Genomic DNA, 144,179 nt, shown 5'->3' on the forward strand with positions numbered 1-144,179 from the left:
CTGGGTACCCCTCGGCCCTGCGACAGTGGGGGTGCTCCACACCACTTCTGCATTTATCACCCACTCCTGGTTTTGGCTTACAAATACGGATGTAAAATACTGACCAAATACTGCTAGTGTGACGGCAGCCGAAGGTGGAGGAAACCTTGATAGAAGTAAGGCCAGCAATCCTCGGCGTCGGTAGCGTACGTGCCGTGCCAGGGTGGGACTCAGCCCCGGCCTCCACAATTTTTACCCAGTGTGCCTTCAGGGAAATGTAGCGTTCCTGGACACAAATGCGACGCCCACCAGGCCTGTGGGGTACTTGGAACCAAGTCGGACAGTTCTTTGGGGAAGTCGCTGGGCCGTGACCCGACTCCATGGCCCTGGGCATGCAATAAAAATGCAAGGGGAAAAGTTATATGGGATTACAGTTACAGATGACAGCAGGAGTCCGGCTAGCCTGGAAGCATTCAGGGGGTCCACCTTGCCAGGTGGGGTTGGAAGCCTTCCTGCTGCGCTCTATTTTCGGGTCCCTGCTGCCTGTAGCTAGCTGAGGCCCTCTCTTGCGTGTTCGCTTCGACCTGTATGGCAGACAGCGCAAGCCTATCATGGGCACTGCCTGTTCTCTAGCAGCCCCAGGCTCTTGGTCTGCTGCGGTGCCTCTGGTTGTTCGGTGTGGCAAGGGAACTTGCAGTCCCCTGCCCTCCAGATTTGGCTGTTTGGGCACACAACACTCACACAGCCAAGGACTCTGGCATCCTTCTTGTCAGTGCTCTGCTCCAGGGTCAGCTCTGATGCAGCTGCAATTCCCCAGAGCCCTTGTCCCTACTACTCGCTCTCTCCTTAGACTAACACTTTAACAGACTAAACTTATTCCTCTTCCCGACCAGAGAGAGCAGCTCCCCTGAAGTTTGGTCTAGAGCTCCCCCTTCTGGCCTGGAGCAGGAATTGTGATGCATGCTGTGTATTACCTGGCATGGGGACTACTTCCTGCTTCCAGGCAGAACACTTCCCTTCAAAGAGAGGCAATGTCACTGGAGCGCCCCCACGCAAGGGCAATGGGGTACTCGGCACCGGGTCCTTCGGTTCGGGGGGATATCACGGTGGCCCGACCCAGTCCATGGCCCTTTGAGGGACGTCCAATAAAGAAAGTAGTTTTTATGGTTTTGGGAAAGGTCTTTAAGGGGAAGTGTTCGTGATGCCACCTGTGGTATTCGGTCAGGGTGACCGACGCTGCTTAGGGGTCCGCTGGGGTGATGTTATGGCAGCTTGATGGTATAACTTCCCACAGGTGAAGTGTATCCCCAGGGCTTCCCAGAGTGTAGATGGTGGATGGTGTGAGGCGCAGTGAATAACGAGGACACAAGGTTGCAGTCTCTTTACCTTTACTGAGGGCTTCAGTGTCCGCAGTCCAGGGCATCGGATCACAGGATAGGCAGAGTCCGGCCGGTCTGAAGGTAAATCCAGAGTCTCCTTATCCAGGTGGAATTCAATAGCCTTCCTATGCACACAGTAAAACAGTAGGTTCCCACTTGCATAAGTTCTAATGAGGTCCTCACTGTTATTACTCCTCTCCCTGTTCCCCGTGGTCGGATAGAACAAAACACGTATGACTGGTGGCCTGAGGCTTTTTATAGGGACCCTAGAGACGCCCCGGCTCCCACCAGTTGCCACCGTATTTCCTGTGTATAAAGGTCTGGCAGCCAACTTAGAATTAACTGTCCTGCCAGTCTCTGAAGTAAAGCATTGAGATCCTTACTCCCTCGGTATTCTGGCCACCGGTATTCCTGCGCTTCAGAAGGAGGCAGCCTCTCACAGGACAGAACTCCTTCTGGTTTTCCTCTCCTTTTGCTATGACTTCGTTGCTCACTCACTGCAATACACTTCCTTTCAATGTCTCTTTCTTTGGATGCTGCCGCACGTGGGGCAGGCGCAGCTCCGTGGACCCTCGTCCTCCTCAGACCGCAGTCTGGATCTGGCTGGAACCCACTCCAGCCAGCTTCTGCCAAACTCTGTCGGGTTCTGACTAACTGGGTTCCGCCAGTCCAGTTAAAAATTTTAACCCACAGAGCATGGGGCTGGGTACCCCCACAGAAGCAGCTTACAAAATTTCACCACATAGCATGTGGCACAGCACCTGGAGCACCTGCCCGGGCCTAGGGGCTACTCGGTACCGGGTCCGGTGATCATTAAAGGGGTGGTTACGTGGCAGCGACCCGATCTGTGGCCCTGGATGTCCAAATTAATGGGAAGGTCTTTAAAGGGGTTATTAGAATGAAGAATGTTCATGATGCCACCTTTGGTATTCGGTCAGGGGTGACCGACGATGCTTAAAGGGGTCCTCTGCAGAGTGATGGCACTGTAGCAAAGATGGTATGGCTTCCCACAGGTGAAGCTGGGTCCCCAGAGCTCCCGGTGTATTTGACAGGGATAGTGTGGTGCCAGAAACAACCATAGGACACAAAGTTGCAGTCTCTTTACCTGTTTACTGGTGATTCATGGCCACAGTCCAAGGTACCGGTAACAGGTGTTGGTGAGGTCCGGTTGGCCTGAAAGCGATTATGGATCCCCCTTTCAGGTGAGGTTGTAAGCCTTCCTTCTTGCACTGTAAGGCGAGTCCCTTTGCTGCCTATGGCTCCACACAAGGTCCTCTCTTTCCCTGTCCTAAGACAGTACCTGCATGGTAAGCACCACGAGCCTTTTTACAGGTGTCTCTAAGATGACTCCGGGCTCTGTACGTTGCTGTACCTTCGGGTGTGGGTACGGACAGATGACCTTAAGTCTTCTGCCCTCCAGTTCTGCTATGCAACATACAGTTCCACACAGCCTCAAGCTCCTGGTGCCTGGTTCCTGCGCTTCAGCATGGAAGGAGCTCAGTCACAGCTCCCTTCCAGCACCTTAATTCTCCTGTGCTTCTTCCCTCTGGCACGTTCTACAGATACAACGCTGTCCACTTCTCCACTCCGGCCTGTTGCTGCAGCACCATGTGGCTGCATGGCCCGAGCTCTCCTGCTCCTCTCCTCCAACTGACTCCTTCACTGTCTGCTACAGACTGCCTAACTACTCCTCCAAGGCAGAATATATATCTAGGGAAGCTCCCCTGAAACTGGGTTCAGAGCTCCCCCTTCTGGCCTGGAATCAGAACATGTTGAATATATGTGCCACCTGTTAAAGGGATCCTCCTGTCTTCCAAGGCATAGCATCACCTTCCCCGAAAGGAAGGCAACACCACTGTAACAACCAGATTCCTGGGGTGTTACATACCCCTACATTAGCAACTTACAAATTTCACCCACAGGCCATGGGGCACAGCACCCCTACATTAGCAGCTTACAAATTTCACCCACACAGCATGTTTTCAAATTTCCTTCAGAAAGCTGATTAAAAATTTCACACCCACACAATGGGGAAGCGTATCCCTACAGCTACAAAATGTCTGCTCCAGTAACGTAAAGTGCTGCTGAATATGTTGGTGCTATAGAAATAAAATTATTGTTATTATTATTATTATTATTATGATGATTATTAGCGTATGTTACAAATGCCTCCAATGAAAAGCTGGCAGTATGATCATGAATCGAGCTGGCGGTCTACAGCGAGGCTTACTACTGGCAGTTTAGTTAAAAATTTCACCCACAGAGCATGTTGTTAAGCAAAAAGTCCAAAATAAGTCAGCTCACCCATTGCAGAATCCAAAGCCAGGGAAACCAGCAGTGCAGCAGGAATAGGAATCCAGTGCAGAAAATCCAGCTTCAGGGATCATCTATTAACATGGCCAAAAAGAGTCAGACTGCCCATCACTATATTAAGTTTCCTGGTAAGGTCACATGATGTGTCAGATCCAATCCTGGTGAATTGGATATAAGGTTAAAAAAAAAGGCAACAAATTGCTAAAAACTCAGTAAATGCAATAGAGAGGAACAGATATAAGGTAAATTGGAATTAAAGAAAAAAGGGTTGCAGAGCACACATTTCAGCTTAAAAGCACATTACTCCCAGATACACCTTCATGACCGCGTATGCCGAGTAGGGTCTTTTCCTACGTATGTAACCTAACCACCAGAAACTGCCCACCGACCCAACCCCTTTCCTTAAATAAAAACATAACCAATTATTAATTTGGATATTTTGGCCACAGCGGCCAACCTTTATTAACAAAATTAACATAAACATAAATACAACAGTATAAATTCGAGGGGAGGGTTCTTGGAGCTAAAAAGATCTGGCAAAACCCCACAAAAGAAGATCGACCACCATATTACCCTCAGCCGTGAAAACCAGCTCGAGGGCACCGTACATCCCGTTCCGGGAAGAGAAAAAACCACCAACAGCTCCCAGGGTAAAAACCCCGTCCAGAGCCCATACCAAAAATGCCAGATCCAACCCCACCACATTTTAAATTGCCAGCAATTATGCTCCAATTCCTTCCCCCAACCAATCAGCGTCAACTCCAAGAACCCCCACCCCCCCACCACACACGAACAGCCCTGACCACCTCAGGCTCGTGAGTGCCCCAACGCCACCAACGCCCGTTCAACTCCTTCTTGCAATGCCAAAGTCCACAAATCAATCCCAATCGCGTTTAAATGAATTCCGTCCTCTAACCAGTAGTTACCAAGCCCCGACTCCAATTCAAAATGTCTAACGCTAATCCCCCCGTTTCTGGAAACAAAACCTGCTATTGCCCTATTCAACTTGACCCTAGCCCTATTAATACCCTACAAAGATCTAGCCCCCCTCCACCGTTTCCTAGGCACAATGTCTGACCACACAATCAACACCCCAGGAAATGATACCTGCAACCTCAACAAATCAAACCGTATGTCCCTAATCAACTCCCTGACAGGCCGCGCGCCCAAGTCGTTCCCCCCCAAATGCACAATTAAAATGTCAGGTTGTCTGTCTAAACGAACCGCCTTGGAAAATTCAGGAAGGGCCCTGCTCCACACCATCCCCCTATACCCCAACCACCGAATGACAACCTGACGCCTACTAAACCCCAGTTGCCTACCGTCCGGCCTGACCTCGGCCCGCAGCGCCCCCCAATGAACGAACAAATGTCCGAAGATCCAGGCTAAGTAAGGGGACACACCTGCAACAAGATGCATGAAGAAAAAACACTGAGGTCAAATACAAAATCATAACCACACCACTAAATTAATGACGGACGTAACTTAAGTAACGATTGGAAGTCCACCTGCCAATCCTACAAATGTCCTCCGCGCCCAAACCCAAACTATCAGCTTCTGATGCCGCCCCGATACGAAAAGAATGCGACCCAAACAAATCTGGAGAAAGGCCCAACTCCCGCAAGCCCCTTCTTAACACTGCAATGAACTGAAAGCGTGACAAAAAGGACCCCTCTGCGTGACACAACAAAGGGCCGGATCTGCCAGACCATAACTGCCAGTACGCTTCCAGACAACCTCGAGGGCACATCATAGACCCGTTAACCCTCCCCAGCACAACACGTTTTCCTCTCCCAATTTGGTCAGTCTTCGAACGCCGAATCCAAAAAACGATACCCCCCGTCCATACTTCCACGTCCTCCGCCAACAAACCCCCTGCTCTAACTTTGGACGTTGACACCAGCTCCCCAACGCGCATAGCCCCAAAAAATGCTAATGAAAAAGCAAGACGAAACAACGCCAACTCAAAACTCGAACCACAAATAATCTCCAAGACTCCACCCAACCGTTCTAAAAGGCTAAACGAAATGGGGCGGCGACGGTCAATCGTCTGATTACCTCTCCTAAAACCCCTAAGTGCCTGCCTGACCAAAAAATGTTTCGTCGCGTCCACCAACCCCTGCAACTTAAAAGCAAAAGCCAATCCAGCAACAAATTTATTTACCTTCGAAATCGACCAACCTTCTTCGGCCGCCTTCCCGATCAAAAATAACACTGCCAACATCCTATCTTCGTCAGACACCAACTGGCCCCACACCGACACCCAACTTTGCCATACTCGCCAAGATGCTTCGTATGATGCCCATGTTTGTCTCGTAACAGACTCCTGAATCAACCGGCCCGCTCGTCCATAATCACGCTCCAAAGATGCAAAGGGCATTCCTCTCCCGAGATCTCCGCGTCCGGCGCCAATTCCCGAAAACGGTCCCACTGGAAACGAGACAATGCATCTGCTATTGAGTTCTGCACACCCGGCACATGCACCGCCGAAATACAAGCATTCAGCTCCAAGCACCGAAAAACCAACTCCCTCACCAACTTAATCACCGGGGGAGATGAGGCCGACAAACTGTTCATCACTGACACGACGCTCATGTTGTCGCAATGAAAACGAATCCTCCTGTTAGCAAACATTTCCCCCCAAATGGAAACCGCAACCACGATAGGGAACAATTCCAACAAGACCAGGTTTTTTGTAAGGCCCAACTCCCTCCATTGGCCCGGCCACCGTCCGGCACACCAACGACCACCGCAATAGGCCCCGTAACCAGCCGAACCAGCTGCATCCGTATATATCTCGCAATCAAAGTTTGTTAAGACCTCCTGCTGAATCAACGACCGCCCGTTGTAGTTGCACAGGAAACGTTGCCACACTAGCAAGTCGTCTTTGTGTTCCTTGCTCAGGCGAATAAAATGGTGCGGCTCTTTCACACCTGCCGTCGCGACCGACAACCTGCGACAAAATATCCTGCCCATGGGTATGATCCGACATGCAAAATTCAATCTACCCAAAAGAGACTGCAACTCTTTCAAAGTCAGCTTCCTCCTCTTTCTAGCTCTATCAACCTCCTGCTGCAGCAGGGCCAGCTTATCCTCCGGCAACCGACACTCCATTCTCTCGGAGTCAATTAAAATTCCCAAAAAACTCAACACCGTAGCAGGACCTTCCGTCTTATCCGTCGCTAATGGAACTCCAAAAAGCTCTGCAACCCAAAACATAGCCGTTAACGTATTACGGCATACCGCGGAATCAGGCGGCCCGATAAACAAAAAATCATCCAAATAATGGATAACCGACTGAACTCCCGCCACGTCCCTAACCACCCACTCCAGAAAAGTACTAAACGTCTCAAACAAGGAACAAGAAATGGCGCAGCCCATTGGCAAACATCTGTCCAAATAGTAACCACCATTCCAAAAACAACCTAACAACGGAACGCTGTCCGGGTGCACCGGAAGCAAACGGAAGGCCGATTCAATATCCGTCTTTGCCAACAGCGCCCCAGGGCCATGCCTTCTCACCCACTGCACCGCCGCATCGAATGATGTATACTCAACCGAGCACAGCTCTTGGGCGATGCCATCATTTACCGACCGACCCTTTGGATACGACAAATGTTGAATCAACCGAAATTTATTCGGCTCTTTCTTAGGCACCACCCCCAATGGGGAAACCACCATACCCTCAATCGGCGGGTTTAAAAACGGCCCCGACATCCTTCCCAACTCCACTTCTTTCTTCAGTTTAACATCAACAACCTCGGCATGCAACATTGCCGACCGCAAATTCTTAATCGAAAAAGGAACCTCGTGACTCGGGGGAGGAATCCTAAAACCATCCGCAAAACCATTAAAAATAATACCCGCCTTCAACTGATCAGGGTACCTATTTAGAAAGGGGGCCATCTCGTGAAGCCTCACCGGGCTCTCCCCCTTGACCGGCACCCAAAGCTGGCTTTCCTTTTCCCTTCCTGAAACACTTGGAAGCCCCGTGTGAACTTCCATTACAGTGGGAACACACATGCTTAAATTTACAGGTGTTACCGTATTTACACTGCCCGTCGTTAAACTGCCAGCAGGTTCCAGACTTCTCCTTTGCTCCCTGCGCACCCTGACTACTGCTTCCGTGTCCCGACTGCTGGCTGCCACCACCCCCGGACCCATGAAAGGACTGCCCATGTCTGGCTGGGGCCATAACCTTCAGCCAAAGGCCTATATCCTTCTGGTCCCACCTAATTTCCGGCCTTACCGCCTTACGCTGCCTGAACTGCTCATCATACCGCAGCCACGTCTGACCGCCATATGTACGATGAGCCTCCCCAATCGAGTCTAAATAGCAAAACAAACCCGAGCAATTCTCAGGCGCCTTCTCCCCCACTACGCTCGCCAATATTGCAAATGCCTCCAACCAGTTCAAAAACGTCTGCGGAATTAGCCGCCACCTCCGCTTTTCTTCCTCCTCCTTTTTGCTATCGTCTTTTTTTCCTTTATCCAAGTTAAACTTTTCCAACGGAAGCAGGGAAAAAATTTCCACATACTCGTCTCTCCAAATCTTCTCCTTCACCTCCTTTTTTAAATGCGCTCCCAACGGCCCTTCAAAACACACATAAACTTCCCCTTTTGCTCTGTCATCTAATTTGACCGTATCGCCTTTATCCTTCTCCGTCTGAACCGAAACTGATACACCTGACGATGCAACCTCCACTACCTGACCAGGGGTTAACAAACCACAACCCGCCTGGGGTTCCACCCCTCGACCAGACAACCACGCCTCAACCGGCGATGCGGCAACCCCAGCTGCCGACCCTCCCTCTAATCTTCGCAAAATTTGCGACATACCCTGCAATAAGTCCTGCATACCTGGCACCTCCGCCACAATCGGCCCACTCCTCTGCCGTTCCTCACACACCGCCACCCGACCCCTCCTAATTTCCTGCAACCCGGCCCCTGCGGGCGACAAACCAGACATAGAGGCATACTCACAAGGCTGCACGGGTGCTGTGTCCCCGCCAGCCGGACCTCCGGATCCCTGGCGCTCCGACCTCACGCGACGATCACCGCTGGACTCCAACCTCTCGTCGCCGCGTTGATGCCCCAGGCCCGCGCCCCTGGCCTCCTCGTCACCAGGGGGGACCCGAGCGTGCTGGAACTGCTGCGTCGCTAGCCCTCTCTGCCCCAGGCCCGCGCCCCTGGCCTCCTCGTCACCAGGGGGGACCCGAGCGTGCTGGAACTCCTGCGTCGCTAGCCCTCTCTGCCCCAGGCCCGCGCCCCTGGCCTCCTCGTCACCAGGGGGGACCCGAGCGTGCTGTAGCTGCTGCACCGACCCGCTCCTCCGTCCGTGGTCAGTGTACCCCGCCACCCCACCGTCTGATGGGTAACGGGTAAACGCTGCTCTGCGTTCTGGAGACCTCCTGGGCGACCTTGACCGATCCCCGTGTGCTGACCCAGGCGAGCCCGCCCGGTCGTGTAGCATTCTTCGCTCCTGATCAGGCAGCTCGACACTGCTGCCTGCGTCTCTCCCTCTGCTGCGCTGTTCCGTACAAGCGGGACGTAGCATATCTCCCGACCGCTGACCGTCCGCCGCCTGTGCACTCCTTGTGGTCATCCTAGCAGGCACCCTGGGAGGTAATGGGCTGTGGGTGCTTGCCCCAGGTAACGGGTCCGGATTCCTGGCTGCTGCTGCCGCTGCTCCTCCGGGACGTGCTGCTCCTCCTGGCCGTGCTGCTCCTCCTGGCCGTGCTGCTCCTCCTGGCCGTGCTGCTCCTCCTGGCAGTGCTGCTCCTCCTGGCAATGCTGCTCCTCCTGGCAGTGCTGCTCCTCCTGGCTGTGCAGCTCTTCCTGCTTGTGCTGCTCTTCCTGCTTGTGCTGCTCTTCCTGGCAGCGCTGCTCTGCCTCTTCTTGCCGCTGAGCGCCGCCTGAGCGCTGTGGGTCTGCTGGGAGCAGGGGGAGCGGCGGCCGCTCTCCCTCTGGACACCGGTGTAACAGGAGAGGCTGGAAGAGCGGCGGCCCCGCGCCCCCTGAGTGCGGGGGACCCGACAGGAGCGGAGGAAGCTGCGGCTGCGCTCTGCTTGGATCGCGCAGGCCGCACTTCCGGTCCAGCGCTCCCAGCAGCAGCGGCGGTGTCCTGGGCCCGACGCCCGGCGCCTGGAGGCCGGGTGCTTGGATTCCTGCCGGAGCGGGAGCGGCCGGAGGGGGAAGCGCCGCCGGACTCACCGCCCGCAGGGTCCCTGGAGGGGCTCCGGAGCCTGCGCCTGCCACGCGCCGGGACATCAGGGGACAGTCTCTCTGGGGGCCTGGTCCTCCTGCCCCGTGAGCTCTGCCCGGATCCTCCTGCAGCGCCGATGATGGATGCCAGCTGGGCCTCAAGCCAGCCCCCTCTCCTGGACCTGGCCATCTCTCGCAGCTGCGACATCATTGATTCCGCCGACGCCATACTGCACGTCCTCTGCTTCCTGAATTAAGGTAGGGAATGGCAGTTTTCCCGCACTTTCCCTACTACCTCCCCCCTTCCTAACTCCTCCCCCCCTTGCCATCCTCCTATCCCCAGCCGCAGCATTATTCAAAAAGACCGCCCGGCTCAAAGCAGTCATGGGGGGCCTCCACCCAGCTGTGCTTTGTTCCAGCCCCCATCTAGAATGCACAGTTTGCAAGAAATGAAACATCTTTTAATGAAAAGATTGTTCTAAAAGCAAACTTGTTGTAAACAAAACAAACCTTGATTTTAATCATCAATTTTTGAAGAACCAAATTTATACACCTCTAACAGCCCAGTATTTTTTTTCAAACCAACTAAATTTCACACGAACCACATTTTAGAGTATATGTGACAATAGTAAATTTTTGAACAACCAAATTTCTACACGTATACCAGGTAAATTTTATTTTTTATTTCAAACAAAAGAAAATTCACACAAACCAAGTTATAGAGTATACGTGTCAATTTTGGGAAAAAAAATATTTTAACTGTACCAGGACAAGCGGTTTGTAAATATTTTAACCCACTGTAATTGTACACAAAGCACACAGTACTGCATGGATGACTAATTGAATAAGGAAAAATTTTGAACTTTTTTCAGAGTGTTATATACCACCGAATTGTACCCAAAAACACGTAAAACTCTATGGATGAGCAATATAATAACAATAAATTTTGGATCAAAATTCTTAAGGGTTATATACCACCAAAATGTACCCAAGAACACAGAATAGTTTATGGGTGAGAAATGTAACGCTTTTTGGGAGTGTTATATTCCACATAAATATACCACAAAGCACGTAATTCTGTAAGGGTGAAAAATGTAACCCAGCAAAACCCAGAACATGGAATTGTGTTAAGAAATGTAAACAAACAAGCAAAAATTTTAAACACTTTTTGTAGTGTTATATAGCAACAAAATGTGACAGAAAGCACATAATACCGTATGGATGAGTAATTTAATCCAGAAATATTTTTCAATGCTTTTTGTTTTAAGTTTTACTTAACACCGTAATGCAACAATAACCATGTTAAACTGTATGGATTCATTCATGGAGTCATTGAATCCTTAAAAAAAATTTGAATGTAAATATTTTCTAAGTGTACTTTATGTACTTAAACACTCAGAACGGATTTGCAAAAAGTGCAAAGCCAGTAAAAAAATTATAAGGGCGGTCATCCATTGACCACTAGAAGACAACAACTTGCAGGACTCATTGAAATATTGTTAAAGTGTCATTGCTGTACTCCTAGACTCATGAAGGCTTTGCCCAAAGTACAAAGCCAGTAAAAAAATATAAGCAGGTTAATACAATAATCAACTGCATGTGTCTGCTTCTTCTTCTCCTTCCTCTGGAGGCTGGGGGACAGCCTCCACCTGCTTCCTGGAGCCTGATTCCCAAATGCCTGGGCTGTAAGTGACCCAGCTTCAGATAGTTCCAGAGCCCCCGACATATAGAAATGGGCAATAGCCCCCTGTGTCACCTGCACCATTGGCTGCTCAGGCATAGGAGGTGAGGAACCCCAAGGACAGTATGATCTCTTGGGGTGGTAATAGCCCTGTCTCGAGCAGCTTCAAGGAGACTTTCCCAGGCCCATTCATTCTTCAAGAAGGGTTCATCATGTTCCCTTCCATCTGGGATCACATCCACTGCATACCAGCGATGTTGATGCTTCATTTTCAGGAGTGTGACCCTAGTTCCAGCAATCAGCTCTTGCAGCCTTCGAGGCAAGTGTTCCATTTCTACTGCCCTATGGTTGAACGAGATTTGATGATGGGTCACAAACTCTGCAATGGACCCCATCTCCGCTGATGGTGGCAAGTAACTACTACCCTCCAAAATGCCAGCTCTCAGTACCTTAAGACTAGCGGGCCTTAATAGCATTTGTCCAGACCTGGTCCTGGCTCACCTCCTTGTCTCTTCCAACCAGCTCAGGCCACGCAGTTCGCTCACCAGTTCCTGAATTCTGGCTCTCCCATCTGCAGTTCCCAAGAACCACAGCGGTAAAGAATGAGGACTGGTTTTGGGCCTTGGTGGGTCTGAGATATCGGCCATATCAGGATGACCACAGGCTCCTTTCTTCTCTATTGTTGTGCCAGCTTCCTCTGGCTCTGATATTCCTCTGGTCACTCCTTTGGGAGTCTGTCATTTTTGAGGACCACTAAGCACGTTGCATTGTATGGATGACTAATTGAATACAGTAAAACATTTTAACACTGTTTAGGAATGTTATAAATGACAGAACTGTACTCCAAATCACATAATGTGGTATGGCTGAAAAATGTAACCCTACAAAATGTTTAAATATTTTTTCTCAGTTTGAGAGATGACCAAAATGTACCCAGACCACGTAATACTGTATGGGTGAGAAAAGGAACCCTACAAAATTTTTAAACACTTTTACTCAGTTTTAGACATCATAGAAATGTACCCAGACCACATAATACTGTATGGCTGAGAAATGTAACCTATGTAATAGTGTATGAGTGAGAAATTTAACCCAGGAAAATGTTTCAACGATTTTTGGAAGTGTTATATTGTTATGACCCCAATGGCGAGGGTCTCAGAGGTACGTGGAAGTCTGCAGAATACAAAAATCCAGCTCATAGGGCAGTGGTAACTGGGTTGACCATATATCTACTCCTAACGCCAACACTAGAAGTAGCCGGGGATCATTCCTACGTTGATTCTAGATGACACGCTCCAGCCGGAGAATCTAGCTACCCCTAGTAGAGGAAAACAAAAGACCTTTCTTGCCTCCAGAGAAGGGGACCCCAAAGCTGGATAGAAGCCCCCCACAAATAATAACGGTGAGGTAAGAGGAAATGACAAACACAGAAATGAACCAGGTTTAGCACAGAGAGGCCCGCTTACTGATAGCAGAATAAAGAAAGGTAACTTATATGGTCAACAAAAACCCTATCAAAATCCACACTGGAAATTCAAGAACCCCCGAACCGTCTAACGGTCCGGGGGGAGAACACCAGCCCCCTAGAGCTTCCAGCAAAGGTCAGGATATAGATTTGGAACAAGCTGGACAAAAATACAAAACCAAAACAAATAGCAAAAAGCAAAAGGCAGACTTAGCTGATATAACTGGAACCAGGATCAGTAGACAAGAGCACAGCAGACTAGCTCTGATAACTACGATGCCAGGCATTGAACTGAAGGTCTAGGGAGCTTATATAGCAACACCCCTAACTAACGACCCAGGTGCGGATAAAAGGAATGACAGAAAAACCAGAGTCAAAAAACTAGTAACCACTAGAGGGAGCAAAAAGCAAATTCACAACAGTACCCCCCCCTTAGTGAGGGGTCACCGAACCCTCACCACGACCACCAGGGCGATCAGGATGAGCGGCATGAAAGGCACGAACTAAATCGGCCGCATGAACATCAGAGGCGACCACCCAGGAATTATCCTCCTGACCATAGCCCTTCCACTTGACCAGGTACTGAAGCCTCCGCCTGGAGAGGCGAGAATCCAAGATCTTCTCCACCACGTACTCCAACTCGCCTTCAACCAACACCGGAGCAGGAGGCTCAGCAGAAGGAACTACAGGCACAATGTACCGCCGCAACAAGGACCTATGAAATACATTGTGAATAGCAAACGACACAGGAAGATCCAGACGAAAAGATACAGGATTAAGGATTTCCAATATCTTGTAAGGCCCAATAAAACGAGGTTTAAATTTGGGAGAGGAGACCTTCATAGGAACAAAGCGGGAAGAAAGCCATACCAAATCCCCAACGCGTAGTCGGGGACCCACACTGAGCCCTCTCCTGTGACAACTTCAAGTTGTCCACCACATGATTCCAGATCCGCTGCAACCTATCTACCACAGAATCCACCCCAGGACAGTCAGAAGACTCCACATGACCCGAAGAAAAGCGAGGATGGAAACCAGAGTTGCAGAAAAAAGGCGAAACCAAGGTGGCGGAACTAGCCCGATTATTAAGGGCAAACTCAGCCAACGGCAAGAATGTCACCCAATCGTCCTGATCAGCAGAGACAAAACACCTCAAATAAGCCTCCAAAGTCTGATTGGTTCGCTCCGTCTGTCCATTAGTCTGAGGATGGAAAGCAGACGAAAACGACAAATCAATGCCCATCCTACTACAAAAGGATCGCCAGAACCTAGAAACGAACTGGGATCCTCTGTCTGACACAATATTCTCAGGGATGCCGTGCAAACGAACCACGTTCTGGAAAAACACAGGAACCAGATCGGAAGAGGAAGGCAGCTTAGGCAAAGGAACCAAATGGACCATCTTGGAGAAGCGATCACATATCACCCAGATAACGGACATGCCCTGAGATAGCGGAAGATCAGAAATGAAATCCATGGAGATATGTGTCCAAGGTCTCTTCGGGACAGGCAAGGGCAAGAGCAAACCGCTGGCACGAGAACAGCAAGGCTTAGCTCGAGCACAAGTCCCACAGGACTGCACAAATGACCGCACATCCCTTGACAAGGAAGGCCACCAAAAGGACCTGGCCACCAGATCTCTGGTGCCAAAAATTCCCGGGTGACCTGCCAACACCGAGGAATGAACCTCGGAAATGACTCTGCTGGTCCATTTATCCGGGACAAACAGTCTGTCAGGTGGACAAGACTCAGGCCTATCAGCCTGAAATCTCTGCAACACACGTCGCAGATCCGGAGAAATAGCTGACAAGATAACTCCATCTTTAAGAATACCAACAGGATCAGCGACTCCAGGAGCATCAGGCACAAAGCTCCTAGAAAGAGCATCGGCCTTCACATTCTTTGAACCTGGTAAATACGAGACAACAAAATCAAAGCGGGAGAAAAACAATGACCAGCGGGCCTGTCTCGGATTAAGGCGTTTAGCAGACTCGAGATACATCAGATTTTTGTGATCAGTCAAGACCACCACACGATGCTTAGCACCCTCGAGCCAATGACGCCACTCCTCAAATGCCCATTTCATGGCCAACAACTCCCGATTGCCCACATCATAATTTCGCTCGGCAGGCGAAAACTTCCTGGAGAAAAAGGCACAAGGTTTCATAACAGAGCAACCAGGGCCTCTCTGCGACAAAACGGCCCCTGCTCCAATCTCTGAAGCATCCACCTCAACCTGAAAGGGAAGTGAGACATCGGGCTGGCACAAAACAGGCGCCGAAGTAAACCGGCGCTTCAACTCCTGGAAAGCCTCCACGGCAGCAGGAGCCCAGTTAGCTACATCGGAGCCCTTCTTGGTCATATCCGTCAACGGTTTCACAATGCTAGAAAAATTAGCGATAAAACGACGGTAGAAGTTAGCGAAACCCAAGAACTTCTGAAGACTCTTAACCGACGAGGGCTGAGTCCAATCAAGAATAGCTCGGACCTTGACTGGGTCCATCTCCACAGCAGAAGGGGAAAAAATGAACCCCAAAAAGGGAACCTTCTGTACACCAAAGAGACACTTTGAGCCCTTGACAAACAAAGAATTTTCACGCAAAATTTTAAAGACCAACCTGACCTGCTCCACATGCGAATCCCAATCATCAGAAAAAACCAAAATATCATCCAGATAAACAATCAAAAATTTATCCATATACTTCCGGGAAATGTCATGCATAAAGGACTGAAAAACTGAAGGCGCATTGGAGAGCCCAAAAGGCATCACCAAGTACTCAAAATGACCTTCGGGCGTATTGAATGCGGTTTTCCATTCATCACCTTGCTTAATGCGCACAAGGTTGTACGCACCACGAAGGTCTATCTTGGTGAACCACTTGGCACCTTTAATCCGGGCAAACAAGTCAGACAACAGCGGTAAAGGATACTGAAATTTGACAGTGATCTTATTTAAAAGCCGATAATCAATACAAGGTCTCAAAGATCCGTCCTTTTTTGCCACAAAAAAGAATCCCGCACCAAGGGGGGAAGAAGACGGACGAATATGTCCTTTCTCCAGAGACTCCTTGATATATGAACGCATAGCGGTATGTTCAGGTACCGACAGATTAAACAGTCTTCCCTTAGAAAACTTACTGCCTGGGATCAAATCTATAGCACAGTCCCTATGAGGAGGCAGTGCACTGGACTCAGACTCACTGAAGACATCCTGATAATCAGACAAATACTCCGGAACTTCCGAAGGCGTAGAAGAAGCAATAGACACAGGCAGGGAATCCCCATGAATACCACGACAGCCCCAACTTGAGACTGACATAGCCTTCCAGTCCAGGACTGGATTATGGGTCTGTAACCATGGCAGCCCTAAAACAACCAAATCATGCATTTTATGTAAAACCAGGAAACGTATCACCTCGCGGTGTTCAGGAGTCATGCACATGATAACCTGTGTCCAATACTGCGGTTTATTTGCTGCCAATGGCGTAGCATCAATACCCCTAAGAGGAATAGGATTTTCTAATGGTTCAAGAGTAAAACCACAGTGCTTAGCAAATGACAGATCCATAAGACTCAGGGCAGCACCTGAATCTACAAACGCCATGACAGGATAAGACGACAGTGAGCAAATCAAAGTTACAGACAGAATAAATTTAGGTTGCAAATTACCAACGGTGACAGGACTAACAACCTTAGCTATACGTTTAGAGCATGCTGAGATAACATGTGTAGAATCACCACAGTAGTAGCACAAGCCATTCCGGCGTCTATGAATTTTCCGCTCATTTCTAGTCAGGATTCTATCACATTGCATTAAATCAGGTGTCTGTTCAGACAACACCATGAGGGAATTTGCGGTTTTTCTATCACATTGCACCGAATTAGGTGTCTGTTCAGACAACACCATGAGGGAATTTGCGGTTTTGCGCTCCCGCAACCGCCGGTCAATTTGAATAGCCAGTGCCATAGTATCATTGAGACCTGTGGGAATGGGAAAACCCACCATAACATTCTTAATGGCTTCAGATAGGCCATTTCTAAAATTAGCGGCCAGTGCACACTCGTTCCAATGTGTCAGCACGGACCATTTCCGAAATTTTTGGCAATAGACTTCAGCCTCGTCCTGCCCCTGAGACATAGCCAGCAAGGCCTTTTCTGCCTGAATCTCAAGATTGGGTTCCTCATAAAGTAAACCGAGCGCCAGAAAAAACGCATCAATATCAGCCAATGCCGGATCTCCTGGCGCCAGCGAAAAAGCCCAATCCTGAGGGTCGCCCCGTAAGAACGAAATAACAATTTTCACTTGCTGAGCAGAGTCTCCAGATGAACAGGGTCTCAGGGACAAAAACAATTTACAATTATTCACAAAATTCCTAAACTTAAACCTGTCTCCGGAAAACAGTTCAGGAATCGGTATTTTAGGTTCTGACCTAGGATTTCTGATAACATAGTCTTGTATGCCCTGCACACGAGTAGCCAGCTGGTCCACACTTGTAATCAAGGTCTGGACATTCATGTCTGCAGCAAGCATAGCCACTCTGAGGTAAAGGGGAAGAAGAAAGAAAAAAAAAAAAAAAACTCAGAATCTTCTTTCTTATAATCCCTCTTCTGCAACGCATTAAACATTTAATACTGGCCTGGCAAACTGTTATGACCCCAATGGCGAGGGTCTCAGAGGTACGTGGAAGTCTGCAGAATACAAAAATCCAGCTCATAGGGCAGTGGTAACTGGGTTGACCATATATCTACTCCTAACGCCAACACTAGAAGTAGCCGGGGATCATTCCTACGTTGATTCTAGATGACACGCTCCAGCCGGAGAATCTAGCTACCCCTAGTAGAGGAAAACAAAAGACCTTTCTTGCCTCCAGAGAAGGGGACCCCAAAGCTGGATAGAAGCCCCCCACAAATAATAACGGTGAGGTAAGAGGAAATGACAAACACAGAAATGAACCAGGTTTAGCACAGAGAGGCCCGCTTACTGATAGCAGAATAAAGAAAGGTAACTTATATGGTCAACAAAAACCCTATCAAAATCCACACTGGAAATTCAAGAACCCCCGAACCGTCTAACGGTCCGGGGGGAGAACACCAGCCCCCTAGAGCTTCCAGCAAAGGTCAGGATATAGATTTGGAACAAGCTGGACAAAAATACAAAACCAAAACAAATAGCAAAAAGCAAAAGGCAGACTTAGCTGATATAACTGGAACCAGGATCAGTAGACAAGAGCACAGCAGACTAGCTCTGATAACTACGTTGCCAGGCATTGAACTGAAGGTCCAGGGAGCTTATATAGCAACACCCCTAACTAACGACCCAGGTGCGGATAAAAGGAATGACAGAAAAACCAGAGTCAAAAAACTAGTAACCACTAGAGGGAGCAAAAAGCAAATTCACAACATATATAACCCAAAAAAAGACCTCAAAGCACTTAACACTTAATGGATCAAAATATATTAAATTTTTTCAGCCCACTCAAATAAAGCTGCAGCTATATACTGTATTTGCCAACAGACTACACAGCTCTAATCCCTGTCTACAGATTGTATTGTATTCCTTGGACATTATACCAGGAAGCGGCCCATCATACCAGGAAGGGGCCCAGGATGGGAGTCATAATACAAGGAAAGGGTCAAGGATGGGGGTCATTATACCAGAATGGGGTCCACGATAGTGTTCATTATACCAGGAAGGAGCCCAGGATGGGAGTCATAATACAAGGAAAGGGTCAAGTATGGGTGTCATTATACCAGGAAGGGGCCCGGGATGGGGGTCATAATGCCATAATGGGATCTAGGATGGGGTTCACTATACTAGGAAGGGGCACAGGATGGCGATAATAATATAAGGAAGGGGTCCAGGATAGGGGTCATCATACCAGAAAGGGGTCCAGGATGAGAGTCATTATACAAGGAAGGAGCCAAAGATGGAAGTCATTATACCAAAATGGGGGTCAATATACCAGGAAGGGGCCCAGGATGGGGGTCATAATACAAGGAAGGTGTCAAGGATAGGGGTCATTATACCAGAATGGGGTCCACGATAGAGTTCATTCATACCAGGAAGGGGCCCAGGATGGGAGTCATAATACAAGGAAAGGGTCAAGTATGTGGGTCATTATAACAGGAAGGGTCCCGAGATGGGGGTAATAATGCCATAATGGGATCTAGGATGGGGTTCATTATACTAGGAAGGGGTACAGGATCGGGGTAATAATACAAGGAAGGGGTCCAGGATGGGGGTCATTACACCAGAATAGGATCCAGGATCGGGGTCATTATATCAGGAAAGGGCCCAGGATGGGGGTCATAATACAAGGAAGGAGTCAAGTACAGGGGTCATTATACCATAATGGGGTCTAGGATGGGATTCATTATACCAGGAAGAGGCCCAGGATGGGTGTCATAACACCAGGAAGGTGTTCAAAATGGGGTTCATTATGCCAGAATGGGGGTGATTATACAAGGAAATTACCCAGGATGGTGGTCATTACACCAGAATGGGGTCCAGGATCGGGGTCATTATACCAGGATGGAGCCTATGGTAGGGGTCATCATAGCAGGATAGGGTACACTGTTGAAGGAACGGGCCAGGATGGGATACATTATTACAGTAAGGGGCCCAGGACAGGAGACATTATACCAGGAAGGGGTCCACGTAATAGGATATTATTCCAGGAAGGTAGCATTACACCAGGAAGGATTCCATGACATAGAATATTATGCCAGGAAGGGGCCTAGGATGGGAGACACTATAGCAGGTAGAGGCCCGGGACAGTAGATATTATGCCTGGAAGGGGCCTTGGATGAGAGACAATATTATTGGAAGGGGACCAGACAAGGAACATTAATATAGAAAGTGTCCAGGACAGAGGGACATTATTTCAGGAAGGTGCCATGAATACACGTATGTCTTTGTAGGATCTAGAACTTTACAAAGGCCCTTACACGGAGGTGAGGGTCTAGGTCCAAATTTTCCAACGGAGCCCATGGGACTCTAGTAATGCCACTGCCACTACACAATGTATGGCGTTGTCCAACTTCTGGTAGGTCAGAGCACCTTCAATCGATTGATCAGTGGTGATGCCGAGAGTCAACCACTATCAATGTGATATTAATGTTCTCTCCTGAGGGTAAGGAATGGAAAATGAAAACTCCTTTACTAGAATTATTTATGTGCCCCTAGCAAAAATTCACTACACTCCAAGGCGTTCTGTGTCGTAGTTTCTCCATCTTTGCAGTTACATAACTCGGAATTGTAAAGAAGGATAATGCTGCGTAATGTGAAACCGGCCATTACTACATGAAACGCGTTAACACGGCAGCAGTATTGGGGTTAAGGACTCGGTGATATTCCCTGCAGTACGCATGAGTGCGCCTCTTCACCTTGGCTCACACCCACTTAGCTTGCCGTGTCTGTTTTCCACTGGAGCGCCCCTGCAATATTGAAATATGAGGCTCTTTAAGACTTGAGTGATTTAAAAGCTCTGCAGATGTGACACTTACGCATTAGGTGCGCTTGAACGCCCTGAACCCGCAGCATGAGGAAATTTAAATCAGAAATGTGTGGAGCGACTAGATTCTTTTATTTCTTAGTTCATTTTAAATAGTCTAACACCAGGGTGCTCGCCAGATGCTCTCACATGAGAAAACCCAGCGCAGAACTGAGTTAACCTCCTCCGTGCTGAGGTTGTACTGTGAGGTTGCAATACCAGCCACTGCTAATGGAAAGGAGTGGCGCTGTTCTGAAAAAAAAAGAAAACCAGACGCTAATCTCAAATATCACCTTAATTTGTGAAAGGAGGCATCTTATCATAGAACTATGCTTCTTCCTCCGCTTAAGAGCCACTTCTCTTCTAATCCTCACCATTATCCTCTATGAAAATCAGCTAAAAAGAATTGGGAGGAGCAGAGCGGGAGAGAGAGGCAAAGAGACACACAAAGATGGTACTGCTTTCTATCTACTGGCAGGATTTGCTTCCACTCTCCACTATTCAGGTGAGACTTTGTGTCCTTAGGCCTGAAAGGCCAGCTGAGTATTCAGGTAGTTGGCATTCACGCCCCTACCACAGACACCTTATCTCAGTTCTGCTACAAATATGCCTACTAATATATCATGATCTGCTATATCGCATGGCTCTGCTATCTTACCACAAAGGTGCCTCCGGTCATAGCCAGCTCTACTGCATCACTGGGTACTACTAACTATATGAACTACACTATTGCCAGACATGAAATACAGTTATTACTGCTAAGTTACTGCACTCTGCTACATTTTCTCAAGACACAGCTAGCTCTGCTGTACAGCTGAGCTCTGCTGCATCACTGCAAATAAGTCTTCTGAACACCTGATCCTGCAATCCTGCTGGGCTCTGCTACAACTATTATCATGGATCTCCTGACCTACTCAGCACTGCTACATCAACAAGACTACTATACTGCGCCAATATTCCGACTATGCTTCACTGCCTCTAAAGCCTTCATTTCTCCACCTGCAATTCAGTCAGTCTCTACCGCCTCCATTTCTCCAATCGGTTCACTTGATTTGTCCATACTACTGTTCATCCAGACTAAGGTCATTGAGTTATGTAAGATCTTATAAAGGCGCTGACCTTCTTCGGTGCTGAATTCACAGCTACACCGCTCAGTGCTGCTGTATAATGTCCTCCATGCTGCTGCTTTTGTCTGAGTGCTACATAGACACAGGAGATGAACTTAATCCTATATAGGGCTAACATCAACAGTACATAATAAATATAAGAGTAAATCTATGTGGGGCTAGTAGCAGTATGTACTGTATATATAAGAAGATCTCTACAGATATAAAATAAATGTACTAATAACCATAATAAGGATAGATGAGTTCAGCGCAAACAACTTGACAAGTATGTAGAAAAATTGCACCAAAGAACCAAGAAGTAGCAAAGTAATAAACACAAACTTTATTAAATAATTTGAAGAAATGTACAAAGTATCAAAGACTAGGGTGATGACATATGAATGACCAATAGGTGGCACCGCAAAGAGCAAGGTGTCCGTTATTTACATGCAGCGCCCCAGAGTCCTGGTCGTTGCAGTACTGACGCTCCGCCACTAAAAGGAGTGATGGTACGTCTGATGGCACTAAAGGAGTTCACCTGACCAGGTATCACAGTCACACATTACACTTCACACTCTGGCCACCAGGGGGAGCAAAGGGCGCTATGTATTAGGCCACTCCTCACAATCTGGTAAAACTGGGGGCTGGCTAGGAAGTTAGCCAGAAGCTGACTGGGTTGGATCCAGGAAACATCCTGTGGCAGAGGGTGTTGCAGGGGAAGATTCAGGGGGGTCCCTGTCAGGGGTGGGATCCTGACAGAGGCCTAGCGAAAAGGACAGAACATTACGGAACCGCGCCTGCACCTGATTGCGGCGGTATCTTAAGGAAGGATAAGAAGCGAGGTTTATTGTGGAGAAGTGAGAAACGAGATCGCAGCACAAAGGAGATAAAGCCAGTAGGAGTCGTGCCTTAAGATCGAGGCAACATCCTACTGAGGCGCGTAGCCGGTGGCCGGAACGCCAAGGAAGTATTGGGCTCCAAGCATTACTTCAAACAGCGGCAGGGCAATTGACTTTAGGTTGGCTGTCTCACCTAAATCACCTAAGCAGACATGGGGGGCAACTGTGGGAGAGGGGCGTCACTAGGGTCCCGGAAGAACTCCAGGCCTACCCGTCATACGGGTGCGTCCTAGCCATATCATCTGGGGGACGGAGAAGAACATCAGAACAGATACAAGTTGTGAGAAAGAACATCAGAAACAGACACAACAGTTGTGAGGACTATCCCGTGGTGCTCAGCAGGGAGGTACTACAACACACAGGCGCTAGAAGGTAGGCACTGATTTCCACCTGCAAAGGGAACTCTGGATGTGCCTTCGGACCGGCCGGTCTCAGCCAGCCCTGTTAGCAGTACTCTGGATTGCGGATCCCGAAGCCTTCGGTAAAGAGGTAAAGAGACTGCAACCCTGTGTCCTCGTTATTCAATGTGACCTGCACCACGCACCCTCAATACACCTTTCATTTGACGCCCCTTAGCAGGGTCACGGACCGGGTCTAGCCACCGTGACAACCCCAGGACCGAGACTGAGAGGCCCGGTACTGATTCTGGGGGCGCTCCATACATACAGTGTAATATGCAGGATATGCCTCCTTATAGATGTTAACATATTGGTCCTGAATTTGGACCTTCATCAGAACCTTGCAAATTACATAAGCGGCAATAATAAGTGATAAGTGATTACAATATGTACATATTTACATATGCAAAAAACATGTCTTTCACCTTGTACTTTACAAAATGCAGGATACAACAATAATACATTCATTGTTAGATGCTGTTTTTTTCTTAATGAACAGTAATTTCCATAAACTGATACACATCAAAAGCAAATATTTTTGATTACATTGTTAAATGATATCATAAAAAGGATATGATAGTGATCTAGCTGTGATCTAGAATGAGGTTCCAGAACCTGTCACAAGAAAGTAGCCCGTCCAAGGAGAAGAAAGAGACAGGGAAATCCTATGTAACAGTGGTGGCGTCAATAGTAAAGATACATGGTTTTGTTATACAGAGGGTGAAATTAACTATATATCAATAAGGCCATGAGATGGTTCGGTAATTGAGGAGGGTATGGTAGAGAAAATGGCAGTCCATAAATGAGTAAATAGTATAGCAGTGTGGTGGCCTAAAGATAGAACACCTGAAGTGGAGAAATGCGTTGTGAGGAATACAATGTGAAAAGATGCATGTTATGGAATGCAATACTGACGTAAAGCAAGGGTTAACTGATTGCCTTAAACTATGCGTTTGTAAACCGCGATGTGCAGTACTATAGGAATTGTGACATGTCACCATGGAATGGCAATGTTAAATGTGCAGATGTGTCCGTCATTTGTGAAAAAAGGCACCAGGGAGTGGAGGCTCACTGTGATGACACAGCTTTTTATCTTAAGTAACCAGACGTCTATTTTCAGTAAGCCAGGAGGAAGAGACTATTATCAATATGTTGACTTTTGAATTTATGTGTTTCTTTCTTGTTGGTCAAGAGTCTGAAATGTTGACTCTTCTCGTAGGTTAAATTGATATTTCTAAATGGATGAATGGCTAATGTTTTGCTTCTATAATCAGATCTTACAACTTATTGCCTTATCTTTGTAAAATAGTCAAGCAGGGTCATTGAACAATGATGTTTGCTTATATGCTGATTACACATTGTCCAGGCCAGCTAGTTTGTTGACTTGCAAAATAGAGGAGAAAAAATATGCAAATAGATTACATAATCAAACAATTCAAGTTCTTCCCCTTTACCTGCAAATGCTGGCATGAAGGACATTTGTTAACTATAAAAAGGATAGATACTTCCATATACCTCTAGACATTGAGACAGCCAAGAGATTAAGAGATCAAAAGAATGAGAGACTCTCTACAGGACAGCAGCCAAGACATCATGTTTCCATCACGAGAGACACAGATTTGTCATTCTACAGGATGCCAGCTTAGGGGACAAAGGTCCCGGCTGGAAGAATACAGATCTGCTCCATTGACCATCGCTGAACCATGGATTCATTTGGGGTAGTCAAGATTTTGACCCACTGGTCACCTGAGCACCATGGATATGTTGGAAAAGCCAGGGATGGGACCCACCAGTCACCTGGCTCCATGGAGATATTCAGAGAAGCCAAGTTGTGACCCTCCGGTCAACTGGCCTTGTATCTCAATGTACTGTCATCTTCCTAGTCTTGTCATTACCTGCTCTCTGTGTGTGTACCACAGGTGGGGTGGGCCCTAGAGCTCAGAAGTAGCTACTGCTCTTATTCCAGAGAATCAGTGGAAGGGTGAAACTCAGCAATTTGCACCATCTTAGGTATTTTGCTGAGACTGATCTGTGTATTATTTGCCTATTTTGTGGTTCAATTCAGTATTGCCACACTGTTTTACTCTCCCCTTGTTTTGTCTGAGTAGTATTACACCAACGGAGAATGGAGAATGGACGCTCAGTGTGAGGATCCCTGATCTATGCATTTCTGGCTAGCAGACCAGGGCACCTGCCGACCCCCATGTCTCCACACTTATGTGGTGTGGCTAGTATGTATGATGCGTGAAGGGAGATGTGTCCATATTGTGTGTTCTATATGAATGAATGAGTGCCGTGTGTGGTGAGCGTCTCCAAATCGCATCATGGGTGGGTGTGATATAGTATGTAGATACATTCTTTATTGTGTGCAGGGTGCTGTGTAAATGTTACAGTATATTAACGTACTGGTTGAAGCTGCAGTGTGACAGCTGGCTAATGCATATTGGCAGGCATTATGAAAGCATACATATATTACATACAGACAGAGTGGGAATCCCTCATGTATGTTTGTCACATACAGAAAGGAGAGCGGGAATTTCTCATGTCTGTGTGTTACATACAGATAGGAGAGTGGGAATCCCTCATGTCTGTGTGTTACATACAGATAGGAGAGTGGGAATCTCTCATGTCTGTGTGTTACATACAGATAGGAGAGTGGGAATCCTTCATGTCTGTGTGTTACATACAGATAGGAGAGTGGGAATCCTTCATGTCTGTGTTTTATATACAGACAGGAGAGCGGGAATCCCTCATGTCCGGGTGTTACATGGAGACAGGAGAGCGGGAATCCCTCATGTCTGTGTGTTACATAGAGACAGGAGAGTGGGAATCCCTCATGGCTGTGTGTTACATAGAGACAGGAGAGCGGGAATCCCTCATGTCTGTGTGTTACATAGAGACAGGAGAGCAGGAATCCCTCATGTCTGTGTGTTACATAGAGACAGGAGAGCAGGAATCCCTCATGTCCGGGTGTTACATACAGACAGGAGAGCGGGAATCCCTCATGTCTGTGTGTTACATGGAGACAGGAGAGTGGGAATCCCTCATGTCTGTGTGTTACATAGAGACAGGAGGGCAGGAATCCCTCAGGTCCATGTGTTACATACAGACAGGAGAGCGGGAATCCCTCATGTCTGTGTGTTGTCTGTGTGTTATATAGAGACAGGAGAGCGGGAATCCCTCATGTCTGTGTGTTGTCTGTGTGTTACATAGAGACAGGAGAGTGGGAATCCCTCAGGTCCATGTGTTACATACAGACAGGAGAGCGGGAATCCCTCATGTCTGTGTGTTGTCTGTGTGTTATATAGAGACAGGAGAGCGGGAATCCCTCATGTTTGTGTGTTACATAGAGACAGGAGAGCGAGAATCCCTCATGTCTGTGTGTTACATGGAGACAGGAGAGCAGGAATCCCTCATGTCTGTGTGTTACATACAGACAAGAGAGCAGGAATCCCTCATGTATGTGTGTTACCTAGGGACAGGAGAGCAGGAATCCCTCATGTCTGTGTGTTACATGGACTATAAACAGAAGGGTGAATGACCTCGGGGAGATCAAAACATCCAACACCGCGGAGACACCATCACGTGTTTCTCAATGCAGTGATCCAGAACACTGCCCTCATCCCTAATGGGAAATATGCAAATGCATGTAGAAAAGCCGCGGAGACACCATCACGTGTTTCTCAACGCAAGCAATGAATAGCCAGGTCTTTCACCGGGAAGGAACAACCACGGGAAGGGCAGCATCCAATAAAGGAAAACCACCTATGCCAAAACATGGTATCCATCCACAGACAGCTGTTTCGGGGTATTTGCCCCTCATCTCATTTGCCTACTCCACACTGATGAGGGGCAAATACCCCGAAACAGCTGTCTGTGGATGGATACCATGTTTTGACATAGGTGGTTTTCCTTTATAGGATGCTGCCCTTCCCGTGGTTTTTCCTTCCCGGTGAAAGACCTGGCTATTCAATGCTTGCGTTGAGAAACACGTGATGGTGTCTCCGCGGCTTTTCTACATGTGTGGTACATGGAGACAGGAGAGCAGGAATCCCTCATATCTGTGTGTTACATACAGACAGGAGAGCGGGAATCCCTCATGTCTGTGTGTTACGTAGAGACAGGAGAGCGGGAATCCCTCATGTCTGTGTGTTACATAGAGACAGGAGAGCGGGAATCCCTCATCTCTGTGTGTTACATAGCGACAGGAGAGCAGGAATCCCTCATGTCTGTGTGTTACCTAGAGACAGGAGAGCAGGAATCCCCCATGTCTGTGTGTTACCTAGAGACAGGAGAGCAGGATTCCCTCATGTCTGTGTGTTACATACAGACATCCCTCATGTCTGTGTGTTACATACAGACAGGAGAGCAGGAATCCCTCATTTCTGTGTGTTACATACAGACAGGAGAGCGGGAATCCCTCATTTCTGTGTGTTACATACAGACAGGAGAGCAGGAATCCCTCATGTCTGTGTGTTACATGGAGACAGGAGAGCAGGAATCCCTCATGTCTGTATGTCACATACAGACAGGAGAGCGGGAATCCCTCATGTCTGTGTTACATGGACACAGGAGAGCAGGAATCCCTCATGTTTGTGTGTTACATGGAGACAGGAGAGCAGAAATCCCTCATGTTTGTGTGATACATAAAGACAGGAGAGCAGGAATCCCTCATGTCTGTGTGTTACATACAGACAGGAGAGCAGGAATCCCTCATGTCTGTGTGTTATATAGAGACAGGAGAGCGGGAATCCCTCATGTCTGTGTGTTACATACAGACTGGAGAGCGGGAATCCCTCATGTCTGTGTGTTACATACAGACAGGAGAGCAGGAATCCCTCATGTCTGTGTGTTACATACAGACAGGAGAGCGGGAATCCCTAATGTCTGTGTGTTATATAGAGACAGGAGAGCAGGAATCCCTCATGTTTGTTTATTACATAGAGACAGGAGAGCATGACTCCCTCATGTCTGTGTGATACATAAAGACAGGAGAGCCTGTGCCATGTATAGGAGACAACATAGCAGGCCATCTCCCCATTCCAGCTCAGAGACAACTGAAAATTAGTGCTAAAGCTTGCAGATGGGTAATACTGGTGAAAAGTCAGGATACAATTCATATAATAGCCCAAAACAGTATTATTCCTTGTGTACATACAGGATGGCTCATTCTGACCCAACTGCTGCCATCAGGAGCATGAGACCTGGAGGTCAGGTCTGTCAGGGAAAGATAAAGGTTGATGGAATCTACTAAAATTAAAAAACAACATGGTCTCCTACATCAGAGAGACTCTTGCTTAATTCTCATGCTTTGGAGTGGTGATGGGGATGGAGATGGACATGCCAAAATTAAAGCAAGCAAACTTAGGTCACTTTGCCCCCTGTAGGTCTGCAAGATGTCAGCGTCCCGGGGAAGGTGCGATGATGTCACCACATTGTACAGTCTGTGCCACCACACTCTTGTATGCAGGGAAGCATATGACGTGGTTGCTCGGAAAAGGAGAGTATAAACTATATTTTTTGCAGCCACAAGGGGGCATAATTAGAGAGGTTAGGGGCTCAGTACTTGCCCCAGCCCTGGAACTTACACTACTGCCCCTTAGTCTCAGGATTGATGAATGCCCACATTGTACACTCTCACTAATCATACAATTATCCCATATCCAAGCGATATTTAGCCACCTGTAAATGATCATTTGACCCCTGAAAAGGGTTGGAATAAAAATACTGCTTATCGAAAAAAAACACACAATATTTATATATCTATATATATAATTGTCTAAGGGTTTTTCCGTCTGTCTGTCTGTCTGTCTGGCCTCGACCAATCAGCGACGGGCACAGCATGGTGACGATGATGTCATAAAGGTTGCCTCGACCAATCAGCGACGGGCACAGCATGGCGACGATGATGTCATAATGGAAATCCCGCGTCTCTGATTGGTCGAGGCCGCTAGGCCTCGACCAATCAGCGACGGGAACAGTATTGACGTAGATGCCATAATGGTTGCCATGGCGACGATGATGTCATAAAGGTTGCCTCGACCAATCAGCGACGGGCACAGTCTGCCGCGAATTCTGGAATCATCATTGTCCATATACTACGGGGACATGCATATTCTAGAATACCCGATGCATTAGAATCGGGCCACAGTCTAGTCTATATATATACAAACAGCGCCACTTCTGTTAGGTACTGCTGATCACTCCTAATTAGCCTACGTAGATGGGCAGTTTGCATGTGCCAGTGCGCCATCTAATGATTGTGCCAGGTGATGCCAGGTTGATATAACTTTGCGGAATTGATCTTTTGCCATTGAGCTATCTATAGATCGGTCTTTATATCTCTGCATTGGCAACTAAATTAGAATTCAGCAAGATATGCTGCTTCTTATAATGACCTGTCCTATTACAGGTTCTCTCTATAGAAGACTGAGAGGATGGCTCCTATACATGAACGGAGATATTTTACATTATGATGTAGTACATGAAAATAACCACAAGATGGCGAATGGTGACCATGTTAAGAAATAAATGCTGCAGAAAGCAATAGCGCAGTCTCAGGGTGAAGCTGGTGGGCCCCAATGCCACTTACTATAGTGATACCCCTGGTCAATCCAAAGTGCCCGCTGGTGCCAACCCTGAGCCCTGACCCATGGTGATGGCAAGGTGAGGAGGCCTGAAAGGCATGGGCCAAGGAGTTCTGCATGAGAGCTCCATGGCAAAAGAGGGCACAGATGGCTGTCACTGATCAGCCATGGCATACAGTCAGCCGTGCGGCCGCGCCACATGCTCCAGCTGTATAACTGCCACCTGAGCTCCCATCATGCACTGCTCTCAGGTAACCACAGCGGACTGATGGATTTTGATTTTCTGGGAGCTGCACTAACTTTTTTTTGTCTTTTTTGCCTTTTTATTAAGCTGTGCTTCTGGGAGACACGGGAAATCGGCTGTCAGAAAAGGTCTTGTGGCTTTTACCATAAATTGCCGAGAACTATAGAGGGATTGTTCATGCCGCCGACCAGTGGTGAGGATGGGGGATATTATGAAGTATATCTATGTAGGATTAGGGGGGTTCTAAAAAACAGCGCCACATTTGTCCAGAGGCTGGGTCAGGTATTGCAGTTTGGCTCTTTTCAGTGGACATTTTCTAGAAAATAAAATACACCCTTTTTTCTATAGCAAGATGATCCCCTGATGCCGTATTATACAGTCGTACCAGCAGCGACCAAAGCTAGCGCCGATCACTGCTGCTTAACCATTTAAATACAAAGTTCAGTCTCACGGACAGCCATTGGGTCACCTGTTGAAGGCCCCCGACTGCCATTTTGGTGCCCCTATGAAACCCAGATCAGCATTATTACTATAGAGTGCTATGTTGATATATTAAAGTACTGTGTATAGTACAGGTCTCATGGGGGGCACAAAATATTTAGATATATATAGATATATATATATATATATATATATATATATATATATATATATATATATATATATATATATATATATATATAAAGTAAAAAAAATAGATGAATACCATAACAGACATTTTTCATTGCTACACATATATAGTTCAAGTTTGGTATTGTAGCAAGCATACAACCCTGGAGAATAATAATGAATATCTTAAAAGTGTTGTCCAAAAACAGTATCTGGTACTGCTGGTCAGCCTTATTGTAGTGAAGAGGGGGGCTGACTTGTGATGCTGCATACAACCTGTGAATAGGTGTGGCCCTGTTGTTTATTTTTGCTATCACACAACCTCTTTAATTTCGAGGGTTCGGCCATACGTGACCATGACTGTAGCTTATGATGCATTTTGGTTATTCATCTTATTCCCTACGGCTCAGACGTTCAGGTGAAGACTGACATCATACACTATCAGCCTCTGAAATTTGTTATACCCCTTATGGATAGCGATGAAGAAGATGAGAACAAAGAACTGGATGGTGGTAAATTTGTTATTTTTTAATAAAAAATGTTAAATTGTTCATGATCTCCCAAATCATTAGGGAGCAAAGTACATTACTGGGGTATTTTAATATTCATACTTTTAAAGAGTTTTTTGACCCATAAAACATGTCAGTGGGTTTGGGTCTAAATTCTTTTACATTTTAATATAAGTATACACTTACTGCGGACTGCAATAAACCAATGAGACAAAAAGAATGTGAATAGCTCAACAGGACAGCACCTCTGCAGCAGGTTATAACAGCCAGGGGGCAGCAAGTCATAACAGCCAGGGGGCAGCAAGTCATAACAGCCAGAGGGGCAGCATGCCACAACACCAGAGAGGTAGCAAGCCACAACAGCCAGGGGGGCAGCAAGTCATAACAGCCAGAGAGGCAACAGGTCATAACAGCCAGAAGGACAGCCGGTCATAACAGCCAGAGGGGCAACAGGTCATAACAGCCAGGGGGACAGCAGGTCATAACAGCTGAGGGACAGCAGGTCATAACAGCCAGAGAGAAAGCAAGTCACTACAGCCAGTGGGGCAGCAAGTGATAACAGCCAGAGAAGCAACAGGTCATAACAGCCAGAGGGGCAACAGGTGATAACAGCCAGAGTGGCAACAGGTCATAACAGCAAGAGGGGGCAACAGGTCATAACAGCCAGAGGGGCAACAGGTCATAACAGCCAGAGGGACAGCAAGTCACACGGTCAGAAAGGCAGCAGGTCATAAAAGCAAGAGGGGTAGCAAGTGATAACAGCTAAAGAGGCAGCAGGTAATAACAGAGAGAGGGGCAGCAGGTCATAACAGCTAGAGGGGCAGCAGGTCATAACAGCCAAAGGAGCAGGAGGTCATAACAGCCAGAGGAGTTTTACTAACTATTAAATATGCTTGTCATGAAGGAGGGAGGAGTAATTCTGAAACTGCAGCAGTTATCAGAAGTGGCATTTAGTGTGAAATTGAAGAAACAGATCATTATATTAGTTTGTGTCAGGCTATTTATAATGGTTGTTTTTTGCAAAAAGTAGAAAATGTGTACATTTTTCTAATAAAGCAATCTACACATAAAAAGTTGAGGACCTTTTATGCAAGAAGTTTTCTACTGTATTGCAGAAGCATTGGTGAAGTAATAAGTAATCACGGGGTCACATAGCATAACATGGGACAAAACTTGCCTACTCACAAACACTGACCAGTTGGACATGAAAAGCTTATAGGTATTCAGGATTCCATTCTGATCCCTATTTTAACACCCTTTTTGAACGGTCTCCTAATGGTCTGCATTAAATTTTCCATTTTACATCCTCAGAGGTGGAGCCTCTTGGTTGATATGTCAACAGCTGTGGAAACCACACCCCTAAGGAGCACCTATATTGTAAAATAAGTGATCCTCCTTTTAAAATAGTATAGAGAAACACAAAATATTCTCCCCTACATTGTCAGTGGAGCTCCATGATCTGTTTTGGGTTAATCATGGGGGGCACAAAATATTTAGTAATAAGAAATAAAAACAAGACGATTTAAAATATAACACTAAATAAATATATATATATATATATATATATATGCAGCGCCCCAGAGTCCTGGTCGTTGCAGTACTATGGCTCCGCCGCTAAGGGGGGCTATGGTACGTCTGATGGCACTGAAGGAGTTCATCTGACCAGGTATCACAGACACCAATACATTTCACAGTCTGGCCTCCAGGGGGAGCTAAGGGTACTATTCATTAGGCCACTCCTCACAGTCTGGTAAAACTGGGGGTTAGGCAGGAAGTTAGAGAGAACGCTGACTGGGTTGGAACCAGGCAACACCTTGTGGCAGAGGGTGTTGTAGGGGAAGATTCGATAGGGTCCCTGTCAGGGGTGGGATCCTGACAGAGGCCTGGCAAACAGAGAGAAAGCTACGGGACCGCGGCTGCACTTCATAGCGGCGGTGCCCTAAGAAAGGACAAGAAGCGAGATTTATTGTGCTGAGTGAGAAACGAGATCAACGCAACAGGGAGAAATACCAGTAGGAGTCGTGCTGTTAGACCGAGGCAACATCCTACTGAGGCGTAACTAACCGGTGGCCGGAACGCCGAGGAAGTACAGAGCTCTAAGCATTACTTCAAACCAACGGCAGGACAGACAGCTATAGGCTGGCTGTCTCACCTACATCACCTACGCAGACATAGGGGGCAACTTGTGGAGAGGGGCGACTCTAGGGTCCCGGAAGAGCTCCGAGCCTTCCCGTCATACGGGTGCATCCTACCATAAGATCTGGGGGACGAGATTAAGAAGAACATCAGAATCGAGTTGTTGTGAGGGAACACGAGAAACAGACACAACAGTTGTGGGGTACTATCCCGTAAGCACAGCAGGGGAGGACCACAACACACAAACGCTAGAAGGAAGGCACAGATTTCCACCTGCAACGGGAACTCTGGAGGTGCCATCGGACCGGCCGGACTTGCGCAGCCCGGTTAACCGTATTCCGGACTGAGGACCCAGAAGCCTTCAGTAAAGAGGTAAAGAGACTGCAACCTGGTGTCCTCGTTATTTACTGCACCGCACCACTACCACCACCACCACCATCCACATCTATTATTGTACGCCCCTCAGCAGGGTCACGGACCGGGTCTAGCCACCGTGACAACCCCAGAGCAGAGACTCAAGAGGCCCGGTACCGGGTACCCCTCGGCCCTGCGGCAGTGGGGGCGCTGCAACTTGGCGTCACGAACAGGATCTACTTAAGCCTGAGAAATCGGGTCATGTGTGCCTTGGAACTGTGATTTACTGTGCTTGGACTGTGACCTATTGCAAAGACTGTGCTGTGCCACTTGCCGCCAAAATCCGCCGCCATTACAGCGCTGAGGAGAGCGCAGGAGAAGAAGAGAGGTGTGGAGTGGGCGTAGACAAGCTGAAGAGCGCGAAAGACAATGGCCGCCCAGCCTAAATATTGTTGCATCCTAAGGGCGGGCCCGTCAACAGGGGAGATCCGCCTCCTGATCTTCTATGGCGGGCGGAGACCGAAGAAACGAAACTATGACTCAGATTAGTCCATGAGCCAAGAACCAAATTTGACGATATCGGTACCAAGCGGAGTGACTAATTCTCTTTGGTATTTTTAGGTAGATGCATGTCTGTAGTTTATTTTTTGATATGATAGCCCTTACATATACGTAGCTTATTAACCCCTTCAGCCCTAGGCCTATTTGTACCCAAGTGCCTAAGCCAATCTGACCTGTGCCACTTCATGGGCTAATAACTTTGGAACGCTTTCACCTATCCAAGCCATTCTGAGATTGTTTTCTCGTGACATATTGTACTTCACGTCAGTGCTAAATGGGAGTCAATATATTTTACCTTTCTATATAAAAAAATGCTAAATATTCGGAAATTTTGGAAAAATCGGCAATTTTTTAACTTTGAAATTCTCTGCTTTTTACAAAAATACTGATACCCCCCATAATAGTTATTAATTTACACTCCCCACATGTTTACTTCATATTGGCATCATTTTGAAAATGAAACCTTATTGTTTTACGACGTAATAGGGCTTATAGTTTTATGCGCAATTTTTCACATTTACAGCAAAACCCACTTTTCAAAGGACCAAGTCACTTCTGAAGTCACTTTAAGGGGCTTACATAACAGAAACCACCCATAAATTACCCCATTTTGCAAACTACACCCCTCAAGCTGTTCAAAACTCATTTTTAAAAACTGTTAACCCTTTAGGTGTTCCACAGGAATTTTAGCATGAGCCAAGAACCAAATATGACGATATCGGTACCACCCGGAGTGACTAGATGTAGTATTTGTAACAAAATTTAATCCAAGTTATGTAAATACACACTGAACATGTCATGTGCATATATATATATATATATATATATATATATATATATATATATATATATATATATATATATATATATATATATATATATATATATATATGTTACTCCATAATATCTTCAACATCGGACTCTGAATCTGACTGTTGTTCTACTGGCTCGTCTTCAGTACCCTTGTTCTGGCATGTCTGTAATCTGCACATGTCTGTGCACTTCAGGCCATTGCTGAGGCAAGTACACTGAGGAAGTTCACATGACCGCACACACTTGCAGGACAGTAGCTGTATAATAGCTTCTGGTGCTGGTGCCCCTTGCATCCACTTGACAACAAGCTTTCCGTCGTTATCTATCATCCAACCGCAGTCTGTTGGGTTTGCAACCCATGGCTGGCTCTGCAGACTTCTCCTCCAGATCGCAGCCTGGTAGTTTGCACGCAGTGCATGCATGAAAAGGCAGTCCTGGCAAGGAGGGAGTTGACTTGACTCTACCACTCCACGTCTGGCACAGAACAGCTGATAACGGAGCCTGTTTACCTCAGTTGTTTGGGTAGTTGGCAGGTACATGTGGCAGGTGATTTCCTGTAACTTCTCAAAAAGTTCGGTAGACACTTCCCATGAACGACCAACTTCCTGAAAGGCATCCTGGTATGTCTTGTTCATCTTCAACTGCTTGAGTGTCGTCATCTTCCCACGGCCAGCGAATGCACTGACGGTGTCACAGCCTGTAAATGCATGCATACCAATCAATGAATCACATACGCTGCCTCCCAATGTTCGGCTCAGAGTGGTGATATCCAGGAATCTTGTCCGGTTCTGTGTACCGCATTTCTGGAACAGGTGGGATGGGATTTTGTGGCACATGCCCAGACACAGGACCATGACATCAGTATCCTCCGAAGTGATGATGACCGACTTGTAACCAGATTCTGCTGCATGAAGAGCATGGAGAAGGAGGCGTGTGTCTGCTTCTTCTTGATTTGACTTAAGGTCAGCAGCCTCTTCCCACTGTTCTTTGGTGATCTTAAAGCAGAGCTGCTCACATGTGACATACAGCTCCTTCTCCTCAAGCTTCTCCCTGTGGTGTTTCGCCTTCCATTCTTCTACCAGAAACTTTATGAGACTTGCCTTGTTGGAGGAACTACTTAGAAGCTTTTTCCACTGCTGGATGTTGTGCCCATGTTGAATGTTCTTGAAATGGATCCCTGTGCCTTCATATCTGTTGACTCTTTCTGTATCTTTGATGGATGTCTCCTTGTAGACGTCAAAGACAATATCAATGCGCTTGCTCTTAGCACCCTCATGGATAGCGCGACTCATTGCTGTGCCTGCTAGCTGGCCAAATGTTGCATTGTTTCCCTTCAGTTTCTGAACCAGGCTCATCCCATCAATGATGGTTGCAGAGGGCTCGGGGATCACTTCTGCAGGACGAGCATTCCTCTCCAACTCCCTTGCGAGGGCAGCCTTGTTGGTCTTGCGGATAGACCCATCACCATTGGCAAGTGCCCATGGCAATGGACCCAGGGGATGAGTCAAGACATCACTCATTTGTAGCTTTCTGTTCTCAGCTACAAGTATCATCTGGCCAAATAGGTTTCTGTCAGCCTTCAAAATTACCTCCTTGCCAAGACCTTGTCTGCGTGTCTTCATTTGGATGTTAGAGAACGTTTTAAGTTTGTTCTTCGTCATCTTGTCATGAAACAATGTAGTTGGCTTATCGGTACCCAAACGCTCATCCTTGAATGTTTGATATGCATCCTCTCCTATACTGTATGCCCCTTGAAGGTCTTTGGCTACATCTGGTGGTGCTACAGTCGCTGTTGACAAACTGATAAGTTCACCATTATGCTCTTTGTTGAAGGGGTTCACCCAACCTGTCTCCAGCAGTTGAACGAAAGATTGGACATCGGCTTCATCTCTTCTAATCCTAGACACCTGTAGGTCTGAATGGCTGAAGTCAGTATATTGTTGGCCTACCAGGGCCCTCAGCTGCCTCAAGTACATACTGCGGTACTCTGATGTCAGGTAGAACCTGGAAACAGCTCCAACTTTGAGGCTGAAGCCTTTTGTGCCCCCTGGTGTCTGGGTGTCTTTGTTGATTGTCTCTTCAATGGTCTGGTCCACAGGAATTCGTCCAAAAGGATTCTTGCTACCGATCTGGACCGAAAAGCCACCTTGCATGAAGTATTCATGGACCTCTGGGTGTTCTATGGGCAGCCGAGACATTGTGGCATAGTAATAGGTTAGGTATCGGGCATAGTTGACCTTGTCATAGGCAAAACACCATGGTATCATCTGTCGGATTGCTCCTAGGTGAAGCATCCAGTTGCCTTCTCTTGAAGCTCGAACCAGGGCCAGCATGGTCTCGACCATGTCCAAGTATGACATCCAGAATGCTGAGAGTTGTTCATTTCTGAGGGTCTCAAGATAAACTTGAAAGAGCTTCAGGGTAAGTGTGCAAGATTCATTATCCAAGAGCTTTTCGAAGGATCCCTGCGACACACTGATGCGAAAGTTTGTGATGTTCTTCAGTGTTTCATCCAGATGGTGAAGGTCCCTTGCATGGTTTTCTTCTAGCCATGGAAGGAAGTTTTTCCATGCAAGCCTCATAAGTGCTTCATAGACCAGCTTGTGTAGTCTCACTGCTCTGTTGTACCTCCGGCCGTCCATCACTCCAGACACTGATCCTTCAGCGATTACACCGGATTCAACACACAGATCTCTAAGGCCTGCATCCTGAAATCTGTTCCCTATGATAGAGAGGAGATTACAGATTGTGTGGAAGACACCCATTCTAATTATAATGTTCTTGAACTTCTCCTGTTTCCAGATAACCTCGGCAGCTTTGGCATAGAGTGCTTGATCAAACACACACACAATTCTGTTAAGCTTCAGGGTCTGCATGATGGCATGTGTTTGCTCCAAGACTTCATTCACAGTGGACATGGCTGTTGCAGGAGCATTGATAGTGGGCAGGTAGCTTACAGTGTCCTGGGCCACTACAATGTCGCTGCGGATTTTTATGTTGAACCCAGTCCAACTGCTGGTGGTCTGATCCTCATGGTCTGACATTCTAGCCAGAAGCCAGATATGGTTTTTGGTTTTTGAATCCTGGACCTCCTTGGTAGTGTTAACATTCGAAGTCTCAATCCTGGGTGGCTCTCCCCGCTGCCCAACATTGTATATCGGTAGCATTAATTCTGTCAGAGTTATGCTTCTTTTCTTCGACTTGGTTACATCTGGCAGGACTTTCTTTGTCACAGAGCATGCAACATTGGACTGAACAGCAATGCCATTGACTCTATGAGATGTACCTGCTCCACTTAGTGTCTCCTCAAGTCTGTCAATGTTATCCCAGGCCAGGGTTGTGAACACACCTGGGTAGATACTTGCTGGCATTGGGATGTCATCCTTTGAACATTCCAACTTCTGGATACAAAGGGCTGTATCGATCTCCTCAGCCATTGAATATGACACACAGTGGCCAAGACGATTCAGAGTTCGAATCAGTTCTGTATTGCCGGTCAAAGACTTAACTGCAAAGGATAGCAGTACGTGCTTTGGTGGCTTTGTCTTTCCATTGGTAACAGCAAAAACCAAGTCACTGCCGAAGGATGTGGCAAGACGTTGAGCTCTTTCACAGGTAGTTTGGCACTCACAATCTCCTGTAAGCAGGGTTTGCAGGAATTGAGTGACTAATGCAGGAACGACATTCTGATCTGTATTGGGAGGCCATGGCTGACTCACATCTTGCTTCTTGATCTCATTCCTTAGCTGCATTGCTGCTTTGGTTACGATATCTCCAGAGTTAGCAGCTCTTGCTTCTTGCAGATCTTTTGTCATGCTGTGTACTTGCCGGACAAGGTCGTCCATTGATAGGCTACATGGATAGACTAGAAGCTTACCTTTCTCATCTGAGAGAAAGCGGAGTGATTCCCCAATCTCTGTTTCAAGTTTTCGTCGAACATGTTTCTTTGTCGATGGTTTCAGTTGGATGATACCACGGGATATCATTAATCTCTCAAGCCTAGATGTGAGGTTTATCATAGGCAGTACTTCTGGGTTTGGGAACAATTTAGTCCTTATATACAAGAAGAGTTCTTCAAGGGCCTCTTTCTCTGCCTCTTCGTAGCGTACTTCCTCGCTTTCGACCTGATTTTCAGCTGCACTAGACCTACAGGCCACTTGGGAATCATCTTTTGTGAATAGTTTGTAGCACGACTTGTGGTAGTGCCCCTCTGCAGCAACAAGGTCTCTGCTAAGTAAACCAAGTATTCTCTGTGTGCCTTTCCTTATCGCTGCTCTGCGGATCGTCTCATCTGCTCGTAGCTCAACACACTGGACAATTGGCTCCCTTGTTTGTTTTCCTTTTAGGTACTTGCTTGACTTCTCACAGAAGATACATACTTTGGCATACACCCTGCTATCACTGGGGGCACCCCTCGGTAGCTTCCTCATGGAGATTTTGCTTGCTGTTTCGACATTGACACCCTTGCCAAGGATAGAATCCAGTGACTTCTTCATTGTAAAGATACTACGACATTTACGGTGATATTGTATGTGTGGTATTTCTCCTTCTTCAAGGCCCTTAGCTGCTACCAGGACTGATTCATGCTGCCTGATCTCTGCAGCCCTAAGCAATGTTTTCCAGGAGTCCAAATCCTTAAGGGACGCCAGATCATCGCTGTCATCATTAGAGCAGTGTATGATACAGTCGATCCGTGATTTCTTCCTTGCTGGTACTTCCATCATGCCGTTAGATAGTCAGTAAACACCTGCAAACACAAAGAAAAACATTAAAATTTTATTTACCGTATTTCCTGGCGTATAAGACGACTTTTTAGCCATGAAAAACATGGCTCCAAGAGGGCGGTTGTCTTATACGCCGAATACAGCCGCCGGGGGGAAAGGCCGCCGCGCAGGGAAGGAGGAGGCAGGGGCCCACCTTCATGAGGCGCTCGTTCTTAGAGCTGGGAGCGCTGGTGCTAGGTGACTGTTCCCCCTCTCTCCACAAGTTCCTTACCAGCAGCAGCACACAGTACAGGACTACAGGACCTGTGGTGATGTCACGGCCATGTGATCAGTCACAAGCCTGGGAGGTGTCAGCCTCTACAGAGGGAGATAGGAGCTCTGCAGAGAAGACCGGAGAGTCCTGTTCAGCACAGAACGTGTATGTGTCAGTGTGTGTGCGTGTGTTGGGGCACCTCAGGGTGTCTTCAAATGTGACATAGCCCCCTAGATTTCTTCCAGTAAAATTTGCACTCCAAAAGTCATTTGGCGCTCCTTCCCTTCCGAGGCCTGCCGTTCCCCAATACTGCAGTGTACGACAACATATCGGGTGTTGTTGTGTTCGGGAGAGATTGGTGAACAAATAGTGGGGTGCATTTTTTGCTGGTACACCTCTTAAAAATAAAAAAATGAGCCTAAAATGACACCTTCATGTAAAAAATGCACTTTTTCCATTTTCTCAACCAAGTGTTTCCAACTACTGTGAAACACTGGTTGGGTCAAAGTGGTCACTATACCCCCTAAAAGATTCCTTGGGGGTGTAGTTTCCAAAATAGGGTCACTTTTTGGGGTTTCCACTGTGGGGGTACCTCAGGCAGCCTTCAAATGTGACATGGCCCCTTAGATTTCTTCCAGTGAATCCGCCACCCAAAAACCACATAGCGCTCCTTCCGTGTTGAGCTGTGCTGTGTGCCCATACTTTAGTTTACGAGTACATGTGGGGTGTTTCTATAAACTGCAGAATTAGGGTAACCAAGTTTGGGTTTGCCGTTAACCCTTGCTAGGTTGCAGGTAAAATTGGATTACAATGTAATATCTGGAAAAAAAATGAAATTTTGAAATTTCGCCTTCATTCTGCTAAAATTCCTGTGGAACACCTAAAGGGTTAACAGTTTTTAAAAATGAGTTTTGAACAGCTTGAGGGGTGTAGTTTGCAAAATGGGGTAATTTATGGGTGGTTTCTGTTATGTAAGCCCCTTAAAGTGACTTCAGAAGTGACTTGGTCCTTTGAAAAGTGGGTTTTGCTGTAAATGTGAAAAATTGCGCATAAAACTATAAGCCCTATTACGTCGTAAAACAATAAGGTTTCATTTTCAAAATGATGCCAATATGAAGTAAACATGTGGGGAGTGTAAATTAATAACTATTATGGGGGGTATCAGTATTTTTGTAAAAAGCAGAGAATTTCAAAGTTAAAAAATTGCCGATTTTTCCAAAATTTCCGAATATTTAGCATTTTTTTATATAGAAAGGTAAAATATATTGACTCCCATTTAGCACTGACGTGAAGTACAATATGTCACGAGAAAACAATCTCAGAATGGCTTGGATAGGTGAAAGCGTTCCAAAGTTATTAGCCCATGAAGTGGCACAGGTCAGATTGGCTTAGGCACTTGGGTACAAATAGGCCTAGGGCTGAAGGGGTTAATAAGCTACGTATATGTAAGGGCTATCATATCAAAAAATAAACTACAGACATGCATCTACCTAAAAATACCAAAGAAAATTAGTCACTCCGGGTGGTACCGATATCTGGCCCGGCTCATGGACTAGATGAGGTGGGACTGGAGACTAGAGAAGGCCTGCAGAAAAGGATGGCCCCGCATCGACCCCCGTCACCAGAGGATTATTCTGATATGCCCCCGCTGGAGGATTTGGATCCGTGGGAGCTGTCGATGGGGCATCCTTCGCCTGCGCGGTCCCCAGCCCGTGTGCCTCCCCCAGGGGAAAGGAGTGACGCTGGAGGGGTCACCCCAGGTAGGGGTACTGAGTGCCGCGACCCCCAGGGAGACTGCCTCACCTCTGCAACAGACCCGGCCGCCGCTGTGGCCACTGGTGCCCCAGCATTCCTGCCGCCTGATCCCAAGAAACCGAGAGGACCAGACATGGGGCCCTTCCCTTGGGGAGAGTACAGGAATCACCTGATTGCGGAGTTCCAGCGGGAAGTGGAGCGGGAGGCGCGTGGTGAGCTGCTGGAGGGCTCCCTGCCGAAGTGGGGCGTCGTAATTGTTTACCTGCCCCAGACAGGAAAAGGCTTCGTGCAGGAGATTGGAACAGCTCTGAGAGTCCGCATCATCCGGGATGAAGTGGAGCCCTGCCTGTGTGGAGACGGCGCCAAGTCCTTCCTGAAGCCGGGGGATGTGGTCACATATCGCCGGCACCTAAAGGGGAGCAGCTGGTGGGCCCGGGATATGCAGCGCTGCACAGCCGTTCTGGCGGTATCCCGAACCGAGGGGGAGGAGCTTGCCGCTGAAGCCGCTGCTGCCGCCGCCGCCGCCAGCATCATCCATCGACCCACGCAGACCCTCATCGCAGCGCACGACCTGGTCGTGCAGAAGACCCGAACCCACGGGGTACACCTGGCCGCGGGAGTAAACTTGGAGTCCAGCCTATCCGGGCCACAGAAAGCCACCTGCCAGGTAAAGCCTCGGTGGGAGCTGCCAGAAACTGAGTAGTGAGTAAGCATTAATGATTGTAAATAGTTCCTTGTTTTTCTCTGCTATTTTGCTGCTAAAACCCGTCTCGGGTTACTCTTAAAGGGATCCCTTTGTTGACCCGGGATCCCTATTGTTTTTGTTTGTTTTCTACTTTTTGCACAAGTTATCCAGAACTGCTGAATCATGAACAATGCATGATACAAACTCCTTGTATATAGTTTGCACCTTCTTAAAGGTACTCTCTACTGGTTTTACATAAAAGACGGACTCTTTGCGAAGATACGGTTCTTGGAACTTGCACTGGAGTCCTTGCTGCATACGGACTTGCAGCTTGAAAAGTTGTACTACCTCATAGAGACTTGGTCCCCTCTTAAAGGGGATGTTCGCATCCTGCACTTATGAACAGTGTTGCCTTAAGATGGTTGAATGGCAATAATGTCTTGAAAAGAAAGTATTGATGATGTTGATATGTGAAAGTTAAATGTAACCAACTAGTTGATTGTAAGAAATGTTCAATAATGTTAATAGAAGAATGAGGACAGGAAGTGATCCCGTAGGGGTTAGTAGTGAGTCCTCCTAGGAGCCATATAGAGATGGCTCAGTGATCCTAAACTGAAAGAAAAATGATATGTTCTATACTGTGTATAGTAGTGGAAGGACAGTAGGCTCGGGCGGAAAGGAGCGGTCCTGTAACAGAAAGGAGAGGCAGTAGGTCTGGAGCGGTTAGGACAGGCGGTCCTGCAGATTTAAAGAAGGAGAATGCATAAAAGTTAATTAGCCTTATATGTGATATAAGAAGGTCTTTAGTGGATTTAGCGAGTATGTCCTTAAAGGCAAAGTTGGATTATTGTTCAAAAATTTTGCACTTAGTAGAATACCCGGTTGGGTAAGAAAAGTTATTTATAGTAAAGTTATTTAAAAAGTATTTAACCATGCTTGTAACGTTCAAGTGTCCTCATCTCCCATAAAGGGAAGCTCTGTTAAAAAGTTTACTTGTACTTGCATTTTAAAAAATTGTATGTCTTTTTGCTGACATGTATTGTTGTTTTCTTCCCAGTCCAGGAGTACTGGATTTAACCGGGGGGGAGTGCAGCGCCCCAGAGTCCTGGTCGTTGCAGTACTATGGCTCCGCCGCTAAGGGGGGCTATGGTACGTCTGATGGCACTGAAGGAGTTCATCTGACCAGGTATCACAGACACCAATACATTTCACAGTCTGGCCTCCAGGGGGAGCTAAGGGTACTATTCATTAGGCCACTCCTCACAGTCTGGTAAAACTGGGGGTTAGGCAGGAAGTTAGAGAGAACGCTGACTGGGTTGGAACCCGGCAACACCTTGTGGCAGAGGGTGTTGTAGGGGAAGATTCGGTAGGGTCCCTGTCAGGGGTGGGATCCTGACAGAGGCCTGGCAAACAGAGAGAAAGCTACGGGACCGCGCCTGCACTTCATAGCGGCGGTGCCCTAAGAAAGGACAAGAAGCGAGGTATATTGTGCTGAGTGAGAAACGAGATCAACGCAACAGGGAGAAATACCAGTAGGAGTCGTGCTGTTAGACCGAGGCAACATCCTACTGAGGCGTAACTAACCGGTGGCCGGAACGCCGAGGAAGTACAGAGCTCTAAGCATTACTTCAAACCAACGGCAGGACAGAGAGCTATAGGCTGGCTGTCTCACCTACATCACCTACGCAGACATAGGGGGCAACTTGTGGAGAGGGGCGACTCTAGGGTCCCGGAAGAGCTCCGAGCCTTCCCGTCATACGGGTGCGTCCTACCATAAGATCTGGGGGACGAGATTAAGAAGAACATCAGAATCGAGTTGTTGTGAGGGAACACGAGAAACAGACACAACAGTTGTGGGGTACTATCCCGTAAGCACAGCAGGGGAGGACCACAACACACAAACGCTAGAAGGAAGGCACAGATTTCAACCTGCAACGGGAACTCTGGAGGTGCCATCGGACCGGCCGGACTTGCGCAGCCCGGTTAACCGTATTCTGGACTGAGGACCCAGAAGCCTTCAGTAAAGAGGTAAAGAGACTGCAACCTGGTGTCCTCGTTATTTACTGCACCGCACCACTACCACCACCACCACCATCCACATCTATTATTGCACGCCCCCTCAGCAGGGTCACGGACCGGGTCTAGCCACCGTGACAACCCCAGAGCAGAGACTCAAGAGGCCCGGTACCGGGTACCCCTCGGCCCTGCGGCAGTGGGGGCGCTACATATATATATGTATATATATATATATATATATATATAAAGTAAAAAAATATATGAATACCATAACTGACATTTTTCATTGCTACATATATATAGTTCAAGTTTGGTATTGTAGCAAGCATACAACCCTGGAGAATAATAATGAATATCTTAAAGGTGTTGACCAAAATTAGAAAAACTCTGCTGCTTTTTTCCCAAAAACAGCGCCATTCTTGACCATGGGTTGTATCTGGTACTGCTGGTCAGCCTTATTGTAGTGAAGAGGGGGGCTGACTTGTGATGCTGCATACAACCTGTGAATAGGTGTGGCCCTGTTGTTTATTTTTGCTATCACACAACCTCTTTAATTTCGAGGGTTCGGCCATACGTGACCATGACTGTAGCTTATGATGCATTTTGATTATTCTTCTTATTCCCTACGGCTCAGACGTTCAGGTGAAGACTGACATCATACACTATCAGCCTCTGAAATTTGTTATACCCCTTATGGATAGCGATGAAGAAGATGAGAACAAAGAACTGGATGGTGGTAAATTTGTTATTTTTTACTCAAAAATTTTAAACTGTTTATGATCTCCCAAACCATTAGGGAGCAAAGTACATTTCTGGGGTATTTTAATATTCATACTTTTAAAGAGTTTTTTGACCCATAAAACATGTCAGTGGGTTTGCGTCTAAATTCTTTAAAATTTTAATATAAGTATACACTTACTGCGGACTGCAATAAACCAATGAGACAAGAAGAATGTGAATAGCTCAACAGGACAGCACCTCTGCAGCAGGTTATAACAGGCAGAGAGGTAGCAAGTCACAACAGCCAGGGGGCAGCAAGTCATAACAGCCAGAGGGGCAGCAGGTCATAACAGCCAAGGGGACAGCAGGTCGTAACAGCTGAGGAACAGCATTCCATAACAGCCAGAGAAGTAGCAAGCCACAACAGCAAGGGGGCAGCAAGTCATAACAGCCAGAGAGACAGCACGTCATACAGTCAGAAGGGCAGCAGGTCATAAAAAGAAGAGGGGTAGCAAGTGATAACAGCCAAAGAGGCAGCAGGTAATAACAGAGAGAGGGGCAGCAGGTCATAACAGCTAGAGGGGCAGCAGGTCATAACAGCCAAAGGAGCAGGAGGTCATAACAGCCAGAGGAGTTTTACTAACTATTAAATATGCTTGTCATGAAGGAGGGAGGAGTAATTCTGAAACTGCAGCAGTTATCAGAAGTGGCATTTAGTGTGAAATTGAAGAAACAGATCATTATATTAGTTTGTGTCAGGCTATTTATAATGGTTGTTTTTTGCAAAAAGTAGAAAATGTGTACATTTTTCTAATAAAGCAATCTACACATAAAAAGTTGAGAACCTTTTATGCAAGAAGTTTTCTACTGTATTACAGAAGCATTGGTGAAGTAATAAGTAATCACGGGGTCACATAGCATAACATGGGACAAAACTTGCCTACTCGCAAACACTGAGCAGTTGGATGTGAAACGCTTATAGGTATTCAGGATTCCATTCTGATCCCTATTTTAATGTCCTTTTTGAACGGTCTCCTAATGGTCTGCATTAAATTTTCCATTTTACATCCTCAGAGGTGGAGCCTCTTGGTTGATATGTCAACAGCTGTGGAAACCACACCCCTGAGGAGCACCTATATATATATATGAGCCCAGTGGCTCAGTGGTTAGCACTGCAGCCTTGCAGCGCTGGAGTCCTGGGTTCAAATGCCACCAAGGACAACATCTGCAAGGAGTTTGTATGTTCTCCCCGTGTTTGGGTCGGTTTCCTCTGGGTACTCCAGTTTCCTCCCACATTCCAAAGACATACTGATGGAGAATGTAGAATGTGAGCCCCATCGAGGACAGCAATTTAAAGTGCTGCAGAATATGTTAGTGCTATATAAAAAAGATTATTATTAATAATTTTTTATAAGTTTGTTATTTTAGTCACTTACATAGCGCCATTAATTGCACAATACTTTACAGACATTATCATCACTGTCCCCATTGGGGCTCACAATCTGGATTCCCTATCAGTTTGTCTTTGGAGTCTCGGAGCACACCAGAGTACCTGGAGGAAACCCACACAAACACGGGGAGAACATACTAACTCCTTGCAGATGTTGTCCTTGGTTGGATTTGCACCATGCCCCGATTGTTGCCTTTTGAGCACCTTATTTTTAAACTGTTTGACCCTATAATTGCTCTCAGCCCTTAGCTTTATATTGCACTGGTTATCATATTTTATTATAATCTATAGTCAAAAGGGAAGAAAGAGTTAAGACCAAAGAAGAAGAAGAGGAGGAAAAAGCCATACTTGCAGTTTGTCGTTCAGCAGGTAGTTATATAGATATTCAGGGTTAGAGGAAGCTAAGCTATGGAAGCCATCAAATATATGCAATCAGTAATAAAATGTACCCACTTGGTCAGTATGTCATATCAGGGGACATTGCATACTTTACCATGGAAAGTTATCTCATCATACTAAAATATAGCATCCCTGGGGGCTAGGGATCACCGTAATTCCCTCTTTTTCTTTATACAAGTAATAGCGATATCAGAGTTAAGTGTTAATAATATTCATGGTGGTCTTGATTCTGTTGTTGACACTTCACTAGTTGCCAAACTGAGGGGTTGTGGAAGGTATTGATGATAATATCCACGGTGATCTTGTGGTTATTAAATACTATCCCTGAGGCCTAGCGCTCCAAATTTCAGAGTTAGGAAACTGGTTAATATTCATCATGATCTTGAGGTTAATACATAATATCCTGGTGAGTAGTGGTCCAAGTTTCAGATTCAGGTCATAAACTAATATCCATGGCAATGTTAAGTTGCATTAATTACCCTGGTGTCTAGTGACCCAGGTTTCAGATTGAGGTCACTAGTTAATATCCACCATCTCAAGGTTAATAAATAATATTTCTTATGCCTAGTGGTCTAGTTTTAAGATTCAAGCCACAGGCTAAAATCCCTGGTGGTCTTAGGTTTAATAGATGATATTCCTAGTGCCACATAGTCCAAGTTTCAGATTCAGTTAACACACTTTTGGTGGTCTATAGCTTAATAAATATTATTCATCCAAATTTCAGAGTATTTTCACAGTCTAAAATCCATGGTGGACAGTAAGTTAATGAATAATAACCCTGGTGCTGTAAAGTGGTGTGGAGCAGTAGTCATGACGAGCTGCTGTCCAGTTGCGCACTGGCACTTTACAAATGTGTCCCAGTGTGCTGTAAACTGTGGGGTACGACTTCTCTTCAGTCCTCTCTTCGTCCTGGACGACTCCCAAGCCCACGGACTCTGTCAGCCTCAGGGATTTCATGTCCACCTCGGCAGTGCACACGGGACTAGCCATCACCTTCCATCTGTGCATGTCCTGTCCATGTTCCACTGTACGCCAGAGGACACAATGTGTCCGGCAGCCCGTATGCCAGACTTTGGGCTCTGGACGTGACAGGAGCGACCGCTCGGGATCCCAGTAATGCCTCCCACTGCTTGGAACAAGAGACACATGCTGCCCCTAACAGCCCCCTGCATCTGAACTTGACCTTCACTATGCATTTCTCTAACTCCTCCTAATTCTTACTGCCAGCAAGTACCCCCTTTTTCATTAAGACTAGTTCCCATCCATTGGGCTAGTTCTATCAATAGCTATTTCCTATACCTTCCTATCCTATGGACTAAACCTATTGTACCTTTCCCATGTCCTATGCTGTTGCTAAACCACTTACTATATAAACTGTACTTATGTTCTCCTAAGCTTATCTAGTACTATACACTACTCACATTATATATTAACTCTTCAAATGCTGTACATTGCCATAATACCTTACATAAGATGACTATAGCTATTTAATGTAAAACCACATGACACTATTTACACAGCGCAATTGTTGTCTACAAGACAGGAACATGGTAACACAGTCCTGATCCCTACAGTGCATCATGGTTCATTTTCAGATGCAGGTCACATGCTGATGGCTATAATGGTCTTGAAGTTAACAAATAATTTCCCTGGTATCTAGTGGACAACCAAATTATAGAGTCCAATATCCATGGGGGTCTTGACTTTCATAGATAATAGCCCTGGTACCTTGTGGTCAACGTTTCAGATTCAGGTCACATGCAGGGATGAGCGAAACAGATCGGACAAATTCAAAAATCGCCGACTTTCGGCGAAGTCGGGTTTCATGAAACCCGACCCGATCCTAGTGTGGGATCGACCATGCGGTCAGCGATCAGCGCGCCAAAGTCGCGTTTTTTATGACGCTTTCAGCGCCATTTTTCAGCCAATGAAGTAGGACGCAGACTGTGGGCAAGTTGATGACATAGGTCTCGGTCCCCACCATCTTAGAGAAGGGCATGACAGTGATTGGCTTGCTTTCTGCGGCGTCACAGGGGGTATAAAGGGGCGTGCACGCCGACCACCATCTTACTTCTGCTGATCTGAGCGTAGGGAGAGGTTGCTGCAGCTTCATCAGAAGAAGGGCTATAGTTAGGGAGGGGAGATTAACCCCCAAACTGCTTGTGCTGTAGCGATTTCCACTGTCCAACACCACCTTTTTTTTGCAGGGACAGTGGAGCCTATATTTTTGTGCATCAGCTCTGTAGCTTATTAGGCTGCCTTATAAGGCTCCCTGATAGCTGCATTGCTGTTTGCACGCTGCTGTGCAAACCAACTGCATTTTTAAAAGCAAAAATCCTGTTGCTCCTTTCTGCACAGATATCTTGTTTATTTGTCCACACTTTTGTGTGCAGCAGTCCTTTTTATTGCTGCCATACTTGTCCTGAGATCATTGTAGGGAGATTGAAATTGTACTACAGTCCTTGTATTTTTTCATATATCTTCCAGCCACTTTCTGCCACTTACATTGTGTTGTGTTACACACTGGACCTGAGTTTTGGTTCAGTCTCCCCCCCAAAAAAGGGAGATTCAAATTCTCACAAAGTGGATATATTTCAGTCCTGTTAGTTTGTCGTATATCAGCCAGCCACTTGCTGCCACTTACATTGCGTTGTTTTATACACTGGGCCTGAGTTTTGGTTCAGTCTCCCCCCCAAAAAAGGGAGATTCAAATTCTCACAAAGTGGATATATTTTAGTCCTTTTAGTTTGTCGTATATCAGCCACTTGCTGCCACTTACATTGCGTTGTTTTATACACTGGGCCTGAGTTTTGGTTCAGTCTCCCAAAAAAAAAAAGGGAGACTCAAATTCTCACAGTGGATATATTTCAGTCCTGTTAGTTTGTCGTATATCAGCCAGCCACTTGCTGCCACTTACATTGTGTTGTTTTATACACTGGGCCTGAGTTTTGATTCAGTTTCCCCCCAAAAAAGGGAGATTCAAATTCTCACAAAGTGGATATATTTCAGTCCTGTTAGTTTGTCGTATATCAGCCAGCCACTTGCTGCCACTTACATTGCGTTGTTTTATATGCTGGGCCTGACTTTTGGTTCAGTCTCCAAAAAAAAAAGGGAGATTTAAAAACTGTTTATATACACCTTCTACCTTGTTTTACAGTAGCATATAACGGTTTTTATTTTGGTTAGATTTTCCAAAAAATGAGGAAGTCTGGTGGAAGAGCCCGTGGGCGTAGGTTGCCAGCTGGTACTGATGGTGGTGGTGGTGCATCTGGTGGTAGTGGCAAAAGCACGATAGCACCTAAGGCTGGAGGTGTTGAGCCAGCGTCATCGTCTGGCTACACAAGGCCTCGAAGGCTCCCTTATCTGGGGGTAGGAAAACAGCTTTTAAAGCCGGAGCAGCAGGAAAAAGTTTTGGCTTTCCGTGGTGACTCAGCCTCTAGCTCTTTCGCCTCCTCTTCAGAAAGTTCAAAATATAAAAGCAGCAAGTTGTCAGTGGATGCTTCTGGTCAGGAACAAGACGTTTCCTTGTGTCCTTCACCCAAACCAAAAGTGAAGGATGCATCAGGCGACACTACAGGTTACTCCATGGAGCTCTTTACACATACTGTGCCTGGGTTAGAAAGGGAAATTGTTAACTGCCAATTACAAGATGAATCGGACATGGAGTGCACAGATGCACAGCCACAGCTAGATTATTATGTTGTTCCATTGACTCAAGATCACTACATTGCCCTCGCAGTGTACTGAGCCAGAATCTGACCCTGATGAGACTATGGTGCCCCGTCCCGAACGCTATAGCACCTTACACAGTGACACAGAGGAAGGTGCACATGACATTGAAGAGGAGGTGATAGATGACCCGGTTGTTGACCCAGATTGGCAGCCATTGGGGGAAGAGGGTGCTGCTGCCAATAGCTCAGAAGCGGAGGGGGATGATCCGCAGCAGCCATCTACATCTCAACAGCTGTCATCTGGCAGGCCCGTATCAGGCCAAAAACGTTTGTCAAAAACAAAAACAGTTTTAGGACACCGTGGCCATCCGGTGAAAGTAGCACAGCGTGCAATGCCTGAAACGGTATTCCATAGTAGGAAGAGTGTAGTGTGGCAATTTATTAACCAAGATTCGTATGATCAGTGCAAAGTTATCTGTAAGAAATGCTCAAATACCTTTAGCAGAGGGAAGAATCTTAAAAATTTAAATACAACGTGCATGCTTAGACATTTAACCAGCATGCACTTGCAAGCCTGGACTAACTACCAAACGTCCCGTACCGTTGGTGCACCTTCTCAGAATGAAGGTAGTCAGCAACGCTACATTGCTTCCCTCACTGTAAGCCCACCGGTTAGGACACCACCAGCAGCAAATGTGGAGGTATCGTCGCAAGGCCAAAGCAGTCAGGGAATCACAAGGTTCTTGGTAGGAAACACTGTATGTAGGCCAACATCAAGAATACCATCACCAACCCTCTCTCAATCTGCCATGTCCACCACCCCCACCGCTAGTTCCACCATATGCAGCTCTCCAGTCCAGCTCACCCTACAAGAGACTCTCGTTAGGAAAAGAAAGTACTCATCCTCTCATCCGCGTACACAGGGTTTGAACGCCCACATTGCTAGACTAATCTCGTTAGAGATGATGCCCTACCGGTTGGTTGAAAGCGAAGCTTTCAAAGCCCTGATGGCCTACCCAGTACCACGCTATGACCTACCCAGTCGGCACTTCTTTGTGAGAAAAGCCATTCCAGCCCTCCACCAACATGTCAAAGACCGCATTGTCCATGCACTGAGGCAATCAGTCAGTGGAAAGGTGCACCTAACAACAGATGCATGGACCAGTAGGCATGGCCAGGGACGTTACGTGTCCATCACGGCGCACTGGGTTAATGTGGTGGATGCAGGGTCCACGGGGGACAGCCATAGTAGGACAGTTCTGCCTAGCCCACGGTCTAGGAAACAGTTGGCTGTAAGCGTTCGCCACCCCTCCTCCTCCTCCTACAGAAGCAAAAGCTCGTCCACAGAGCGCAGTAGCACGACCACTCCATCCGCAGCTGCCAGTGTTGCACACGAGGTGTCCCATTATTGAACAGCTAGTGGTAAGCGTCAGCAGGCTGTGTTACAAATGAAGTGTTTGGGCGACAACAGACACACCGCGGAAGTACTAGCCGAGTACTTGCAGCAACAAACGCAGTCATGGCTGGGCAGTGTACATCTTGAGGCAGACAAGGTAGTCAGTGATAACGGGAGGAATTTTATGGCTGCCATAGCCCTTTCAGAACTGAAACACATACCTTGCCTGGCTCACACCTTGAACCTAGTGGTGCAGTGCTTCCTTAAAAATGATCCGGGGTTACCAGCCCTGCTCCTGAAGGTGCGAAGACTTTGCTCGCACATCCGCCGGTCGCCCGTACACTCCAGCCATATGCAGAACCATCAGCGATCGCTGAATCTTCCCCAGCACCGCCTAATAATCGACGTTGCAACAAGGTGGAACTCCACACTGCACATGGTTCAGAGGCTGTGCGAACAGAGGCGTGTTGTAATTAATTTGTGGGAGGATACACATACACGGGCAGGCACTTGGATGGCAGACATGGAGTTGTCTGGTGTGCAGTGGTCGAAGCTACAAGACCTCTGTCAAGTCCTTCAGTGTTTTGAGGAATGCACATGGCTGGTAAGTGCAGATGACGCCATCATAAGCATGAGCATCCCACTAATGCGTCTGCTGATGCAAAGTTTGATGCACATTAAGGAGCAGGCGTCTGCAGCCGAGGAGGAGGGAAGCCTTGATGACAGTCAGCTATTGTCTGCTCAGGGAACTCTCCTGCACGAGGTGGCGGACGAAGAGGAGGAGGAGGATGATGGGGATGAATATTTATGGGAGGAGGATGCTTCTCAGGGAGCAATAGAAACTGGTGGCGTTGCAAGGTCAGGTACAGGATTTTTGCGGGACACAAGTGATGTTGATTTGCAAGAAAGTGCTCCTCAACCCAGCACAAGCAGTGAATTGACACCTGGAACATTGGCCCACATGGCTCAGTATGCCTTGCGTATCCTAAAAAGGGACCCCCGCATTATCAAAATGATGACCGATGACAATTACTGGTTGGCCTGCCTCCTGGATCCACGATATAAAGGAAAATTACAAAATATCATGCCACATGAGAACCTTGAGCAAATATTGGCTACCAAACAAGCAACTCTTGTAGACCGTTTGGTTCAGGCATTCCCAGCACACAGCGGCGGTGATGGTTCTCACATGAGCCATAGGGGGCAACATGGCAGAGCTGTTAGAGGTGCACAAATCAGAAGTAGCATTGGACAGAGGGGTTTTATGACCAGGGTGTGGAGTGATTTCGCAATGACTGCTGACACGACAGGTACTGCTGCATCGATTCAAAGTGACAGGAGACAGCATTTGTCCAGTATGGTTACGAGCTACTTTTCCTCCCTTATCGATGTTCTCCCTCACACGTCATTCCCCTTTGATTACTGGGCATCTAAAATAGACACCTGGCCTGAATTGGCAGAATATGCATTACAGGAGCTCGCTTGCCCTGCTGCTAGTGTGCTATCAGAAAGAGTCTTCAGTGCTGCTGGTTCAATACTGACCGAAAAAAGGACACGTCTGGCTACCCGAAATGTTGATGATCTAACCTTCATTAAAATGAACCAATCATGGATTTCAAATTATTTTGCCCCACCTTCCCCTGCTGACACGTAGCTTGCCTGAAAAATGTCTTGCTTTTGGCCTCCTTTTACTGACTTCTCCAATTCCTCCATTTGCAGCTGCTGAATGTCCACCATAGGCCATTTTTATACCTCCCTAAATGGGCTGACTCCACCCACAGGGCCGTGGTCACCACCTGGTGCAAGCACCCGTGCGAGTGCCGTTTGCCTGGACAGGTGGGTGTGCCCACTCTCGGGCGACAGCACTGGCACAGGGTCCCTCATAGTACAATGAAGTGTCTCTGACGGTGGTGGTGCACAACCAACGTCAGACACACCGTCGTAATATGAGGGGCCCTGTGCCAGTACCACCGCTCACGAGAGAGTGTTCCCCCCCAGCTCGAACAGTGCTCTACCACTTGCAATACTTACCTCTCCCTGCTCCACCACTGTGTAGTCTGTGCTGTTAAATCCTTCAATGGCACTGCCAATACAAATTTGTTGAAATGATAGATGATCGTTAAAATATACAGGGGCCCTGGCCTCCATTTAGACCAGTTAATACTTTGCGCCTACTACCACTGTCTGCTACTCAGCAGAGGAGCCCACCCCTGTACCTAGCTATGCCACCTGTTTATTTATGAACAATTTTTTTTTGGCCTACTTTATTATTTGGGCCTACTAACTGTGTCTGCCACTCATTACAGTTGTCCCCCACTGAACAAAGCAATGCCGCCTGTTTAGTCCTGTTACCAATTTTGAACCGCATTTAGCCCACTTTATTATTTGGGCCTACTAACTCTGTCTGCCAATCCTTACAGTTGTCCTCCACTGAACAAAGCAATGCTGCCTGTTTAGTCCTGTTACCAATTTTGAACTGCATTTAGCCCACTTTATTATTTGGGCCTACTAACTGCATCTGCCACTCCTTACAGTTGTCCTCCACTGAACAAAGCAATGCTGCCTGTTTAGTCCTGTTACCAATTTTGAACTGCATTTAGCCCACTTTATTATTTGGGCCTACTAACTGTGTCTGTCACTCATTACAGTTGTCCTCCGGTGAACAAAGCAATGCCGCCTGTTTAGCCCTGCTACCAATTTTGAACTACATTTAGGCTACTTTATTATTTGAGCCTACTAACTGTGTCTGCCACTCATTACAGTTGTCCTCCACTGAACAAAGCAATGCCGCCTGTTTAGTCCTGTTACCACATTTGAACTACATTTAGGCTACTTTATTATTTGGGCCTACTAACTGTGTCTGCCACTCATTGCAGTTGTCCTCCACTGAACAAAGCAATGCCGCCTGTTTAGTCCTGTTACCAATGTTGAACTGCATTTAGGCTACTTTATTATTTGGGCCTACTAACTGTGTCTGCCACTCATTACAGTTGTCCTCCACTGAACAAAGCAATGCCACCTGTTAAGTCCTGTTACCACATTTGAACTGCATTTAGCCCACTTTATTATTTGGGCCTATATCTGTGTTTCCTCCTCATCCCGCCCATTGCCCAGCCACTGCTAGATGAGTCTGCTGGTACATTGACCCAGACCACTACATCCCCTTGCACTCTACACAGCCAGAATCTGACCCTGCTGAAAGTCAGGTTCCCCTTCCCGCATACTATACCACCTTACAAAGAGGGACAAAGAGGAAGGTGCAGATGAAAGTGCAGGTTCCTTCATCAGGTGGGGGGGCATACTCATTGGCGACGTCACTGGCACAGGGCCCCTCATGGTATGCAAAAGTGTCTCTGCCGGTGGGAAGCACCACCCGCCATCAAACACAGAGCCGTACTATGAGGGGCCCTGTGCCAGTGCCAATGCCAACGAGTGGGCCCCCCCTGCTTGCTCTCCCTGCTCCACCACCGTGACGTATTCCGCGTTTCCTGGGCCCACGAAAATCTTGAGCCAGCCCTACCCCCCACAACTTTAGCCAAATGACCCCCCAGTTTTCAATGCCTAACTATTATTATAAAGTAAATTAAGATTGACAAGCTTAAGTAATAAGAATTGATGTTTTTGGCATTAAAATGGGCACTGTAGGTGTTTTCCTGTCCTCCACTCACTTTGATTCCCCATTGACTTGCATTGGTTTTCGTGTTTCAGTCGGCCCCCGACTTTGCGCAATAATCGGCCGAATTCACCCGACCCGACTTTTGACAAAGTCGGGTTTTGCGAAACCCGACTCGATCCAAAAAAAGTAAAAGTCGCTCAACTCTAGTCACATGCTAACAGCTATGGTGGTCTCGAGGTTAACAAATAATATACCTGGTGTTTAGTAGTTTCATGGTCTAATATCCATGATGGTCTTGAGTTTAACTCTAGTGGTTCAACTTTCTGTTTTAGGAGACTTATATAAGCTCTGCGAAGACAATGAAAGGCATGAAGGCGAGACTCCTGAAGGTAGATTGAGTCGCCCGTTAGGGCAGTGGGGATACTCGGGACCAGGTTCGGTTGCAACTAAAGGGGTGGTCACAGTGACTGCGACCTGGTCCGTGGCCATGGATGCCCAATTAAAAGGGGAAAGGTCTTTTAGGGGAGTTGTAATAAAGTTTGCATTCCTGATGCCACCTGTGGAACCCGACGCTGCTGAAAGGGTTCCTCTGGGGTGTTGTTATTGCAGCATAGATAGTGACGCTTCCCACAGGTGAAGCGGGATCTCCAGGGCACCCAGTGTGTTTGGCAGGGATGGTGGATGCCGGCAAATAAACGGAGGACACAGATTGTAACGTCTTTACCTGGTTTACTGATGGTAGCAGGCCACAATCCAGGGTACCAAGAACAGGTGGTGATATGGTCCAGCCGGCCTGGAGGCAAAGGTGGACCCCTCTCCCAGGTGAGTTCCATAAGCTTTCCTACTCGCGCTCGTATGCGAGGTCCCTGCTGCCTGTAACTTGCTGGCAAAGTCCTCTCTCTCCTGTCCTGGGACAACTACCCGTATGGTGGGCAGTGTGAGCCTTTTTATTAGGTCTCTATGATGCCCCTGGCTCCAAGTGTACTGCTGCACTTTCAGGTGTGAGTGCGGGCAGATTACATAATGTCCTATGCCCTCCAGTTCTGCTGTGAGACCTGGAGTACAACACAGCCTTGGGCTCCCGGTGCCCGGTTCCTGCGCTTCGGCTCAGAGGGTGCCCAGTCAGAGTTCCCCTCCAAGCTCTTTCCTGCTCCTATGCTCCATTCCTCTGATGCTCACTACAATTCAACCCTCCAGGTTATCTTCCTTTCCTGGAGCTGCAGCTCACACGTGGCTGGATGGCCCCACTGTCTCTGCTCTCAGTCCTCACTCTTCCACTGTCTACCACAGAGTGCACTCATTCCTCCTCCAGACCAGAATGCTTAAAGCTGGGGAGGCTCCCCTGAATCTGGGTTCAGAGCTCCCCCTTCTGGCCTGGATTCAGAATGTGTTGCATGTAGGTGTGTTACCTGGTAAAGGGAATACTCCTTGCCTCCAAGCATGATATCTCCCTCCCCGAAAGGAAGGCAGCATCACTGTAACAATTGGTTACCTGGGGTGTTACAAGATTGTTTTTTTAAATATTGCATGTATGGAGTTGATGGCAGGACATGCAGCAGCGCTGAGCTTGCATTGGTGGCACAGTGTAGCAGACCTGACACAATGATGTCCAATTAATCACAGAATAGCATTGCTAAACAGCAGAGACTGATGTAGCAGAACTGAAAGCACAGAATACCAGAGCTGAACAGCAGAGATTGATGTAGCTGTAGTGGAAACACAGAATAGGAGAGCTCAGCAGCAGAAACTGATGTATTGTAGCAGTATTAAATAGCAGACTTGGACAGCAGAGGCTAATGTTGCAGTATTGGAAGCACAGAATAGCAGAGGTGAACTGTAGAGACTAATGTACTGGAAGCATAGAATAGCAGAGCTGAACAGCAGAGACTGATGCAGCAATATTAGTGCCACAGATTAGCTGAAAGATAGAGACTGGTAAAGAAAAGCTAGTAACACAAAATAGCAGAGTTGATTAGCAGAGACTGATGTAGCAGTACTGGAAGCATACAATAGCAGAGGTGAACAGCAGAGACTGATGCAGCACTATTAGTGCCACAGATTAGCTGAAAAACAGAGACTGGTAAAACAGAGCTGGTAGCACAGAACAGCAGAGTTGAATGGTAGAGACTGATGCAGCAGTACTGAAAACAGAGATTACCTGGAAAGCAGAGACTAACTTTGCATTACTGGAAGCACAGAACAGCAGAGCTGAACAGAAGAGACTAATGTAGCAGTACTGAAAGGGCAGAATAGCAGAATTGAATATTAGTGATTGATGCTGCAGTCCTGGAAGCACAGATTAGCTGAAACATGGAGACTAATGTAACAGTACTGGAAGCACAGAATTTCAGGGCTGAACAGCAGAGACTGATGCAGCACTATTAAGGTACCGTCACATTAAGTGACGCTGCACCGATATAGACAACGATGCCGATCGCTGCAGCATCGCTGTTTCGTCGTTGTGTGGTCGCTGGAGAGCTGTCACACAGACAGCTCTCCAGCGACCAACGATGCCGAAGTCCCCGGGTAACCAGGGTAAACATCGGGTTACTAAGCGCAGGGCCACGCTTAGTAACCCGATGTTTACCCTGGTTACCAGTGTAAATGTAAAAAAAAAAAAAAAACACTACATACTTACATTTCGGTGTCTGTCGCGTCCCCCGGCGTCCGCTTCCCTGCACTGTGTAAGCGCCTGCCCTAAAGCAGAGCGGTGACGTCACCGCTGTGCTCTGCTTTACGGCCGGCCGGCGCTGACACAGTGCAGGGAAGCGGACGCCGGGGGGACGTGACAGACACCGGAATGTTAGTATGTAGTGTTTGGTTTTTTTTACATTTACACTGGTAACCAGGGTAATCATCGGGTTACTAAGCGCGGCCCTGCGCTTAGTAACCCGATGTTTACCCTGGTTACCAGTGAAGACATCGCTGAATCCGCGTCACACACGCCGATTCAGCGATGTCAGCGGGTGATCCAGCGACGAAATAAGGTGCTGGCCTTCTAGCTCCGACCAACGATGTCACAGCAGGATCCTGATCGCTGCTGCGTGTCAAACACAACGATATCACTATCCAGGATGCTGCAACGTCACGGATCGCTATCGTTATCGTTGTTAAGTTGTTCAGTGTGAAGGTACCTTTAGAGCCACAGATTAGATGAAAGATAGAGACTGGTAAAACAGAGCTGGGAGCACAAAACAGAAGAGTTGAATGGTAGAGACTGATGCAGCAGTACTGCAAGCACAGATTAGGCCCCTTTCACACATCAGTTTTTAGCCATCAGTCGCAATCCGTCGAATTTTGAAAAAAACGGATCCGGCAACTGATGCCGCCGGATCCATTTTCTTCTCATAGACTTGTATTAGCAACTGATTGCGATGGATGGCCTCACTTTTCATCTGTCATTGGTCGATCTGTCGAAAATTGTCTGTCCGGTGGCCGGAGACAACAGACAAAGTAACTTTTTTTGTGTCCGTCAAAAAACGGATCCGTCGCCGTCCGTCGTTTGCTAGAATGGAAGCCTATGGCGCCGGATCCGTCAAATGATGGAATCCGGCAATGGATTTTGTTTTTTTAAACTGAGCATGCTCTGGGATGCTTTAGGATCCAATTAGCTGGCTCAGCTAAACAGCTAAAGTTGTTTCAAAACTCGACGGATTGCAACTGATGGCAAAAAACTGATGTGTGAATGGAGCCTTAGCTGAAACTATTGTAGCAGTACTGGAAGCACAGACTAGCAGGGCTGAAAAGCAGAGACTGATGCAGCAGTATTGGAGCCACATATTAGCTCAAAAGTGAAGAATCAGAGCGGCTGATGCAGAGAGATGGTTCCCAGCTTTATGTAGTGGCAAGACTAAGACACCAATTGCCTGAATACTTAAGAGGACTGAGGACCATAAGGACTGGGAAGTGGGAAGGTGACGTCATAGATGCCCTTTGGTTGTCACAGCAGAAGAGCAGACAGCCATTGAGGGGGTCACAAAGTCAGTAGAGAATAACTTCTTGGTTGAAAAGCACATGTCTGGTTACTGGGATATTTAGGAAGTAATGGAGGAGGATGGGTAGTACAGGTCACTAGGTGGTTGAGGTCATACATATATACACATATACAGCTCTGGCAAAAACTAAGAGACCACTGCAACATTTTCAGTTTGTCTGATTTTTCTCTTTATAGGCATATTTCTGAGTAAAATGTAAATTGTTCATCTATCTATATAATCATCTAAGGCTGCCGTCACACTAGCAGTATTTGATCAGTATTTTACATCAGTATTTGTAAGCCAAAACCAGGAGTGGATGATAAATGCAGAAGTTGTGCATGTGTTTCTGTTATACTTTTCCTCTATTTGTTCCACTCCTGGTTTTGGCTTACAAATACTGATGTAACATACTGACCAAATACTGCTAGTGTGACGGCAGCCTCAGGGTCACTTCCATCTGTTTGTCTATCTGTCACGGAAATCCTGGGTCGCTGATTGGTTGCTGCCGGCGGCCGCGACCAATCAGCGACAGGCACAGTCCGGCCGTGAATTCGCCCTTCCCTACTCCCCTCCAGTCAGTGCCCCTTCCCTACTGCTCTCCAGTCAGCGCCCACATAGCGTTAACAGACTGCGTTACACCGCGGCATAACGCGGTGTAACACAGTCCGTTAAGGCTGCTATTAACCCTGTGTGACCAACTTTTTACTATTGATGTTGCCTATGCAGCATTAATAGTAAAAAGATCTAATGTTAAAAATAATAATAAAAAAAAAATTATTATATTCTCACCTACCGGCGCCTTTCCCGCTCCTCGCCACACTCCGGTCCCAAGAATCCATTGCGGCAATGACCGGAGATAACGTAGTGGTCTCGCGAGACCGCTACATCATCACGTGTTATTGCCGTAAAGCATTCTTGGGACCGGAGCATCGCGAGGAGTATCGCTAAAGGCCTGGGCTGGATCCAGGGGGCCGCCGGAAGGTGAGTATATAACTATTTTTTATTTAAATTCTTTTTTTAACAGGGATATGGTGTCCACATTGCTATATACTATGTGGGCTGTGTTAGATACTACGTGGGCTGTGTTATATACTGCATGGCCTGTGTTATATACTGCGTGGCCTGTGTTATATACTATGTCTCTGTGCTATATACTACGTGGGCTGTGCTATATACTATGTGGCTGTGCAATATACTAAGTGGCTGGGCAATATACTACGTGGCTGTGCTATATATTACGTGGCTGTGTTATATACTACTTGGGCTGTGTTATATACTGCGTGGCCTGTGTTATACACTACGTCTCTGTGCTATATACTACGCGGACTGTGCTATATACTACATGGCTGTGCTATATACTACGTGGCTGGGCAATATACTACGTGGCTGTGCTATATACTATGTAGTTGTGTTATATACTTTGTGGGCTGTGTTATATACTACGTGGGCTGTGTTATATACTGCGTGGGCTGTGTTATATACTGCGTTGTCTGTGTTATACACTACGTGGGCTGTGTTATATACTGCGTGGGCTGTGTTATATACTGCGTGGGCTGTGCTATATACTACTTTACATATTCTAGAATACCCGATGCATTGGAATCGGGCCACCATCTAGTTTATTCTATAAACTTCTAACAACATGTCTCCGAATTTCCAAGCAATAAATTTTGAATTTTTTTTTTCCTGAAAAGGAGAAATGGTCAAAATAACAAAAAAATGCATGCTTTCAGACCTCAAACAATGCAAAAAAAAACAAGTTCATAATTATTTAGAAACAACAATACTAATGTTTTAACTCAGGAAGAGTTCAGAAATCAATATTCTGTGGAATAACCATGATTTTTAATCACTGCTTTCATGTATCTTTGCATGCTTTCCTCCAGTCTTTCACACTGCTTTTGGCGCAAAAATGTAAGCAGTTCTTTGTTTGATGGCTTGTGACTATCCATCATGCTCTTGATTACATTCCAGAGGTGTTCAATGGGGTTCAGGTCTGGAGATTGGGCTGCCCATGACAGGGTTTTGATGTGGTGGTCTCTTAATTTTTGCCAGAGCTGTATGAGAGAATTAACATTAACACCACTGCATGCTTATGGTGTGAGTATAAATGCCCACATGACAGCACACATTAATAAAATTGGAAGCAAGAAGCAAAAAAACTGTTTCAAGACGCTACAGTAATTTAATATAGCAATAATCATTTGACAAATATGTTCACAGGGTGATTAATTTTTTTCTTGACAGGAGGTGATAACCCGAGACAGGAGGCCCCTAACATTGGAGAAAAGAAAAAATCAGCGCCCTCATGTGAAAAAGGTACTCGGGGTTCATTATCTAACTTTTCAGCTTTTAACACTTTTATAGGTTATTTATAGGTTGGGGCACTTTCTACATTTCCTCTAGTATTAGCTGTTATATATTATATACACAATCACGACTTATTAGTCCCTCAAATTTCACAGGAAATGGAGAGAGAAAATCAGCTGACAATCATACCGCTCCTGTACACGACAATGGAAGTGACCCTGACAAGAACTCACCAAAGCCTCATGAGTCACCATCCAAACACGAGACATCCACCTACTGGAAGGGGCACCAGCACTTCTATAGAGGTATGAGATGAGGAATCACACTACACTATATAGAGAAAAGTATGTGCACCCATCAACATTTCATCTGCAGGGGCTTTTCTCACCTCCCAATCTACATCCATAGAGATTATTATGGAGTCACCCCTTGGAGATAGAACAGCTCCTGCTTTTATGGGAAGGTTTTCTACAAGATTTTGTGGAACATTTTGCCCTTTCATCCAAAAGAGTACTTATGAGGTGAGACACTAATTTTGAGAGGACGCCAGTCTCACAATCTCGTTCTAGTTCATCCCAAAGGTATTGGATGAGGATGAGGCCCTGGCTCCGTGCAGCCGCTCATGTTCTTCCACAAAACTCCCCCAACCATGTCTGTATTGACCTTATAGGGAACAGAAAAGTGCCGTCTTCAAATTGTTCCCACAAAGTTGTCAAAACTGTCTTGTTTGCTGAAATATGGTGGCTTTACACCAGTCAATCTGACGATCGGCATTGTGCTTGGTGATGTACCGCTGCATGCAGCTTCTCAGCCATGAATCTCCTGGCTGGGGCGCAGTGTCAGTTTAATACCAGAAGAGGTGTAGTGTCATGCACAGTTTGGGAAAGACTAAGTGCAACACGAAGGGGTGAGGGGAAGGGAGCCAAACACTAGGGAAGAGGGGAGTGGGGACCCCTAGGCAGATCCAAAGTCACCCTGTCTGCCTTAAAGGTCCCTATATAGGTTCTGCACCTATCACCGAGCAGGAACCTAATCCCTGCCTGACCCTGGCAATAAGCCCTGCTTAGGGAAGGACTGGTCAATCCCCACTACTGTACAACTAAAGACAGATGGGATAGACAAATAAGGGGGAACACTTAACTGGAGTAGACTCAAAGAGATAGCACAGACACCTTCAAATAGCACAAAAGAGGAAGATAGCAGACTGCTATAGCTCCAAGCATTAACAGGTGGGGATGGAAATATCACCGGCAATTCACAGCAGCAGGCTGGGAGTCTATAAACACCCAGGTCCAGGTATGTCAATTAGAGCTGGAGAAAGGTTGCCACTGGGTCAAAGAGTCAGAAGGGTTAAGAAGGTGTCTACAAAATCAAATGCAGAGACCTTCTACAGCTAGATGCAGTGCGACTGTCTGCAGCTCCTGACACATTCATGACATGTAGATGCTGCAAATATTGAGTTAGCAGAGCGGTGGTGACTTTTCTGTCTTCTGCTCCTCAGCACTAGGTGCCACTGCCCTGTAACATTACGGGTCTCCTCTTTGAGGCTGAGTTGCTGCAGTTACTTAAACTTCTCAATAATATCACTCACAGATGATGGGGAAGATTTAGGAGGGAAGAAATATCACGAACAGACTTGTTACACCGGTGGCTCTAAATTCAGGACTGCACCACCAGCCGCTCTGTTAAATGGTAGGAAAGGCAGACAGCATAGTGGAGGGCTGGAGGTTATACAGCGGGGGCAAGGGGATGGATGCTATACACTGGGGGCTATGGTCCAATGGATACAGAGAGGGTGGGGGGACGGATGTTGTTCACCAGGGGCTAGAGGCCAAATATTATACACTGGGGCATGGGCGATGGATGTTATACAACTAAAGAAGGGATGCGGCTATGTCTTATATACCAGGGGAAAGGGGCCAGATGTAATACACCAGGGACGAATGTTATACACGGGGAGTAAGTGGAGCCAGATGTTATACACTGATGGCAGTGGGCAGGGCTGGCATCACCACCCGGCGCACCCGGGCAAGTGCCAGAGCCCTGAACGAACGGGGAGGCTCACTCGCTGTCGGGGACACCAGCACACTATTGAGCACATGAGTTGGGTCCGGGCCCCTCTCAAATACTCCTCTTTCTCTTTTCCATGCTGTTCCGGTCTCTTCAGTGTTTTCTGACTCTCAGTGACGTCTCAGGGCAGATGGCTCCCTTATGTCACTACAGTGCCCTCTGTGCCGAGCACTGCAGAGTCAGAAGATTCAGAGGCGTCCACAGTAGTGAGGAATGAGGAGAGGTGATTATTTGATTATTTATATTTTTTGTATTTATGCAATGAAAAAATAGAAAAGAATGCGGCAACACTCACCAGACCTGTGATAGAGACTTGTCCTTTTTATTGAAGCAATGTGAACATATCTTCACGGCACGGGGGAGACAACGGCAAGTGAGGTGAGCGGGGAGAGGACGACGGCCGTTTCACGCCAACACCGGCGCTTCCACGGGTCCACACTGAGGGGAAGTGACGCCCAGGGAGGTAAGTGTGAAACACCGCCCTCCCATCGTAACTTACCCCAATCAGCGTGAGCGACATCAGGTGCAAATTAAAATACTAATTAAAAACATACATATAAATATAAAACAGGGATAAATACATAAAACACAATATGTCTTCACCCTGAAGGTAGCTGAGTCCACCGGAATATAAATCTCGCAAGCATATAATCATTTCTATTCACGCTGAGATTATTCGGTATACATATTTATGACAGAGAAATATTATTTCTAACGATTTTTACCAATATTTGGGCAAATTTCGATACGAGAATACCAAGTAACTATAATTGAACACCGTACACCCATCAGTTTGTCTATATCTACGGCCTGCTAACGAGAAATGCATATATAAATATATAGTAACAGGGCCGAACTGTTATATTGCATTTAAGCTTGTTATCCATTAATCAAAGATCAAAAATGTTGTAATTATTATACCCATATGTTTCACAAAAACACTGACATGTCTATTTTCTCATTTAAACCAGCTGGACCTGTAGCTTTAGTCTTCATAATCCATTTAGCTTCCTGCTGGAGTAATAATTTTTGTAAGTCTCCTCCTTGTTTAGGCAACAAGACTTTCTCAATGCCTGCGAAAGTTAATACATTGGGATTACCTCCATGACATTCCTGGATATGTTGGATTAACCTGGGAACGCCTTTTCCAGAATCTATTGATTTATAGTGTTCCCTAAAACGGACGTAAAGTTTTCTTATCGTTTTCCCAATGTAAAACCTTTTGCAGGGACAGAAAACCACGTACACTACATAATCTGTTTTACATGTGATCAATTGTTTGACACTATGTCTGCATGGGCCAATATTCAAAATAGCATCCTGGATGTGGAAGTCACAAAAACGACATTGTCCACATCGATGGTTCCCTTTCGGGGTCATCCGTTCTAACCAAGTGGTTTTGTTGTCAACTATACGATTTCTGACTAGTACATCCCTTACTCTTTTACTTCGTCTATTGGAAATCAGGGGTCCGCCGGCAGCTATACCGGCCAGATCCCTGTCTCTCTCCAAGATGTGCCAGTGTTTCCTTATTACGGATCTGATTTCTCTGTCCATAGAACTATATTGGAAACAAAAATTGAAACGTTTAGATGGACTATGTCTGGCATGTGTAGTGTTGGAATGGATATTAACCTGTTCAACAGCGTTTATTAGGATGTGCTCTGGGTATCCTCTGTCACGAAATCGTTGACACAATTCTTGTGATTGTTCATGAAAACCACTAGAGGTGTTATTTATTCTCTTGGTTCTCAATAACTGGCTATAGGGCAATGACTTTTTCACATGGGGGGGATGGAAACTGTCAAAATGTAAAAGTGAATTAATAGCCGTCGGTTTCCGAAAAATGGACGTACATAGCTTATTGTTCTGAATATTAATTGCCACATCCAAAAATTCTAATTTCTCGCCGCCAAAATTCGAAGTAAAGGACATACCCATAGTGTTTTTTGTATTCAGAAAATCAACAAATTGAACAAATTCAGTCTCAGTTCCATCCCATATCAAGAACACATCGTCAACATATCTTAGATATGCTCTGATGTGTTCAAGATAGATGTTTAGACTAAAGCTACAGGTCCAGCTGGTTTAAATGAGAAAATAGACATGTCAGTGTTTTTGTGAAACATATGGGTATAATAATTACAACATTTTTGATCTTTGATTAATGGATAACAAGCCTAAATGCAATATAACAGTTCGGCCCTGTTACTATATATTTATATATGCATTTCTCGTTAGCAGGCCGTAGATATAGACAAACTGATGGGTGTACGGTGTTCAATTATAGTTACTTGGTATTCTCGTATCGAAATTTGCCCAAATATTGGTAAAAATCGTTAGAAATAATATTTCTCTGTCATAAATATGTATACCGAATAATCTCAGCGTGAATAGAAATGATTATATGCTTGCGAGATTTATATTCCGGTGGACTCAGCTACCTTCAGGGTGAAGACATATTGTGTTTTATGTATTTATCCCTGTTTTATATTTATATGTATGTTTTTAATTAGTATTTTAATTTGCACCTGATGTCGCTCACGCTGATTGGGGTAAGTTACGATGGGAGGGCGGTGTTTCACACTTACCTCCCTGGGCGTCACTTCCCCTCAGTGTGGACCCGTGGAAGCGCCGGTGTTGGCGTGAAACGGCCGTCGTCCTCTCCCCGCTCACCTCACTTGCCGTTGTCTCCCCCGTGCCGTGAAGATATGTTCACATTGCTTCAATAAAAAGGACAAGTCTGTATCACAGGTCTGGTGAGTGTTGCCGCATTCTTTTCTATTTTTTCATTGCATATCATTGTCTCCTTTCTGGATGCGAGCACCTCCTGGATATATTGGGCTCTTCATGTGAATTCTGAATTCCACGATTTATCTCGCATATGAGGCAGTGCTGCTATACTTTTTTCTTCCAAGATTGTGCATTTTTTGTATTTATACCTACAGTTGTGTGAAAAAGTGTTTGCCCCTTCCTGATTTCCTATTCTTTTGCATGTTTATTAGGCCTTTATTATTAAGGGAAAAGAAATCCAAACCTACAGATCCCTGTGTGAAAAAGTAATTGCCCCCTAATCCTAATAACTGGTTGGCCCACCCATAGCAGATTCAATTGCAATCAAGCATTTGCAATAACTGGCAATGAGTCTTTTGCTCTGGAGAATTTTTTCACACAGGACCCTGTAGGTTTGTATTTCTTTTTCCCTTAATTTAACAACCTTCATTTATAAACTACATTTTGTGGTTACTTGTGTTATCTTTGCCTAACATTTAGATTTGTTGGGTGATCTGAAACATTTAAGTGTGAGAAATATGGAAAAGAATAGGAAATCAGGAGGGGGGAAACACTTTTTCACACAACTGTATGTGTCCCCAAAATAGAGCAAAGCACTTCATCAACAATGAAAATACATAAATCTGTGACCAAATAGTCGCAGATAAAGAAGAGATATACAATAATATAAAATATTCCATTTTTATTTAAATGTATTAAAATAAGAATACCTCAAAGAGAAGTACAGACCATATATCTATGTAACTTATTGTGAAAAATATTACATAAGAATGTATATTACCACATGGATTTCAATATAAATATGCACCTCTGTGTATTTAAGTTATTCTCCAATATTTGTAATAATTTTTTGATAACAAATAAGTTTTTGTATCAAAATTCATTCTACTAATATTGCATCTAATTCAATGTATATAAACTCACTCGTGTTTTTATATCCATATAAACAAAAGAGCTTAATATGCTATAAGTAATAGTACTAAAAGATAAGTATAGAAAAAAATAGAACTGGCAGAGAATGAGGTAGATGGATGTATATACACTGCTCAAAAAAATAAAGGGAACGCTTAACCCCTCAGTAACAGAGCCAATTTGGTACTTAATGAGCAAGCCACTTTTTACAATTCTGACCACTGTCATTTTAAGATTTTATAGTTCTGGAACACTTCAACAAATCCCGCTGATCCTGAGAGTGTTTATTCGTGACATATTGTACTTCATGTTAGTGGTAACATTTCTTCGATATTACTTGCGTTTATTTATGAAAAAATGGAAATATATGGCAAAAAAATTTAAGATTTAGCAATTTTCAAACTTTGAATTTTTATGCTATTAAATCAGAGAGATATTTCACACAAAATAGTTAATAAATAACATTTACCACATGTCTACTTTACATCAGCACAATTTTGGAAACAAATTTTTATATTTTTTTAGGAAGTTTTAAGAGTTAAAAGTTGACCAGCGATTTCTCATTTTTACAACAAAATTTACAAAACCATTTTTTAGGCACCATCTCACATTTAAAGTCACATTGAGGGGTGTACATGACAGAAAATACCCAAACTTGACACCATTCTAAAAACTACACCCCTCAAAGCGCTCAAAACCACATTCAAGAAGTTTATTAACCCTTTACGTGCTTCACAGGAACTGAAGCAATGTGGAAGGAAAAAATTAAAATGTAACTTTTTTTTACAAACATTTTAATTCAGAACCAATTTTTTTATTTTCACAAGTGTAAAAAGAAAAAATGAACCACAAAATTTATTGTGCAATTTCTCCTGAATACGCTGATACCCCATATGTGGGGGTAAACCACTGTTAGGGCGCACGGCAAAGCTTGGAAGAGAAGGAGTGCCGCACAAAATTGTCTGGAATTGATATCGGATGCCATGTCACGTTTGGAGAGCCTCGGATGTGCCTAAACAGTGGAAAACCCCTACAAGTGACACCATTTTGGAAACTAGACCCCTTAAGGAACTTATCTAGATGTGTGGTGAGCACTTTGAACCCCCAAGAGCACTTTGAACCCCCAAGAGCCCTGAAAATAAAAAATCTTATTTTTTCCACAAAAAAAATCTTTTTGCCCCCAAATTTTTATTTTCACAAGGGTAACAGGATAAATTAGACCATGAAAGTTGTTGTGCAATTTGTCCTGAGTACACCAATACCCCATATGTGGGGGTAAACCACTGTTTGGGTGCACAACCAGGGAGAAAATCCAACTCTGGGGGACGCTATACACTTTTTCCACAGCGCCGTTAATTAACTCCTTAGTGACAGAGCCAATTTGGTACTTAATGACCGAGCCAATTTTTACAATTCTGGCCACTGTCACTTTATGAGGTTATAACTCTGGAACGCTTTAACGGATCCCGCTGATTTAGAGTTTGTTTTTTCATGACATATTGTACTTCATGCTAGTGGTAACATTTCTTCGATATTACTTGTGAAGATTTATGAAAAAAATGGAAATATGGCAAAAAATTTTAAAATTTTGCTATTTTCCAACTTTTAATTTTTATGCCCTTAAATCTGAGAGACATTTCACACAAAATAGTTCATAAATAACATTTCCCACATATCTACTTTACATCAGCACAATCTTGGAAACAACATTTATTTTGTTAGGAAGTTATAAGGGTTAAAAGTTGACCAGCAATTTCTCATTTTTACAACAAAATTTACAAAACCATTTTTTTTAGGGACCACCTCACATTTAAAGTCACTTTGAGGGGTGTACATGACAGAAAATACCCAAACTTGACACCATTCTAAAAACTGCACCCCTCAAGGTGCTCAAAACCACAGTCAAGAAGTTTATTAACCTTTAACGTGCTTCACAGCAACTGAAACAATGTGGAAGGAAAAAATGAACATTTAACTTTTTTTTGCAAACATTTTACTTCAGAACCAATTTTTTTTATTTTCACAAGGATAAAAAGAGAAAATGTACCACAAAATGTGTTGTGCAATTTCTCCCGAATACGCCAATACCCGATATATGGGGTTAAACCACTGTTTGGGCGCACGGCAGGGCTTGGAAGAGAAGGAGCGCCGTTTGACTTTTTCAATGCAGAATTGGCTGGAATTGAGATCGGACGCCATGTTGCGTTTGGAGAGCCCCTGATGTGCCTAAACAGTGGAAACCCCCCACAAGTGACATCATTTTGGAAACTAGACCCCTTAAGGAACTTATATAGATGTGTGGTGAGCACTTTGAACCCCCAAGTGCTTCACAGAATTTTATAACGTAGAGTCGTGAAAATAAAAAAATCGTATTTTTTACACAAAAATGATCTTTTCGCCCACAAATTCTTATTTACACAAGGGTAACAGGAGAAATTAGACCATGAAAGTTGTTGTGCGATTTCTCCTGAGTACGTCGATACCCCATATGTGGGAGTAAACCGCTGTTTGGGCGCACGGCAGAGCTTGGAAGAGAAGGAGCACTTTTTTACTTTTTCAATGTAGAATTGGCTGGAACTGAGATCGGACGCCATGTCGCGTTTGGAGAGCCCCTGATGTGCCTAAACAGTAGGAACCCCCCACAATAGACACCATTTTGGAAACTAGACCCTTTAAGGAACTTGTCTAGATGTGTGGTGAGCACTTTAAACCCTCAGGTGCTTTACAGACGTTTTAACGTAGAGCCGTGAAAATAAAAAATCGCATTTTTTCTAAAAAAAAAGATTTTTCCGCCCCAAAATTTTTATTTTCACAAGGGTAACAGGAGAAATTAGACCACAAAAGTTGTTGTGCAATTTGTCCTGAGTATGCCAATACTCCATATGCGTGGGGAAAACCACAGTTTGGGCGCACGGCAGGGCTTGGAAGAGAAGGAGCGCCGTTTGACTTTTTCAATGCAGAATTGGCTGGAATTGAGATCGGACGCCATGTTGCGTTTGGAGAGCCCCTGATGTGCCTAAACAGTGGAAACCCCCCACAAGTGACATCATTTTGGAAACTAGACCCCTTAAGGAACTTATATAGATGTGTGGTGAGCACTTTGAACCCCCAAGTGCTTCACAGAATTTTATAACGTAGAGTCGTGAAAATAAAAAAATCATATTTTTTACACAAAAATGAACTTTTCGCCCACAAATTCTTATTTACACAAGGGTAACAGGAGAAATTAGACCATGAAAGTTGTTGTGCGATTTCTCCTGAGTACGTCGATACCCCATATGTGGGAGTAAACCGCTGTTTGGGCGCACGGCAGAGCTTGGAAGAGAAGGAGCACTTTTTTACTTTTTCAATGTAGAATTGGCTGGAACTGAGATCGGACGCCATGTCGCGTTTGGAGAGCCCCTGATGTGCCTAAACAGTAGGAACCCCCCACAATAGACACCATTTTGGAAACTAGACCCTTTAAGGAACTTGTCTAGATGTGTGGTGAGCACTTTAAACCCTCAGGTGCTTTACAGACGTTTTAACGTAGAGCCGTGAAAATAAAAAATCGCATTTTTTCTAAAAAAAAATATTTTTCCGCCCCAAAATTTTTATTTTCACAAGGGTAACAGGAGAAATTAGACCACAAAAGTTGTTGTGCAATTTGTCCTGAGTATGCCAATACTCCATATGCGTGGGGAAAACCACAGTTTGGGCGCACGGCAGAGCTTGGAAGAGAAGGAGTTCCGTTTGACTTTTTCAATGCAGAATTGGCTGGAATTGAGACCGGACGCCATGTCGCATTTGGAGAGCCCCTGATGTGACTAAACAGTGGAAACTCCCCACAACTGACCCCATTTTGGAAACTAAACCCATTAAGGAACTTATCTAGATGTATGGTGAGCACTTTGGACAACACAGAAATTTATAAAGTAGAGCCGTGAAAATAAAAAATCCTTTTTTTTTCCTCAAAAATTATTTTTTAGCTAGCAATTTTTTATTTTCTCAAGGGTAACTGGAGAAATTGGACCCCAAAATTTGTTGTCCAGTTTGCCCTGAGTACACTGATACCCCATATGTGGGGGGAGACCACTGTTTGGGCACACATCGGGGCTCGGAAGGGAAGTAGTTACGTTTTAAAATGCAGACTTTGATGGAATGGTCTGCGGGCGTCATGTTGCATTTGCAGAGCTCCTGATGTACCTAAACAGTAGAAACCCCCTCAAAAGTGACCCCATTTTGGAAACTAGACCCCCCAAGGAACTCATCTAGATGTGTGGTCAGCACTTTGAACGCCCAAGTGCTTCACGGAACTTTATAATGCAGAGCCATAAAAATAAAAAAAAATCCTTTTTTTCCTCAAAAATGATTTTTTTAGCTTGCAATTTGTTATTTTCTCAAGGGTAACAGGAGAAATTGGACCCCAAAATTTATTGTGCAATTTATCCTGAGTACGCTAATACCTCATATGTGGGAGGCACCACTGTTTGGGCGCATGGCAGAGCTCGGAAGGGAAGGCGCACCATTTTGGAATGCAGACTTTGATAGGATGGTCTGCGGGCGTTATGCTGTATTTTCAGAGCCCCTGATGTACCTAAACAGTAGAAACCCCCACAAGTGACCCCATTTTGGAAACTAGACCCCCAAGGAACTTATCTAGATGTGTGGTGAGCACTTTGAATGCCCAAGTGCTTCACAGAAGTTTATAATGCAGAGTTGTGAAAATATATATTTTTTTCCACAAAAATGATTTTTTTATCCCCCAATTTTTTATTTTCCCAAGGGTAACAGCAGAAATTGGACCCCAAAATTTGTTGTCCAATTTGTTCTGTGTACACTGATACCCATATGTGGGGGGACCACTTATCTAGATATGTGGTGAGCATTTCGAATGCCCAAGTGCTTCACAGAAGTTTGACGCAGAGCCATGAAAATAAAAAATCATTTTTTTCCCCACAAAAATGATTTTTTAGCCCCCAATTTTTTTTATTTTTGCAAGGGTAACAGGAGAAACTGGACCCCAAAAGTTGTTGTCCAATCAGTCCTGAGTACGCTGATACCCCATATGTGGGGGTAAACCACTGTTTGGGCGCACGGCAGAGCTCAGAAGGGAGGGAGCACCAATTGACTTTTTGAGCGCAAAATTGGCTGTCGCGTTTGGAGACCCCTGATGTACCTAAACAGTGGAAACCCCCCAATTCTAACTCCAACCATAACCCCAACACACCCCTAATGCTAATCCCAACCCAATCCATAACCCTAATCAAAACCCTAACCCCAAAACACCCCTAACCCTAATTCCAACCCTAACCATAACCCTAATCACAACCCTAACGCCAAAACACCCCTAACCCTAATCCCAACCCTAATCAAATCCCTAAGCCCAACACACCCCTAATCATAATCTCAACCCTAACCTCAAACCTAACCCTAACCCCAACCCTAACCTTAACCCTAATCCCAAACTTAACCCTAATCCCAAACGTAACCGTAATGCCAACCTTAACCCTAATACAAACCCTAACCCTAATCCAAACCCTAATCCCAACCCTAACCCTAATCCCAACTCTGACCATAACTTTAGCCCCAACCCTAACCCTAACTTTAGCCCCAACCCTAACTTTAGCCCCAACCCTAACCCTAACTTTAGCCACAACCATAGCCCTAACCCTAGCCCTAACTTTAGCACCAACCCTAACCCTAACTTGAGCCCTAACCCTAACTTTAGCCCCAACCCTAGCCCTAACTTTAGCACCAACCCTAACCCTAGCCCTAACCCTAACTTTAGCCCCAACCCTAACCCTAACTTTAGCCCCAACCCTAACTTTAGCCCCAACCCTAACCCTAGCCCTAACCCTAACTTTAGCCCCAACCCTAACCCTAACTTTAGCACCAGCCCTAGCCCTAACTTTAGCCCCAACCCTAAGTCTAATTTTAGACCCAACCCTAGCCCTAGCCCTAACTCTAACCCTAGCCCTAACCCTAGCCCTAGCCCTAACCCTAACCCTAATTGGAAAATAGAAATACATACATTTTTTTAACTTAATCATTTTTTCCTAACTAAGGGGGTGATAAAGGGGGGGTTATTTACTATTTTTTTTTATTTTGATCACTGTTATAGGATCTCACAGTGACCAAAATAAAACAAGAGGAAGAATCTTCCTCTGCCGGCCGACACATCACGGCGGGCACACTGCACATGCGCCCGCCATTTTCTTCCTGGAGGAAGAAGGCGGCGGCCAGGAGGGGATGCAGGAGGACCCAGGGACACCGGTAAGTATGATAGGGTCCCCGTATCCCCCTATTTCTCTGTCCTCTGATGTGCGATCACATCAGAGGACAGCGAATGACACGCCGTTTTTTGGGGGGGGTTTTCATTCGCCGGTAAACGGTTAATTACCATGATCGGCAAACAGGGGTCAGTAAAACCAGACCCCGATCATGTTCTTTGGGGTCTCGGCTACCCCTGGCAGCCAAGAACCAAAAGATCTGCCGGGTGCCGGCTGGCGGGCGCATGCGCCCGACATATTTTCTCCAGAAAAAGATGGCGGCGCCCATCGGGAGCCACGAGGCGCATCGGGGGAGATGGGTGAGTATCAGGGGGCTATCGGGGACCCCATTTCTCTGATGTGCGATCACATCGGAGGACAGAGAAATTAAATGGGAAATCGCGGTTTTGGGGTTTTTTTTGTGGCCGCCAGTAAACGTTTAATTACCGGTGGTCGCAACCTGGGGGTTGGTAAAACCCCCCCGAATCATGTTCTCTAGGGTCTCAGCTACCGTCGGCAACCGAGATCCCAGAGAAAATCCGACTCTGGGGGCGCTATTCACTTTTTCCACAGCGCCATTAATTAACGGCGCTGTGGTTTAAGTACCCTTAACTGCCACCGTTAAAAGGCGTATCGGCGGCCGTTAAGGGGTTAACGGTGATGTGGTTTAAGTACCCTTAACTAGCGCCGTTAAAAGGCGTATCGGCAGTCATTAAGGGGTTAAGCAACACACTATAACTCCAAGTAAATCAAACTTCTATGAAATCAAACTGTCCACTTAGGAAGCAACACTGTTTGACAATAAATTTCACATGCTTTTGTGCAAATGGAATCGACAACAGATGCAAATTATTGGCAATTATCAAGACACACTCAATAAAGGAGTGGTTCTGCAGGTGGGGACCACAGACTGCATCTCAGTACCAATGCTTTCTGGCTGATGTTTTGGTCACTTTTGAATGTTGGTTGTGCTTTCACACTCCTGGTAGCATGAGACGGACTCTACAACCCACACAAGTGGCTCAGGTAGTGCAGCTCATCCAGAATGGCACATCATTGCGAGCTGTGGCAAGAAGGTTTGCTGTGTCTGTCAGCGTAGTGTCCAGAGGCTTGAGGCGCTACCAGGAGACAGGCCATTACACCAGGAGACGTGGAGGGGGCCGTAGGAAGGCAAAAACCCAGCAGCAGGACCGCTACCTCAGCCTCTGTGCAAGGAGGAACAGGAGGAGCATTGCCAGAGCCCTGCAAAATGACCTCCAGCAGGCCACAAATGTGCATGTGTCTGCACAAACGGTAAGAAACCGACTCCATGAGGATGGTCTGAGGGCCTGTCGTCCACAGATGGGGGTTGTGCTCACAGCCCAACACCATGCAGGACGCTTGGCATTTACCACATAGCACCAGTCTTGGCAAATTCTCCAGTAGCGCCTTGTGCTCTTCACAGATGACAGGAGGTTCACACTGAGCACATGTGACAGATGTGACAGAGTCTGGAGACGCCGTGGAGAGCGATCTACTGCCTGCATGCCTTCAGCATGACTGGTTTGGCAGTGGAATAATAGAACAACACGGCACTCGTAGTAGTGTATAGAGTAGGTGCTCAAGTAGGGTATCAAGCCCAACAAATCCAAATCCGAAAAAACTTGGCACTCTAGATGAATAATTATCATATGCAAAAGGTTTATTGATGTGCATCCATAAAGGCAAGTCGAATGTTTTCGGTCCACATCCGGACCTTCATCAGAACAAATATAAGAGATCTGGTGCAGGGAGAAACGTTAATCCTGTCTCTATAAATTCCAATATTAGTAGGGTAGCCTGGATGCAGCAAGAAGTCCGTCCACGTAGGCGCAAGTGTAATGCGACCGGAGTCGCTGGGTAAATGGCGTTTAGCTTGTATAGATCCACCATATCCGGCAACTTCTCTGGCCACAGGTTTCGCTCTTCCAGGGGCAAGGTCTTCAACAGGTCAATTACCATCTGGTTCATTTGGCACATGCCATTTATCTGTGGATGGTACGGCGTTGTCCTGATTTTCTTGCAGCCGTACAGGTTACAGAACTCCTGGAACACTTCTACCTCAAAGGCTGGGCTTGGTCGGTGAGCACTTGTTCAGGGTAACCGTGCGGTCGACAAAAGTATTCTTGAAACGCTTCCGGCTGCTGTCTTTGCTCTTTGGTCTTTGACAGGCACGACTACCAAGAACCTTGAGTAATGGTCAACAATGGTCAAAGCGTAGGTGTAGCCAGTTCTTCTAAGAGTCAACTTCACATGATCCAAAGCTACCAGTTCAAGCTGTTGTTTGGTGACTATTGGCTGTAATGGGGCTCGCTGCCTGTTGTGGTCTTTCCTATGCAGGTTGCATGGGCCACACTCTCAGCACCACCTCTCAATGGCTTTCTTCATGCCAACCCAGTAGAACCTTTTACAAAGTAGGACCTCCAACTTCTTTCACCTGAAATGTCCTGCTCCATCGTGGTACGCCTCCAAGACCATTGCCGCATTCCGCTTTGGGACTACCACCTGCCAGACCAGCTCATGAGTGCGTGATATTCCTCAGACACAGCTTACCCTCATAGATGAACAGCTTGCCCTTTTACTACCACAACTGCTGCACTTCCTGTGGAGCATCTGGACCAGGGTGTGAGTCAGCTTGTGTCCATAACTCCTTTACTAGGAAGACTGCTGGATCTCTATCCTGCGTCTCTGCCCACTCATGGTGAGGCAATGGGTTTAACGTGGCCTCTTGCATGATGCAGCGCTTTTTCCTCACCCCCTGGGAGCGTTGGGCCGCACTTGGGCAGTGGAAGGCTAGTAACTCGATTTTCTTCGAGTGCTTCCGCATCTTCTCCCCGTCTGGTGAATTGGGCTTCCTGGACAGCGCATCAGCATTAGTGTTCTTATGTCCCGCTCGGTACTTCATGGTAAACTCGTAGTTGGACAGCTGGGCCATCCATCGCTGCTCCAGTGCACCCAGCATTGCCGTTTCAAGGTGGGTTAGTGGATTATTGTCCATGTAGATAGTAAACTTAGCTGATGCCAGGTAGTGCTTGAAGCACTCCGTTACCGCCCAGACTGTAGCAAGGGACTACAGTTTAAAGGAACTGTAGTTGTCAGGGTTCCTTTCAGTGGGACGAAGCTTCCTGCTGGTGTAGCCAGTCATTCTCTCCCTGCCTTTCTGCATTTGTGACAGCACTGCTCCTAATCCCACATTGCTGGCATCTGTGTAAAGTACAAATGGTTGGTCATAGTCAGGGTAGGCCAGGACTTCATCTCCCCTGAGAGCCAGCTTCATGCGATTGAAGGATTCTTCTAACCTGTTGTTCCATTCGAACGGAGGACACTTGTTCTTAGCCTTCTTGGATTGACCCACAAGCAAGTCTTACAGAGGTGCGGCTATCTTGGTGAAGCCCCTGATGAATCTCCGATAATAGTTCACAACCCAAGGAACTGCCACACTTCTTGAATGTTGCTGGGTCTTTGCCTGTCCCGGATAACGGTGACTTTGTCAGGGTCTGGTGCCACGCCTTCCTCACTTACCATAGGTACTGCACCTTGGGTTTCAAAAGGTGACATTTGGATGGCTTTACTTTCAATCCAAAATTGGACAAGGCTTCGAACACGTCGGCCAGGTGCTTCAAGTGGTCTTCATAGCTTTTGGAGAAGATGATGATGTCATCCAGGTACAGCAGAACAGTTTCAAAGTTTTTATGCCCTAGGCAGCATTCCATTAACCGTTGAAATGTTCCCGGTGCACTGCAGAGCCCGAATGGCATGTAGTTAAACTCGCAGAGGCCCATTGGTGTCGTAAATGCGGTGTTCTCTTTGTCTGCTTCCAACACGTGAACCTGCCAATACCCACTGGTGAGATCTAAGGTAGAGAAATAGTTTGCAGATCTCAGTGCAGCTAGTGATTCCTCAATTCTAGGTAACAGGTAGGCGTCCTTGTGTGTAATGCTGTTAATTCGCCTGTAGACAACACACATTCTCATGGTACCATCTTTCTTTTTAACAAGGAATAATGGAGCTGCAACTATCTAATTACCCCAGCCTCCTTCATCTCCCATAACATACCCTTGGCACATTGAAAGTGAGCTGGGGGAACAGGCCGGTACCAGTGGGGATATGGTGTTGGAACCTTTTTGCCTGCCCAAAGTCTAGAGGATGTTTGCTGAAGACCCGCTCATACTCTCGAGCCACCCGGTAAGCCCCATGTTTCTGGTGCAAAGGAGTGGAGTCAGCGCCTACGTGTAGTTGTTGACACCAATCCTCCAGCTGCCCCACAGAGCCATTGTCCTCCACCTGGTCAGACAGAATCAAGGGTTCTGCTGCCTCTATTGCATTGTGTAATAATTATAAGGGATAACTCAGGAGACTCTTTGCGTGAAACAAGAAAACTACAGGACACAGTGTTATAAGTGGTAAAGTCTATATTATTCCACAGTGATGCAAAGAGGTGCAGAGAGAAACTCAAGTCCACAACACTTGGTGCAAATATCAAATGCAGCTCAGCAGTCTATAGGAAACTTCAGAGGAAAATGCAATCATGCAGAAAGTCTATGAAGCACAATTATTCTTGAGGATACTTGACACAAATAAGTCCTTGCTTAGTCCAAAACACAGATAGATATGCTTATAAGGCAGTTCAAATAATATCTTAGCTCAACCAGGGAGGTCTGGGTAATAGTCTCAGGTTCTTGCAAAGCAGAAACAGCTTACATGTCCAGCAAATGCAGATGGAAATAAACACGAGCAGCAGATGAAGGAGGATTACTGGAACTGGTGTATGCAGCAGGAACTCAGAGCAGAGTAGCAGGATAACCCCACAGGTTCACAGGAGGAGGTATATAGCCAGGGAGTCACCAGAGGTCAGGAGCTGGATGCAAGGCAGAATACTCTAGCACAGACTGAAGGCTGGGGTGGAGTTTTATAGCAGGAAGACACAGTGCACATGAGACCAAAGACGCCATCTTGGAAAAGGGCAGTAATGCACAAAAAGGTAATAAAAAATGTTCAGAGTCCTGACATTACTCCCTCCTTAGAAGCTACCTCAGGACGATCCTGGACCTGGTTTTTCAGGGAATCTCTGATGAAAACAAGAAATCTTCTGTTGGGCATTGATGTTTTCCACAGGTTCCCAAGAGTCTTCCTCAGGGGGATATCCCTGCCATCTTATCAGATATTGGAGCCGATTCCTGCGAATCCTGGAATCAACAATTTCCTCCACCACAAATTGTTCTTGCCCATCAATCCCCACAGGCTGCGGAGGTGGCACAACACGTCCCTGGAAGGTATTAGGAGATACAGGCTTTAGTAAAGATACATGAAAAACTGGGTGTACCTTCATAGTCCTAGGCAGCTTTAGCCGGCAGGCCACAGAGCTCACAATACCGTTGATCTTGAAAGGGCCAATGAATTTCTGTCCAAGTTTTTGTGAAGGAACATTTAACTTCAGATTCTTAGTTGCTAACCATATGGAATCTCCTACCTTGAACATGGGTGCAGGTTTACAGAATCTATCAGCCGATCTCTTATAACGTTCTTGAGCTGTGGTCAGGGATTCTTTCAGAACCTCCAGATTTTGCCTCATCGCAGTCAGCCTTTCCTCCACTGCCGGAACCGGAGAATTAATTGGAGACCTAGGTAAGATACACGGATGATAACCCAGATTGGCAAAGAAAGGTGTTAATTTAGTGGAGGCGCTCTGAGAATTGTTATAAGAAAATTTGGCTAACGGCAGCAACTCCAACCAATCATCCTGGAGATGGCTGACAAAGCATCTTTGATATTGTTCCAGCGTCTGGTTGGTACGCTCAGTCTGACCATTTGTCTGGGGATGGTAAGCGGAAGAGAGACAGACATAAATATTGAGTGCAGAGCAAAACCCCTTCCAGAATCTTGAAGTGAACTGCACTCCACGGTCTGAGATGATCTCATCCGGAACCCCATGCAACCGAAAGACATTCTGTATAACCAAGTTCACTGTATCTTTAGCTGAGGGGAGGCCGGTGCATGGAACAAAATGAGCAGCTTTAGTCAGGCGATCAACTACCACCATGATTGTATTCATGCCCCCCGATGTAGACAGCTCCACAATAAAGTCCATTGATATAGACCCCCCCAAGGGTGGGACGGAACAGGTAATGGTTGTAGAAGACCCGTAGGTGCCACATGAGGAGTCTTGTAACGAGCACATACCTCGCAAGAGAGAACATAGTCCTTGGTATCCTTCAGGCAAGTTGGCCACCAGAAAAATCGGCTCAGGAACTCTTGTGTCTTCTGTACCCCCCCTGTGACCAGCCAACTTGGAGTCATGTTCCAACTTGAGGATCTGCAGACGGACGACCTCAGGAACGTAGATACGTCGATCTCTGAACCACATGCCACCCTTAAAGACAAGATTAATATCCACAGGCGGGTTGGCCAGAAATACATCACCGTCATAGGCCTCCCTGCACTTCTTCCACAAGTCCTGATCGTGGATAACTCCGATGAAATTGGCATCAGATAGAATGGTCTTGGACGGGGCTCCAGGTACGGAATCCACAGCATGGGTTCGGGATAAAGCATCAGCCTTCCCATTACGAGAACCTGGACGGTATGAGATAACAAAGTTAAATTGATTTAAAAATAAGTTCCAACGAGCCTGACGAGGAGAAAGACATCTAGCGGATCTAAGGAACTCTAAATTGCGATGGTCAGTTAGCACTATGATCTGTTGTGCAGCTCCTTGCAGATGATGCCTCCATTCTTTGAAAGCCGCAATAATAGCCAGCAATTCCTTGTCTCCCACGTCGTAATTCTTCTCTGCTGAGGTTAGTCTATGGGAAAAGAAAGCACAAGGATATAGCAGACCCTTCTCTCCAGTTCTTTGGGAGAGAATAGCCCCCAAAGCATTATCAGAAGCGTCCACCTCCACAATGAAACAAAGTGTTGGATCTTTGTGTATGAACAGCGGTGCTGATGTGAAACAGATCTTAAGCCGATCAAAAGCTTCTTGAGCCTGTGATGACCACTTAAAGGGCTTTTCCTTCTTTGTCAAGGAAGTAATGGGATGGACAATATCAGAAAAATTTCGAATGAAGCGTCTGTAGAAATTTGCAAAACCAATAAAACGTTGGACCTCCTTAAAGGGAACCTACCACCCCGTTTTTTAAAAATTAGATAAAAATAGTGTGAAATAGGGGCAGAGCTGGGCTTTACATTAGGGCCTTTTCGGTGCCTTTACACCCCCGTTAGGCTGCCCAAATACCTTTGTGAAGTGGCCGTTTTCTGCTGTCACTCAAGTGGGTCAGGTCGGATGGGCGTGGTCACAGCGCTGTTTGTCCCCCAGGATCCTGCTCATCATTACGTTGGTGGCGTAGTGGTGTGCGCATGTCCAAAGAAGATCCACTGCCCAGGAGATGAATAACGGCGCGGTCTTCGCTATTCAGCCGTTTACCGGTGGGCGCGGCCATCTTTCCTGTGGCCGCGCCTGCGCAGATGGAGCGCTCTGCTGCCCGGGACTTCAGGAAAATGGCCGCCGCGATCTCCATCTGCGCACGCGCGGAATCCCGCGGCCATTTTCCTGAAGTCCCGGGCAGCAGAGCGCTCCATCTGCGCAGGCGCGGCCACAGGAAAGATGGCCGCGCCCACCGGTAAACGGCTGAATAGCGAAGACCGCGCCGTTATTCATCTCCTGGGCAGTGGATCTTCTTTGGACATGCGCACACCACTACGCCACCAACGTAATGATGAGCAGGATCCTGGGGGACAAACAGCGCTGTGACCACGCCCATCCGACCTGACCCACTTGAGTGACAGCAGAAAATGGCCACTTCACAAAGGTATTTGGGCAGCCTAACGGGGGTGTAAAGGCACCGAAAAGGCCCTAATGTAAAGCCCAGCTCTGCCCCTATTTCACACTATTTTTATCTAATTTTTAAAAAACGGGGTGGTAGGTTCCCTTTAACGTTCTTGGGTACCGGCCAGTCAAGGATAGCCTGAATCTTACCAGATTCCATGCGATATCCATGAAATTGCCACCTGCACCAGAGTCAATCATAGCTGCACTGAAAATCCACTGTCCTGAACACAGGATCTTAATAGGGAGAGAACAGTGAAACTGCTTTTCCTTAAGCACCTTGGGGGGTGAAGTCATAGAAAGTGAATGGAATACAGCGTTTAAAGGCAGGCTACATTCAGAGATGTCAGATTCATCATCACAGTTATTATATTCTCCTACTGCTGCTAGCACCTTGTTAGGCCGTCTAGGACACTTAGGACAATTCATCAAGAAGTGGTCAGACTGGCCGCAGTAGAAACATAGACTTTCACAAAGGCGATGCTCCCGGTGCTCATTAATCTCGCGCTTCTGAACAGAATCAATTTGCATGGGCACCTCCTCCACCTCCCGAGATGTTTTACCTGCAGGCTCTTTGGAAGGAAGGGAAAAGTTAGAAATACGGTTATATGCAGCAAACTTCTCCTGCCTACGCTCAGTAAGGCGAATGTCAATGTGCACACAATGCTGTATAAATGTCTCTAGCTCTTGTGGTGACTCAGAGCGAGCTAGTTCATCTTTTACAATACTAGACAGACCTTTTAAAAATAGGCAATTGTGCATAACTGTCCCAATTGTTATCTACCGCTAATCTCCTGAATTCAGTAGCATACTCAATAACAGAACGATTTGCCTGGCGTAAAGACAATAAAGCAGATTCAGCGATTGCACGGCGATTAGGATCATCAAACATTAATGCCATAGCAGCCAAGAAATCATCCAAGTTATTTAACCGTGGGTCACGAGACTCAATCATCGGATTCGCCCAGGCGAGCGCTCGTGCGGTCAGCAGCATTATTACACTCAATACTTTGGATCTATCAGTAGGAAAACGGTCACCATGCACATCAAAATATAGCATACATTGATTCACAAAGCCACGAAATTTGTCGCGATCACCATTAAATCTGAATGGGGGCAACTTAGGTGGGCTAGCTGGTGGCGGTTGCCCAGAGGGAAAAGTCGCTTGTGCAGCTATTGTGCAGCTATTTGCGTGCTTATGTCCTGAAAAGCCCATCCATACTGGGACTCTATGCCAGCAAGTTTGTTTTCCTGGGCTGCCATGCGGGTGCTTAAGTCCTGCAAAGTCTGTCCAAACACTTGTTGATTGAGTTCAAAGCTTCCAAACTTCTTTTGCAGACCTTCCACATCTTTCTGCAGTGATCTAATTATGGAAAACATCTGCTCTAGTCTGCTTTCTGCAGTCATTGTTCTAGCAGTCTCCTTTTTTTTTTTAGGCTAGAGTATCCTGTAATAATTATAGGGGATAACTCAGGAGACTCTTTGCTTGGAACAAGACAACTACAGGACACAGTTTTATAAGTGGTAAAGTCTATATTATCACACGGTGATTCAAACAGGTGCAGAGAGAAACTCAAGTCCACAACACTTGGTGCAAATATCAAATGCAGCTCAGCAGTCTATAGGAAACTTCAGAGGAAAATGCAATCATGCAGAAAGTCTATGAAGCACAATTATTCTTGAGGATACTTGACACGAATAAGTCCTTACTTAGTCCAAAACACAGATAGATATGCTTATAAGGCAGTTCAAATAATATCTTAGCTCAACCAGGGAGGTCTGGGTAATAGTCTCAGGTTCTTGGAAAGCAGAAACAGCTTACATGTCCAGCAAATGCAGATGGAAGTAAACACGAGCAGCAGATGAAGGAGGATTACTGGAACTGGTGTATGCAGCAGGAACTCAGAGCAGAGTAGCAGGATCACCACACAGGTTCACAGGAGCAGGTATATAGCCAGGGAGTCACCAGAGGTCAGGAGCTGGATGCAAGGCAGAATACTCTAGCACAGACTGAAGGCTGGGGTGGAGTTTTATAGCAGGAAGACACAGTGCACATGAGACCAAAGACGCCATCTTGGAAAAGGGCAGTAATGCTCAAAAAGGTAATAAAAAATGTTCAGAGTCCTGACACATTGTTACTTACAGTGAAAAGCTTAGCAAGGGTGGCATATCCTTGCCACCCTTTTCCCCACAATTCAGGATGCGTATCGGTACTCTCCCCTTGCGGACATCGACTACCCCCCGGCTGTCAGAACAGTGGGCCTACTCTCAGAGTGCACTGGTTCTACCAGGGACTGGCAATCTTGACCCCTGAAGCATATTGCTGCCCAACCCCAGATTAACATTTCACTCCAAGGGGGGTATTGCACTGGGGATTGGGTCACTCACTCTGACACTGCCGACTTCTCCACCAGACAGCTCTACCTGTTGTCTCTGCATCAGTGCTTTGATCTCCTTTTGCAGGACTCATTGCTGACTGGCACTGGCGGTCTTGGCTACCTGTTGTGACAAAACAATAATTTCTGCAAGACAATGTTCTATTACATTGGTAATCATAGGATTGCATTCTCGTTTGTCAATATTGACTATAATAAAACCTTGCGACTGCAATTCTACTCGGCCAATCTTAATTGTCACCTCTTTATACCCTACTTGTGGCAAAGGCTGACCATTGCTGGCGACTATTGTCAGATCATTATCTTGGCCGCAGGTAATATCAGAGTCAGCCCAGTACCGTTTGTAAAGAATATATGACGTAGTCATCACCTGGGAGTCGGTGTCCAGTAAAGCGTTCATCGGGATGCCATCAATCAAGACAGGCAGGACCGGCCGTCCTCCCACGTACTTGTCTCGCCAAATGTGGGGGCCTGGACATCTTACTCCTGGGGGTTGGCCCTCTGCACCAGGGGTCGCTAGTTTAAATTTCAGAATCTTGCGATGTGTCCCACCTTGTTGCAGCGGTGACAGATGGGTTGTCCGTCCTGGTCATAGCGGTCGTTGTCTCTCTCTCTGGTCAGTGGAATCCTCCTCTGCCGTCGCCACAGGACGTCATCTGGACTGGAGGCTAACTGAATCTTCTTTTTTGGGGCCTTTTGCATGGACTGTATGGTTTTAGTTAATGCAGCCACACTTTTGGTCAGCTCCTGGACCTGGAAATGTAGATCTGCAGAATAATCATTATCTTGGGTTAGCGTGTCGGCCCCCACGGGGTTTCGGGGAAAGGTTGCTGCCTCCTGCTGATATGTAATTGCTGGGCTCCTAGAGTTCACAGTGCCACTAGGATTTGATTCACGCAGCACCCGGATGGCCCTATCCTTAAAGTGTGCAAAGTCCAGTTCAGGATTTTGTAGGGCCATTATGCGCAACTGTGTCCTTTGATTGTTAGACAGGAGTCCTTCTATAAATTGCTCCATCAGCAACTTATCTTCATCTTGCACGCTGTCAGGGTCAACCTGCTTTACAGCCCGTAGTGCTTCCTGAAGGTTAAGAGCATAGTCCCGTATACTGTCCTGTATCCTTTGTTTGCACCCAAAGAATCTCATTTTTATCTCTGCTGCAGTGCGGGTGTCAAATGTGTCCTTCAGCCTGGCCAAGATATGTTTGACAGTTCTTTTATCAGTGTCCGGCCATGACTTTACTTCCCTCTGGGCCACACCGGCTAACTCGCAAGTAAGGATGCTGACTTTTTGACTCTCAGACAGGGGGTACACTTTAACAAACTACATAGTCTTTCCTTGAAATCACTCAGGGTGTGTGACTCCCCTGAGTTCTGCAGTAACCAGGCCGCTACCGGTATGTACGGCATTCATAGCGGCATTATTGAGGCTGTAGCTGCAGCTGTCTCTGGATCCAGCCGGTTTATGGGGGCTGCGGCCACCACTGGGTCTGGCTACATCATGGGGGCTGTGGCTGCGGCCGCCTCTGGGTCTCCACCCGGACTGGACACTTGCTTTCCCCTCCTAGTGAACCTCAGCCAGTCCCTGCACGTGTAACCGTTGCAAGCGGCTGCTCCACAGACAGGATTGATGGAGCTCCTCCAGATTTTTTTTTTCCGTTGGGTCCTCTTGCTTCCGCTTACCACAGAGTGTGGCCTGTGCTGTTCTTTGTTCCCTTCTTCCAGGATCTGCCCACGATGACACTTCCCTCTGTTCCTGCACGCCGTGTGACACAACAATGGCGGCGCCTTTGCAATTTAACAAAATCTCTGGCGCACAGTACCCGGCAATGCTGGGCTCTGAAATCCTGTTTGTGAAGCTAAAATGGGGCACCCGCCAGGGCCGTGGGGACACTTGGTACCAGGCCGCTTTTTAAAGGGATGTGTCATGGCAGCAGTCACCCGATCTGAGGCCCTGGGTGTCCAATGAAAAATTATGATTAAAAGGAATAAAGTTTTCACGTGGTCCATCTCCGATATCACACAATCAACAGAGACAGCGAAGAGTGAACAATCCCAAGACCTTTATTTAGGCAAAAATACGAAAGGTCCATATACGATCCACCACACAAAGGATAAAATAGTCCAGAACACAAATGCAGTTCACTAACAGGATAAAAGTTCAACAATCCAGCGGACAGAGGATCACATAGTCCATATACTCTTCTTTCTCTCTGAGATGCTGTGAACACATCATCATTCCACACAGGACTGCCCTGTGTCTCACCTCCTTGATATTTTAAGTCTCCCTCCTCAATCACAGGTCAGGAGGGGGAAGGTCTCAGGGGCTCATTGTTTCAACAAGCTAGGTCATGTCATTAGCATATTAGCAAAACAGTGCTGTGGGGGCTGATATCAGATTGCTGCAACAGCCATTCATCAATTAGCAAATAACTCCTTCTACAAGAGAACACCATGAAATTAATTAAAATAGAAACATACACGAAAATGATACCCACATAGCATATCACACCATCACAACCTCTCCCCCTCATAATAAGTGAACACATTATGAGGTCTACACAGACCTCTGGCCTGCTCACTTTAGTCCACATTGCTCAATAATTTATAGTTCCTTGTACAGTGGCAGGGGTTGCAATAATCATGAGCACTTGTCCATAAATTCCGGGTCCTGGCTTTATGGTCATACCAGGCTTTTTGACTGGACTGGGCCATTCGCTGATGTTCATTAGCCAAGGTAGCTAGCTGGGCGAGACAGTCTCCGAACTCTAGAACATAGGGAATGATGGGCGTTCCGGTATCTGCGATATCTCTCTCCAATTGTTCTTTCAGAAGAGAGAGTGGCCCACGGACCTTCTGCTCCCACAAAATGACTTTGTAACTCCCCAGTGTAATTTCTAAGGAGGATATCTGCAGGAAGTCCTCCCATAACTCCAATCCAACACAGTTTTTCTCCAAAACCATAATCCAAATGAACCAAAGCTCGCTGTATGTATTTGCGCCCCCCCCCCCCTGCCAGGACAATGGGAATTCCCGGGCCCTGGTGAATTGCCTCGGGTCGAACCACACTGGGGTCAGCGATAGTCAGGAATGCCCCCGTGTCTCTAAATCCCGACACTTTGTATCCATCAATTAAGACATCTTGCAGGTGGCAATGCCGTTGCTCTGTATTTCTGATGGACAAAGGCCGGAGTCCGTACACTCCAGGAGGGGAATCTATGGTGCCGTGGACAATGGTCCACTCTGGTGGGGGTGGTGGTAGCTCTTCCTCAGGCAGGATGGAGTGCACAAGATGTACTGGACGAGGTGGGGCTGCGTGGGGCTCCCTCCAAATCCTTGAGGGACAGCCAGACTGCAAATGTCCAGGTTGCCCACACCCATAACATCTCCTCTCTGTGATACCCCCAGGTCGTGGTCAGAACTGTTGGGGCCCAGGTTTGTGAGGCGTGATTGTCATCGGCTTGCGACTAGGTGGAAGGGCAGATATTATCGGAGGGGGACAGGGTGCGGGAGATATCCGTGGTTCATTGCCCAGAAGCTTCCTCCATTGCGGTCGGATAGTAAAGGCTTCATCAGCCAAGGCTGCAGATCTATCCACGGTGCATGGCGTGCGCTCCTGGACACATTCCCGTACCTTTGCGGGGCGCTTGGCAAGAAATTGTTCTATAAGGACCGCCTGTATAACATCCTCCACAGTAAAGGCGTATTCTGCTTCCAGCCATCTCCGACATGCCTGGGACATCTTATGTGCATACATCCTAAACGATCCCCCCGTAGTGCATGGGAGGTCTCGGAACTTGGCCCTATATGAGTCTGGGGTAAAGCATGGTAATCCAGAATAGTCTGCTTTACAATGTTATAAGCCTGATTCCGCTGTGAGTCAATGGTTCGGTAACCTCCGCCAGGCTACCGTTCAGGAGTCCCACTAACAAACGCATCCAGCCAGAGTGGGGCACCTCCATCACAAACGTTTATGGGGAGATTGTTTGTGACGCCACCCGTGGTGTTCGGCTATGGATGACAGACGCTGCGGTTCAGGTCCACTGGGGCAGTTGGTGACGGAGCAGAGTTCGTACAGCTCTCCATGGGTAGAGCTAGGCCCCAGGGCAGTGAAAGTGTTAAATGTGATGGTGGTGGTTGTAGTGCAGGGCAGGTGGCACAGCAATAATTCAGAGGACACAGCAGGGTGCAGTTTCCACAGTTTACTCATAGTTTGAAGTGCAGGCCAGGGCACTAGTTACAGATGACAATGGAGGTCCGGGGAGCCTGGAAGCCACTTAGGATCCACAAAGCCAGATGGGTTTTGAGGCCTCCTTACTGCGCTGTCCTCTGAGGTCCTTGCTGCCTAAAGCTATGCTCAGGCCTCTGTTCCTTATTGTTCTGAAGTACTTGCCCGTATGGCAGGCAGCTTGAGCCAATTGCAGATGTCACTCCTTTATGGCGGCTCCGGGCTCTGGTTTGCTGCTGTGCCTTCGGGTGTCTGCTGGGCCAGGACACCTAAAATCCCCTGACCTCCGGATTTAGCTGCTGGGACTGTTGTACCCGTCAGCCATGGGTACAACAGTCCCGTGCAGTAGTCAAGGCGGGAGATGATTAGGGCATGCACAAGCATTTTGCTAGAGTGAGGGTTGAGGAAAGGACAGATTCTGGAAATATTTTTGAGCTGGAGATGACGGGAGGTGGCGAGAGCTTGGATGTGCAGTTTGAAGGACAGGGCCGAGTCAAGGGTTACTCCGAGGCAGCGGATTTTGGGGACAGGAGAAAGTGTGATTTCATTGATTTTGATAGATAGATCAGTTAGGAATGATATGCGAGATGGAGGAAAGATAATTACGGTAGTTCAGATTTGTCCACATTGAGCTTGAGAAAGTGAGAGGAGAAGGAAGATATGGCTAATAGACACTCTCGGATTCTGGAGAGCAGAGAGGTGACATCTGGGCCAGAGAGGTAGATCTGTGGACATGCCTGCACATGGCAGTGATGTCATATACCAGAGACGTGCGTGTCAATGTCAGCTGCTGGCCTCTGATTGGCTGGCGGATGTTAACTGTTGCCAGGAAGGAAGCCAGTGGCTTCTTGCATGGCAATATATTTGAACTGAGGGGGGTCAGATGGTATACACCGTGGGCCGAGGGGCTGGATGTTATACACTGGCGGCCCAGATGTTATGCACTGCGGGGTGAGGGGCCCGGAAGTCATACACCGTGGGCGAGGGGCCAGATGTTATACACCGTTGGGCGAAGGGCCGGATGTTATACACCGTGGGGTGAGGGGCCGGATGTTATACACCGTGGAACGAGGGGCTAGATGTTATACACCTGGGGCAAGGGGCCAAATGTGATACACCGTTGGGCGAGGGGCCAGATGTTATACACCATGGGGCGAGGGGCTGGATGTTACATACCGTGGGGCGAGGGTCTGGATGTTATAAACTTGGGGTCCGGATGTTATACACCGTGGGACGAGGGGACGGATGTTATACACTGTGGGCGAGGGGCAAGGATGTTATACACCATGGGGCGAGATGCTAGATGTTATACACCTGGGACGAGGGGGCCGGATGTTATACATCGTGGGGCGAGGGGTCGGATGTTATATAATGTGGTGCGGGGGGGGCTGAATGTTATACACCGTGGGTTGAGGAGCTAGATGTTATACACCGTGGGGCGAGGGGCTGGATGTTATACACTGATTTTTTGAATATATATTTTATTTAGTAGATAATAGCAAAGACAGAGAAAAAATTCTGGTACACTGACTGCGATGAATATTATCAGGTGTGAGTATAAATGCCCGCATGACAGCCCACATAAACAAAATTGGGAGCAAGAAGCAAAAAACTGTTTCAAGACGCTGCAGTAATATAATATAGTAATAATCATTTGACAAATATGTTCACAGGGTGATTAATTCTTTTCTTGACAGGAGGTGATAACCCAAGACAGGAGCCCCCTAATATTGGAGATAAGAAAAATACAGCCCCGTCATGTGAAAAAGGTACTCGGGGTTCATTATCTAACTTTTCAGTTTTTAACACTGAGTTATTTAGAGTATGGGGCGCTTTCTACATTTCCTTTAGTATTAGCTGTCATATATTATATACACAGTCAGGACTTTTCAGTCCCTCAAATTTCACAGGAAACAGAGAGAGAAGATCCGCTGACAATCATACCGCTCCTGTAGACGACAATGGAAGTGACCCTGACAAGAAATCACCAAAGCCTCATGAGTCACCATCCAAACACGAGAGATCCACCTACTGGAAGGGGCACCAGCACTTCTATAGAGGTATGAGATGAGGAATCACACTACACTATATAGAGAAAAGTATGTGCACCCATCAACATTTCATCTACAGGGGCTTTTCTCACCTCCCATTCTACATCCATAGATATTATCATGGAGTCACCCCTTGGAGATAGAACAGCTCCCACTCTTATGGGAAGGTTTTTTACGAGGTTTTGTGGGACTTATTGTCCTTTCATCCAAGTGAGCATTTATGAGGTCAGACACTGATTTTGGGGAGAGGCCTGGCTCACAATCTCCTTCTACTTCATCCCAAAGGTATTGGATAGCGATGAGGCCCGGGCCCTGTGCAGCCGATCATGTTCTTCCACTAAACTCTCCCAACCATATCTGTATGGACGTAATGGGGAACAGAAAAGGGCTTGCTCCAAATTGCTCCCACAAGGTTGTCAAAAATGCATTGTATGCTGAAGTATGGCAGCTTTACAACACTCCATCCGACAATCAGCATTGTGCTCGGTGATGTACAGCTGCTTGCAGTTGCTCCGCCATGAATCTCCCGGCTGGGGCGCAGTGTCAGTGCTGATGTTAATACCAGAGAAGGTCTGGATGCTGCAATTTTGGAGTCAGCGGAGTGGTGGTGACCTTTCTAAGTCTTCTGCTCCTCAGCACTTGGCTCCCACTATGTAACATTACAAGGTCTCCACTTTGAGGCTGAGTTTCTGCAGTTCCTTAAACTTCTCAATAATATCACTCACAGGTGATGGGAAGATTCAGAAGGAAGAAATGTAATATTACAGGGTGGCTCCTGTTACAGGACCATGCTGGTGTCTGGAGCTCTGCACCACCACCTGCTGTTCTGTAACATGGTAGTAAAAGCAGACTGCATGGTGAGGGGTCAGAGGTTATACACCAGAAGGTGAAGGGCAAGGTGTTATGTATCTGAAGGCAAGGGGCCACATGTTATACACCTGAGAGCGAATGGCTGGATGTTATACACCGGGGGCAAGGTGCCGGAGGTTATGCAGCGGGGGCTAGTGGTCGGAGGTCATAAACCAGGGGGGGGGCAGATGTATACACCGGGGTACGAGGGGCCAGATGTTATACACTGGGGGGCAAGGGGCTGAATGTTATACATTGGGGGGGTGAGGGGTCGAATGTTATACACCGGGGGCTAGAGGCCAGAGGTCATACCTCGGGGAGGATGGGCCAGATGTTGAACATCCATAGGCGAGGGGCCGGATGTTATATACAGGGGGCTAGTGGGAGATGTGATACACTTATACACCAGGGGGTGAGGGCCCGAATGTTATACACCGGGGTCTAGGGGCCGGATGTTATACACCATGGGGCGAGGAGCTGGATGTTACATACCGTGGGGCGAGGGTCTGGATGTTATAAACTTGGGGCCCGGATGTTATACACCGTGGGACGAGGGGCCGGATGTTATACACCGTGGGCGAGGGGCAAGGATGTTATACACCATGGGGCGAGACGCTAGATGTTATACACCTGGGACGAGGGGGCTGAATGTTATACACCGTGGGTTGAGGAGCTAGATGTTATACACCGTGGGACGAGGGGCTGGATGTTATACACTGATTTTTTTAATATATATTTTATTTAGTAGGTTATAGCAAAGACAGAGAAAAAAATTCTGGTACACTGACTGCGATGAATATTATCAGGTGTGAGTATAAATGCCTGCATGACAGCCCACATAAACAAAATTGGGAGCAAGGAGCAAAAAACTGTTTCAAGACGCTGCAGTAATATAATATAGTAACAATCATTTGACAAATATGTTCACAGGGTGATTAATTCTTTTCTTGACAATAGGTGATAACCCAAGACAGAAGCCCCCTAATATTGGAGATAAGAAAAATGCAGCCCCGTCATGTGAAAAAGGTACTCGGGGTTCATTATCTAACTTTTCAGTTTTTAACACTGAGTTATTTAGAGTATGGGGCGCTTTCTACATTTCCTTTAGTATTAGCTGTCATATATTATATACACAGTCAGGAGTTTTCAGTCCCTCAAATTTCACAGGAAACAGAGAGAGAAGATCCGCTGACAATCATACCGCTCCTGTAGACGACAATGGAAGTGACCCTGACAAGAAATCACCAAAGCCTCATGAGTCACCATCCAAACACGAGAGATCCACCTACTGGAAGGGGCACCAGCACTTCTATAGAGGTATGAGATGAGGAATCACACTACACTATATAGAGAAAAGTATGTGCACCCATCAACATTTCATCTACAGGGGCTTTTCTCACCTCCCATTCTACATCCATAGATATTATCATGGAGTCACCCCTTGGAGATAGAACAGCTCCCACTCTTATGGGAAGGTTTTTTACGCGGTATTGTTGGACTTATTGTCCTTTCATCCAAGTGAGCATTTATGAGGTCAGACACTGATTTTGGGGAGAGGCCTAGCTCACAATCTCCTTCTACTTCATCCCAAAGGTATTGGATAGGGATGTGGCCCGGGCCCTGTGCAGCCGATCATGTTCTTCCACTAAACTCTCCCAACCATATCTGTATGGACGTAATGGGGAACAGAAAAGGGCCTTCTCCAAATTGCTCCAACAAGTTTGTCAAAAATGCATTGTATGTTATACACTGGGGGGCAAGGGGCTGAATGTTATACATTGGGGGGGTGAGGGGTCGAATGTTATACACCGGGGGCTAGAGGCCAGAGGTCATACCTCAGGGACGATGGGCCAGATGTACATCTGAGGGCGAGGGGCCGGATGTTATATACAGGGGGCTAGTGGCAGATGTGATACACTTATACACTAGGGAGTGAGGGCCTGAATGTTATACACCGGGGGCTAGGGGCCAGAGATTATTCACCAGGGGCGACAGGATGGATGTTATACACCAGAGGGCGAGGGGCTGGATGTTATATACCAAGGGCAAGGGGCCGTAAGTCAAGCATCTGGGGCATGGAGCCTGATGTTATACACCGGGGGCGAGGGGCCTGTTGTTATACACTGGGGGGGCGAGGGACCTGATTTTATACACTGGGGGCGAGGGACCAGCTGTTCTACACTGATTTTTGTAAAGAATAAGATATATTTTATTTTAGCAGATTATAGAAAAGACGGGCAAAGATGGAGAAAAAAAATCTGGTACACTGACTGTGATGAATATTACCAGTTAGACAACTATAATTATGGTATGTATTTTAGACTCCCACATCTACACCTTTATTTTTTCTGCTAATTAAGATTTACAGATAAAATGCACATTCACACCTTCAATGAAAACAGGTACAAGGGCAGTGACCAAAGTCATTAAAGCTCTTGCTAAATTTGTTTCAGGACCCCAACCTGCCATGTGCCATTCATGGCATTGGAAACTTCCTACATTGCAGCGGAGACTCTGTGCTCCCTCTTGTACCAATGTGCCTATTGGGAATAAAAGGGGGCATGCTATGAATACTGAGGGAAGAAGGGTAGTCCTCTTTAATATTAGAGAGAATTAGGTAAAATAAAAATGCAGACAACTTTACCTAAGTCACAAGTCTTAAGATCCATGATATCAAATATATCTAGCACTTTCTTACAAGATGGGTGAAGACCACTGGTAGGATGAGTGCTTACATAGTAGGCAATGACACACAAACCAATTGGTGACTGGACTTGTCTGGCCAATAATAGCAGATGGTATGGAGGTAAATGGGGCTAAACGGAGAAAGCACTGGCAAGGTTTTCATGGAACTATACTACAAAAACTCAGTGGACACTTTCCCTACTATGCCTATTTCCTACTAAAAAGGACAATTATGTCTTGCATATACTGTGTACTTATGCATTTCTTTCAGACAACTACCAATCAGCCCGGAAACCTCCTGGAAAAGGATGGAGGAGGACGTATCCCACTGATATTGGTATACACTTAATCTTTTCAAATACTAAGTTATGTAAGATATATAGGAATGGCAGGAATTCCATGGTTTAATCCCTATACAAGGATCTAGACTTTACTGCACTAAATCCCCACGAAACAACCTCAGAGCGGATCCCGTTCACAATAGTTGACACCTGGTGGTATCCAAAACGTAATGTCAAAAAGATGCGTCTAACCATTATAATGACTGGCCCAACCTAATTCTTGCAGCCCCGAACATGGAAGCAATGGTAGTCTCTGCAGTAGGTGATGTGGTGGCCACAGTTCTAGTGGACAGCCAGCTCTAAAACCCTAGGAATTACATTGTGTCAAAGTAGAGATCATAGGGTTGAACATGAGTACGTAGGCCTTGATGGCCTTGGGTCCTTATTCCCATATCTTGTTAGCTGGCATCACAATGGTTCATGACACTATGGCAGCCTGTAACCCGGTGGTCTTGAGATTTTGCTACATTTCTGGATTCAGGTTGTGGACATGTTGAGGTAGGTAGTCCCTCTTCCTCAAACATCATTTTACAAAGATATTTCCTTGTGCTGAAACCCACAGTCTATATCAAAGCACAATATGGTGCCACGAATACGGGTCCTCTTGAAGACTTCAGCTTTTGGACCATCTAGCTAATAAATGGCCATTTTCTTATGTCAAGTCTCCTCCACTACCCAATCAGACAGTAGTAGACAAAGGGCTTCTCCGTGGGCTTGTGGCTGTGCGACATAATACTGTTCTTTAAGGCAGCTGCACTCTCTTCCTATTCCAAGAGCATGAGACTCGAGTGGTCGTAGGCAAGTGCACAAGCTTGTGGATGCATTGATCTACGGCACGTAGCACTGTTATGGAACATGAAACTGGCACCGTTTCGGGAATGCAGTTGTAGCTTCTTTATACAGCTACTGAATGGTACTGTTGTGGACATGTGGCAGGCAGTTTTAATTGTCATGTAGCTGGCATTATTTGGGGCAATAGTGCTGATATTTGGATTTGGGGGAATATTTGTGATTATGAATGATCCCATATTTATGTATCCATATTTATAATCCTTGACTATCATTCTCAATACCCAGTATATGTCCTTACTTAGTAGCATCTTTTATTAGCCTGTTTGATATAGACACTAGAGGTTGGGTATGCTATGGCCATAAAGGCTGGACATGACCATTAATATTACTGTTTGGTAAACTCTGGTTATGACAAATACTATTTCAATACAAAAAGAGTTGTGTAGCTCAGAGGAGGTTAGTTGGGCTTGTGCTCTGGCTATTAGTTTCCTCAGGAATGCCCCCAAAAAACTCTTGACCAAGATTTTTAAATCCAGGTCCTTTGGTGAAAGAACCAATAATCATGTACAAGTTCTTCTCACAAAATTAGAATAACATCAAAAAGTTAATTTATTTCAGTTCTTCAATAGAAAAAGTGAAACTCATATATTATATAGAGTCAATACAAACAGAGTGATCTATTTCAAGTGTTTATTTCTGTTAATGTTGATGATTATGGCTTACAGCCAATGAAAACCCAAAAGTCATTACCTTGGTAAATTAAAATAATTAACAAAAAACACTTGCAAAGGCTTCCTAAGTGTTAAAAAATGTCCTTTAGTCTGTTTCAGTAGGCTCCACAATCATGGGGAAGTGTTGTGAACTCTGTTCTCGAGCTCCCTCCTGTGGTCAGGAATGGTATTTCTGTGAGTTCTGTCTGTGGGTTCCCTCTGGTGGCTGAAAATGGAGCTGCTGGTCTGGAGGTGGCTTCCTCAGCTGCATCGTTTAAGACTGGGCTGGTTCCTCTATTTAACTCTGCTCAGATCGTTACCTGATGCCAGTTGTCAATGTATCTGTACTGGTTCAGATCTCACTTGGATCTCCTGATGACCTGTCTACTTCAGCAGAAGCTAAGTCCCTGTTAAGCTCATTTGTTGTTCATTTGTGTGCTGAATATATTTCTGAGTACCTGCTAAGTTTTGTCCAGCTGGCTATCATGATATTGTCTCGCTAGCTGGAAGCCCTGGGTTGCAGAGTGGCACCTACTGTGCCGTGAGTCGGCGCGGGGGGTTTCTTGCTCACTCTGCGTGGCTTTTTGTAATTTTTTGTGCTGACCGCAAAGATCCCTTTATCTATCTTCTGTCTATTTAGTAATTCGGGCCTCCTTTGCTGAAACCTGTCTCATTCCTGTGTTTGTGCCTTCCTCTTAACTCACAGTCAATATATGTGGGGGGCTGCTCTTTTCCTTTGGGGAATTTCTCTGAGGCAAGGTGAGGCTATATTTCTCTTTAGGTGTAGTTACCTCTCAGGCTGTGTAGAGTCGTCTAGGCAAAGTCAGGTACGATCCACGGCTAATTCTAGTGTGTGTGATAATAGATTAGGGCTGCGGTCAGCAGAGCTCCCACTTCCCAGAGCTCGCTCTATTTTGCAGTTTTGACTATCAGGTCATTCCCGGTGCTCCTAACCACCAGGTCCAGCCATAACAGGGAAGACTGCTGACTTGACAGATGTCCAGAAGGCAGTCATTGACACACTCCACAAGAAGGGTAAGCCACAAAAGGTCATTGCTAAAGAGGCTGGCTGTTCACAGAGTGCTGTATCTAAGCATATTAATGGACAGTTGAGTGGAAGGAAAAATGTGGTAGAAAAAGGTGCACAAGCAACCGGGCTAACCGCAGCTGTGAAAAGATTGTTAAGAAAAGGCTATTCAAAAATTTGGGGGAGATTCACTTCACAAGGAGAGGACTGCTGCTGGAGTCATTGCTTCAAGAGGCACCACACACAGACGTATCCAGGACATGGGCTACAAGTGTCACTTTCCTTGTGTCAAGCCACTCATGACCAATAGACAACGCCGGAAGCATCTTACCTGGGCCAAGAAGGAAAAGAACTGGACTGTTGCTCAGTGGTCCAAGGTGTTGTTTTCAGATGAAAGTCAATTTTGCATTTCATTTGGAAATCAAGGTTCCTGAGTCTGGAGGAAGGGTGGAGAGGCCACAATCCAAGCTGCTTGAGGTCTAGTGTGAAGTTTTCACAATCAGTGATGGTTTGGAGAGCCATGTCATCTGCTGGAGTAGGTCCATTGTGTTTTATCAAGACCAAAGTCAGCACAGCCGTCTACCAGGACATTTTAGAGCACTTCATGCTTCCCTCTGCTGACAAGCTTTTTGGAGATGGAAATTTCATTCTCTAGCAGGACTTGGCACCTGTCCACACTGCTAAAAGTACCAATACCTGGTTTAAAAACAACAGTATCACTGTGTTTGATTGGTGAGCAAACTCGCCTGACCTTAACCCCATACAGAATCTATGGAGTATTGTGAAGAGTAAGATGAGACACCAGACCCAACAATGCAGACGAGCTGAAGGCTGCTATTATAGCAACCTGGGCTTCCATAACACCTCAGCAGTGCCACAGGCTGATCGCCTTCATGCCATGACGCATCGATGCAGTAATTGGTGCAAAGGAAGCCCCGACCAAGTATTGAGTGCATTTACTGAACTTACATTTCAGTAGGCCAACATTTCGGGATTTTAAAATCATTTTTCAAGCTGGTGCTATAAAGTATTCTAATTTACTGAGATAATCACTTTTGGGTTTTCAGTGGCTGTAAGCCATAATCATCAACATTAACAGAAATAAACACTTGAAATAGATCACACTGATTGTAATGACTGTATATAATATATGAGTTTCACTTTTTGTATTGAAGAACTTAAATAAATTAACTTTTTGATGATATTCTAATTTCGTGAGAAGCACCTGTATTTTTTTGTCCATTCTGGTATAAGTTCTACAGAATAATTCAACCTCTTAACCATCCCTATACATTTATGCGCTAATTTTTTGACATATGATTAGTAGATGATTAGGGTTATTTAGCAAACATCTCTTTCCTTTAAGTGTGGTATCAATCTCACCATAAAAAAGGATCTGAGGAAAATAGGAAAGTCTTAACTCCATATTATGAAGAGAAGAAAAAGTCAACAGGTAACGGTTGCTGGTTGTTTTGCATTAGGAGAATAGTGTGAGAATGATCAGGAGAATAGAATGAGAAAGGGTATGTGCACACGTAGGAAAAGAGGTGCAGAATTTTCTGCACAAAATCTGCATCTCCTGGCAGAATCCGCAGCTGCGGATTTACCGCGGTTTTAATGCGGATTTTGTGCAGAATTGATGCGGATTTTGTGCGGATTTTCAGTGGTTTTTGCCTCTCCGGAATTTTAACATGGAGGGGTGCAGAAACGCTGCGGATCCGCCCCAATGAAGTGACATGCACTTCTTTGAAATCCGCAGCAATTCTGCACTGATTTTTCCGCACCATCTGCACATCTTTTTTTTTTTGCCATTGAATAACATTATACTGTACATCACAGTGCGGATCTGCAGCGTTTCTGAGTGGAAAAATCCACTGCGGATCCGCAGCAAATCCGCATCGTGTGCACATAGCCAAAGTCCAGGAGAATTGAGTATGACTATCTATGAGAATAGTGTGAGAATGACCAGGAGAAAAGTGCAAAGAGGACCAAGAGAATAGAATGAAAAGGACCATTAAAGCAGTATGAAAACATCTAGGAAAAGAGTGTGAAAGTGACCAGGAGAATAATATGAGAATGACTAAGAAAATAGTAAAATAAAAATTAAGAGTATAGTGTGACAATGAACAGGAGAATAGTGAAAAAAATAGCTGGACAATAATATGAGAATGACCAGATGAACAAGAATATAGAAAATTCAGGAAAAAGTATGAGAATAATCATTAGAGTAATCTGATAATAACCAGAGAATAGTTAAAAAAAATTAAGAACATAGTGTGAGAAATAATAGGAGAATATTTTGAAAATTATAAACAGGAGAGTATGAGAAAATCCAGGAGAATAGTTTGAGAATGACCAGGAAAACTGTATAAAAATGATCAGAACAGAATGAGAAAATCCAAAACAGTGTGAGAATGACAAAGTGAAGAGAATGACCAGGAGAATAAGAAGAGTCTTCACTTCTGTACCCGGCATCCTCGGCTTGTCATCCAGGGTGTTTCTTGTGCTTATTAGTCCCCATCATGATGTTGTGGCATCTAGTAAACTCAAGAAGCCCCCAGGATTCAGGTCTTAGGGATGTGGAGTACAGAAGTGAAGACTTCCCTGCTCATGCTGCCACTGAGGACCAGACTGGACACCAGACCAGGACAGCATGCTTCTCTTTGCTCAACTTTCTGATCATGAAATAGATATATAATAGACCAGGTCTTGTTAATGGGTTGCAAGAATGGGTTATTTATTATACAAGCTGAGCCCTATTGCCCTATTCAAAATCTACATGTTTTTTTTTCTTAGATAACTACTATCCATCTAGAAAATTCCCAGCCAGAAGCCAAAGAAAGCGTGATGTCACCTGGGACAAAAATAATGGTATAAACATAATGATAAGATATTAATAGATTACGTATTTGTATATAATCATAGTAAATTGTTATTGTTCTGCCATCTGGTAAATCATAAAATGAGATTACTTGAGACATTTTCAAGGGGCAGATGGAATTGATAAAGGAAATTTTAGGAACAGGTTGAATTAAAATGAAGAGTGATGTAGTGATTGACTTAGTGTAAATTCAGAAATAGTCATGGAGTAGACCACCCATTGGACTCACACTTCAAAGCTAAGTTTGTACAAGGTAGAGAAGAACTAAGCCGGTGCATTAGTAGAGATCTGCATGGCCTCCATGGAGAGAATCTGTCAAGTGGTGAACATACAGAGATAACTCCTAAAAGCAATGTTTCTAATCCAATGGAGTAGAGGTTGAGCAAAAAGATTTTGAGGACCCTTGTCCAATGGCTGCTGTTCCAGAGGAGTGAACATTCTCCTCCTTCCTGCCAGTGTTCCTGGTGGCTCTTCTGATTAGTAGGTCCAGTGCAACATTATGCTTGCGTCTCATCAGAATGATGACGTCTAGCATTCTAATCAGAAGAAGGAATGCCAACAGATGACATTGCACCTGCCCTAACAAATCAAATCTCATGCCGTGAACGCAGGAGGATAAGAGACTTGTGAGCCTCTTGTCTGGCTGCCAGATCCCACAAATCAATCTGCACTTCTCTAATTGTTTTGTTGTTTTTTTCTTGTTAACTGAGCTCAAAAGTGATAATGAATGTTCTAATTTTAGAGAACTATCAGCCATTCAGAAAGCCCCATGATGAGACACACTGGAAGGACAAAGCCTTTGAGAAAAATACTGGTAATAACATTACCCTTATTTAGTCACTTCATGAATATTATAAAGAACTTAGCAAAGTCTTTCCTATTGCTAATGGTGGATCTCAGCATATGTTTGGAAAGGTATCTCTCAGTGGTGGTATCATGAAGACTAATCCTATCCACTGCCATGCTTAATAGGACAATTGCTTTCACATTTGTGATGGTGGATCTCAGGATATCTTTGGGAAGGTGTCCTATCAGTGGCAGCTTCATAACAGGCTAATTAAATCCTCTTATTTCCATAGTCCTGTATTAGCAATGGCTAGGGTCACTTCGACATAATGCATAAACACATTTTCCAGTGGTGGGTGCCACGAGAAAAAAAGAAGTGAGAGAAGAGCTACTAAAAATCAATAAATTTATTCAGAATATTATTCTAAAAGTGCATAACACATTATAAAATTAGACAAAAGACTGGGGGGGAAAAACGGAACCTCCAAAACCAAGGGAGGCACCCCACAAAAATACACTGCGCACAGAACTAAATATCAGAAGGTAATACCTTTAGGAAGAGTGCTCAGGAAAAGCAATCAGATGTATGCCAGTGTATTAGCATAAGGTGCTATAGGAACACTTGGAGAGTGAAAAGGAATCACTATGTGCACTGATTAAGCATATCATAAGAGCAAATCTCAATCCTTAAACAGGATATATTACCTGTAGTTGTAAGTGTCAAAGGATCTGTGCGTTCTGGTCAGAGTGATGTGGATGCCTCCCGCGCCCAACAAGCGCCGTTTCGCAATTAGCTTCTTCCAAATGGGGCGTGAATCCTCTTCCAAATTTTATGGGACAGTAATCTGGATCAGTGTGTCTTTTCCGACATCTGATAAACTTAGACTTGGTTCTTTTCTTAGTGTTACACAGGGATCCGTTTGATGCCTTTTAGAGTTATATATCCTCTTCTTTAGTCAGTAGAAGATTCATCCAGGTTCGTCTGCCATTTTCTTTAGATGGATCTAAAAAAAACCTCAGATGTCCATATGTGCTCCATCACAGTAGAGTCAGCAATGCAGTGATCCCGATAAAATAACAATTTTTGACATATGTATATATGTTTTGTATTTTTCACTTATAGGGCATAAACAAAATTTTGGTTACTCACCTTCAAAAGGGAAGAACAAAGATGTCATGACGAAGTCCAAAAGTCAATTTATACAAAGGCACCCAGGTGATTGTCTGTTATGTGTATAATAACTTCCAACTACTGTGCAAAGGAGGGCAATATATTAATATTTACCAATATCTCAGTTGTTATAATAGGGTTTTTTGAAGTCCTGCCCCCTAGGAGTTTCCTATACAGGGCAGGAATACCCACTTGTAGGCAGGATTAGGTAAACCACACCCCTTTTTGAACAGACACCAGTAGTGTGCAAAGTTTTTGAGGACATTATACCTGGAGACCTGGAGAAATATACTGTACTGTAGAGAATATTATAATAACTGACAACCAGCATGGATTCATGAAGAATAAGTCATGTCTAATTAACGTTGGGTTTCGATGAGGAGGTGAATGCAAATCTGGATGTTGGTAATGCGGCTGATGTGATTTATCTGAACTTTCTAAAGGCATTTGAAACTGTACCAAAGCTACAGAAGCAGGGACTGGGGGAACTATATGCAGATGGGTAAGAAACTGGCTAAAAAAAGGAAACAAAGAGTCGTTGTAAATGGTACATTCAGTAAATGGGATATAGTCAGCAGTGGGGACCGTAGGGATCTGTACTGAGAGCAGTGGGGACCGCAGGGATCTGTACTGGAAGCAGTGGGGACCACAGGGATCTGTACTGGGAGCCCAGTTCCCATTCCTTCTCTGAAAAGTATCACTTACAAAGAGTTTTTTTTGTGTGTAATCCCCACGGTAGGATTTGGAAAAGGCATGGGGGAGTATTTCAGAGTTATGGTCCCCATATCACTGTCAATGACCTCATTAAAGGGTATTCCTTTAAAATTTGTCAACTACTGTACAGTATGTCTTAATGGTTTAATGTGGCAGGGGATAACTGTTGCTGCCATGTTGTACAATCTCGTGTTATCTTTTTACTTTAATTTTGCCTCCTCTTTTACAGTGATGAAGAAGACAGACCAAGAAGAATCCAGATCTGGAGCCCTGAAGGATTCAGTTCACAAAATATAACAAAAATCTTAAAAAAAGATTTGGTGATTTCACGAAGGAATAAAATGGTTACAGTTTTAGAGTTAGCGTAGAAACTTTACTAGAAGATCGATGACTTATCGTAGTTCTTATAATATCCCTGTAAGTCTTTATCAATAAATTGGGACACAGTACGTAACTTATACAACATCTTAAATTATAAACATAATAGGGGAGATATAGAGAACTGCAAACAGGGCAACCAAGTTCATCTCAGCAGTGGCCACACAGCAATCATACTACGTTTCTCTTAAGGACCTGGAAGTTCAGTCCCATCCAGTATAGGAAGGCAGGAACCCTGTTTAGGATCAAACTCCCTCTTCTAGAAACCATGGGCCAAAACGAACATCAGGATTGATGACACAAGTGGTCGAAACCAAGATTCTTTTGTATGTTATGTTTCCGTTCGTCATCATTTTTAGATGCATGGTTTCATCATCTTCTCCAGTCCAGAATGTGGAAGAATAGAAAATCAAGATTTTTCTCCTGTCTCATCAGCTGCTGAAAGAGCACACCACTCCTATGACTCCTGACTTCCTACTTTCAGAGGAGGGAGCTACTCCTCCTATTCGACAGGTTGTGCCATCGGCATGTTGGTGGGGCAGATTTTATACTCCAGGGGGGAGGGCCCGGATTTCATACAACAAAGGCAATGGGGATGAAGGAAAATGTTTTACACATGTCTACCACAACTTTTTTCCATATAATGATTGAGACTTTCTAATTGGAAGTAGGTGAACCATCTTCTAAACCACTACCCGGAATGTGATAAAGGCCGGTTTTGTATTGGTCCATTACACCACACAATTTGCTCATACTGATACCACTCTACAAATGCAATTTTCTTCCATGACCCTGAATTAATATAAAAATTTTCACATTGTTCCTCTTTTAATTTTGTTGCATCCTACGGCCCTGGAGGAAATGATGTGTCATCACAATATGGTTCATTTCCACAGCTATAACCTATGGAGCAAACTTACTTCAGATCAATTTTCCCCAGTTTGGTGTAAGGAGGGTGAACTGTATTCGGTATAGACTTTTGTACCGAATTACTCTGCCTTCCTAATTCGGATTGACAATTCACTGAGAAGATGCTGGTCTGGTCAATGTTTCGGGAGCTCTGGGCCAAATGGGTAAGTTAAAATCTCTTTACTTCTATATGTCCAATCTGCGTTTTCGCATTTTTGTGTTTTCCTCCCTTTTTCTGGGAGACAGAACTTTTTAATTATATCATTCACATACCCAGATGAGGGCTTGTTTTTTGCCAGACAAGTTGTAAATTTGACATACAACCTTTTTACCATACAATGCACTGGTAGGCTGGAAAAGAATTCCAAATGAGGTGAAGTGGTGGAAAAGAAAAGCAATTCTGCTATGGGTTTTTGGGTTAACAAACTTAATTGTAGAGTTAAAATGGCAGCCAGTACATTTATGGCAATACTATAATTGTAATGTTTATTTCTATTTAAGGAAAAAAAAATCATAAATTACTAAAAAAAAGAATGGTTTGTTTCACCATTTTCCAAGACCTGTTGCATTTTTATTTAAGTATATAATGGCTTGGCAAGCATACGTTTCATTGCCACCACTTTGGGCAATATATGATGCTTTGATCATTTCTTTGCATTATTTGATGGAGTTTTGATTGCAAAAAAAAGGGGGCAATTCTGGAGCAATTGTTTTATTGCTTTTACTGTTTGGGGTTAAATTAATTTTATATTTTCATATATTACACTTTGTAGTGCCGGGGCAGCACACTTATGCTATGCAATGATGAGGCAGTGACCCAGCACAGTTCTAAACAAAAAGTCTCTTTAATGCGTTTACTTCACAGCATTAATTGTCCAACTCACAAAAACACAACATTAATGTCCAACTCACAGCTCTAAATAGTAAACTATATCCTCTGGATTGCAGCCTGGAACCATATCCTCCAGATTACAGTCCCTAAATACACTGGTCCTCCTCTGACCGGTTGCCATGGGCGACTGCACCGCTGTGTACGCTGCAGTTGCCAGGAGTTCGCTCTGCTGTGCTCTGTGTTAATCTCACACAGATCTGAGTTTTTGGAGAGACGTCTGTTTTGCTTCCTGCAAACTCCACTCTGATACTGACACACCCCAACCCTTTACTGCAGGGATTTTAAACTGCAACCTGTGGCCATAGGCCACCTGTAAGATCCGGCCTAGAGGAAAAGGACCGGCCCCACTTCCTTCCTGCAGTCCGTTTCCAAAATAAAAGCCCATACCAGCTTTTCGTGAACAATCCCAGGCCAAATAACTTGACCAGGTCCATGCTTACTTTTATTTTGCCCTGTGACTCACAGGCGTCCTGCTGTGGCCACAAGGCACTCCAGCAGGTCTAAAGGTACCTTCACACGAAACGACATTATAACGATATCGCTAGCAATCCGTGACGTTGCAGCGTCCTCGCTAGCGATATCGTTTCGTTTGACACGCAGCAGCGATCAGGATCCTGCTGTGATGTCGCTGGTCGCTGAATAAAGTCCAGAACTTTATTTGGTCGTCCGATCGCTGTGTATCGTTGTGTTTGAAAGCAAAAGCAACGATACCAGCGATATTTTACACTGGTAACCAGGGTAAACATCGGGTTACTAAGCGCAGGGCCGCGCTTAGTTACCCGATGTTTACCCTGGTTACTAGCGTAAAATGTAAAAAAAACAAACAGCACATACTCACATTGCGTCCCCTGCAGTCTGCTTCCTCCTCTGACTCAGCGCCGCAAAGTGAAAGTGAAAGCAGCACAGCGGTGACGTCACCGCTCTGCTCTCACTGTACGGCGCTCAGTCAGTCAGGAAGTGGACGCAGGGGGACGTGAATGTAAGTATGTGCTGTTTGTTTTTTTTAGATTTTACGCTGGTAACCAGGGTAAACATCGGGTTACTAAGCGCGGCCCTGCGCTTAGTTACCCGATGTTTACCCTGGTTACCAGGGGACCTCGGCATAGTTGATCGCTGGAGAGCGGTCTGTGTGACAGCTCTCCAGCGACCAAACAGCGACGCTGCAGCGATCGACATCGTTGTCGCTATCGCTGCAGCGTCGCTTCGTGTGAAGGTACCTTAAGAGGGCTCCGTTCGCATCCTGGGGGAACACACAGCGACCCCTACATGTTTCACCGGTTACTGCCTCACAATTAATATAAATGAGCATTAGTTTTGTTTTTTTTAACCAGTCTGAACCCTATTAAAATTATTTTTAGAAGTTAAAGAGCCCTCTTCATTTTCTCCATTTTGGCCATATTTTTTTTTATCAGAAGATGAAAGTAATACAGAGTCCCAGTCCCAGAAATCAACCTGTGTAACAACCCATCTACATGTGTTCAATTTCTCTGTAGCCCCCCCACAGGGCAGTTAAAGAATTACACAGTTCCTACTAAAAGCAATAGGATGACCTTATAACGCATAGACATGTAAGGCCCTCCAGAACAGGAGACGCACTTTGTAGCCGCCCTGCACTCTGGTTAATTTATCCTGAACTAAAAGAAGCCCATGTCTAAATGTCAAAAGTGTCCAGTTTTGCTCTTGTGTAAATTTAATCTGCTCCCATAAGTATTCTGTTTTTTCTTTTTTTTAAATCCGCCATACAGTTCCAGAGATATGGACCTTTTTTTATTTACTGCTGATCATTTTATATTTTCTAAAGGGGTACGGCTCATAAAGCAATTATGCAGATCAGCCTAAAAGCTCTCCCCAGAGGATCCTGTGAGCAGTGAAAACCATAAAAGATAGCAGTACATAAAATGGCCAATATCTCTGGAACCATAAGACAGATTTAAGAAAAAAATTAAAAAAAATAAACAGGGTAATAGCAAGAATTAAATAAGAGCAAAATGTTCTATAAAACCCCTTTTCTAAAAACTAGATTTACGAAATTAGACATCTATAATGATAATTCATTATTTTCTTTTCTCATACAGATATGAAAGACAAACTTTGCTTTTCCTAAGGAGTCGTCCACCTCGTATGTTCAGCTACTACCGGAATATCCTGGGCCTTTTAGAGAGGTCACCATCTGCATGAGATTTCACTCAAATCTGACCCGAGAATATTCTTTATTTTCGTTGGCCACTGGGAGTAAACACAACGCCTTTCTCCTCCTTCACTACCCAGGCACGAGAAATCAGTTTCTACTTTCAGTCGATAATGAAGACCAATATCATGATTTGCAAGGCAATGATTTTACAGAATGGACTAGCATTTATGCCACGTGGAACACTTCCACCTTGGTGTTGTGGATCGATGGGACAAAATACAATACAAATGGGAAACGGAAAGATATGCAGATCAGCGCTGACCCTATCATCATTATTGGCCAGGAGCAAGACTCTTATGGCGGAAGTTTCACAGCATCCCAGTCCTTTGTAGGAGAGATAACAGATATTATCATGTGGAATAAAGTTCTGACCGATGAGAATATTATGGATGATTTTGCCGCTGATGAAATGAGTGGAACATCATTAACTGGAACGCTTTACATTTTAAGGTTTTTTAAGATGTCGATGTACAACCATATGTAGATCCCTATCCTTGTATACAGGGCCGGACTGGGACTAAAATTCAGCCCTGGCATTTGAAGTTACACAGGCCCACTTGTCACATGGTGACTGTATAATATCTTTGTACATGCGTAGGTTACAAGAAGTGAGGGGAGTGTAACACGACTATATCACATATAATCACAGCTGTATCCAGCATTACAGCTCAGTCCTATTTATTGCTTTTAGTTGCAGTACAAAGAAAAGCCGCTACTTTACCTACATAACTGGATCTCGTAGATAATGAAGGGATGAGACGACCAAAGGCTATGGAACCTCATTCTGATGCTCCATAAACTTTGCCTACAGACACTTTTGGTTCCGCTGCGCAGCACGAGACCCGGTGACTCTGAAGAGCGGTGACATCAGTAACGTCACCGCTCTTCAGATATTCCGGGTCTTGCGCTGAGCTCGGTGACTGTAAAGAGCGGTATTGTTACTACCGTCACCGCTCTTCAGAGTCGCTGGGTCTCGCCAGGTCTGGGCTAGTAGTGGGGGTGTCTGATAGACACCTCTCCATTACTTACACCAGGGATTGATAGCAGCTGACATTACGCAGCTGACATCAACCCTAAAAATCATTGCACATACCAGAATTAAATGCTTTGGCGGCTGGGAAAAGCAGTAGAATTAGTGCTATTCCCAGGCGCCAGGTGCTAACTACAACTGTCATCATCCTTGCCTGGTCTCCCTGCGGAGCATTTCTGCTGTATTTACATGCGCTGATCTAAACGAGTGTGATCGACAATACTGAAATTGTTGCTTGTTTCCCGGCCTCTTTACACCAACTGAGAAAGAATGAAGGGAACAGAACAATCACTAATAGCTCAATCTGTCCCCATACAGTATCATGTTATCAGCAGCACAACTACAGCTTACACCAGCGATGTGCTGCTGAGAACAAGGATTTCTGTTCCCACATAAACAATCCAATCACTCGATGAATAGGCAGCATTTTGCTTGTTTAGTATAATACACCCCATAGTCCTCCATATATTATAATGTGCACCTTAGTCCTCCATATACACTCACCGGCCACTTTATTAGGTACACCTGTCCAACTTCTTGTTAACACTTAATTTCTAATCAGCCAATCACATGGCGGCAACTCACTGCATTTAGGCATGGTCAAGACAATCTCCTGCAGTTCAAACCGAGCATCAGTATGGGGAAGAAAGGTGATTTGAGTGCCTTTGAACGTGGCATGGTTGTTGGTGCCAGAAGGGCTGGTCTGAGTATTTCAGAAACTGCTGATCTACTGGGATTTTCACGCACAACCATCTCTAGGGTTTACAGAGAATGGTCCGAAAAAGAAAAAAAATCCAGTGAGCGGCAGTTCTGTGGGCGGAAATGCCTTGTTGATGCCAGAGGTCAGAGGAGAATGGGCAGACTGGTTCGAGCTGATAGAAAGGCAACAGTGACTCAAATCGCCACCCGTTACAACCAAGGTAGGCCTAAGAGCATCTCTGAACGCACAGTGCGTCGAACTTTGAGGCAGATGGGCTACAGCAGCAGAAGACCACACCGGGTACCACTCCTTTCAGCTAAGAACAGGAAACTGAGGCTACAATTTGTACAAGCTCATCGAAATTGGTCAGTAGAAGATTGGAAAAACGTTGCTTGGTCTGATGAGTCTCGATTTCTGCTGCGACATTCGGATGGTAGGGTCAGAATTTGGCGTAAACAACATGAAAGCATGGATCCATCCTGCCTTGTATGGAGCATCTTTGGGATGTGCAGCCGACAAATCTGCGGCAACTGTGTGATGCCATCATGTCAATATGGACGAAAATCTCTGAGGAATGCTTCCAGCACCTTGTTGAATCTATGCCACGAAGAATTGAGGCAGTTCTGAAGGCAAAAGGGGGTCCAACCCGTTACTAGCATGGTGTACCTAATAAAGTGGCCGGTGAGTGTAGTATAATACACTCCTCAGTCCTCCATATAGTATAATGCACTCCTCAGTCCTCCATATAGTATAATACACTCCTCAGTCCTCCATATAGTATAATACACTCCTCAGTCCTCCATATAGTATTATACACTCCACATAGTCCTCCATATAGTATAATATGCACCTCAGTCCTCCATATATTATAATGTGCAGCTCAGTCCTCCATATATTATAATGTGCAGCTCAGTCCTCCATCTACTATATAATTGTCTAAGGGTGACTTCCCTCTGTCCTTCTGTCTGTCACGGATATTCATTGGTCGCGGCTTCTGTCTGTCATGGAAATCCAAGTCGCTGATTGGCCGCGGCAAAATAGCCACGACCAATCAGCGACGGGCACTGTCCGGCGGCAAAATGGCCGTTCCTTACTCCCCACAGTCAGTGCCCGCTCCATAATCCATAGAATGTAAGTCTGCAAGGACAGGGTCCTCTCCCCTCTGTACCAGTGTGTCACTGTAAACCTGTTTACTGTAAATGATATCTATAACCCTGTATGTAACCCCTTTCTCATGTACAGCACCATGGAATTAATGGTGCTATATAAATTATTAATAATAATAATAATAATAATAAATAATCCCCTCCAGTCAGCGCTCACACACGGTTAATGGCAGCGCTAACGGACCGCGTTATGCCGCGGTGTAATGCACTCCGTTAACGCTGCTATTAACCCTGTGTGACCAACTTTTTACTATTGATGCTGCCTATGCAGCATCAATAGTAAAAAGATCTAATGTTAAAAATAATTTAAAAAAATTAAAAATCGTTTATACTCACCGTCCGTCGGCCCCTCGGATCAGGAACAGGCCTTTCCTGCTCCTTGCAACGCTCCGGTGACCGCTCCATGCACTGCGATCTCGCAAGATGATGACGTAGCGGTCTTGCGAGACCGCTACGTCATCATCTCGCGAGACCGCAATGCACTCTTGAGACCGGAGCGCGCGAGGAGCGTCGGTAACCGCTTCGCCTGGATCCGGGTGCCAACGGAAGGTGAGTATATAACTATTTTTTATTTTAATTCTTTTTTTTTAACAGGGATATGATGCCCACATTGCTATATACTATGCGGGCTGTGCAATATACTACGTGGGCTGGGCAATATACTACGTGGCTGTGCAATATACTACGTGGGCTCTGCAATATACTACGTGGCTGTGCTATATACTACGTGAGCTGGGCAATATACTACGTGGCTGTGCAATGTACTACGTGGGCTGGACAATATACTACGTGGGCTGGGCAATATACTACGTGGGCTGTGCAATATACTACATGGGCTGTGCAATATACTGCTTGGGCTGTGCTATATACTACGTGGGCTGTGCAATATACTACGTGGGCTGCAATATACTGCGTGGGCTGTGCAATGTACTGGGTGGGCTGTGCAATATACTGCTTGGGATGTGCTATATACTCCGTGGGCTGTGCGATATACTGCATGGGCTGTGCGATATACTGCATGGGCTGTGCTATATACTGTGTGGGCTGTGCAATATACTACGTGGGCTGTGCAATGTACTACGTGGGCTGTGCAATGTACTACGTGGACTGTGCAATGTACTACGTGGGCTGTGCAATATACTACATTGCCTGTGCAATATACTACATGGGCTGTGCAATATACTACGTGGGCTGTGCAATATACTACATGGCTGTGCTATATACTACGTGGGCTGTGTTATACACTACGTGGCCTGTGTTATACACTATGTGGCCTGTGTTATATACTGCGTGCGTGGGCTGTTATATACTACGTGGCTGTATTATATGCTATGTGGGCTGTTATACACTCCGTGGGCTTTGCTATATACTACGTGGCTGTGCTATATACTCTGTGGGCTGTGCTATATACTACATGGCTGTGCTATATACTACGTGGCTGTGCTATACACTACGTGGCTGTGCTATATACTATGTGGCTGTGCAATATACTACGTGGCTGTGCAATATACTACGGGGCTGTGCTATTTACTATGTGGGCTGTTATATACTACGTGGCTGTGCTCTATACTATGTGGCCAGCCGCGAACAATCAGTGACACGTGCAGTCCGGCCGTGAATTGGCGCGAGATTTGAACCACGCTTCGCTAATTGGTCGCGGCCAGCCGAATCCTGTGTATTCAATGTATTATTCTAAAATCTTCATAAATAAACTACAGATATATTCTAGAATACCTGATGCGTTAGAATCGGGCTACCATCTAGTATAGTATAATACACTCCTCCATATAGTATAATACACTCCTCATAGTCCTCCATATATTAAAATACACTGCAATTCCTCCATATAGTATAATACATTCCTCAGTCCTCCATATAGTATAATGGGCTGCCACAGTCCTCCAAATAGTATAATACATTCCTCATAGTGCTCCATATAGTATAATGCCCCGTCATTCTCATCCATGTAGTACAAATCACTTCCCATAGTATAATGCACTCCATAGTTCTTCATATAGTGTAATGTATTCCCCATATTCCTCGATACAGTATAATGCAGCCCACATATAGTATAATGATGCCACCCCAGAGTATAATGCAGCCACCCCACAGAATATATTGTAGCCCCAAGTATAATGTAACTCCCCAAAGAATATAATGCAGCCCCCTCATATAGTATAATGCAGCCCCTGCATATATAATATATGGTAGCCCCCTCATAGAGCATAATGCGGCCCCCATAGAATATAATGTAGCCCCTCCATAGAATTCAATGCAGCCCTCCTCATATAGTATAATGCAGCTTCCCATAGAATATAATGTAGCCCCCTCATAGAGTATGATGCAATCACCCCTCATATAATATAATACAGCCCCCCATAGAATATAATGTAGCCCCTAGAGAATGTAATACAGCCCCCCATAGAATACAATACAGCACCCCATAGAATGTAACACAGCCCCCCCATAGAATGTAATACAGCCCACCTCACCATAGAATATAATACAGCCCCCCACAGAATATAATGTAGCCCCCAGAGAATGTAATACAGGCCCCCATAGAATGTAATACAGCTCTCCCATAGAATGTAATGCAGCCAGCCCCCATAGAATGTAATGCAGCCAGCCCCCATAGAATGTAATGCAGCCAGCCCCCATAGAATGTAATCCAGCCAGCCCCCATAGAATGTAATGCAGCCAGCCCCCATAGAATGTAATGCAGCCAGCTCCCATAGAATGTAATGCAGCCAGCCCCCATAGAATGTAATGCAGCCAGCCCCATAGAATGTAATACAGCACAGCCCCCATAGAATGTAATGCAGCCAGCCCCCATAGATTATAATGCAGACACACAGCAGGTACGCGATGATATAGCGTCATCATGCACCCGCAGTGTTAGAGGCAGAGTGGGGAATGATGGGAGAGAGAGTGTCAGCGGACGCTCTCTCCTCCATCACTGCATTCAACTGTACCGGCGCTGGCAGGGGGGTGAGTCGGTTTTCTGGGGGGGGAGTCGGAGCTGGCGAGCAGCCCACTACTGCCACCAGCCCTTCTGGCGTTTTCCAGAAGTGCCCGATGGCCAGTCCGGCCCTGCTTGTATACCCATATAATCATACGGTATGAGCACAGTAATGTCTTTCTATGGTACTGTAAATAGCTCTTCTCCAGAAGGAAGAAATTGCTCTCTGTAGTGCCACCCTAGTGCCAGTGACTGACCCTGAAAATGTTGTGCTGAGGTTTTATGGGTTAGCTGTGTACAGTATGTAATGTATTTCAGGCCATACCAATCGTCCTCCATGTGTCATTTTTCAAGACTCCTATAAGAAATAGATAAAACTTTACAGTTTAGCCACCTATAGGTGGCGGTAGAGAGACAGTTTTCTTATTTCCAGAGGAGAGCTTTTTTGCTATCTTTTTCCTTGCACTGAAGAGGGAGCCTTGCCCTTGTTCCATTTAAAGGGTTAATCTAATTTTATTACATGTATGAAACTGTAAAGTGCTTGTATAAACATGAGAACAGGGAACTGCAGATCCTGAATGTAGGGGAGCGCATGCTCGACCTCCGCTACATTTATAGGACTACGGGTGACTTCCGAGGACTGCACTCCGGCTTTCTATGGCAGTCCCATAAGGAATGAGTGGAAAAGGAGGAGGAACATGGGCACCTCCACTGCCTTCATTGCCCATAGGACTACCTGTATTCCGGCTCTCTATGGTAGTCCTATAAAGAAAGATGGGAATGGGAGGAAGAACATGTGGACTTCCGCTGCACTGTAGTGCCTGGTTCTCCAGAGTCTACATTTTTGTGATCACTGAAGTTCCCAGCGTTAAAGGGCTTTTTCATTTTCAGAAAACCCTTGTCTCTTGGATTTAGTTTGTTTTTTAGAACAAAATAAAACATTTTTAGTCATCGACTCATCTTCCCCACGTCCAACACTCCTTATTTCTGGTATTGTCAGCAGCACTGACATCACAACGGTTACGCCCTAGTTGACCGCACAAGCCTCTTAGAGCCGCTGAGCTCACTGATTGGCTGCAGTGCTGTCAACTCACGTCAGCACTGTAGACATTACTAGACTCCATGAGGAGACAAAGCCGAACCGGAGAGGGTGAGTAAAGCCCAGTGTGTTCTTTGGAGGAGGATGGGAAATTATAGAAACTTGAAACCCTTAACCTGGGGATAACTTATTCTACAGCTTGATATACTTGTAGTTCAGAAACAGTATAAATATACATGTTTTTAATCTTTGACTATTTTAGCAGGAAAAAAGTGCTTTTAATAAAATATTTAGATTGTTTTTCAATGCATTTTATTTGTGATGCGACAATGAGGAAGACCAGTACCCCTGAGTAAGATACATGCAAAATGCACGCCAGGGTATTAAGCAGTGTGTTGTCACCAGGTCCACTTACATGGCGTTTGGTGGGTATGATATCTGAGAGACTCTTCTTTTTGGACCTGTGTTTACAATGATATTGTTATAGCGGTTAGTTAAGGCCGTGATGGGCCTTTATGGACCTACAGTGCACACGGTATAACAATTTCTTGTGTAGTGTACTGATTGATTGCTGAATTTGTTATTATTAATTTGGTATTATGCTATTGGTGTGCCCTATAATATGACACTTCATCATATAAACATATAAAGATACATCTCCAGGTATAGAAAAATCTATGTGTACTGTAGTCATAATGTCACCACTGCACAATGTCAATAAAAATCGGGGCATCATCTGTGTGGCAGCATTGGACCCAGGGAGTATGTGTGTACCATGTTTGCTATTTTCTACTTCTCTTTTGCTGCTGCCTCAAATGATATACAGTAGGTTGTGTGTTCAAATCCTGGGGAGACCAGATCTTAAGAACAAATAAATAAATCTTTCTTGATTTGAATTTAAGTATGTAGAGAGCAGAGAGACAACAGCCAAGACATTTAAGGAGGTAGAAAAGCTACAGAGCAATGACGTCAACATGAGAGAAAACATTGCACAAAGCGAGTGGAAGTAAGGACAAAGCCCTGACTTCAAAAAACAGCAGGACAGTGGCCCCAATCAAGACAGTCCCCCTGGATCCAGGATGGGTCCCATATAGGACACAATTGATGCCCTGGTAAGTGAAGTAGAGAGAAAGGAGAGCACATATCCTTTGGATACCGAACTGGGATTGCAGGAAAGTATAGCTGTGGGGTTTGTAGGAAAAGTGAAGGTGGCGCTGACGAACGTGTGGACGAGTTCTGGAAGTGTTAGTGGAAGAAAACTGGACTTGCTATGCCAGGTCACAGGTACTGCATGCAAAATTGAAATGTGTGCTATAAGAAATGAGCATCCAACATATGGAGTGGGGAGATTGAGCTTACCAACAAGACTATAGTGGTATTCACAATGTATACATCACACGGAGGCGCCCAGGCCCAGGCATAGCATTTAGCAGGGAAAGAAAAGAAATCCTCCAGAGATGACACAAGTTGTGGATTTAAAACTTGACATTTATTTCTGCATTTAAAATGGCTGTGCCTCCATCATGTGAGCAAACCTTCGCGCTTCAGCTACAAAGCCTCAATCGTGGATCAAATATTGCTGAAAATACCATCATTAAAAAGTGTAGGTTGAAAATCACATCTGGTCAGCAGCCAATGAGTACAGATTATGCCGCACCTGATGACAAACACATCCTCATATGAGAGGTAACACCGTGAGCACTATTGTAGAAGGTGCAAGGTAGGTTCCCAAACCGTATAGTAATAAATATGAAAACCTGGCACTCAACTTAATGCTGTGAGAAATCATTTAAATTCATTTCCAAACTGTAGTACAGAAAACGTTTCGGTCACCTGGACCGTCGTCAGTTACTAGAGAAAACAGTAAATAAATAAAAATCAAAAGAATACAACAGGAAAATAATAAGAAAATAAAGCAACCAAAGTATATACTGTACATTCAAGGAACATGGTCATTTGTAGAATAATATGGCTACTAGGATAGTAAGGCAACGTGACACCCACACATTAGTCAGACTGTGATCTGACTTTACTACATCGGTGGAACACATACAGCACGTCATTGGAGCGCACCTCCATTTTGGCTAGGTCATATCCGCTCCCAGCACACAGCAGCACTCACCGGCTCCCGCCCACTTCCGGTCCAGGGCGTCTGCACGCCCCCCTTCATGCACATAACATGCAGCACTCGGACGGCGCACTTCAGACAAGCAGTGGACACCGCGTCTGCAGCGTTACAGCAGGGTAAGACTTTGTATCTATTTTTTTTTCACCACCCTGACCATTCCCGTCAGGTTAACAGTCTAACAATAGCTTTCCCTCACTACAGGCTGCGCCTATACCTGAGCATTCTAATCAGTGCCTTCCTTTAAAGGGGAGACAGACTTTCTCTTTCCACACCGGCACATTGCATCAAAGTCACGTTCCCTATTCCCTATTTTCTAACACACTCACCCTTGTCCATCTTTTCAGCATTAAGTATTACAGTTTGTTAAACAGAGCAAACACTTATCTCACCATCAATCACCATACGGTATGTACTTTCGCTGATTTCTCTTGATTCTCCATGTGACTGTCATGATGTGTCCATGTTTCTCCATACCATGATTCATCAATATAGTGCCATGATTTTTTGAATATACTTTATTTTTCATTGATTTATATATTATTTTCGTAATTTACAGTAACGGATGAAGGTCATGTGTTTATGACCGAAACGTTTTGCTATTACTGCATTGCTGTTACTGCACTTCCGCTTGGAATAAAAAAAAACACCTTTATAAAAGTTGAGTGCCAGGTTTTATTGTACTTATCACTAAGGTTTTTGTTGTGAATTAGACTTTTTGGCTCCCTCTTGTGGTTACTAGTGATATTACTCTGGGATTGTCTTTCCTCAGTTTGGCACCCACCTGGGTCGTTAGTCCAGGGGTGTTGCTATATAAACTTCCTGGATCCTTAGTCCAGTGCCTGGCATCGTTGTAATCAGATCCTTTCTGTTTGCTCCTGTCTGCTGGTCCTGGTTCGTGCAAAATTAAGCTAAGTCCTGCTTCTTTGTTTTTTTGGTTATTTGCTTTGCTCTTATTTTTGTCCAGCTTGTACTAAATGTGATTCCTGACTTTGCTGGAAGCTCTAGGGGGCTGGTGTTCTCCCCCCGGGCCGTTAGACGGTTCGGGGGTTCTTGAATATCCAGCGTGGATATTTTGATAGGGTTTTTGCTGACCATATAAGTCATCTTACTATATTCTGCTATTAGCTAGTGGGCCTCTCTTTGCTAAATACCTAGCTCATTCTTACGTTTGTCTTTTCCTCTTACCTCACCGTTATTATTTGTTGGGGGCTTGTATCCAACTTTTGGGGTCTTTTCTCTGGAGGCAAGAAAGGTCTTTCTTTTCCCTTCTAGGGTAAGTTAGTTCTCCGGCTGGCGCGAGACGTCTAGAACCAACGTAGGCACGTTCCCCGGCTGCTGCTATTTGTGGTGCTAGGATTAGATATATGGTCAGCTCAGTTACCACTGCCCTATGAGCTGGTTTTTTGTGTTTGCAGACTTAGTAATTATTTCTGAGACCCTCTGCCATTGGGGTCATAACAGTATGCCAGGCCAAAGTTGAATGTTTAATGCATTGCAGAAGTGGGATAATAAGAAAGGAAATTCTGAGTTTTTTTTTTTGTTTTTTTTTTCCTCTCTTCCTCCCCTTTACCTCTGAGTGGCTTGTGCTTGCTGCAGACATGAATGTCCAGACCTTGATTACAAGTGTAGACCAGCTTGCTGCTCGTGTGCAGGGCATACAAGATTTTGTTACCAGTAGTCCAATGTCTGAACCTAAAATACCTATTCCTGAACTGTTTTCTGGAGACCGATTTAAGTTTAGGAATTTCAGGAATAATTGTAAATTGTTTCTATCTCTGAGACCCCGTTCATCTGGAGATTCAGCTCAGCAAGTTAAAATTGTTATCTCTTTTTTACGGGGCGACCCTCAGGATTGGGCTTTCTCGCTAGCGCCAGGAGATCCGGCATTGGCAAATATTGATGCGTTTTTTCTGGCGCTCGGATTGCTTTATGAGGAACCCAATCTTGAAGTTCAGGCAGAAAAAGCCTTGCTGGCTATTTCTCAGGGCCAGGATGAAGCTGAAGTGTATTGCCAAAAATTTCGGAAATGGTCCGTGCTTACTCAGTGGAATGAGTGTGCTCTGGCCGCAAATTTCAGAAATGGCCTTTCTGAAGCCATTAAGAATGTGATGGTGGGTTTCCCCATTCCTACAAGTCTGAATGATTCCATGGCGCTGGCTATTCAAATTGACCGGCGTTTGCGGGAGCGCAAAACCGCTAATCCTCTGGTGGTGTTGTCTGAACAAACACCTGATTTAATGCAATGTGATAGAATTCAGACTAGAAATGAGCGGAAAAATCACAGACGTCAGAATGGGTTGTGTTTTTACTGTGGTGATTCTACACATGTTATATCAGCATGCGCTAAACGCCTAACAAGGGTTGTTAGTCCTGTCGCCATTGGTAATTTGCAACCTAAATTTATTTTGTCTGTGACTTTAATTTGCTCATTGTCTTCTTACCCTGTTATGGCGTTTGTGGATTCAGGTGCTGCCCTGAGTCTTATGGATCTGTCATTTGCCAAGCGCTGTGGTTTTGTTCTTGAACCGTTGGTAAATCCTATTCCTCTTAGAGGTATTGATGCTACGCCATTGGTGGAAAATAAACCGCAGTTTTGGACGCAGGTAACCATGTGCATGACTCCTGAACATCGGGAGGTGATTCGTTTTCTTGTTCTGCATAAAATGCATGATTTGGTCGTTTTGGGTCTGCCATGGTTACAGACCCACAATCCAGTCTTGGATTGGAAGGCAATGTCTGTGTCAAGTTGGGGCTGTCAGGGAATTCATGCTGATTCCCCGCCGGTGTCTATTGCTTCCTCTACTCCTTCGGAAGTTCCTGAGTATTTGTTTGATTATCAGGATGTATTCAGCGAGTCCAGGTCCAGTGCTCTGCCTCCTCATAGGGACTGTGAATGCGCCATAGATTTGATTCCAGGTAGTAAATTTCCTAAGGGAAGACTATTTAATCTGTCTGTACCTGAGCATGCCGCAATGCGTTCGTATATCAAGGAGTCTCTGGAGAAGGGGCATATCCGTCCATCCTCTTCCCCTCTTGGTGCGGGATTCTTTTTTGTGGCCAAGAAGGACGGATCTTTGAGACCTTGTATTGACTATCGGCTTCTGAATAAAATCACTGTTAAATTTCAGTATCCTTTGCCTCTGTTGTCGGACTTGTTTGCCCGGATTAAAGATGCCAAGTGGTTCACCAAGATAGATCTTCGTGGTGCGTACAACCTTGTGCGCATTAAGCAAGGAGATGAATGGAAGACAGCATTTAATACGCCCGAAGGTCATTTTGAGTACTTGGTGATGCCTTTTGGGCTCTCTAATGCTCCCTCAGTGTTTCAGTCCTTTATGCATGATATTTTCCGGAAGTATCTGGATAAATTTATGATTGTTTATCTGGATGATATTCTGGTTTTCTCTAAAGATTGGGACTCACATGTGGAGCAGGTCAGGATGGTGTTTCAGGTTTTGCGTGAGAATGCTTTGTTTGTTAAGGGCTCAAAGTGTCTCTTTGGAGTACAGAAGGTTCCCTTTTTGGGGTTTATTTTTTCCCCTTCTGCTGTGGAGATGGACCCAGTCAAGGTCCGAGCTATTCATGATTGGACTCAACCCACGTCAGTTAAGAGTCTTCAGAAGTTCTTGGGTTTTGCTAACTTCTACCGTCGTTTTATCGCTAATTTTTCTAGCGTTGTTAAAACTTTGACGGATATGACCAAGAAAGGTTCTGATGTTGCTAACTGGGCTACTGCAGCCGTGGAGGCGTTCCAAGAGTTGAAGCGCCGGTTTACTTCGGCGCCTGTTTTGTGCCAGCCTGATGTCTCACTTCCCTTTCAGGTCGAAGTGGATGCTTCTGAGATTGGGGCAGGGGCCGTTTTGTCGCAGAGAGGCCCTGGTTGCTCGGTAATGAGACCATGTGCTTTCTTCTCTAGGAAGTTTTCGCCTGCTGAGCGGAATTATGATGTTGGCAATCGGGAGTTGCTGGCCATGAAGTGGGCATTTGAGGAGTGGCGTCATTGGCTCGAGGGTGCTAAGCATCGTGTGGTGGTCTTGACTGATCACAAAAATTTGATGTATCTCGAGTCTGCTAAACGCCTGAATCCTAGACAGGCCCGCTGGTCATTGTTTTTCTCCCGTTTTGACTTTGTGGTCTCGTATTTACCAGGTTCAAAGAATGTGAAGGCTGATGCTCTTTCAAGGAGCTTTGTGCCTGACTCTCCTGGAGTCGCAGAACCAGTTGGTATTCTTAAAGAGGGAGTTATCTTGTCGGCCATTTCTCCTGATTTGCGACGTGTGTTGCAGAGATTTCAGGCTGGTAGACCTGACTCTTGTCCACCTGACAGACTGTTTGTTCCTGATAAGTGGACCAGCAGAGTCATTTCCGAGGTTCATTCCTCGGTGTTGACAGGGCATCCGGGAATTTTTGGCACCAGAGATCTGGTGGCTAGGTCCTTTTGGTGGCCTTCCTTGTCACGGGATGTGTGGTCATTTGTGCAGTCCTGTGGGACTTGTGCTCGAGCTAAACCTTGCTGTTCTCGTGCCAGCGGGTTGCTCTTGCCCTTGCCTGTCCCGAAGAGGCCTTGGACACACATTTCCATGGATTTCATTTCTGATCTCCCGGTGTCTCAGGGCATGTCTGTCATCTGGGTGGTATGTGATCGCTTTTCTAAAATGGTCCATTTGGTGCCTTTGCCTAAGCTGCCTTCCTCTTCCGATCTGGTTCCTGTGTTCTTTCAGAATGTGGTTCGTTTACACGGCATTCCTGAGAATATTGTGTCTGACAGAGGATCCCAGTTTGTTTCCAGGTTCTGGCGATCCTTTTGTGCTAGGATGGGCATTGATTTGTCGTTTTCGTCTGCCTTTCATCCTCAGACTAATGGACAAACGGAGCGAACTAATCAGACTCTGGAGGCTTATTTGAGGTGTTTTGTTTCTGCAGATCAGGATGATTGGGTGACCTTCTTGCCGTTGGCTGAGTTTGCCCTTAATAATCGGGCTAGTTCCGCTACTTTGGTTTCGCCATTTTTCTGCAACTCTGGTTTCCATACTCGTTTTTCCTCGGGACATGTGGAGCCTTCTGACTGTCCTGGGGTAGATTCTGTGGTGGATAGGTTGCAGCAGATCTGGAATCATGTGGTGGACAACTTAAAGTTGTCACAGGAGAAGGCTCAGCATTTTGCCAACCGCCGCCGCGGTGTGGGTCCCCGACTTCGTGTTAGGGATTTGGTATGGCTGTCTTCTCGATTTGTTCCTATGAAGGTCTCCTCTCCTAAATTTAAGCCTCGCTTCATCGGTCCTTACAAGATATTAGAAATCCTTAATCCTGTGTCCTTTCGCTTGGATCTTCCGGTGTCGTTTGCCATTCACAACGTGTTCCATAGGTCTTTGTTGCGGCGGTACGTTGTACCTGTGGTTCCTTCTGTTGAGCCTCCTGCTCCGGTGTTGGTTGAGGGCGAGTTGGAGTACGTGGTGGAGAAGATCTTGGATTCTCGTCTCTCCAGACGGAGGCTTCAGTATCTGGTCAAGTGGAAGGGCTATGGTCAGGAGGATAATTCCTGGGTGGTTGCTTCTGATGTGCATGCGGCCGATTTAGTTCGTGCCTTTCACGCTGCTCATCCTGATCGCCCTGGTGGTCTTGGTGAGGGTTCGGTGACCCCTCCTTAAGGGGGGGGTACTGTTGTGAATTAGACTTTTTGGCTCCCTCTTGTGGTTACTAGTGATATTACTCTGGGATTGTCTTTCCTCAGTTTGGCACCCACCTGGGTCGTTAGTCCAGGGGTGTTGCTATATAAACTTCCTGGATCCTTAGTCCAGTGCCTGGCATCGTTGTAATCAGATCCTTTCTGTTTGCTCCTGTCTGCTGGTCCTGGTTCGTGCAAAATTAAGCTAAGTCCTGCTTCTTTGTTTTTTTGGTTATTTGCTTTGCTCTTATTTTTGTCCAGCTTGTAATAAAAGTGATTCCTGACTTTGCTGGAAGCTCTAGGGGGCTGGTGTTCTCCCCCCGGGCCGTTAGACGGTTCGGGGGTTCTTGAATATCCAGCGTGGATATTTTGATAGGGTTTTTGCTGACCATATAAGTCATCTTACTATATTCTGCTATTAGCTAGTGGGCCTCTCTTTGCTAAATACCTAGCTCATTCTTACGTTTGTCTTTTCCTCTTACCTCACCGTTATTATTTGTTGGGGGCTTGTATCCAACTTTTGGGGTCTTTTCTCTGGAGGCAAGAAAGGTCTTTCTTTTCCCTTCTAGGGTAAGTTAGTTCTCCGGCTGGCGCGAGACGTCTAGAACCAACGTAGGCACGTTCCCCGGCTGCTGCTATTTGTGGTGCTAGGATTAGATATATGGTCAGCTCAGTTACCACTGCCCTATGAGCTGGTTTTTTGTGTTTGCAGACTTAGTAATTATTTCTGAGACCCTCTGCCATTGGGGTCATAACAGTTTTTGAACCTACCTGGGCACCATTATTGTTGTGTATCCGCTTTTTGGGCTCCCCTGGTGGTTGCTGGTGGTACTGGTGACTTGTTTGCACTTTGCTTCTTCTGTTCACCTGCTTCCATCAGTGTTTGGGAGTTTCCTATTTAGCCTTGCTCTCCAGTCATTTCCTTGCCGGTCATCATTGTAACCAGAGCCTTCGGTTGCATGTTCCTGCTACTAGTCTGCTGATCAGCTAAGTGGACTTTGTCCTTTTGTTTTGTACCTTTTGTCCAGTTTGCAGTTTTTGTAATTCTCTGTAGCTGGAAGCTCTTGCGGGCTGAAATTGCCACTCCTGTGTCATGAGTTGACACAGGAGTCTTAAAGTATGTTCAGGATGGTTTTTGAAAGGGTTTTCAGTTGACCGTGAAGTCCTCTTTTGTATCCTTCTGCTATCTAGTAAGTGGACCTCTCTTTGCTAAATCTACTTTCATACTGTGTATGTCTTTTCCTCTTAATTCACCGTTATTACATGTGGGGGGCTGCTATCATCTTTTGGGGTATTTCCCTAGAGGTAAGCCAGGTCTGTTTCTTCCTCTACCAGGCGTAGTTAGTCCTCCGGCTGGCGCGTGGCATATAGGAAGCCGTAGGTATGCTCCCTGGCTACTGTTAGTTGTGTGGTAGATTTAGCTCACGGTCAACTCGAGTTTCCATCACCCGAGAGCTCGTTCGTTACTTATGTGTTTTTTACGTTCCCTTGCCATTGGGAACCATGACAGTATGACTGGCCCACAAGGTGTTAATTGTTTGGGCTGAAGCAGGAGAAAAAGAAGTGTTGAAGGGAGATTTTTTTTTTTTTTCTTTCCCTCAGAGTTTTGCTGCCTAGCCCTTAATTGCTGTCTAGCTGCTTCTTACCTCCTCTTAACCCTTGAATGGCTCTGACCTTAGCTGTTTAACATGGATGTCCAGAGTTTGGCTGCAGGTTTAAATAATCTTGTTACGAAGGTTCAAAATTTACAAGATTTTGTTATACATGCTCCTATTTCTGAACCTAAAATCCCTACACCAGAAGTGTTTTCCGGAGATAGATCTCGGTTTTTGAATTTCAAATATAATTGTAAATTATTCCTTTCTCTCAGACCTCACTCCTCAGGAGATCCTGTCCAGCAGGTTAAGATTGTAATCTCTTTGCTGCGAGGTGACCCTCAAAATTGGGCATTTTCATTGGCACCAGGGGATCCTGCGTTGCTCAATGTGGATGCGTTTTTCCTGGCTTTAGGGTTGCTTTATGAGGAACCTAATTTGGAGATTCAAGCTGAAAAAGCTTTGATAGCCCTATCTCAAGGGCAAGATGAAGCGGAGATATACTGCCAAAAATTTCGTAGGTGGTCTGTGCTTACTCAGTGGAATGAGTGCGCCTTAGCGGCAAATTTCAGAGAGGGCCTTTCTGATGCCGTTAAAGATGTTATGGTCGGGTTCCCTGCACCTACAGGTCTGAATGAGTCCATGACAATGGCAATTCAGATTGATCGGCGTTTGCGGGAGCGCAAACCCGTGCACCATTTGGCGGTATCTTCTGAAGAGACGCCAGAGAAAATGCAATGTGACAGAGTTATGTCCAGAAGCGAGCGGCAGAATTATAGGCGTAAAAATGGGTTATGCTTCTATTGTGGTGATTCTGCTCATGTTATATCGGCATGCTCTAAGCGTACTAGGAAGGTTGACAAGTCCATTTCAATTGGCACTTTACAGTCCAAATTTATTTTGTCTGTAACCTTGATTTGTTCATTATCAGTTATTACCGTGGATGCCTATGTGGACTCAGGCGCCGCTCTGAGTCTTATGGACTGGTCCTTTGCCAGGCGCTGTGGGTTTGATTTAGAGCCTCTGGAAGTCCCTATACCTCTGAAGGGTATTGATTCTACACCTTTGGCTTGTAATAAACCACAGTTCTGGACGCAAGTGACTATGCGTATGACTCCAGACCATCAGGAGGTGATTCGCTTCCTTGTGTTGTACAATTTACATGATGTTTTGGTGCTTGGATTACCATGGTTACAGTCTCATAACCCAGTCCTTGACTGGAAGGCTATGTCTGTGTTAAGCTGGGGATGTCGGGGGGCTCATGGGGACACTCCTATGGTGTCCATTTCATCATCTATTCCATCTGAGATTACGGCATTTTTGTCTGATTATCGTGATATTTTTGAAGAGCCTAAGATTGGTTCACTCCCTCCTCACAGAGATTGTGACTGCGCCATAGATCTGATTCCTGGCAGTAAATTTCCAAAGGGTCGTTTGTTTAACCTATCTGTACCTGAACATGCTGCTATGCACGAGTATATTAAGGAGTCCCTGGAAAAGGGACATATTCGTCCTTCTTCATCACCTTTAGGAGCCGTTTTTTTCTTTGTCTCTAAAAAGGATGGCTCTCTGAGGCCTTGTATTGATTATCGTCTCCTGAATAAAATTACAGTCAAATATCAGTATCCGTTGCCTTTGCTGACTGATTTGTTTGCTCGCATAAGGGGGGCTAAGTGGTTCTCTAAGATTGATCTTCGTGGGGCGTATAATTTGGTGCGAATTAAGCAGGGGGATGAGTGGAAGACCGCATTTAATACGCCTGAGGGCCATTTTGAGTATTTGGTAATGCCTTTCGGCCTTTCTAATGCACCTTCTGTCTTTCAGTCCTTAATGCATGATATTTTCCGGGAATATTTGGATAAATTTATGATTGTGTACTTGGATGATATTTTGATTTTTTCTGATGACTGGGAGTCTCATGTTCAGCAGGTCAGGAGGGTTTTTCAGGTTTTGCGGGAGAGTTCTTTGTGTGTAAAGGGTTCAAAGTGTGTTTTTGGGGTTCAAAAAATTTCATTTTTGGGGTATATTTTTTCCCCTTCTTCTATTGAGATGGACCCTGTCAAGGTTCGGGCTATTTACGACTGGACGCAGCCTACTTCTCTGAAGAGTCTCCAGAAATTCTTGGGCTTTGCTAATTTTTATCGTCGATTTATAGCTGGTTTTTCTGGCGTTGCTAAACCTCTGACGGATTTGACTAAAAAGGGTGCTGATGTTGCCAATTGGTCCCCTGCTGCCGTGGAGGCCTTTCGGGAGCTTAAGCGCCGCTTTTTGTCTGCCCCTGTGTTGCGCCAGCCTGATGTTTCTCTTCCCTTTCAAGTTGAGGTCGATGCTTCCGAGATCGGAGCGGGGGCGGTTTTGTCGCAGAAAAGTTCCGACTGCTCAGTGATGAGACCTTGTGCGTTCCTTTCGCGAAAATTTTCGGCCGCCGAGCGAAACTATGATGTTGGTAATCGGGAGCTTTTGGCCATGAAGTGGGCATTTGAGGAGTGGCGTCATTGGCTTGAGGGTGCCAGACATCAGGTGGTAGTTTTGACTGATCACAAGAATTTAATTTATTTGGAGTCTGCCAGGCGCCTGAATCCTAGACAGGCACGTTGGTCGTTGTTCTTTTCCCGGTTTAATTTTGTGGTCTCGTACTTACCAGGTTCTAGGAATGTGAAGGCAGATGCTCTTTCTAGGAGTTTTGAGCCTGACTCTCCTGGGAATTCTGAACCTGCTGGTGTCCTTAAGGATGGAGTGGTTTTGTCTGCTGTCTCTCCAGATTTGCGACGTGCTTTGCAAGAATTTCAGGCGGATAGACCTGATCGTTGTCCGTCTGGTAGACTGTTTGTTCCTGACGAGTGGACCACTAGAGTCATCTCGGAAGTTCATTCTTCTACTCTGGCAGGTCATCCGGGAATTTGTGGCACCAGAGATTTGGTGGCTAGATCCTTCTGGTGGCCTTCCCTGTCTCGAGATGTGCGTGTTTTTGTGCAGTCTTGCGATGTGTGTGCTCGGGCCAAGCCTTGTTGTTCTAGGGCTAGTGGGTTGTTGTTGCCCTTGCCTATTCCGAAGAGGCCTTGGACGCACATCTCTATGGACTTTATCTCGGATCTCCCTGTTTCTCAGAAGATGTCTGTCATCTGGGTGGTGTGTGACCGTTTTTCTAAAATGGTTCATTTGGTGCCATTGCCTAAGTTGCCTTCCTCATCTGAGTTGGTCCCTCTGTTTTTTCAAAATGTGGTTCGCTTGCATGGTATTCCGGAAAACATCGTTTCTGACAGGGGTACCCAGTTCGTGTCTAGATTTTGGCGGGCAGTCTGTGCCAGGTTGGGCATTGATTTGTCCTTTTCGTCTGCATTCCATCCTCAGACCAATGGCCAGACGGAGCGAACTAATCAAACTTTGGAGACTTATTTGAGGTGTTTTGTGTCTGCGGATCAGGATGATTGGGTTGCCTTTCTGTCGTTGGCGGAGTTTGCTCTTAATAATCGGGCTAGTTCTGCCACTTTGGTTTCTCCTTTCTTTTGCAATTCAGGGTTTCATCCGCGTTTTTCATCTGGTCAGGTTGAATCTTCGGATTGTCCTGGAGTGGATGCGGTGGTGGATCGGTTGCATCGGATTTGGGGACAAGTGGTGGATAATTTGGAATTGTCCCAGGAGAGGACTCAGCAGTTTGCTAACCGTCGTCGTCGTGTTGGTCCCCACCTTCGCTTTGGGGACTTGGTGTGGTTGTCTTCCCGTTTTGTCCCTATGAGAGTTTCTTCTCCCAAATTTAAGCCTCGGTTCATCGGTCCTTATAGGATTTTGGAGATTCTTAACCCTGTTTCCTTTCGTTTGGACCTCCCGGCATCTTTCGCTATCCATAATGTGTTCCATCGGTCGTTGTTGCGGAGATATGAGGTACCGGTGGTTCCTTCTACTGAACCTCCTGCTCCTGTGCTGGTGGAGGGTGAATTGGAGTACGTCGTGGAGAAGATCTTGGACTCCCGTATTTCCAGACGGAGACTTCAATATCTGGTTAAATGGAAAGGCTATGGTCAGGAAGATAATTCTTGGGTAACTGCCTCTGATGTTCATGCCTCGGATTTGGTTCGTGCCTTTCATAGGGCTCATCCAGATCGCCCTGGCGGTTCTTGTGAGGGTTCGGTGCCCCCTCCTTAAGGGGAGGGTACTGTTGTGTATCCGCTTTTTGGGCTCCCCTGGTGGTTGCTGGTGGTACTGGTGACTTGTTTGCACTTTGCTTCTTCTGTTCACCTGCTTCCATCAGTGTTTGGGAGTTTCCTATTTAGCCTTGCTCTCCAGTCATTTCCTTGCCGGTCATCATTGTAACCAGAGCCTTCGGTTGCATGTTCCTGCTACTAGTCTGCTGATCAGCTAAGTGGACTTTGTCCTTTTGTTTTGTACCTTTTGTCCAGTTTGCAGTTTTTGTAATTCTCTGTAGCTGGAAGCTCTTGCGGGCTGAAATTGCCACTCCTGTGTCATGAGTTGACACAGGAGTCTTAAAGTAATTTCAGGATGGTTTTTGAAAGGGTTTTCAGTTGACCGTGAAGTCCTCTTTTGTATCCTTCTGCTATCTAGTAAGTGGACCTCTCTTTGCTAAATCTACTTTCATACTGTGTATGTCTTTTCCTCTTAATTCACCGTTATTACATGTGGGGGGCTGCTATCATCTTTTGGGGTATTTCCCTAGAGGTAAGCCAGGTCTGTTTCTTCCTCTACCAGGCGTAGTTAGTCCTCCGGCTGGCGCGTGGCATATAGGAAGCCGTAGGTATGCTCCCTGGCTACTGTTAGTTGTGTGGTAGATTTAGCTCACGGTCAACTCGAGTTTCCATCACCCGAGAGCTCGTTCGTTACTTATGTGTTTTTTACGTTCCCTTGCCATTGGGAACCATGACACATTATATAGAGCTGTGCACACGCTTTATGTTGATACTGAGCTTTCACAAGAGAGTCTTTTAGATTGGTTGCCCGTCTAAAACATGGTTGTGAAGAAACCAGATGGTATCTTAATTTCCCAGACAACCATGTTTTTGCAAAACCAAAAGAACTAGCTTTTGATCTGTATATTGGCTTGTGAATTTAAGTGTTTATGTCTGGTGGGTCAAGAAGACAGACTTGCCAACTGATATACTATCTAACATACTGTGTAAGTCTGTAATAGTGACTGTACATAGAGTGTGTTAAGCTTTGTTTATTGATGTGTGCTGATATGCTAATAGTGCTACCTTGATCCCATCACCATTGTTTACCTTATCTTGATGTTGGACTGAAGGACCCTGGGTAATTCTAAAAATATCTTACATGCCTTGGGTATAAAAAGACTCAGAGATCACATCCTGGAAGACTGAAGTAACACAGAGCTATCAGCCAGACATTCTGCAAACCTACCAACATACAAGAGAAAGGACTGCAGCCAATTCATCATGGCACCATCACAAGGGACACTGATCTATGATTCTATAGGAAACAACCCAGGGGTTTTTGGCTCCGGTTGGAAGGACACAGATCTGATCCAGTGACCATCTCTGAACCATGGATATGTTTGGAGAAAGCCAGGGTTGGGACCCGCTGGTCGCCTGGTTCCATGGAGATGGTCAGATAAGCCAGGTGGTGACTCTCGTGTCAACTGGCTTTGGACCTTGTATGGACTCTATGGACAGTTCTTGGTCATCTCCCTATGCTTGTCATTACCCCTTCTCTGTGCATGCATCCACAGATGGAGTAGCGACCCTGGGAGCTCTGACATCATGTCAACTGGCTTTGGACCGTGTATGGACTCTATGGACAGTTCTTGGTCATCTCCCTATGCTTGTCATTACCCCTTCTCTGTGCGTGCATCCACATATGGGGTAGCGACCCTGGGAGCTCTGACATCATGTCAACTGGCTTTGGAACTTGTATGGACTCTATGGACAGTTCTTGGTCATCTCCCTATGCTTGTCGTTACCCCTTCTCTGTGCGTGCATCCACAGATGGAGTAGCGACCCTGGGAGCTCTGACATAACATCTACCATTATCTCAGCGAGTCAGCGGAAGGGTGAGGCCCTGTAATGTGCACCATCTTGGGGTAATTGGTGGGATTGTTCTGTTTGCTATTGTGTGTTGTGGTTCAATAAAGTATTGCCACACTGTTTTACCTTAACCCTGCGTTGTCTGTGTAGTGTATTGCCCACTGGGAGATAGAGCGGGCGTTCAGTGGTATGAGCCGTGGTCCATGCAGTCTTGCTAAAGACAGCTGGGCCAGTGGAGATGAGAACACCCACTGACCCCGTTTCTCCACAATGGTAAAAAAAAGTTTGACTGAATTCAGGAATGTCGGGATGAGCAGTGGCCAATAGATGCCAATGTTTACTGATGGCTTTGTGTAGGATGTAGGAAAAGGGGTGGAAGGAATGGACAAAGGGGATACGATTTTCTAACCTATGATGGGTGGGGCCAGTGTTATCCTGGTTTCGTTGAGTACGAAGGAGGGATATCCCCTTTCAGTGAATTTGGAGAACATTTCATTTAGGCGTTGTTCACGAAGATCACTATCTGTAACGATTCGTGAAACCCTTTGAAACTGAGATTTGGGGATGGACCGTTTTATAGAAGAGGGGTGAAGGCTCTTGTAATGTAGGAGACTGTTTAGATCGATGATTTTTATAAAGAGGTCCGTTGACAAATTACCCTCTGAGTCCTTGGTGATCATTGTGTCTAGAAAGTTGATTCTATGATGATCCTGAGACATGGTGAATTTGATGCTTTGCCATGAGGAATTGAGTAGGTCAAAAAAATTAAGAAAGGACTCCAACAAGCCACCCCATATGCAAAATATTTCATCAATGTAACGTTTCAAAAGGAAAACATTATTCAAATATAATGACTATTGTAAATGACACTTTCTTCATAATCAGCCATGTAACAGCATACGGGGGCGCTATGTTGGAGCCCATCGCGGTGTAACAGATCTGGAAGTAAAAATTGTAATAAAAAATGAAGTAGTTAGTTATAAGAACTAATGTAAGGAGAGTTCTTCACACAGGTTGATTTGATCTGTGTCCATGCCCAAGGAGGTGAGTAGTTGATGTACTGATTTTGTGCCCTCAGAATGTGGAATGGACGCGTACAGGTCTTTCACATCTAAAGGTACCGTCACATTAAGCGACGCTGCAGCGATATAGACAACGATGCCGATCGCTGCAGCGTCGCTGTTTCGTCGTTGTGTGGTCGCTGGAGAGCTGTCACACAGACAGCTCTCCAGCGACCAACGATGCCGGTCCCCGGGTAACCAGGGTAAACATCAGGTTACTAAGCGCAGGGCCGCGCTTAGTAACCCGATGTTTACCCTGGTTACCAGTGCTAATGTAAAAAAAACAAACACTACATACTTACATTCCGGTGTCTGTCCCCCGGCGCTGTGCTTTCCTGCACTGACTGTGAGCGCCGACCAGAAAGCACAGCGGTGACGTCACTGCTGTAATCTGCTTTACGGCTGGCCGGCGCTGACAGTGCAGGAAAGCACAGCGCCAGGGGACAGACACCGGAGTGTAAGTATGTAGTGTTTGTTTTTTTTTACATTTACACTGGTAACCAGGGTAAACATCGGGTTACTAAGCGCGGCCCTGCGCTTAGTAACCCGATGTTTACCCTGTTTACCAGTGAAGACATCGCTGAATCGGCGTCACACACATTGATTCAGCGATGTCTGCGGGAGTCCAGCGACGAAATAAAGTTCTGGACTTTCTGCTCCGACCAACGATGGCACAGCAGGATCCTGATCACTGCTGCGTGTCAAACTCAACGATATCGCTAGCCAGGACACTGCAACGTCACAGATCGCTAGCGATATCGTTCAGTGTGAAGGTACCTTTAGGATACCAGGAGTGCATCCCTAGGAACATTACCCAGTTCCTTAATAACCCTAAGGAAAGTCCCAATGTCCAGGAGAAAAGATTTAGCTGTCTGGATGAGTGGGGTTAGGATTTTTTCAAGGTAAATAGAGATTGAAGATAAGATTGCCTCAGTAGAGGCTACAATAGGCCTACCAAGGGGGTGCTCAAGATCTATGTGAATTTTTGGTAACGTGTAGAATACAGGAATGACCGGGTTATTATTAGTGAGAAACTCACAGGTTTTGGTGTCAAGAACACCCAGACCAGAATATCTGTGTAGAATGTCGGAAATTTTGTTACGTATATTATAGGTGAGGGGTTTTTTTGTAATTTGACGTAGACTGTAGTGTCGTTTAGTTGTCTATAGATCTCAGACATTTAGTCCGACTTATTCATGACGACTATTGCCCCACCTTTATCTGCCGGCTTGATGATACGACCGCTGTCTTCCTGTAATGTTTTTAAAGCCTGATGTTCCGCTACTGAAAGGTTTGGGGGATAAAATAATTTACCCTTATCAATATAGTTTTATAGGGAATGGAACGAGTTTTGTATGAAATCAATAAAGGTCTCAACTGCGTGAGACCCATGTGGTGGTCGAAAATTACTCTTATTCCGCAGACCTAAACTGTAGGATGATAGAAGTTTAGAATTGTCATCAATGGTTAATTGTGCAGGTTCTATTGCAGGAGACTTAGAAAAATGTACTTTGAGTCTTAACAAGCTATCAAAACTTTGTAGGTCCATCTCCATGTCAAAAGTTCTGCATCTATAGGTAGGGCAAAAAGTGAGTCCATTTTGTAAGACACTGTATTCAGAGATACCGAGAGTCCTGGAAGAGATATTTATTACCAAGGGGCTGGTACCTGAGATCTGTTGACTCTCATCTGGTCCGGGTTTCTTTTTGTGTCCATTCCCCCGTCGTGTCCTTTTCTTCTGGGAAATCGTCATTTCTGACCTAAAAAACGTGCGGAGCCTGAAGGAAGGGGTCTTTGTCCTGTTCGGCGTCAGATGTAGAGTAGTCTGTGGATGACCGGTAACCAGATCTGGAGGAAATACGTCACGTAGAGGAGTTGTCATGCCATTTATAAACCTGATTGGATTCGTAGTCTTCTGCGTCTCTGGTGAACTTGCTATATTTTCTGCTTTCAGTATCTCTCCTATGTTGGTCTACGTGGCTGCTGATCTGAGCTTTCAGAGTGCTGAGTTCTTCGGTGGCTCCTGTAGTCGCCAACTGAGATTCAATATTTTTGAAACTATCAGAGCTGGTCTCTATGGCCGTTTGAAGATGCTCTACAGTTAGGGTCATTAGGGTCATCAACTATGAGCACACTCCTTTTGCCCTCTTAGCACCTAAATACTGGGCCATTTTTGTCATGTGGTTTTCCATGCTTATATAAACCATATCTACTATATAATTGTCTAAGGGGTACTTCCGTCTGTCTGTCTGTATGTCGCAGATATTCATTGGTCGTGGCCAGCCAGTGGGCGGAGACAAAAGGGCAGGGGAGGCCAGGAAGTATTCAGAGTGAGTCCCCGCCCACTCCGTACAGGCCCGGCCAGAAGCGCTGCAAAGGGGGCGGAGTCACCATGAGGAGGGAGAAGCCGGCTGGGACCATGGGCGCTGTTGGGCCTAACACGGCCAAAAGCTGGGGACTAAATTAGCGGCCATGGGGCACGGCCAACCAGTGGGCGGAGACAAAAGGGCAGGGGAGGCCAGGAAGTATGCAGAGCGAGTCCCCCCCACTCCGTACAAGCCCAGCCAGAAGAGCTGTAAAGGGGCAGAGTCGGCGTGAGGAAGGCGGAGCCGGCCGGGACCATGGGCGCTGTTGGGCCTACCGCGGCCAAAAGCCGGGGACTAAATTAGCGGCCGCGGTCAGTGATGATGGCCGCGGTCATTGATGATGGCTGCGACAGCAGGAAGCAGCACAGCACAAGGGGCAGTGACAGCTGCGGAAGGAAGGTGAGTATATACTACATGGGCTGTGCAATATACTCCGTGGCCTGTGCAATATACTTCGTGGCTGGGCAATATACTACGTGGCTAGGCGATATACTCCATGGCTGGGCAATATACTATGTGGCTGGGCAATATACTACGTGGCTGGGCAATATACTACGAGGACATGCATATTCTAGAATACCCGATGCGTTAGAATCGGGCCACCATCTAGTTATTCTATAAATGACCATGTTCCTTGAATGCATGTACTTTGGTTGCTTTATTTTCTTATTATTTTCCTGTTGCATTCTTTTGTTCTTATATTATTTATATGTTTGTTTTCTGTAATAACTGACAAAGGTCCAGGTGACTGAAACGTTTTCTGTACTTCAGTGTGGAAATAAATTAAAATGATTTCTCACAGCATTAAGTTGAGTGCCAGGTTTTCATATTTAAACACATCCTCATAAGCATACTAGATTAAAGTACTGAAGCAACATATAATACATTACAGGTACTGGAGAACGATATCCTGTCTTACGGTCAAACCTACACTGTGTTCCAAATTATTATGCAAATTGGATTTAAGTGCCATAAAGATTTAATTGTTTTGTTTTTCAAATAAACTCGTGGATGGTATTTTGTCTCAGGGCTCAATGGATCACTGAAATCAATCTTAAACACATGTGATAATTGGTTTTCCAGGTGATTCTAAATAAAGGAAAACTACTTAAAAATGATGTTCCACATTATTAAGCAGGTCACAGTTTTCAAGTAACATGGGAAAGAAAAAGGATCTCTCTGCTGCTGAAAAGCATCAAATAGTGCAATGCCTTGGTGAAGGGATGAAAACATTAGAAATTTTCCAAAAACATAAGCGTGATCATCGTACTGTTAAGAGATTTGTGGCTGTATCTGAGCACAAATGTGTTTGTGCTGATAAAGGCATAACGAGAAAGATTTCTGCCCGGCAAGTACATCGGATTAAGAGAGCAGCTGCTAAAAAGCCATTACAAAGCAGCAAACAGATATTTGAAGCTGCTGGTGCCTCTGGAGTCCCTCGAACCTCAAGGTGTAGACTCCTTCAAAGGCTTGCTGTGGTGCATAAACCTACTATTCGGCCACCCTTAAACAGTGTTCACAAGCAGAAATGGTTGTATTGGGCCCACACATACATGAAGACTAATTTCCAAACAGTCTTGTTTACTGATAAGTGTTGAGCAACCCTGGATGGTCCAGATGGATGGAGTAGTGGATGGTTGGTGGATGGCCACCATGTCCCAACAAGGCTGCAACGTCAGCGAGGAGGTGGAGGAGTCATGTTTTGGGCCAGAATCATGGGAAACAGCTGGTAAGGCCCTTTAAGGTTCCTGAAGGTGTGAAAATGACCTCTGCAAAGTATATAGAGTTTCTGACTGACAACTTTCTTCTATGGTATAAAAAGCAGAAACGTGCCTTCAGGAGCAAAATCATCTTCATGCTGACAATGCCCCATCTCATGCTGCAAAGAATACCTCTGAGTCATTGGCTACTATGGGCATAAAAGGAGATAAGCTCATGGTGTGGCCACCATCTTCCCCTGATCTCAACCCTATAGAGAACCTTTAGAGGATCATCAAGCAAAAGATCTATGAGGGTGGGAGGCAGTTCACATCCAAACAGCAGCTCTTGGAGGCTATTCCAACTTCATGCAAAGAAATACAAGCAGAAACTCTCCAAAAACTCACAAGTTCAATGGATGCAAGAATTGTGAAGGTGACATCAAAGAAGGGTCCTATGTTAACATGTAACTTGGCCTGTTGGGATGTTTTGGCGTTAAATAGCTTTTTTGTTCAGTGAATGTGACCTCCTAATGCTGCAAATTCCACAAACGAGCATTTTCAGTTCTTTAAAACATATCAAATGTTTAGAAATTCTACTGTGCAAAATAATTTGGAACAGTGCATTTTGAGTTTTTATTCATTTTGGAGATTATACTGTTATCATTGGGAGGTTTCTTCAATAAAATTCGATGTATAATCTAACGGGTGATGACTTTTATTAGACTGACTGTCATTTGCACCGACCATTTAGGAAAATCTGATAAAAATTGAATTTGCATAATAATTTGGAACATAGTGTAAAAGTGTTCTTGAATTCAGTCTGAAAATCCAGAAGGTGTCTCTGTTGAGAATTTTCTTTTTCCACATATATATACCGTAATATCTTGCAGAGGGGCTGTGTGGCTGTGTGTGTGTGTGTGTGTGTGTGTGTGTGTACAGCTCTGGCAAACATAAGAGACCACTGCAAAATGGTCAGTTTGCCTGATTTTTCTCTTTATAGTTATACTTTTGAGTAAAATGTAAATTGTTCATTTATTCTATAAACTTCTGACAATATGTCTCCGAATTTCCAAGCAATAAATTTTTTTTTTTTTTTCTGAAAAGGAGAAATGGTCAAAATAAAAAAAAAACAGTGCTTTCAGACCTCTAATAATGCAAAGAAAAAACAAGGTCATAATAATTTAGAAACAACAATACTAATGTTTTAACTCAGGAAGAGTTCAGAAATCAATATTTTGTGGAATAACCATGATTTTTAATCACAGCTTTCATGTGTCTTGGCATGCTTGCCACCAGTCTTTCACACTGCTCCTGGCGCAAAGATGTAAGCAGTTTTTCTTTGTTTAATGGCTTGTTACTATCCATCATCCTCTTGATTACCTTCCAGAGGTTTTCAATGGGGTTCAGGTCTGGAGATTGGGCTGCCAATGACAGGGTTTGATGTGGTGGTCTCTTAATTTTTTGCTAGACCTGTGTATACACACACTGCCCCTCTGCACAATATATACACACACTGCCCCTTTGCAAAATATGTATACATATAAACACACACACGTACACACACTGCCTCTCTGCAAAATATATACAAATACACACACAGATATGTGGCACCCCAGGAATTCGGGTACCACAGTAGTGCTGCCTTCCTCTCGGGGAGGGTAGTGCTATGCTTGGAGACAAGTGAGATTCCCTTTGGTAGGTTATCACACACAACACCTTCTAAATCCTGGCCAGGAGGGGGAGCTCAAAACCCTGTTTTAGGGCAGCTTCCCTGGATAAAGATCCTGGTTTGGAGGAGGAGCTAGTTTAGTCTGGTGCAGACAGTCTGTGAGCAAGGACAGACAGGATAGGAGCAGAGGAGAGATTCAGGGCTCAAGGAGGCTGACAATAGGCCTCCGAGGAGTCGGTGCGCAGAGACCGGGTCCCGGGGCCCAAGGCTAGAGTGGAACTACAGGACACTCAGCAGAACCGAAGGGCATAAGACCATACAGACATTGCCCAAATTACGCCTGTGGCACAGCAGTATCCTGGAGCCTGGAGTCACTGTGTAGAGACCCCAGAAAGTACGGCTCAAGCTGCCTTCCATACAGGTACCTGTCCCAGAACAGGAGAAAGAACTGAAAGAATTAGGACCTTGTTTGGTACACTTCAGGCAGCAAGGGACTTTAGCAAGCGCAGAGCTGGAGGTTCCTAACCTGACTTGCCAAGGGGATTCCGCTTGTTTCCGGGCTGCCTGGACTCCTAATGTACCTGTTGCCGGTACCCTGGACTGTGGCCTCAAAACTACAGTAAACCAGGTAAAGACTCTACAACTTGTGTCCTTTACTCATTGACCGGCAAACACCATCATCACCATACACTCTAGAACCCCTGGGGACCCTGCTTCACCTGTGGGAAGCGGCACCATCATTGCTGCAACAACATCCCCCAGAGGACCCCTTTAAAGCAGCATCGGTCCCCCTATTGACCGAACACCACAGGTGGCGTCATGACAGACTTATTCACAATTCCCCTTTAAAGACTGTTCCCTTTTACAGTGAGTCCCAGGGCCACGGACCGGGTTGCAGCCACCGTGACATCCCCTTTAATAGCTGAACGGACCCGGTGCCGAGTACCCCGCTGCCCTGGTGGGTGACTCATCTTTTTGGCGTCACAAACAGGATATCATACCCTGGCATCTCCAGGTACTGTGTGCAAAACATTGGCAGGAATAGTTGTCGATACCCCCACCTCCCGTATTCTCCTCTTGGCGCCCCAGTCCAAATACACCTTGGCAATGGACAGTGCTGGTTCGACGCCTCCAATCCTAGAGACGGAGAGGGTTTTTCCGGGTACCAAATCCCACCTCAGGCCATACAAGGGTCATTTCACCATCGGTGTTCCGCAGTCCCATGACCGCTGTTCAGCTGATGAAGCAGGTTGGTAATTGTCAAGGGACATACCACCACCCCCTCCCACACGCAAAACAGTGAACGGTTTCTGGGACAGGGACGTGGCCTTATGGCCTTGAAGTGTCCTAGTGTTGGTTGCAATGATGACATCCACCCCTGACTTGGAGAGGGGAGCAGAGGGGTGCACCTCCTACATACTAGGGGCTGGGGAAACAGGTACAGGATTGGTTTTACCCCCTCTCCAGGTGCTGATAGTGGCCTCAGGTGTCCTATTGTTGGCGTATTGTAGCAGGGGCCCCCTTTGGTTTCCGGTCACGGATGAACTGCTGGAGGTCCTCAGGGCAGTTCCATAGGAATTGTTCTGTGAAAACAGTTCCTGAATCTCCTGGTGGGTGGTGAGCTCCAGACCCTTGGTCTAGTGCTCAGCAGCTCTCATAAGGGCCCCCATCTGGTTGGCCCAGGTGTCTTTTGGGCCCCTCTGTAGGCTTTGGAACTTCCTGCAGTAAGACTCAGGGTGAGATTGAACTGCTGGACCAGGGCCCGTTTGATGCTGTCACAGTCTTGCGCCTCCCCAGCAGGTAAGTCCAGGGACATACCCCTCAAACGGGGGGGTCAGGTAATTGGCCCATTGATCCAGGTGTTGTTGGCAGGTCCGCTCAATGGCCAGCAGAAGTGAGTCCAGGTCTCCTTCCTTTTTCTAACAAGGGGAAGTCATCAGAGCAGACTTTGGAAGACTTGGTTTCCTGAGGAGCTGAGGTGTCCGATGGGGACCGGTGCTGAACCATCTCCAATTGGTGCTTACACTCCGCAGCTTCACAGCATTCTGTTGCCTCCCACTCTGCCTGGCACTCTGCAGCTTCACAGCCTTCTGTTGCCGCCCACTCAGCCTGGTGCTCTGCAGCTTCATGCTCCGCTCGGTGCTCTTCAGCTTCACGGCGTTCTGTGGCCCTCCGATCTGCCTTGTGCTCTGCAGTTTCATGGCGTTCTGTAGCCTCCCACTCTGCCTAGCATTCCCACACTGCCAGGAGTTTGTTACAGGTGGCCTAGTCCTGAGCATTGAGACTGGCCATAGTCGCTTGCAGGAGGGCATGCAATCCTGTTTGGCTGGGGTGCGCAGGTGAGGGGCAGCTCAATGTAGGACTGAGCACGGGTGGCAGGCTCCTTGGGGAACCTTGGCTGGACTCCCATAGCCTTGAACAACACAATCGTCCACCTCCTCCTCATCGACCATAGCATTGGCCATTTCCTGGTTTCTGTACCTGGTGCCACTGGCCAGCTTTGCACCCTTTGGTTACTGACACAGAGCTGCGACCTGTATACCCACACGCCATATTCTATTTGCACTCTGACAGTCTAGTGCTGGGCTGATCTTAAGACCCCATCAACAAAATCTACCCCTGGTAGTCTTTAGTATCTGGGAGTAGGGGTCCCACACACACTATTATCTTGATCCCACAGCTGTGCCACCACTTGTTAGGAAAACACACGAGAGGAGAGCCGGGGGATACGGATATCCCCCTGCTGTCACCAATCGGTGATGGATCTTACACTGTCTTGGTTCTTTGGTGCCCCTTGTCCTTAGGTCAGTCAGGGAATGGCACCTAAGATAAATAGTCGCCGGGGAGGCTGCCCGGTCACGTACTGGTTATCGGGGCACTCTGCAGCGAGGGCGGTATATATATCACCAGTCTCAGGCCAGCGATATATATATATATATATATCTCCGATTCATCACTGCCAGAATCCCCCAATAACAACAGAACTGTATGCTGCCACCAGTTACTCGTTAGAAATAAGCCCGGTCCATTGACAAGCTAATATAGGGTCAAAAACCCAGCCCAGGCAGCATATAAGTACTAGCCAGACTCACGGACATGGGAAATCGGGTTTCGAGATAAAAGAACAGCCCAAAATTAATTGATATTTTAATTGCTAAAAGGTGGACTAGATAATACACATATATACAGAGTAATATACAGATATTACAGCCAGAATTACAGATAAAAGTAGGGTACAGGTTAGGGATAGCAGTTAGCTGTATGTGTCACGTTACTGTTTCTTATAACCTGTGGATGGAGGGAAGCTCTCGTATCCACAGACACATTCTTAGTTTCTGGTTCGTCTCCACACGTGATGTGACGCGGCTTCCATAGCAGAACAATGACAAAGGCTAAAGGTGTGTAGCTAGCTTTTAACCCCTAGCTTGCACCCTCCAATTTTTGCCACTGACCCACGGGTTTGGACTGAATTCTCCTCCCTTGACCTCCTAGATAAAATAATTCCCAATATCTAGGATGGGTCATAACTTCCAAGGGGGGTGTCCAAATGGGACGACTGACTTCTCAACAGGTTCATTGGGGTTGGATCGATACGGAGAGTCCAAACTTGGGTCGGCTAAGTGCTTCCGAAGAGCCAGTCTCTATAGCTCGGTATCTGGGACAGCTAGATAAATATGAGATGCAGGGGTGTGTGTGGAGGGCTCCCAGGGTTCTGGTGGTATATTGGACTTAAACCTGAGATGCACGGTACTTTTATAATTCATCTCTAGATGTCAGTTACGATCGGTCTAGAGCTTCCTTTGATGTTGGCCACCTTGCACAAAAGACAACAGGGGGTCCTAGTTCTGCTCCTCCTTGCCTTCATTAACACGTGGCCTCTAATTCTCTGGAAAAATGGCGAAGTTCTGTTCTTTTGGGGATTTGTGAACTTATCCCAAGGGTGGGAGACACTTCAGGAATGGGAAAAGAGATCTCTGGATAATCTATCAGGCCTGAATTAATAAATCCGAAATGGAGTTTCCCTCATCCCTCACAGCTGTCTCCAGTGAACCCTGAGCCAGGGAAGGCCGTGTGCTATAACAGTACAAATCTGGTGGCAGCCTTACTCCTGGGCAACCTCACACAGGTGCCTTGCATGGCCCGCATCCTCAACCTGATAGTTCAGCAATTCCTCCGCCACTGTCCTAGCCTTGATGCACTGATTCGGAAACCACTGTCGATGTGTGCTCACTTCCACCATTCCACTTAAGTTGGTATAGATATCTTTAGGACTACAGGTTAACTGGTTGATATGCAATGTGACGACACTGTGGAATTAAACTCTGCACATGTTGCAATGACAGTGGCAGCAGAACTGAGACCTGGTGCAGTATGACATTTTGCATAGCCTGGCACAATGCGGACATGGTATATACGGACATGGTGCAATTCACACTTTTGAAGTGGACAAAGATGAAGGACCTCTTCACCCTTCTGCGCATTTTCAAAATGGCTAATAAGATGGTTAGCGCTGATGATGCTGACATCAGCATCACTATTCCGGTCATCTACATGCTTGAGCACACTTTGAATAGTCTGTGGGAGGAGGTGATGGTCTCAGGGTAAGAGGAGAAAGTAGAGGTGGATGCGGAAGGGTTAAGAATATCTCTGAATTTCAGTCTGTCATCTCACAGGCGGTTGCCATGAGAGGAATAAATGGAGAAGGACGAGGAGGAAGAGGTGATGGACACACAACAGTTAGGAGATAAAGAGGATAAAGAGGGGGGCTGTAGGAACGCAGTTAAAGAAAGCCCCCCATGACTGCGTTGCCAAGGGAACGCAGGGGAGCAATTTTTAAATAATAATGCGGGGAGAGGGGATTGGTTTAAGGGATGGGGAGGAGCAAGGGGGGTGGTCTAGAGTTATTGGGTCGGGTTATGGGAAAAGTGCGGGAAAGGGGGCCATTACCTTTGGATATCCGACCTGAGAAGACGTGCACGATGTCCTCCGTCGACGAAATCCTTGGGCAGCTGAGGGAGATGGCGAGGTCGCGGCGTGGAGGCTGGCTGGAGGACCAGCTGGCGTCATTACTGGGCAGTCCGGGTGCCCAAGGGAACAGATCCAGGAGGACCCGACCCCGGAGCGCTTGTCACCAAAAATTGGAGGGCGCGGCAACCGCCGGCCACGGAGCCCCTCCCGGGACCCTGCGGAGCGTGCGGGCCAGCGGTCACCTACCCCCCCGGCCTGTCCTCCGGCAGGAATCCACAGGCCGGCGCTGCTGGCGCTGGACGACGGCCGGGAGCAGTGGCGGCGCAGGCCCAGAGAGACGCGCAGGCCGCATCGGAAGTGCCAGGTGGAGTTCCGGGTCAAGGCTCCAACATGGCGGCGGGGAGTAGGAGCGGTACCCGGCGAGCAGCGGCGGTGTCTGCGGCGCCGGCGACGTCACCGGCGACGAGGAGCAGAGCGCAGGGAGCGGCGGTGGAGCAAGTGAGGAGCAGTGGAGCAGCGGCGGGTACCTCGGGGTTTGAATCACCCCGAGGGCCCAGCAGGGGTGGCGCGGCAAGAGGCAGAGTGACGGGCAGGCGTACCTCAACCCCACAGCCTGGCCCAGCACGGTGGGGGCGATCGTTGGCAGCGGCTGGGGCTCGTGGCAGAGCCCAGCAGGAAGACAGGTCTGGAGTCGGGCTGGCGGCGGCCAGGTCCAGGTCACCCAGAAGAGAGTTCCAGTTCGCCTGCTCCGGTCCCCCCTGGTGACGAGGAGGCCAGGGGCGCGGGCCTGGAGCAACACAGCGGCGCAGAGGATTCCGGTTCCAGGAGCGACCCGCGGGAGTTCGGTGATCGCACGGCTGGCAGGGACACAGCACCTGCGCAGCTTAGTGAGTATGAGAATAATTCTGTTGTGGGGTGGGCTAGTGGTGCTCGGGCTCGGGATAGTTGGTATGGGGGGGTCGATTTGGCAGGGAGTGGGGGTCCCAGCACCGGGGGGGTCCCGGGGGTCAGGGAGCTTTTGGCGGGCATGTCCCAGATTTTGAGGAGATTGGATGGGGAGGGACGGGATAGTGTGCGGTCATCTCCGTTAAGTGCTTGGTTGCCGGCTTCTGGTACTGGTTCGGGAGTGGTAGTCGGGTCCGGTAGGGCTAGTGGGGTAGAGCAGGCCTCGACGGGAGGGGTGTTGATGTCGGTACAGACTGACAAGGATAAAGGGGACAGGATTAAGTTGGATGATAGAGCTAAGGGGGAGGTGTATGTGTGTTTCGAAGGGCCGTTAGGGGCTCATTTAAAGAAAGAGGTTAAGGAAAAAATATGGAAAGATGAATACGTAGAGATTTTCTCCTTGCTGCCCCTGGAGAAGTTTAATCTGGACAAGGGTAAGAAGGAGGATAGCAAAAAGGAGGAGGAGGAGAAGAGGCGTTGGCGGTTGATACCGCAGACGTTTGTGAATTGGCAGCAGGCGTTTTTCATTTTGGCCGGTGTTATAGGGGAAAAGTTTCCGGAGAATTGTGCAGGTTTGTTCTGCTATGTCGATGCGATAGGGGAAGCATACAGGGCGTACGAGGGTCAGGCGTGGTTACGCTATGACGAGCAGTTTCGGCAAAGGAAGGCGGTTAGACCTGAGATAAAATGGGAGCAGAAGGACATAGGTTTGTGGTTGAAGGTGATGGCTCCGACGCGGTTTGGGCAGTCCTTTCATGGGGGCGGAGGGAGTAGCGGTCAGCAGTCAGGCCAAGGAAGTGGGGGACAGGGGTCACAAGGGGCTAAGGACAAAACGGGGACGTGTTGGCAGTTTAACGACGGCCAATGCAAATACAGCAGTACATGCAAGTTCAAGCATGTCTGTTCCCACTGTGGAGGGGCCTCACATGGAGTGGCCAAGTGTTTCAAAAAAGCAAGGGGCAAACCAGCAGTGGGAGGCGGTCATGGGGGTGACGCCGGTGAAGGTTCTAAAGATGGCCCCTTATCTAAGTAGGTATCCGGATAGAGAAAAGGCTAGGTTGTTGTGGGATGGTTTTTCGGAGGGTTTTAGGATTCCTCATCCGGCTCATGCTATCCCCTTTTCTAAAAAGAATTTGAGGTCGGCTAACCTTCAGGCAGATGTGGTTACGGCAAAATTGGCGAAGGAGGTTGAGTTAGGGCGCATGGCGGGGCCGTTTAGCGATTTACCTGTGGAGGGGGTGGTCGTTTCGCCTTTGGGGGTTGTCCCTAAAAAAGAGCCTAATAAGTTTCGCCTTATTCAACATCTGTCGTATCCAAAGGGCCAGTCAGTTAATGACGGGATAGCGGAGGAACTTTGCTCTGTGGTTTATACCTCCTTTGATGCTGCGGTGCAATGGGTGCGTAGGTATGGCACAGGTGCACTGATGGCTAAGACAGATGTTGAATCGGCTTTCCGTCTACTCCCGGTTCACCCCGATAGTATCCCGTTGTTAGGATGTTTTTGGAATGGGGGGTTCTATTTGGATAGGTGTTTGCCTATGGGTTGTTCGATTTCCTGCTCGCTGTTTGAAGCTTTTAGCACTTTTTTGGAGTGGGTGGTTCCGGATGTTTCTCAGGTTCCGTCTGTTATTCATTACTTAGACGATTTTTTGTTTGTTGGCCCCCCGGATTCTTTGTTGTGCGGTAATCTGTTGGCTACGATGGAGTGGGTGGCAGGACAGTTTGGTGTGCCCTTAGCGCGCGATAAAACGGAGGGACCTGTCACGGTGTTGAGTTTTTTAGGCATTCTCATAGACTCGGAGAAGATGGAGTGTCGCTTGCCGGAGGAGAAGCTGTTGGCTTTACGGCAAGAGGTGATGAGATGCGAGAAGTTGCGTAAGGTTACGTTGAAAGAGCTACAGTCGTTGTTGGGGCGGTTGAACTTTGCGTGTCGCATTATGCCTATGGGCAGGATATTTTGTAGGAGATTGTCGAGGGCTACGGCTGGAGTGCGTTCAGGGCATCATTTTGTATGCTTGAACAAAGAGCACAGGGAGTATTTGGTGGTTTGGAGGTGTTTTTTGGACAGTTATAATGGTAAGTCCCTGATCCAACAGGAGGATTTGAACGATTTTGATTGTGAAATTTTTACGGATGCGGCTGGTAGTGTCGGATATGGGGCTTATTGTGCTGGAAAGTGGAGTGTTGGGGGATGGCCTGAGTGGTGGCGCAAAGCGGGTTTTACAAAATATTTGGCGTTGTTGGAGCTGTTTCCAATTGTGGTTTCGGTGTTCATTTGGGGCAGTATTTTTAAGGATAGGCGGATACGTTTTCATTGCGACAATTCGAGTGTGGTGTCGGTGATCAATAGTCTGTCTTCATCATCTCCTCCGGTAATCAAATTGGTTCGGGAGTTAGTTTTGCGGTGCCTGGAGTTGAATACATGGATTTCGGCTGTTCATGTTCCCGGTGTTCAAAATTCTATAGCCGATGCTCTGTCTCGTTTACAGTGGGAACGTTTCCGGGAGTTGGCTCCAGAAGCGGAAGATGCAGGAACGACATGCCCTTTTCATTTGTGGCAGATTGTTGCAGACGAGGAGGTCGGCTGATACAGTCTTCAGTGTCTGGAAGGACGTGGTCAGGTT

At 46.0% G+C, this 144,179-nt stretch overlaps 1 protein-coding gene and 1 pseudogene across 10 annotated transcripts; both read left to right on the forward strand.

Moving 5' to 3' along the window:
* The first annotated feature begins 28,987 nt into the window (after nt 1-28,987).
* Nucleotides 28,988-102,645, forward strand: LOC143805996 (uncharacterized). Of its 10 annotated transcripts, none has more exons than XM_077286601.1 (20): nt 28,988-29,107; nt 29,836-29,941; nt 30,768-30,869; nt 44,798-44,899; nt 46,625-46,702; nt 55,748-55,804; nt 61,640-61,711; nt 61,858-62,007; nt 89,892-89,963; nt 90,105-90,254; nt 91,840-91,902; nt 92,049-92,120; nt 92,262-92,411; nt 93,313-93,402; nt 94,051-94,116; nt 98,016-98,102; nt 99,446-99,520; nt 100,273-100,344; nt 101,440-101,532; nt 102,431-102,645. In XM_077286601.1, exons 2-20 carry the CDS (start codon nt 29,926-29,928, stop codon nt 102,496-102,498), a joined length of 1,635 nt encoding a protein of 544 aa, XP_077142716.1. In that variant the 5' UTR covers nt 28,988-29,107; nt 29,836-29,925; the 3' UTR covers nt 102,499-102,645. The 10 variants fall into 10 exon arrangements, with proteins under 10 accessions (XP_077142716.1, XP_077142463.1, XP_077142029.1 ...); XM_077286348.1 differs by lacking the exon at nt 28,988-29,107 and adding an exon at nt 29,688-29,755; XM_077285914.1 differs by lacking the exon at nt 28,988-29,107 and having other exon boundaries at nt 29,762-29,941.
* A 965-nt stretch (nt 102,646-103,610) lies between these two features.
* On the forward strand, nt 103,611-114,475 carry LOC143797678 (serum amyloid P-component-like; annotated as a pseudogene).
* The last annotated feature ends 29,704 nt before the right edge of the window (nt 114,476-144,179 follow it).

This window comes from Ranitomeya variabilis, chromosome 1 (genome assembly GCF_051348905.1).
Source record: "Ranitomeya variabilis isolate aRanVar5 chromosome 1, aRanVar5.hap1, whole genome shotgun sequence".
NCBI lineage: Eukaryota > Metazoa > Chordata > Amphibia > Anura > Dendrobatidae > Ranitomeya > Ranitomeya variabilis.

Excerpts from the sequence above, each read along its gene's own strand:
- LOC143805996 (XM_077285914.1), top strand. The coding sequence starts at position 29,773 with ATGGATTTTGATTTTCTGGGAGCTGCACTAACTTTTTTTTGTCTTTTT. Across the intron at positions 46,703-55,747 it reads TGCAGTTTGTCGTTCAGCAG|GAGACTTATATAAGCTCTGC; the intron begins GTAGTTATATAG and ends TTTCTGTTTTAG. Across the intron at positions 98,103-99,445 it reads AGAGAAGAAAAAGTCAACAG|ATAACTACTATCCATCTAGA; the intron begins GTAACGGTTGCT and ends TTTTTTTCTTAG.